Here is a 144,011-nt window from a genome sequence, read left to right as displayed (position 1 = left end):
AGGGAGAAACACACAAAAACACACAAACAGGAGCACAACACCCATCATTGTGAGCGGTGTTGTGCTCCTTACAGTATGCAGCATCTTTACAGATCGCTGCTTACAGTCTGGCCCCCAAGGGGTTAAGGGAGGATGTATTGCATCCCCCTTAACCCCTTGGGGGCCAGACTGATGTCAGACTGCACCCATCCCAGCAAGGAAGGGGTTAAGTGACCCCCCTTCCTTGCTGGGAGGGGTGCAGTGCTGGGGAGGGATTGGGGAGAGCTCTATACTCACCCCGATGCGTCCTCTTCGCTGGTCCGCAGCACAATGAAGTGACTGTACTGCGGACCGGCTTATTATATGTGCGCTCAGCCGAACAGCCAATCAGCTGAGCGCACATATAATTCTAAATGTTTCTTCTAATAATGTTATTGTCATAACATAATTAGAAGAAACATTTGATGTTTTCATTAAAGTAAAGTGATGATTAGTACAGAATGCTCTATTGCCGGCATATGAATTAACGGCTTATAGAGCTTCCTGTACTAATTAATATTTAATTAAAAAAACACATTTTCGTTGAAATAAATACAGTTTCGTTGGTCAATAATTTATTTCTAACGAATCCATCATTGTGCAATTCAATATACTGTCAAAAAATAAATATATAGATAAATATACATTTATTTATATATCTATTTTTTTTAACAGTATATTTAATTGCAAAATGATGGATTCGTTAGAAATAAATTATTGATCAACGAAAGTGTCTTGATTACAAAGAAAATCTGTTTGATTAATTTAATATATTAACTATTAGAGGCATCGGCATTCGGCATCATTGCCGGCTATTTTTGAAGTACTCCGTACGGACCGCCTGTCAATCCACGGCCGCATATTCAGCCGCAAACAATGGTCTTGTTCATTTTTTACTGGTCCGTTTACGATAGGGCCGTAGATTCATACATAGTGTGCACTGTGCAGCCGCATATCCTATACTTCCAAGCATACACACGAACCACCAAAAATACCGCCGCACAATTACAGCCGCAAATACAGCCGCACTCTTACAACGTGTGAACCGAGCCTTAGTCTACATGCTGGGTATCAAACATATGGTAGACACCGTGACAATACAAAATGGCTCTGCCACCTAAAAAAGGAAGCCTGTCTGTCCGTTACAGTACAACAAATACATAGATGCCATCGAGCTGACTGACCAATTATTCACACCTTATAGGAAAGTGCCAAAATTGGGAATGAGAACATCATTTTAAAAGGAATCTTTAGGTAATATTTACAGTCAGGAAATTCACAGCTTTTTGCCCCAAAATCCACAGCAGAAAAGCTGCCCCAAATAGGTACTGCAGATTTGGGTACAGATTATGTTATAGAAGAAATAAACAACCTACACATTTAAAATCCACAGTTTTGACTTTCCAATACACATTCTTCCCCAACGCAATAAATCTGAGGATTTCCACAAGTTAATTCAAGATGCTGTGAATTTATAATCTGCACCATAGGTTGATTTATGGCTGCTTTTGTGTTCTTTGTTTATGCAGCATATATGTGACTTCATCAGGACAATGTGTAGCGTTGTCATGACCTCAGTGTCATATAAGAATGAACAGATTAAAGCGACTCTGTACCGACAATCTGACTCCCTCAAACCGCTTGTACCTTTGGATAGCTGCTTTTATTCCAAGATCTGTCCTGCGGTCCGTTCGCAGGTGATGCAGTTATTGTCCTAAAAAAATACTTTTAAACTTGAAGCCCTGTGCCCTACGGGCGTATCTGTGCCCTAACTTTGCACAACCTCTCTTTCCCTCCTCCTCATCATTAGTAATGCTCTAGGCAGATTGCCTGCTATTCCCCAACTGTGGCAGCCCGGCACATGGGCTGGATCATTAAGGACCTGTGCAATGTTCAGCATGGAGAAAATGTTTCAGTGGCATTTCTAATGATGAAGAGGGTGGGAAGGAGGGACGGAGGGGTGGTGCAAAGTTAGGGCACAGATACTCCCGTTTGGCACGGGGCTTCAAATTTAAAAGTATTTTTTAGGACTGTAACTGCACCACCTGCCGAACAGACCACAGGACAGATCTTGGAATAAAAGCAGCTATCCAAAGGTACAAGTGGTTTGGGGGGGGTCAGATTGTGGGTACAGAGTCGCTTTAAGGCCCCTTGCACACATCTGTTATTTCTGTCCACAATTGACATTATGCAGACCCATTCTAGTCTATGGGCCTGTAAGGGGTGCAGGTGGATGGCGACAAACTCACTCTGACAGCTGAGTAATGTTGGGATAACTTTACTGTAGATAATTCAGCAGATACAACCAATTCTTTAACTTGTATAACAGGTAGACTCTTACTGAACAGGAACACTGTCTCTTTATAAAGCTAGGTAAGTAGCAGGGAGGATATCACTTCAGTCTATGTGGTGTAGCACAACTATATACAGTCTCTCAGGGGGCCCCACTTCCTGACTCTGCTGGTAACAATGGGCTCCCCTGCAGCACCAGCTCTGTCTCCCCTCAGCAGTACCTTCCTCCTTGCTGCAGTGATGAGGCTGGCCGGACACTCCTGTGTCAGTGTCTCTTTGTCCCAGGTGCTCTGCACTCCACTTGCTAGCACTGGGCTGTGTTGCTCTCTTCCTTCACTGCTGCACACTGCTCTGTCTGCTGTAGCTCTTATGGACCTGGCTGAGCTGTCCTGCTTTCTGTGGATCACCTTGTCACACCTCTCTTTAGCTCTGGCACAGGTCACTGCCCTTGACCTCCAGCACTGGAATCTTCTCTCTCTACAGGAACTGGGTGGGTCACACTTCCTGAGTCTCTGGCTTTTCCTTCCCCAGTTACCTCTGTTACTCCTAGCTGGGAACTGACTCCCTCTGCTGGACGGAGGTGATAACATCCAACCTCTATGCTCTAATACTGCAGCAGAACCTTCTGGCATTACACCTTCCCCCCCTCGTTTGAGGGTAGCCGTCCCGGCAACCTGCATACCCAAGACATAGTCCTCATAACGTGCAGGCATCCTTCCAAAGTTAGCACGTCCAGAATGTCTTAGCTCAACTGAAGGCTCCACAGAGGGAGCGTTGTTCTCCTCTCGCTGCATATCTTCCCTTCTTTCCAAGGGGGTTGGATCTGGTTGGGGTGGTACCCACCATTCCTCTTCCCCAGAGGGTACCGTGGGCATGTTGATACTCTCTGGCTGGGGTTCAGGAACTCTTCTCAGAAAAGTGCATGGTCTTAGCATATTTCGATGCACTATGCGCATCGGTCCAGTTGCACCCTCCGGTCTTACCTCATACACTGGTATGGTTGGGTTGGGTTGCCGGATCACCTCATATGGCGTGACTTCCCACCGCCACTGCAGCTTTCCAGCCCTTCTGGCTGTGCGATTGCGTACCATTACCCGATCTCCCACCTGTAACGGCAACTCCTTCAATTTCTTGTTTGCTGGTAATGTGCGGGGGCCAAGGCGCTGGGCGACCAGGTCGTACATTTCTTGTACCTTCTTCCGATGGTCTCCCATCCAAGTCTCAGGGGTCCACCCTTCACCTTCTCCACTGTCAGGCATCATCATGGTCAGAGGGCATCTCCCATTTCTCCCAAACATCAACAAGAAGGGTGAATAACCGGTGGCTGAGTGTAAAGTGTTGTTGTACACCCACACTAACTCTGCAATGTAGTCTGGCCATCTCTCCTTTTTCTGTTCCTCCAGTGTCCTCAAGAGCTGTAGAAGGGTTCTGTTCAGGCGCTCACATGCGCCATTTCCCTGTGGATGGTAAGGTGTTGTGCGTGTCTTCCGAATCTGGTACAACCGACAGAGCTCCTCTATCACTCTTCCTTCAAAGCAAGCCCCTTGGTCAGAGTGCAGTTGTGTAGGACAGCCATAAGGCAGAATGAAATTTTTCCACAGGCACTGTGCTGCTGATTTAGCAGTTTGGTCCCGGGTGGGGACCGCTACAGCAAACTTCGTAAAATGGTCCACCATGACCAGCAAATACTTGTATCCTCTCGGGGACTCTCCAACTGTAAGATAGTCCATCATCACAAGTTGTAGTGGGTAGCTTGTCTGTATAACACCAATTGGGGCCTGCTGATCCCCAGCTCTTGCTAGGTTGCAGTTTCGGCAGCTTCTGCAAATGTCCTGGGCCACCTTTTGTGAGTTAGGATGATAGAAGTATCTCTGTAGCCATGCCCAAGTCTTGGCAGGTCCAAAATGCCCTTTCCTTTCATGCATCCACTCAGCTACGTTCCTTACCTCACTATCTGGTATTACTACTTGCCAGGTGGGACCAATCTCTGTGGGGAGTTGTACTCTTCTGCATAGGACTCCCTCGCGGAAGGTCAGACGGCCCCTCTGCAGCCACAACTTCTTTCCAAATGATGTCAAGGTCTCACACTCCCTATACGCTGGCTGGTGATCAGTAAGGAGCCATTCTCTTACTCTGGCAATTTGTGTGTCTTGCTGTTGGCAGTCCTGCCACTCCTCCATGGACCTTCCCGCAGTGATCTCGACAGCCTGCTCCACCCCCTGAACCGAAGCACTCTTCAGTGGTTTAGGCACTTTCATGAAATTGGGGGTCTCGACCTCTTCCCGCTCTTCGTCTGTGGGGCCACTGGGATTCTCCAACGGGTTACGAGACAAGGCATCTGCATTAGCATTACTCCGCCCCGGCCTGTATTGTGTCTTGAAGTTAAATTTACTAAGTCGAGCTGCCCACCGCTGCTCCAAGGCACCCAGCTTGGCATTATTCAGGTGAACCAGTGGGTTATTGTCAGTCATCAACACAAACTCGACTCCTGTCAAGATGTCCGCAAACTTTTCTGTCACCGCCCACACCACTGCCAGGAGCTCAAGTTTGAAGGAGCTGTAGTTGTCGGGGTTCTTCTCACTCTCCCGCAGAGTTCTGCTGGCATATGCTATTACTCGTTCTTGACCATCTTGCTCTTGGGTCAGTACAGCTCCAAGTCCCCTCAGGCTTCCATCAGTTTGCAGCACAAATGGCTTTGTGAAATCAGCATAGGCCAGGATAGGGGCACTGGTCAACAATTTCTTCAGCTCCCTAAAGGCCAGTTCGGCCTCCTCAGCCCAGACGAATGGCTTTCCTTTTGTATCTCCAGGCAAGCACCCCTGGAGGAGCGCATACAGAGGCGCTGCTACCTGGGCAAACTCCTTGATGAATCGCCGGTAATATCCAACCAGCCCCAGGAAGGCCCGAAGCTCACTGCTGTTGCTGGGTGTGGGCCACTGTTTAACGGCCTGAATCTTTGAGTCTATGGGCTGGACTCCTTGCCTTGTTACCACATGACCTAGATACTCAATGCTCTTCTGGAACAAGTGGCACTTAGTGGGTTTTAACTTCAGCCCATGCTCCTCTAGGCGGCCGAGGACCACGTCTAACCGCTCCAAATGTTCCGCAAAACTTGATGAAAAGATGATTATGTCATCTAGGTAGATCAGCAGGCATTCAAAATTCAGATCACCCAAGCACAGTTCCATTAGCCTCTGGAATGTAGCTGGTGCATTGTTCAGTCCAAAAGGCATGCGGAGGAACTCATACAGTCCCATAGGTGTAACAAAGGCAGTCTTCTCTCTGTCTTTTTCTGCCATTGGCACTTGCCAGTACCCACTTGCCAGGTCAAGGGTAGAGAAGAATTTGGCACGGCCTAGCGCTGCCAAGGATTCCTCAATTCGAGGTAATGGGTAGGCATCCCGGACTGTACATGCATTGAGGCGCCTGTAGTCAACACAGAATCGCAGGGTCCCATCCTTTTTCTTTACCAGCACAATTGGTGAGGCCCAGGGGCTCCTACTAGGCTGAATGATGTGACTTTCCTGCATATGTTTCAGCAGGGCCTTGACCTCCTGATACAGTGCTGGGGGTATTTGTCGGTACCGTTCCCGTACTGGTCGAGCAGCTCCAGTTGGAATTTCATGTTCAAGCGTCTGTGTCTTCCCAAAGTCTGCTTCGTGCCGGGAAAAAGCATTTGGGTGAGATCCCAGGACCCTGACTAACTGCTCCCTCTCCTCGGGAGTCATCTCTGCACCTTCCAAATGTACTTCGTTCAAGAGCTGCCCTCCTGTAGTCCTGACAGCTTCAGATCTTACTTGGCACAATGTAAGGGTGGTGGTGGCCATATCAGTTGACTTGATGTGCCAGCTAGGCTCCTGTATGGCTTCAACCTCCTCAATAGGAAACACATCTGCCACCAGTTCTCTAGGTGCCAGTACCACACTGTGGCTGTTAATGTTCATTATTCTCATCAGGACTTGGCCACTCTGGACTGTGCACAAGGTTCGTCCCACTGCTACCCCTTCTTTCTGTAGCACAGGCTCTACCATCACTGTAGCTCCTAGCAATTGGTGGCTGGTGCCCACTGGTAGGGGTACTACTACTTCATGGCCTGCTGGCACTTCCAAAGAAGTTGAACAGGGTACTCTCACACATCCCACTTTTCCTACAAGGCAGGACAGGGTTGCCTGCATCCGGCACTGTTTCAGCGATCTCTGGAGGGCCACTTGTGGAGGTTTCAGGTTTGGGACATTCTTCCAATACTTGGGACCCAGCTCTTGAGCCATCAGACCATCTAATTCTTTTAACACATTCATTCCCAATATCACAGGGACTTCTGGGTCCATGGCACTCTGTACCACCACCACTCCTTTCTTCTTCATAAATCGGCCCCAAAGCTCAATGTCAACTTGCATGACTCCAACTATTGGAATAGGCAGACTATTGGCAGCTTTAAGATTTACCCATTCTGTACTTCCCTGGTGCAAGGAGGAGGGAAAGTAAGTCTCAAAGACTTTCCTGGCCATTGTCGTCACTTGTGACCCCGTGTCTAGTAGACAGGACAGTTCTATTCCATTAAACTTGGCTCTAACGACTGGACTTTCTCCTACTAAGTCCATAGCTTCCAGAAGGGGGCACAAATCTGTACTTCCTCCTGCGATACGCCCCTCAATCGCAGGTGGAACTAGTTTAAATCTCTCCTGTTGCTGACAAAGCCACGGTTGGGGCAGTTTCTGGCTAGGTGCCCCTCCTGATTACATGTCCAGCATCTTCTTGCAGGTTGAGCCTCTCTGTAGGACTGTCTGGATGCAGGACAGGACTCCCCTCGGTAATGAGTCTGAGGTGCAGCCCTCTCCACTGTTATAGTCAGTGCCTCCTTGAGTTCTCTAATCACTTCTTCCAATGATGAGACACGTGCCTCCATACTTTTCTCTTTGACTGGCAGCACCTCTGCTTGCTGGGCTATTGTGACAATAGTACCTTGTTCCTCCTTTTCCAGAGTAATAGCTTCCTTAAGCACCTCATGTAAGGTTGAGTGTGGCTCTAGCTTGAATCTCTCACGTAGGGTTCTCCTTAAAGGCTGGCTCCTCAGGCCGAGAAGAAACTGATGACACGCAAAACTACTTCCGCATTAGTAAAGTAGGTGGCTCCCCGTCCTTCTTTTCTTTGTAATGTGGCCATAAGCTCTTGCAAGCCATTTGCATACTGGGGCAATGACTCATCTTCCCCCTGATATCTGGTGAAGAATTTCTTCCTCAGCATAGCTTCAGATGTTGTATCCCCATACACATCTTCAAGGATGCTTGAGATCTGTTCAAACGTCTGTCTCAGCCTTGCTGGCTGTAGCAATACTGTTTTTCTGGCTTCCCCTTCTAATGTGTTCAAGGCTAGCTCTGCTCTCAGATGTGGGGCAATATTACACAGGCGTGCGGCTCCCTCCAGCCTCTCTCTCCAGTCCTCTAGTAACACACTGGATCCATTAAACTTAGGCAGATGACTCAGTAGCGCCCCCACTGGAATCATGGGCTGCATGCCGCTAACAGATGATGTTGCGCCTTCTGTCGCCATATCCATTTCCATCCTGCCGACTACGCCACGTGTAAGGGGTGCAGGTGGATGGCGACAAACTCACTCTGACAGCTGAGTAATGTTGGGATAACTTTACTGTAGATAATTCAGCAGATACAACCAATTCTTTAACTTGTATAACAGGTAGACTCTTACTGAACAGGAACACTGTCTCTTTATAAAGCTAGGTAAGTAGCAGGGAGGATATCACTTCAGTCTATGTGGTGTAGCACAACTATATACAGTCTCTCAGGGGGCCCCACTTCCTGACTCTGCTGGTAACAATGGGCTCCCCTGCAGCACCAGCTCTGTCTCCCCTCAGCAGTACCTTCCTCCTTGCTGCAGTGATGAGGCTGGCCGGACACTCCTGTGTCAGTGTCTCTTTGTCCCAGGTGCTCTGCACTCCACTTGCTAGCACTGGGCTGTGTTGCTCTCTTCCTTCACTGCTGCACACTGCTCTGTCTGCTGTAGCTCTTATGGACCTGGCTGAGCTGTCCTGCTTTCTGTGGATCACCTTGTCACACCTCTCTTTAGCTCTGGCACAGGTCACTGCCCTTGACCTCCAGCACTGGAATCTTCTCTCTCTACAGGAACTGGGTGGGTCACACTTCCTGAGTCTCTGGCTTTTCCTTCCCCAGTTACCTCTGTTACTCCTAGCTGGGAACTGACTCCCTCTGCTGGACGGAGGTGATAACATCCAACCTCTATGCTCTAATACTGCAGCAGAACCTTCTGGCATTACAGGCCTGTGTACATGACAATGGATTCCATGGTCTGTGCACATGCCAATATACAAACTGTATTTGTGGTCCAGGCTCCTAGACTCTATTGGCTTCACTCCCATAATTGTGGACAGTCCATAGATGAAACTGAAGATTTTCATCCTCAAAAATAACATAGATGTGTGCAGGTGGCTTACCTCATCTGCAAAGTCCCCTAGACTCTTTTATACGTAAATTGGTCTCACTCCCTAGTGGTACAAATCATGCAGCCTGGTGGTAAACCCCTATTACACGGGGGCGACGGAGAGGAGCTGATAAGCGCTGTCAGCAGCGGTTTGCTGCTGCAGCTCCTAATCTGCAGGGCAACGGCAGCATATCACTGCTCTATTAGTCGTTTGTCTTTCAACATGTTGAAAGACAAACGACTGCAACGATCAGCCAACATTGTTCATGTCGGATGATCGTTGTCTTGTATTACACAGGACGATTATTGCCTGTAACAGCCAATATCGGACGAATAAGGCTGATAATCGTTTTGTATAATAGGGCCTTTAGGTTAGTAGGAACATGCTATTATGCTATGAATGGCTATTAGAGACAAGGCTACAGACACTTCCCTCCCAGCAGCGCTCACCTCCCCAGTCAGCAGCTCTGTGATCTTGTGGATGAGTTTCAGGATCTCCTGGTATCTGTTCCCCTTATGGATCAGTAGGAGAGAAGGAGACACCATAATAGGGACCTGGTTTCTGCCCCATTCTTCATCATCTTCACTTATTTTCTTCACTACTATGTAATCCTGTGTATGGAGAGAGACACTGATTTTACTTCATACATTCTATCCATCTCTCTACTCATGTCCTTGCTTTATTATAGATCTCTTTTTTGAACAATCCCTATTTATTATAAACATCAATATGCAAAACCGTTCTTTTACAATAAGAACATGAGTGTCCTTCTGTAATTTGTGAGAAAACCTAGCAGCAAGTCCTCACCGTCACTGCAGCGACACCACAGGGAAAATTAAAGAGGAACATTGGCAAAAAATTCTTTTAAAGCAACTGGTTTCAGGAAGTTATATCGATGTGTAAATTATTTCTGTTCAAAAATAATCTCAAGTTTTCCAATAATTATCAGCTGCTGTATGTACTGCAGGAAGTGGTGCATTCTTTCCAGTCTGACACAGTGCTCTCTGCTGCCCCTTCTGTCCCTGATAGGAACTGTCGAAAGCAGGAGAGGAAAGTTCCTGACATGGACAGGGGATGCAGCAAAGAGCACTGTGTCAGACTTAAATCCAACCAATCACTCAGATTTTCCAGGTAACGCAACTAGCAACGCCTGGAAGACGTGCTAAAACGCTACCTTACGATGTGTTCTGTGGCTTCTGTGGTAACTTTAGCTGCTGAAGCTAAGTCTTTTATTCCGGGGAACGACACAGCCATGACCAGTCACAGCTCTCTGCTTATCAGCACACTTTGAGGGATGATTGACAGGAAGACAGTCTTCTATCAGGCCTTTTTTCCTGTCAATCATCCCTCAGAGCATGCTGACAGGCAGAGAGCCGTGACTAGTCATGGCCCAGATGACAAGTGTCCAGATCTCTCCCTGTCTGGCGCGCCGGAATAAAAGACTTTTGAGTCTTTAGTGAAATTGTGTTGATGGCTGTCATTTAATGGCAAATAGCGGATATTTTTTAAAAACAATGGTTGTTGTTTTAAAATAATGGCAATTATTTGTCATTGAAGGAGAAGTTCGGTGAAAATTTGTATGAAAGTATTGTATTGCCCCCAAAAACTTATACAAATCACCAATATACACTTATTACGGGAAATGCACATAAAGTGTTTTTTTTCCCTGCACTTACTACTGCATCAAGGCTTCACTTCCTGTATAAAATGGTGATGTCACTTCCTGGATAACATGGTGATGTCACGACCTGACTCCCAGAGCTGTGCGGGCTGTGGCTGCTGGAGAGGATGATGGTAGGAGGACACTGAGGGACACAGGGCACTGGAGGGACACTGAGCATCCTGTAACGCCTGGAGTAGTGGATCCACTGGACCGTCACTAGCGATGGCACTAACCTCACCAGGGAGCGGAGTCTAAGGGGCCGCTGGTTTTCACCAGAGCCCCCCGCAAGGCGGAATGGACTTGCTGCGGCAGGCGACCCCCAGGTGGCTTGGTTGCTAGTGACAGCAGGCGAGGCGTGGCAGGAGCAGTAGGCAGGAGATGGTGCTGGCAGAGGTCTGTAGGCGTAACTGCAGGTAACAGGCTGAACACCGGAGCAATAGAGTAACAGAGGAGCAAGAACCAGGAACAAGGACTAGGGACCAGGTAGCGACAGGAATCAGGAACAAGGACTAGGGACCAGGTAGTCAGACAGGAATCAGGAACAACAGGGAGCTGGGCCAAACGCTATGGAAAGCACGTAGAGGCTCCAACACCTGAAGTGGGGCAGGGCTGGAATTTATAAGAGAGTGTGATGTGCAGCAACCAATTAGGGGTGGAACTGGCCCTTTAAATCTGAGACAGCCGGCGCGCGCGCGCCCTAGGAGGCTGGGACGCGCGCGCCGGGCACAGTGTGTGACAGGAGCGGAGGAAGGTGAGGCGCCCCCAGTGGCCGAAGTAGCAGCAGCGCCGGGTCCCTGCACAAGGACTCCGGCGGCTGCATGGGGCAGGAGGAGGTTGCGGCGGCCCGGAACACGGGCCGCCGCCGTGGCCGTGACACATCCCTCTGCCATCTGCCTCTCTAGCAGCCACAGCCCGCACAGCTCTGGGAGTCGGGTCGTGACATCACCATGTTATCCAGGAAGCGACATCACCATGTTATTCAGGAAGTGAAGCCTTGATGCAGTAGTAAGTGCAGGGAAAAAACACTTTATGTGCACTTCCCATAATAGGTGTATATTGGTGATTTGTATAACTTGGGGGGGGGGGGGGCAATACAATAGTTTAATAAAACATTTTCTCCAGATTTCTCCTTTAAATTATGTTATGGCCAGCCACTACATTTCAACAGTGTGTGGACATAGCCTTTCTGTGTTTTCAATCCACTCCTGGTTTTAGTTGAAAAAAAAAAATGAGCAAGAATACTGTGTGAACATAGGCTTAGGCCATTTTCACACTATGTATAGCACCAGCCTTTCTGTGATCAGCTACTGCAGTACCAGCCAGATGATCTTCACTTCTGCTGAACTTGGATGCGAGTCGCATGCTCCATTGTGTGAACTGACAGGTTCTCACAATTATTAATTGAAATCGCAACTTACGTAGTGTGAACATAGCCTTAAAGTGATTAAACTTATTTAGTGATTATTAATATCAATATGCGGCCTATGTCAGCAGATAAATGATCTCTATAGTGAGGTTTAATATTCTCTCAGTCGTCTCTTTTCTGTCCCTGTCCATGCTTAGGTGTGTTAGTCCAGAAAAATGTTCTTGCTTGAGAAACTGGAAGGGAAAGGGACAGTATTTGATAGACACATATAATACATATCAAAGTATACAGTTACAGTACATACAATACATGCATTATAAATACAATTCACGCTTCTCCGCCACTTACATCAGTACATGTAGAATTCCAGTGAGGTATGGGACCTTTCCGAACAACATGATTATGTGATCAGTCACATGACTGGGGGGGGGGGGGCGTCAGGCTCCAAGCTGTGCTGCCAAAAGAGCCTTTGATAATGTCATGGACAAGTGATGAGTCCTGTGTGGGAGGAGACGCAGTGCTGAGTGTGACAGTGTCCTGATGAGCAGGGATGTATGCACTTCATGAGCCCAGGACAAACACATTGGTGCTGCCTGCACATTGCACTAGCAGCTCACATATAGTGCCTGGTTGCGTGTGTGCTACAGTTATGGTGCGTTTACACGTAACGATTATCGAGCGAATTTGCGCGATAACGATCAAATTCAAATGATAATCGTACGTGTAAACGCAGCGAACGATCAAACAACGAACGAGAAATCGTTCATTTTGATCTTTCAACATGTTCTCAAATCGTCGTTGATCGTTCGCAAAAAATTCGCAGATCGTTCCGTGTAAACAGTCCCCCCCGCCTGCAGCCCGGCCTCCTGCTCGCCCGCCTGCAGCCCGGCCCTCCACTCATCCGCAGCCCCCTGTGCCGGCTCGATCGCCACCCCCGCCGCCGCTCCGATCGACATCGCCGCCGCTCCGATCGACGCCCCCTCCCCGATAGCCCCTGCTCCGATAGCCCCTGCCGCCCCGGCCACGAGCATACCTTACCTGCTCGGCGTAGCGGGTGTTCGAAATTCCCTTCTCCCCTCTTCAGTGCCGGGAATTTCAAACAGCTCCTCTTCAGCCAATCAGTGCTGCCGTGCATTGATTGGCTGAAGAGGGGAGGCGGGAATTTCAAACAGCTCCTCTTCAGCCAATCAGTGCTAAAGAGGAGCACTGTTTGAAATTCCCGGCTCCCCTCTTCAGCCAATCAATGCACTGAAGAGGGGAGCCGGGAATTTCGAACACCCGCTACGCCGAGCAGGTAAGGTATGCTCGCGGCGGGAGCTATCAGAGCGGGGGCGGGGGTGGAGATCGGAGCGGCGGCGGGAGTGGCGATCGGGGCGGCGGCGGGTAGTGGTGATCGGAACGGCGGCGGGTTGTGGCGATCGGAACGGAGACGGGTTGTGGCGATCGGGGAGTTGACGGGGGTGGTGATCGGGACGGGGGTGGCGATCGGGGCGGTGGGGTGGTGATCGGGCCGGTGGGGGTGGCGATCGAGCCGGCGCAGGGGGCTGCGGATGAGCGGGGGGCCGGGCTGCGGGCAGGGGGCTGGGCGGCAGGCAGGCCGGGCTGCGGGCGGGCGATCTTAAGATGATCGCAAAACGATTTTTCCGTACGATATATCGTACCGTGTAAACGCTGATCATTCTTTAAAAAAAAAAAAAAAACATTACTCCGACATCGTTAATCGTGCGATTGGGCCAATTATCGTCCCGTGTAAACGCAGCATTACGTAAAGTTCTTTTACCTGGGCTGCCAGGCTCCTAATAAGGCTTTATTAATTATGTGGCTGGTCTGTAAGAACAATCACTGGATCCTTTGTCTGTCGCTTAAAGGGGTTATCCTGGATTAGAAATAAGAGGAAATGAGCGCGACTACATGCTAGAGTCAGATCACTCAGCATTTGAATACCAGTGACTGATTAAGTAGGATGCGGCCCTAGGGAATCCTGGAAAACAGCTATATGCCATAGACTGTACCCATGTTTTCCAGGACTCTAGCAAGCTCACATGACACTCATCTAGAAATAAAACCACTACTTTCTTGCAAAAACAGCAATAACAATCTATTTTTATCTGTAAAGCAGCTAAAGCATCACCTATGTATATATGCATATCTGTACATATATTTCATTACCTCTTTGCCCTGCAATCCCTCCAATGTATGTACTTGCTTCCTGCATTTTGTAAGAAAAACCTTGTTTTTATCTGTTATGTAATAAATAACGAGACATTTTTTGCTAATATTTAAATGTATTGTCCAGCATTTTTGTTCTTTATTGGGTATAAATTATGTATATTGGTGCAAAAATTACATTGTTCCCGATTTTTCAAGGTCGACACAGAAAAAGCGAGAATCCTTTAGAGACGTAAAAAAACGGCTGCTCGAATCTAAGATACCCTATTCCCTCCTGTTTCCCGCCAAACTCAGAATAGTAGCAAAGGATCGTATGGTTTTCTTTGATTCGCCCAAAGAGGCAGTGGATTGGTTAGACCGTGAAGGGCTCTGAGAAGTATAGGCGAGGGCCTTATTATATTGCGTTCGCTGTTATATTTTCCTGTGTAAGAGAATGTCAGGGGTTTAATAGGGAGGGTGGGTGGCAAGGAGCTCTGTGGTAGAATAGAGGCTCTTGTCTTGCAGGAGTATGGGTTGGGTGCGGGTATGGGTTGGAGGTGGGTAGGGTGGGGGCTGGGTCAGCGAAGGCTACAGTGGGGTTTTTTTTCTATATTAAAGGGAACCTGTAACCACGGACGCAGGCACAGAGCACGCCCCAACCCCCCCGTACTTACCCTTTCTGGCAAGTCCCGCTCCTGGAGCCGGTCCCGGGACGAAGATATTAGCGCCCGAAGCCGTGCGCGCACGCTGCAGAGATGAGTCCGGTGCCCATAGAGAATGATGGCACCATCCATTATGTGCTGGGGGGGGGAGCATATACTTCACCTGGTCCCCGCTCCGGCTTGCTGAAGACATCGGGAACCGCCGGAGCCGGGATCAGGTGAAGTATCAGCTCCGGCGGGGTTAATGGGGTGGGCTGCAGACAAACTCGCAGCAGGGATGTACATCCCTGCTCCGTGTTTGTCTGCTATTAAAAGTATAGGGCCGGGATCTGCAGCGAGTCTCGCTGCAAATACGCAGCAAGGGGACTCGCTGCAGACCTGCCAAGTGGGTTTGTAGCCTAAAGAAAAGTCAGTTGAACCCACTGATTGGGACCAGCTGACTGTCTAATGCAGTCCCCAAACTTTTCAGACAGGGGGCCAGTTTACTGTCCCTAAGACCGTCGGACCGGCCGGACTATAAAAAAAAAAAACTATAATCAAATCCTATTGCAAAATGCCACGCCCCCCCCCAAAAAAAGTAAAAGCATCCCTCTTTCTTTCCACCCCTCAACCAGCCCCCCCAACTCCCCCTTCACACCCTCAACCAGCCCCCTCACCCTATATACTAATAATGTGTCCCTGCAATGTCCCCCATATACTAATAATGTGTCCCTGCAATGTCCCCATATACTAATAATGTGTCCCTGCAATGTCCCCCATATAGTATTAAAGTCCCCTGCAATGTCCCCATATACTAATAATGTGCCCCTGCAATGACCCCCCATATACTAATAATGTGTCCCTGCAATGTCCCCCATATACTAATAATGTGTCCCTGCAATGTCCCCCATATAGTAATAATGTCCCCCACAGGGGCGTAGCTAATGTCTCCTGGGCCCTGGTGCGAGAGGTCAACTTGGGCCCCCCCCCCCTTTCACGACCAAGTGAGGCTACTGGTAGGTGTATGTGTGTATGTATATATATATATATATATATATATATATATATATACACTCCAAGACAGATATTACCAATAACACCAGCATATAGGAAGTGAAAATATTATCACCATATATATTACCGCCATACTGTTACTGTATACTGAGACCAATATTGCCAATAATACAAGTATACAAGGGGCAAATATTAACGCCACACCACAACCCCTACCATCACCACCACATTGTTACTGAAAAAAAACAGTATACTGAGACCAATAAAACACAGTACCGGATAACAAGTAACAAATATTACCACCACATACTTACTAATACCACCACATAATGACTAACACCCCCACATACTGACTAACACTGCCACATACTGACTAATACCACCGCATACTGACTAACCCCACCGATGCTACTGAATAAGATCCACTGTACACAGATCACGATCACCTCATCCAGTCATATAGAGGTGGAAGCAGCTCCACACAGGTTGTATACACCATATAAATTACAGCGCAGATACAATATATCAGGTGACTCACATGGGACGTCTTCTCTGATCGGAGTTCTTTCCTTTTCATCTTCTTCTCCATCTGTCCTGGGCCATTATGAGAACTTCTCCGAGCCACGAATCCACAGAATCTGCCAGACAGACATATTAGTCTCCTCACTCTGGCACCATCCTCATCTCTATACACACTGCACATCTGTACTGTCCCCTTTACACCCTCATTTGGTGGGTAGCCCTGACTCTATGTGACCCCCTTATAGTATATATAGATGGCCCCCACTGCATGTTGCACCCCCCTTCCCTTATAGATGGCCCCCTCTCCCCCTCCCCTTATAGATGACCCCCTCTCCCCCTCCCCTTATAGATGACCCCCTCTACCCCCATTATAGATGCCCCCTCTCCCCCCCCCCATTATAGATGGCCCCCTACCCTTATAGATGACCCCCACTCCCCCCTTGAAGATGGCCCCCTCTTCTCCCCCCTTATAGATACCCCCTCCCCTTATAGATGGCCCCCTCCCCCCCCCCTTGAAGATGGCCCCTCTCCCCCCATTATAGATCCCCACTCTCCCCCCATTATAGATGCCCCCCTCCCCTTATAGATGACCCCCTCTACCCCCATTATAGATGCCCCCTCTCTCCCCCCATTATAGATGCCCCCCTCCTCTTATAGATGGCCCCACTCCCCCCCCCCTTGAAGATGGCCCCCTCTTCTCCCCCCCTTATAGATACCCCCTCCCCTTATAGATGCCCCCTCGAAGATGGCCCCTCTTCTCCCCCCCTTATAGATGCCCCCTCTCCCCCCATTATAGATGCCCCCTCTTCTCTTCCCCCCTTATAGATGACCCCCTTTACCCCCATTATAGATGCCCCCTCTCTCCCCCCATTATAGATGCCCCCCTCCCCTTATAGATGGCCCCCACTCCCCCCCTTGAAGATGGCCCCCTGTTCTCCCCCCCTTATAGATGCCCCCCTCTTGAAGTTGGCCCCTCTTCTCCCCCCATTATAGATGCCCCCTCTTCTCTTCCCCCCTTATAGATGCCCCCCTCTCCCCCCATTATAGATGCCCCCCCTGTTCTCTTTCCCCCCTTATAGATGCCCCCCTCTCCCCCCATTATAGATGCCCCCCTGTTCTCTTTCCCCCCTTATAGATGCCCCCCTCTCCCCCCATTATAGATGCCCCCCCCCCTTTCCTCTATGCTAAGCAGTATTTAAAAAAACAAACACACAAACTCACCTGACAACCCGCTCCCCCGGCGATCCTCTTCTTCTTCAGGCGCTGTCCCCGGCTGATGTGCGGCTGCCGGGGGTGTCCCGTCCTATCCCTGGCAGTGCGGCGCATTAGTGAGCTCTCTGTACTCCTGTGCCGGAAGTCAGGGCCCCAGGCAGCTCACTGATGCGCCGCGCTGCCGGGGATAGGACGGGACACCCCCGGTCACAAGAGTAATTTAAGGGGGGAGCAGTGCAGTGGCAAGGGGGGGCCCTCGCGGGCCCCCCCTCATAGCGGGCCGACCCTGGTAGCTACGCCACTGGTCCCCCATATACTAATAATGTGTCCCTGCAATGTCCCCCATATAGTAATAATGTCCCCCATATACTAATAATGTGTCCCTGCAATGTCCCCCATATAGTAATAATGTCCCCTGCAATGTCCCCCATATAGTTATATTGTTCCCTGCAATGTCACCCATATAGGTATATTGTTCCCCTGCATTGCTACAAAAAAAAATTATACTCACCTAATACTGTCTTCATCTCTTTTAGCCTTTTCTCTCTGGGGGTTGGTGGTCCGTGCGGAGCTGAGGAGGCAGGCGGCAGGGCCAACATCTCACACTGCTCTGGGATCTGCGGTCCGTTGCACATCCTCCCCCCCCCCCCCCCCCCGGAGGGCGGTGCCACAGACCCCAGATCCCGGAGCAGTGTGAGATGTCGGCTCTGCCTCCTCGGCGCCGCATGGACCACCAACCCCCCGCCCCGGATGTAACCTGGAAATGATCTCTGAGGGATCCTCCGGCAGGGGCAGTGATGACATTGATGCACCTACTGGGGGATCCCTCCGGCGAGTGACCGGAGGGATTCCAAGAGTGTGAGGGGATGACGGTGGCGACATGGATGCGGGGCAGGGGCTGCCGTGATCCCGAAGGGGTAGATCTTTTATTGGTGGTCACTGAGCGGCGTCCTCTAACATCCCACCCCAATAAAAAAAAAATCAGCAGCAGCCTAGTTGTACCAGGGTGGGAAGGGGCATCAACGCCAGCCAGCCACCATCCAATCCAGAAGCACTTTTTTTTTTAATGCTGTGAGACTACTGGTACCAGGTTCTTCACAGGACCAGGTACTGGGGATGGCTTCCACTACTAAGCCTGTAAAGTAGGACCAAAAAATATAAATATTGATTTTTGAAAATTTTTGGGACGATTCTCGCTTTTTCTCCTTGCAGCGTCAGATACTATTTTAATGACGTTTGAGACAACTGTCTTGCTTTCCAGTGTAACAGTACTCCCCCTCTGCCCCCATGTAGTACACAAGCCTCCTCTGTGCGCCATATAGTATAGGGGATCTTCTTTGTGCCTCCATCTAGGTAGGGTGTAGTTGTGGAGGTATAGTGGATAAGGGGTGTAGTAGTAGTGATAATAATACTGGAACAGATGAGGAGTGTCGTAGTAGTACAGATACAAATGAGAGGCAGGGGCGTAGCTAGGAGTCATGGGGCCCCACAAAACCTTGAAAAGGAGCAGTATGAAGGAGGGCACATACCTGGTATACTCCCCTCCTCTCACCCCGGGCACACATGTTTCCCTCCCAGGCAAATATGGAGGACCCCAGGATAGGGTGACTGGAGCAGAGATGGTAGCGTCACTGCGGTTACTGGAGGTGTACAGTAGGATCAGAGGAGCAGTGCAGACCCCCAATCCTGCTGTACAGCCCCAGTCACCCTATCCTGCAGTCCCCGAGGCCACCTCCTCCAGGGACCAGGGGCGTGTGCGGCCGGGAGAGCGTGTACTCGGATCAACAGCAGGGACAGAGGACACTGCTGGGCCCTCTCCCTCCCCAGGCCCTGCTTCAGCAGCTGGAGGCCGCCAACAACACACCTCCATCCAATGGGATTTTTTTTTTTAAATCAATTCTCAAAAAAAATAAAATCGATTACCAAATTTTGGGTGAATTAATTTGATTAATCAACCTGCCCTACTGTAAAGTAAAGACAAAAGGACAAGTGAAAAATATTTTTTATTCAAATAGAAACACCCAAACACTTCTCTTTGACCATTGTATTAAACCAAAACATTGATCCAGTCCACGGACTACGGAATGCTCTGGATACAGAGATCTGAAAAACAAAAAGGAGAAAAAAAAAAAAGAACACCCACCCTTCTGTGCCCCCAATTAGTTGTTTTATGCCTCCCCCTCTGTGCCCTCAATCCGATTTATGGTGGTTTTACACGGAGCGATAATTTGCCCAATCGCACAATTAACAATTTTTTTTCCATAACGATCGGCGTTTAGATGGACAATACATCGTACGGAATATTCGTTTTGTGATCGTTTAAGCCTATCTCACACATAGGGGAAATCGTTGAAAGATTGTTTACACTGAACGATCTGCGATTTTTTTTGCAAACGATCAACGACGATTTGAGAACTTGTTGAAAGATCAAAATGAACGATTTCTCGCTCGTCACTTGATCGCTCGCTGCGTTTACACGTACGATTATCTTTCGAATTTGACCGTTATCGTGTAAATTCGAACGATACATCGTTCCGTGTAAAACCACCATTAGGCCCTCCTCTGTGCCAGATATATTTTATTGGCCCCTCTGCGCCCCCAATTAGTTCTTTCATGCCCACCTCTGTGCCTATTAGGTGTTTTAGGGCCTACTCAGTGCCCCTAATCTGTTTTAACCCCCTGTGCCAATTTTAGCACCCAATCAGCTTTAGCCCCCCCAATTAGATTTATGCCCCCTCTGTGCCCCCAATTAGTTGTTTTATGCCCCCAGTCAGTTTTAGTCCCCCTCTCTGTGCTCCCAATCAGTCTTAGGTCTTCCTCTGTGCCCCCCAATCAGATTTATGCCCTCACCCCCTCTGTGCCCCCAATCATTTTTAGCACCCCCAATCAGATTTATGCCCCTGTGCCCCCAATCAGTTTTAGGCCTGCCTCTGTGCCCCCCAATCAACTTATGCCCTCACCCCCTTTGTGCCCCCAAAAGTTTTAACCCCCCCCGTGCCCCCAAATTTAGCCCCCACCCCCTCTCTGCCCCCAATCAGATTTATGCCCTCCTCTGTGCCCCCAATTAGTTGTTTTATGCCCCGTGCCCCCAGTTTTAGTCCCCCTCTATCTCTGTGCTCCCTATCAGTTTTAGGTCTTCCTCTGTGCCCCCCAATTAGATTTATGCCCTTCACCCCCAATCAGTTTTAGCACCCCAAATCAGATTTATGCCCCTCTGTGCCCCCAATCAGTTTTAGGCCTGCCTCTGTGCTCCCCAATCAGATTTATGCCCTCACCCCCCCTGTGCCCCCAATCAGTTTTAGGGTCCTCCCCCTGTGCCCCCAATCAGCTTTATGCCCTCAACCCCTCTGTGCCCTAAATCAGTTTTCTGCCCTCCTCTGTTCCAGATATATGCCCCTCTTTTCCACTTAGTTGTTTTATGCACCCCCCCCCCCCCTTTGTGCCCTCAATCAGTTTTAGGAATCCCCTCTGTGCCCTTAATCAGTTTTAGGGCTCCCCTCTGTGCCCTCAATCAGTTTTAGGGCTCCCCTCTGTGCCCTCAATCAGTTTTAGGGCTCCCCTCTGTGCCCCAATTAGTTTTAGGCCTTCCTCTGCACCCCCAATCAGATTTATGCCCTCTTCTGTGCCAGATATATTTTATTGGCCCTTCTGTGTCCCCTTTTTTTTTCTATGGAGGGGGCATAAAAAAAACTAACTTCAACCCACCTGTCACCTGCTCCCTGGCAGCATGCGTCTCCTCTCTCGGCATCTACTTCATCCTCTGCGCTCTCTCCTCTTTCTCCTTTCATCTTTCAGTGCACGATCCGTGGACAAAGACACGGCCTGCACCGAAAGATGAAAGGAGAATGAGGAGACTGCAGGGAGGATGGGGGAGCTGCTAAACAGGTGACAAGTGACGCCCCTGCTGGCGGACCACTGTGGAGGGAGGACATTCTCAGTCCGTCAGCAGCCCTAAGCTGCCAATTAGGCAGACCACAACTGCAGCACATCGCAGAATGCTCCCACAATAGGAGAGTAGAGCAGCCTGCAGGCTCAGGTGAGCTCTCCCCAACCGGCTGTCACCATCAGCTGATTCAGAAGAATTGGAGAGTGATAGGAGGTGGTGAGGGGGTCCGTCAGGCCCCTAGCATCCGGGAATAGCTGCCTTGGCGACCGCTGTGGCCCCTATAGCTACGCCACTGGCTCCCACAGACCGTGACTGCAGCACATCACAGAATGCTCCTGCATATCATTGCACAACATCATTACTACAGACCCCGCAGACCATCGCATATCACTACTACTGACCCCGCAGACCATCGCATATCACTACTACAGACGCCTAACAGGTCCCTGACCCTGCAGACCATCACATACCATCATTACTACAGACCCTTGACCCCCATCTGCCCTGCATATCATTACTACAGAACCCTGACCCTGCAGACCATCACAACTACAGACCCCTGACCCCGCAGACCATCGCATAACACATTACTACAGACCCCTGACCCCGCAGACCATTGCATATCACTACTACAGACCCCTGACCCTGCAGACCATCGCATAACACATTACTACAGACCCCTGACCCTGCAGATCATCGCGCAACACATTACTACAGACCCCTGACCCTGCAGACCATCGCATAACACATCACTACAGACCCCTTACCCTACATATGATCACATAACACATTACTACAGACCCCTGACCCTGCAGATCATCTCATAATACATTACTACAGACCCCTGACCCTGCAGATGATCGCATAACACATTACTCTTGACCCTGCAAAACCTCATAAAAAATGCTCCCAGAGAGTAGCTTGCCAATTTCAATGCCCAGAAACTCCTCAAACAGTCATTACTGTCGTCTTCTACCTCACAGAAAGCCCGGGACACAGACAGACCCTGCAGCAAGACAGTCCTGACTGACCTACACCAGCAGCCGCCTCACTACTGCTAAGAACCACTAAGCTCCTCCCACACAAGTCACATGACCGCGACGTCATCAAGGCTACATAGATTCACTTGGAAATATCGTCTACCCTCCAGGAACAGAGTGGAATTCAACTCCTCCCACACACGTGACTCATCACATGGTGATAACATTGTCAGAGGTTCTCCACCGCGCTGAAGCCTATATCTACTGATACCGCAGTGGTGAGGATCAGTGTATACATTGTAATTATAAGAGTGTGTGTGCTCATACATGTATATGTGTTGTGTGTATTACATACAGTGTATACCTAGTGTGTGTATTACATACTATACAGAGTGTATACTATAGTACAGGGGTAGTATATACTGTGTATACCTAGTGTGTGTGTATTACATATTATACATAGTGTATACTATAGTACAGGGTTAGTATATACTGTGTATACATAATGTGTGTGTATTACATATTATACATTGTGTACTATAGTACAGGGGTAGTATATACTGTGTATACATAATGTGTGTGTATTACATACTATACAGAGTGTATACTATAGTACAGGGGTAGTATATACTGTGTATACATAATGTGTGTGTATTACATACTATACATAGTGTATATTATTGTACATGGGGTAGTATATACTGTGTATACCTAATGTGTGTGTATTACATACTATACATAGTGTATACTATAGTACTGGGGTCTCCCCCTGTCACTTACACTTAAACGCCGCGGCGTTTAAGTAGTTAATGACATGCGGCAGCGCGATCGCTGCAGCGTGTCATTACCGGTGAGGTCCCGGCTGCTGATTGCAGCCGGCCCCCACCTGCTATGTAGCGCGCTCCGCTCCGGAGCACGGTTCATAGCGGGAGAAACACCCAGGGCGTACAGTTACGCCCTAGGTCGTCTGGGGACAGACTTCCATGGCGTAACTATACGCCCTGGGTCGTCTAAGGGTTAAAGCGTAACTGTCATTTTTTTTTTTTTTTTGAAACATTAAATATCAACAGTTCAAGCGATTTTAAGAAACTCTGTAATAGGTTTTATAAACCAAAAGAGTTTCCTTCTGGACTGAAAAAGCAATCTCCCAGCCTCCCCCCTCCCTTCAGAAGCAGCAGGATTTCTGTCTCCATTATGTGGCTATGGAGAGGGGAGGGGCTGTTAGGAGTGACTGAGCACGGAGCAGTCCTGCACAGCACAACACCCTGCAATCTTCTCTCAGTAAGTTCATAGATAAGCACTGACCTTTCTGACCCCAGAATCCTGCGGTTTAGGTGCCCAGAGAGTCTACAAACAGCTGACCTTCATGTCACCTCTTCCTGCTCCCTCATCTCCCTCAGCCCCTCCCCCCTTCATAGGCTTACAATGGAGAGAGCAGAACCCGTCTTCACTGGCTTCTCTGTAATAAGGACGTGTTTGCCTGATAATGCACAGATAAGAAGTCAGGGGGGGAGGCTGGGAGATTGCTTCTTGAGTACAGAAGGAGGCTTTATTGGCTGATAAAACTTATTACAGAGTTTCTTAGAATCGCTTATACTACTGATTTCTGCAATAAAAAAAAAATGACAGTTACGCTTTAATACAGCTGTATGTATTGTGTGCATTATATATAGTGTGTATCTATAGCATGTTTATGTACAAAGTTATGCATAATGTTACTATTGCATACATGTTTGTATTTTTGCCTATACAATGTAGGTGTCTGTATACAGAGCACAGTGCCATGAGTAACGGCACCTCTTGTAAAGTTTTTTTATTCTTTAATATGTTAACCAAGCATATTTATTCAACAGTAAATAAATGTAATAGCACGGTGTTGTACATGATGAAGCTGCTGTCCCTGATACTGCAGCTTTCCTCAAGGGAATTAGGCAGAACTGCAGTACCACCCACAGCCACTACAAAATGCCTGGAGCTGTGTCTGGTAGAGATGAGCGCGACTTGTGCATGCTGAGTTGGATCGCTCAGCATTTGAATACCGGTGGCTGAGCGATCTGACTCGAGCATGCTTGTGTCGCACTCGGCCATAGTGCACTTATAAGTGAGCCAATCAGTGGAGGTCCAGGAGTCAAAAATATTTTACTTGATGTGTCCTACAAGCTTTACTATGCTAGTTGGGGTGGGAATACCCATTTAATGGTTGAATAAATTATTATATTTTGTTACATTTATTCAAACTGACCATATATGATCAGTGACACCAGGAGAAGTATTTTTTTGTAAATTTTTTGGGAACATCCTTTTCAGGATGGGACTGGGGTGGAAGTACTAGCAGTGTAACTGTGTTCTGGCTACTTATAAGGCAGACGTGGTAATGGATTTATCCAGGATAAGAAAAACATAGCCACTTTCTTCCAGAAACAGCGCCACTCTTGTCCTCAGTTTTTGCATTGTACTGCAGCTCAGTTCCACTTAAGAAAAATCACGCTCAAGCAGGTTTGGTGATGTTTTTGATAGCAGCCGTGTTTTTATAATTTTGGATAACTCCTTAGAAAAAATTCAAAGCTTTCCATTATAGAATAATTCATATATGGTGTTATCCCAACTTTTCCTAGGACAGCAAACTAAGGATGAACAAGGACAGAAGCGAGATGGCTGACAGGATATTAAACCTCACAATAGAGATCATCTACCTGCTGACTGGAGAGGTGAGGGATTATGGGAATCATGGCACATGCCATTCATGTCTTGTATCATGTAAGAGTATGGTCACACTTTGGAATTCTCGCCGATAACATCCTGTGGATTTCACCGCTGGCTCCCGCTTGACTCTCCGCCCGTCCCATAGACTCCATTCTATGCTCAGGAGGATTTCGCCATCTGCCCAAAGAATTGACATGTCAGTTCTTTGGGCGGATGGCGAAATCCGCCTGAGCATAGAATGTAGTCTATGGGACAGGCAGAGAATCAAGCAGGAGTGAGCGGCGGAATCTGCGGGATGTTATCTGCAAGAATTCTGTAGTGTGCACGTACCCTAATAAAGCAAAGACCTAAGAGGTAAAGAGAACATTTGAAGGTAAATCAGTGTCTTTCTCTCAATGTACAGGATTACTTAGTAGTGAAGAGGATACCTGAAGAAGGTGGAAGATGGAACAGGAGCCAGAATCCTATCACAGGTCCTCAACCTCACTCACAGGTACATGAGGGGAAGAACTACCAAGAGATTCTGAAGCTCACCAACAGGATCACAGAGCTGCTAACCGGAGAGGTGAGTGTTGCTGGGAATTCTGGGACTTTATAGAGAAACCGCAAAGCAGGTGACAGGCTACTGAATGTAGCTTTGTGGTAAAGTGAACCTGTCAGCATGTTCATCACGGTGCTCCAACAGCAGGCAGCATGTTTTACTGACTGGTTATTTTATCTTGCAGTTGTTTCAGTGCCAAAGATTTGTAATTTCCTTCTATTAAAAAAAATCTCCTGTCTTTCAGTACTTATCAGCTGCTGTATGTTGTGCAGGAAGTGGTGTATTTTTTCCAGTCTGACACAGTGCTCTCTGCTGCCACCTCTGTCCATGACAGGAACTGTCCAGAGCAGTAGCAAATCCCCATAGAAAACCTCTCCTGCTCTCCAGCCTAGAAAGAATACACCACTTCCTGCAGGACATACAGCAGCTGATAAGTACTGAACGGCTGAATTTTTAAAAGTAGTCACCAAGGGGGCACTTCTGCTTGTGCCGAGTACCTGGACCAACAGCTAGTATTAAAGTTAGGCATGCACTTGCCTATGAAGGGAAAACTGTCCGCTAGAAAAGATGTCTCAAACCATGCCATAGAGGAGCGGCCAGGACATATAAGAACAAAGAATGCCCTAAAGTTAACCTGCCTTGTAGGGGGGAGAGATGCTGGGCTCTGTGATATGAGGTTTGTATGAGTTGGGGCAGAAATAAGCAGAGTAAAAAGCAGAGTAATTCTAGAAAGGACCCGTGGAAAGACATTGAGAGTCCCGCTGACCCTGTCCTTGTAGGCAGCTTTCCCTATACAGTGAAGAGTGACAGCCACCCTGTATTGGTGGGTTGGCAGGACTCCCTTAAATAATTTTCATATATGAAGCAGAAATTCTGGATAATATCAGTATGTAACTTGATGTGTTTTTATCTTCGTGTATATCAGGTTCCTGTACGGTATCAGGACGTCTCCATCTCTCTCTCCATGGAGGAGTGGGAGTATTTAGAACGCCATAAAGATCAGTATGAGGACATTATGATGGAGTGTGACCAGACGCCCACATCACCAGGTAGGAGTAGACCTTTACCTAATTTGAAGTCCCATCCAGTATTTTGTATGTTACCATTAGTGATGACTAGAGAGGAGCGAACCGGGTTCGGGTTCGAGTCGATCCGAACCCGAACGTTCGGTATTTGATTAGCAGTGGCTGCTGAACTTGGATAAAGCTCTAAGGTTGTCTGGAAAACATGGATACAGCCAATGACTATATCCATGATTTCCACATAGCCTTAGGGCTTTATCCAAGTTCAGCAGCTACCGCTAATCAAATGCCGAAAATTCGGGTTCGGAACGACTCGAGCATGCTCCAGGTTCGCTCATCTCTAGTGATGACACTTATTGTTCATATTCGCCGATCATGAACAATTTGCTCCATGATCGGAATGGTTATAACAATAATTTTTGAACATATTTGCACATGTGAACGTTTGTAATTTACGCTTTGCGCCTGATAATCTGTATGCATGTGCGTAGACCAAAATGTACGCTTCTACTGTAAGGCCCCATTCACACGTCCGTGTCAGTTTTTACTGTCAGGGAATCCTGATCAGGAGACCTCAAATGTCATCAGGAAAGTATCAGGATTTCCTGACAGTAATCCGTTTTTACCCTCAGGAAACCATCAGGAAAAACCTTCAGGATTTCCTGATGAGAAAAAAAAAGTAGAAGTGATTTCAATATGGTCTAGTATGTCAACATACATCATAGGTACCCACACAGCCCCTAGTGTACTGTGCCACCATCTCCCCCTCATGTACCGTGCCACCGTGTCCCCCTCATGTACCGTGCCACCGTGTCCCCCTCATGTACTGTGCCACCGTGTCCCCCTCATGTACTGTGCCACCGTGTCCCCCTCATGTACCGTGCCACCGTGTCCCCCTCATGTACCGTGCCACCGTGTCCCCCTCATGTACCGTGCCACCGTGTCTCCCTCATGTACCGTGCCACCCTGTCCCCCTCATGTCACATGTCATCCTCTAATCAGTTGCAGAACTACAACTCTCTTTATGACCTGTCAGTAGGACATAATGGGAGTTGTATTTCTGCAATCTGGATGGTCACAGATGGCAAAAATACAACGCCCATCATTCCCTGCTGACAGGTAATGATTGGAGATGTAACCCGGATGGCCACGGGTTTTAGAACTACAACTCCCATCAAGACCTGTCAGCATGGTATGATGGGAGTTGTAGTTTTGCGACAATCCAGGTTGTACAAATACAACTCCCATCATGCCCCTCTGACAGGTCTTGATGGGAGTTGTAGTTCTGCAACCTGGATGGCCACAACTACAACCCCCATCAAGACCTGTCAGCAGGGCATGATGGGAGTAGTAGTTCTGCAACCTGGATGGCCACAGGTTGCAGAACTACAACTCCCATCATGACCTGTTAGCCGTACATGATGGGAGTTTTAGTTTGGGGAGAGGGGGGGGTCATCTCACCTGTCTCGGCGTCCAGTGCCCGTCCTGGGTAGTAGAGAGGAGAGTTGCCCAGCAGTCTGGTGGCGGCGGGGATGCGGCAGCAGCAGGTGGTACGGGTGAGGAGACCTGTCGGGCAGCATCACCAAGCCGGCCCCGGGGGAGTCGGGGGGTGGAACCGGGTGAGGAGTGCTGTCAGCCGGCGGCATCAGGCATCATCAGGGCGGCTGTGGAGTCCCGGCGGCTGATGTGCAGGAGGACTGGTCCGGTAAGTTTCGGGGTGATTGCACTCTCCCAAGCCACAGGCCATCCGGAGGTCCGGACGCTTTCCTGATGCGCATCAGGAAAGCGTCCGGGGCTCAGGCGCTCCCATAGACTTCTATGAAAAAATAGGACATGTCCTATTTTTTCCGGATCTATTTTCCGGAACGGACACCCTTCCGGAAAAATCCGGAAGGGTGTCCGTGCCTAATGAAAGTCTATGGGTCCGGAAATCCGTCCGGATTTCCTGATAGGAAATCCGGATGGTTTTTCCGGACGTGTGAAGGGGGCCTAAGTTAGTTACAGTTACATCATTTTTTTTATTTTCATGTCCAGGACCTGAACCGAAAATCGGGATGTTCCCTTATTACTAGTTGCCACACACAGACAATTCAAATAATTACAAATGAGTACCAGAAATCTAAATGAATACAAAAAAAGGTCAAAAACTGCATTGGAAAGTTAAAAAATACTGCATGTGATTTTTGAGCACATCCAAACCATAAAAGAAATGTCTTTTATTAATGTCTTTTTATTAATTTGAATTTATGAGTAGATTCATGGCTGTAGGCCAGGGCCGTCAAGCTGTGGTCCTCCAGCTGTTGCAGAACTACTGCTATAAGTGTTTGAGCCACTGCTTTGTGCCTTTTTAAACCTTTGCTAAAGGAATATTCACAATTTCACCATGCTCAAATTTCTTTCTTTTTTTTGAGTGAAAAATAAATATTGTAGAATTTGGCAATAATATTGACCTTTTTCATCCATGCATCCTAGTGATGGTAATGATAAGTGTGGGGTATTGAATTTAGTCATATATGTGGTCTACCCTTGAAGTCCCTTTATAGATGTTTTATGTTTGTTTGTTTTTTGTTTTTTTTAGTTAAATCTTGTAAGACCCTTCAGAAGGAAGGACCACCGGACAGATGCCCTAGTACCCTGTATGACAAGGATTATTTAGAGGAAAATCAGAACCGTACGCAGGATTATCGGGTAGGGAAATAATGCTATATGTTATTTATATTGTATTTTATGAAATGTGCTGGACTAAAATCAGGAGTTAAAGGGATTGTCCATGCTGAGCTTTTTATACATATTTGCTGAGGAATGGGGTAATGAAAAAAATAAGCAGCCACTCCCCTTGCGCCTTTACTACCTCTGGTTTCATAGAGCTCTGGTCCCTATTGTGCAGCATTACTGTGATCTGGGACGTGACCTCACATGGAAAAACAGGCATGCAGCCACTGAGCGCACCTTTGTCACATCCCCAATCCCCAAAGCGCCACACAGCAGGAACCTGAGCTCTCATACCAGTGGCGGTGCAAGATCAGATAAATTAAAGGGGTTATCCAGCGCTACAAAAACATGGCCACTTTTCCCCCTCTCTTTTCTCCAATTCAGGTGTGGTTTGCAATTAAGCTCCATTTACATAACCTTTAATCTTTTTACAATCTGTGTTTTTTATTTATTTATTAGGATACCAATCTGAGTGACATAAAGGTTGTAGAAATAAAAGAAGAACAAGAGAGATATGTGAGTGATACCCAGCTCCATAAGAAGGATGAAATCCCTTCAGATGTCGGCTCCAGTGAGTAATAACCATGACATTTTTTTGCAGAAATCAATAGTCCAGGCGATTTTGAGGAAACTTTGTAATTAGGTTTATTAGCCGAAAAATGCATTTTTATCATGAAAAAGCAGTTTGAAGCTCTCCCCCCTGTATTCATTGTTCTCCTATGGAGAGAGCTAAATAAAAGACCAAAACAGGACAACAAAGAGTTAATCTACAAATACATCACCCTTTATCTCCTCTGACAGTCACCACTGTCCTCTATGACCTCTGATTACTGCTGTCACCAAGCTCTGTGCCTGTAATCCTCTGTTATCTGCTTTCTGCTGCCGGCTAACTTCCTCCTCCCCCCTCCCCTCTCCCTAGAACAGACTGGGTACGTCTGATGCAACAAGTCATAATTTCCTGATTTTTTGCAGTGGATGGAAAAGAGGAGGGAGGGGGGGGGGGACCTGGGAAAAGGCTTTTTAAATGCAGATAATGGCATATTTGGCTAATAAACCCAATTACAAAGTTTCTTAAAATCGCCTGGACTATTGATTTCTGCAAAAAAAAAAAAATTAATAATAATAATAATAAATATATATATATATATATATATATATATATATATATATATATATATATATATATATATAACAGTGACTCTTTAAAGGATACGTCTTCCTGGGTGACACCTCTGTCCCCTATTAGACTCCTGCTCTTCCTTTCACACACCGTCAATACATTCTGACCAAAAGTAGAATATTAGCTCTAACTAAAGGGCAGAAATAATAATAATCACAGAAGAAAAGTGACAGAAGAAGTAGTTATAACCATCCAACACCCTAGATACTATAAAACTAGTAATGTACATATAATTCAGTTCTGACATAGCATATGCCATAGTACATATGTAATTGTCTATCTATTATGGTACTGTCATATGAAACAACCTCATATTTGAGGTTCATGTTCAGTATATAAAAGTAACAAATATAGTTTATCAGAAACCCCATACCAAATTGAGAGGTCAGGAGCAAAGACAGAGTACTACTTACATTAACCAACACCAGCCTTATGCTGTAAGGATAAAAAAAAAAGTTTATTGTGCTAATCCAAGATCTGGGACAGTTATCCGAAGGTACAAGAGGTTTTGTGGGTACAGAGTCGCTTTGAGGCTATGTTCATACGCGGTAAACTCCGCTTGGGGATTTACGCTACTTGCGGCCGGCTACGTACGGAGAGCGAACTTACGCCCGCAGTCTACTTACGCTTCCCGAGTGCCCTGCGTAGCGATCTGACAGCGGTCTTTTACTTGGAAATCTTTGCCTAGCCCCGGACACCCCACAGAACCTTTTGGATCAGCACAAAAAGATAGCAAAATGAAGAAATCACCACTCCGTACGGGACCGCTTGTTACGATACGGGCGTAAGTAACGGCATTTTCGTCCTCAGACAATGGTCTGGTTCATTTTTTACGGCACCGCGTATGATCCTCGCGTAAGTTCTCACGTAGTGTGAACTGTGCCGCCGTATATCGTATACTTTCCATTGTACGCAAACTACGTAAATCTCCGGCCGCTTATTCACGGAGCGCGCTACGTCCGGAGACTTACGTAGTCTGAACATAGCCTAATAATGTACTGTATGACATGTAGCTAGGAACTGAGTAATTGTGGTTTAAAATTAGTTTTTCAATTAATTTTTAACCTTTTTGTGTGGAAAGATGTATGTAAAATTGTTAAAAATGTATAATTTTCATAAAGACTAAAAAAAAAAAAAAAACTGTTTCTGTTTTCAACAGATGGCTGCACCAAAAATGTTATGGGACATCTCCTTTTATCCCCAGTTTATGGAGTAAACAATATGAAAGAAGGCAATGGTGAAGGGAACGCCACAGCTCTTCTTACCACAAATGTACTGTTTGTCCTTCACAGCAGAGATCTATCTACTGCTAACCACAGGAAACTACCATCTGGTCAATTACAGACTGTTCAGCAAAGTACAGATGTTAAAATGTTTCCATGTTTTGAATGCGGAAAATGTTTTAAAAGAAAATCTATTCTTTCGATGCATCAAAGAATTCACAGAGATGAGAGGCCATATTCATGTTCAGAATGTGGGAAATGTTTTCGACAGAAATCTGATCTCATGGTACATCTGAGAAGGCACACAGGGGAAAAGCCATATTCATGTTCAGAATGTGGGAAGCGTTTTATCCAGAAATCGGTCCTTGTTACGCATCAGAAAATTCACACAGGGGAAAAACCATTTTCATGTTCAGAATGTGGCAAATGTTTTACCCAGAGGTCTGATCTTGTTAATCATCATTTAATCCATACAGGGGAAAAGCCATTTTCATGTTTAGAATGTGGGAAATGTTACAATCATAGATCAGCTCTGGCTCAGCATAAAAAACGCATCCATAATAATCTTCAGACTGTAGCAAATGTTATACCTCAGATGTAGTGCACCAAGCAAATCATTGACTATTGTGGATTAAAAATAAATCATCAGAATTCTTTTTTTTTTTCCATTATAAAATGTTTCTCAATATACCATAAAGACTATATTAACTTCAGCAGTTTTGTTGCAAACCACATTGCATGAAGTATTTGGGGACTTCTGCTTCCCTTATCCTCTTTATGGCTGGAGGCCATAGAAATATGCCATCCCTGCACAGGTCCTCTGCAGAACAAACTCCAGATATACCAACACTACACTTGCCACTGTTTCCGCTATAGATTCTCCAGCCATGTTCTATACTTGGAGCTTACAGAGGCACTCCGGGCTGGGGTTATTTTTAGTGTACAACCGGGGAGGGGGTGGATATAGAAGCCGCCAATCACTTACCTCCCTGGTTCCAGCGCTGGATCCCGGATCGCGCCTCCCTGTTCTCCCGTCCGGCTGCCGCTTCCTGGTCTGAGCTGCGGCTTGAGACGTGACGTCTTAAGGCATCTCAGCCATTCAGCGGTCGTAGCGGAGTCCCGCCTCACGGGGAATTCCGCAACAATTCCGCGAGCGCTATAAAATGTGCGGAATCCGTCAGCGGAAATTACGCAAGAATTCCTCAGTGTGCACATACCCTAAGATCGTATGATCGAAAGGTTTCACCTATATCATGTATGCAGTCTGTTTTTACTGTGAAGCTTGAACAATAAAAGAAACTGGACTGTTCCCCAGATTGCTGGCTTGTTTCTATGTGTCTGGACTTGTCTCCTACCAAGCAAATCGGGGATGTCGCCATGTGTCTGCAATTCCAAATCTTGATGATTTGTGTCCCCCAATGCATTCAGCATGGCAGAACAATCCTCAGACGACCATTAATAAACATACCGAGGCGCGTAAGCACATGTATTCCTGCATATTCAATTTGCATTTCATCTATTGATCTGGTGATTTCCATAATTCCATGACTTTTTCTTCTTGGTATTGCAGTTTTATTGTTGAGGAGTGTATATAGAATAGATTCTGGAGCAACATAAAAAGCACACTTTTGATTTATAGTTATATAAAAGAAGGTTCTTTGCTGTAACAGCAATCCTTAGACCAGAAGGATTAGGGTGCGTTTATACAGAGAGATTTATCTGACAGATTTTTTAAGCCAAAGCCAGGAACAGACTATAAACAGAATATGTCATAAAGGAAAGACAGAGATTTCTCCTATTTTCAAATCCATTGCTGGCTTTGGCTTAAAAAATCTGTCAGATAAATCTGTCTGTGTAAAGGCACCCTTACCTCCTCCAGTTTCCCAATTCAGATTTAGGCTATGTTCACTCACAGTATTTTTGCGCAGTATTTTGCAACCAAAACCAGGAGTGGATTGAAAACACAGAAAGGCTATGTTCAAACACTGTTGAAATTTAGTGGATGGCCGACATTTAATGTCAAATAACGGCCATTAAATGGCAGCCATCCGAGTTTTATCAAATTTGGCCTGTAAAAATGTAAAATTATTGAAGTATTCAATCTATTCAATTTAAAAATTGCCAAGAAGTTTACACATAGTTATGGCACATTGTGTGTGATGGCGCTATATAAAGAATCAAATTATTATTATTTTAATAAAAAGTTATGATAGAATGTACGCTGAGACACACAATGAACTGTAAGAGATGCGTGTAAATGTTTTCCTGATGCAGAACAATATAAATGTTTGGTTGGCAGCAGGGGTTTTCAGCAAAGAGAAGAGCTTACTTCATGAGGATACAGCTTCAATTTTAATGCTCTGTATAAAATTTACAGCTTTACAGAAGCAGAACACGGAAATGTCCGTGTGCCCTCACACATGCTCCTAAGTCTCTGTGTCCTGATAGATGTCTCTACAACACCAACACCTTATTAGCAAATAGTTATGTTTTCATTTGGACCCATGATTAATGTAACAGCCTTGTATAATAGTTTGCTTGAATATTTGGTGGCACTAAATTAGATGAGGTTGTGGGTTCTAATGGAAAGAAGCAGAATTTGATTTGGACACATGCAAAATGTTTGATGCAAAACAATAAAATTTTTGTAAGCCACTAAATTTGTCCAGCAGATTTAGGATGAAAAGGAATCTCAAAGGGATACCTGTGAATTCTGGTAAGAAAGGATGTGCAACATAGCTCTCACACCACCTTGAGCATTTAGGGCCGTAGAACACACCCCGATATTAAAGTGACTCTGTACCCACAAATTGCCCCCCCCCAAACCACTTGTACCTTCGGATAGCTGCTTTTAATCCAAGATCTGTCCTGGGGTCCGTTCAGCAGGCGATGCAGTTATTGTCCTAAAAAACTACTTTTAAACTGGTCAAACGTGCCAAATGGGAGTATCTGTGCCCTAACTTTGCACCACCCCTCTGTCCCTCCTCCCCACCCTCCTCATCATTAGGAATGCCACTGGAACATGTTTTCCATGCTGAACATTGCACAGGTAATTAACGATCCAGCCCATGTGCCGGGCTGACGCAGGTGAGGAATAGGAGGCAATCTGCCTGGAGCATTCCTAATGATGAGGAGGGCGGGGAGGAGGGAAGGAGGGGTGGTGCAAAGTTAGGGCACAGATACTCCTGTTTGGCACGGGCTGCAAGTTTAAAAGTATTTTTTTTAGGACAATAACTGGATCACCTGCCAAACTGACCCCAGGACAGATCTTGGATTAAAAGCAGGTATCCGAAGGTACAAGCGGTTTGGGGGGGGGGCAGATAGTGGGTACAGAATAGCTTGCCAGCGCTCGCTTGCTCCTTGTTCCCCACTCGCTGTCGGTGCTATTACAAGCACTGTCAGCGAGGAGCTGGGGGGTGTGGGGAGCTGCGGAAGGGGCTGGAAGCCCATAGAAGATAGCGGCAGACCCTCGCTATTGTTATCAGGATTTTGGTTGTGCATGTCAGCTGATCGTTACCTTTCTGCATGAGCTTTTACACCAAATGATTATGGTCCGGGAATCGTTTTGTGTAATAGTGCCCTTAGAACATTGATTAGGGATATTTGCCAAGCCAAATCTCTCTCCAAAAGAAAAGACTTAGCCAAAACTCATCCCTCAAGAACCAGTCAGACAAACCAACACCTTAGGCTCCACATTCTTCCAGCTCCTTACCCAAATGGTAATAATGCGCCCTTCCACCATTGGTGCACAGTGAAGTGTGTAAATAAATGAGTTTGGGGGAGGTACACTAGGTAGGTAGGTTGCCCTGTATATAAACAGAGGCTCCTAGTGACTAAATACCCACATTAGGTAGGTCCCCCAATAACTAGGCTTCCTTATTAGGTAGGCAGTTTCCCCCCTCATATGTAATTTCCCCCAGTAGCCAGGTCCTCCTATAGGTAATTTCTTCCATTAGCCAGGTCCCTCTTTAAGTAGTCTTCTCTATTTCCCTGTAGATAGTATCCCCAGTAGCCAGGTCACCCATGTATAGTATCATCCCCAATTGCCAGGTCTCTCTATAAGTAAAATCCCCAGTATCCAGGTGCTGCCGAGGGGTATTCCCAGTAGACAGGATTCACATGTAGTTAGTATCCCAAGTAACATGGCCCTCCACTGTAGAATGCCCAGTAGACAGGTCCCCCTGTAGGAGGTATCCCTAGTTGCCAAATTCTCCCTGTGGTTAGTATCCCCACTAGCTGGGTTTCCCGTGCAGGTAGTATCCTCAGTAGCCAGGTCACCCCAGAAGGTAGGTCCCCCTTGTAGTCAGGTCCTCTTACCATACTTACCTACCTCCTGGCACCTGCTCTGGCAGAGGGCACAGGATTGACATAACCATGGGTGCCTCTACTGCAGTGGGGTAGGGTAGGAACAGAAATACTTTGTGCAGCTCCCATTTAAGTCAAAAGGAGTAAGGCAAATTGCATAACTCCCAAACTTCTGCTCTGTTTGGCTTCCCAGCCTCTGGCAGCCACAAATGGTTAAAGGAGGCTAAGAAGCCATCTTTAAAGTGAATGTGTCATCAGAAAATGACTTTTTTAATGTTGTTTTAATGTTAAACATATTTTTAAAGCGTTTTTGGTGAATTTTTTTATTTTATTTTTCTATCTATATTATAAAATAATCCTGATATCCTCCAGTTTTCCTTTTTTACCACTGGGGCTAAAACTAAGCAGAGACTTCCTGTTGTGTCTGTGGTGAGAATGAGAATTGACATGCCGCTGCGAGTATGTAAGTGACAACCCCCTTATCCTTCCGCTGGCCGGTCCATACATTACCTGCTCCACGCTCCAGCTTGCTTTGGGGGTTCCCAGCTGGACGTCCCGCTCAGCCAATCAGTGGCTGCGGCGCGGCAGCGCACTGATTGGCTGAGCGGGACGTCCAGACCCCAGGAACCCCTGAAGCAAGCCGGAGGAGGTTTGTTGTGGAGCTGCAGATGCAGAGGTGACACCAGGTAGAATGGTGCTAAGGTGGAAACACTCCCACTACAAGGAGTTGGAAAATACAAAGAAACGTCCCTCTACACCAGAGATGGGGAACCTTTGGGCCCTCAGCTGTTGCAAAACTACAATTCCCATCATGCCTGGACAGCCAAAGGCCGTTCGTGCCGCTCGCTGCCTGACCCGCTCCCTTACTTGTGGCAGGAGGTCTCCTGCGTCCCCTCGGGCTCCGGTTCCTCCTTCCTCCCCCCTCCCTGGCGTCTGCTCAGTATGCTGCGTGGTCTCTGTGTCTCTGAGTCGGTGCGTACGTCCCTGCCTCCTAGGGTGCGCGCCGACTCTGCTATGTCCTAAAGGGACAGTGTCACCACTATTGGCCTGGCTATTCCCTGCCCCTAATAAAGTCTGCTCCTTCCTGTTCCTTGCTGCCAGATCTATAGTGCTCTTTTGCAGAGAAAGTGTTGCTCAGCTACTGTGATTCTAAGGGTACTATTACACGGAACGATATTCGGCTGAATCGGCCCTATCCGGCCTATTATCATTCCGTGTAATAAAAACAACGATCATTGTCATCGGCTGATCGTTGATATAGGTTCTGACCTATAATCGTCGGCCACCGACCGTGCACCACTACGGGACGCTGACGATATGCAAAAAAGGAATACATACTTATCCAGGTTGCAGGGCTCCTCTTCCTCTGAGCTTCTCATCCGGTCCCGCGCGCTCTGGCTTCACAGCAGCCTGTCTCAGCTGACAGGCCGCTTGGCCAATCACAGTCCGGGACCGCCGCGGCCAGTGATTGGCTGAGCGGCCTGTCAGCTGAGACAAGCCGCTGTGAAGCTGGAGAGCGCGGGACCCGGGGAGAAGCACAGAGGAAGAGGAGCCCTACAACCTGGATAGGTATGTATACAGTTTAAACAAAGGCTGCAAGAACATCGGTAACAATGTCCCTACTGCCCTTATTAAACGATTATCGGCCCGTGTAATAGGCCCAGTAAACGAGCGCCGATCCAGCAGATTGGCGCTCGTTTAGAGGTATTATCGGGTCCCCATTGGTCCGTGTAATACCACCCTAAGTGTACCAGTCCTTTTGCTCACGTTCTCTGACTTTGTTTCTGTTTACCACCAGCCCTGACCTATCTGCCTGTTCCTGACTACATCCCGGCCTTACAACTTTGTTCTTTGCCTCTCCTCGCCCCTACACAAGCAAGTCGCGCCAGGGGTAGCAACCTGGGGGTCGCCTGCCGCAGCAAGCACATCCCGCCTTGCAGCTGGCACTGGTGGAGACCAGCGACCCCTTAGACTCTGCTCCCTTGTGCGGCTTAACACCATCGCTTGTGTAGGTTACGTGGATCCATTGCCTCCAGCCGTTATACCTTTAAAGGGGTTGTCCAGTGCTACAAAAACATGACCACTTTCTTTCAGAGACAACACGACTCTTGTCTCCAGTTCAGGTGCGCTTTGCAATTAAGTTCCATTTACTTCAATAGAACTGAGCAGCAAAACCCCGCCCAAGAGTGGTGCTGTCTCTGGAAGAAAGTGGCCATATTTTTGTAGCGCTGGATAACCCCTTTAACCTACTGTTTATGCCACCTTTGACCAGGAGGATGCGAGCAGTTCGGGGGGGGGGGAGGTTCCCATCTTCAGCTCTTCTCTGTAGTGTGTAATTTTGTTTGGGATATAATACAAATACTGGGGAACACATAGGGGATTTATTAAACATGGGGGGAGATTTATCAAGCATGGTGTAAAGTGAAACTGGCTCAGTCGCCCCTAGCAACCAATCAGACTCCACCTTTCATTTTCCAAAGAGTCTGTGAGGAATGAAAGGTGGAATCTGATTGGTTGCTAGGGGCAACTGAGCCATTTTCACTTTACACCATGTTTGATAAATCTCCCCCATGGTCAGTGAGCAATTTTGATGGAAAAAAAAAATACATATAATAAAATAGTTTAATCCAAATAATATACTTGGACCGCTACATTTGAAGTAAACCATTTTCCACAGTCTGAACAATAAAATGGCTTCTTTTCTTATGCTGAGCAAGAGCAGATCTATGGTTATAACATTTCCCACATTCTGAACAAGAAAATGGCTTCTCCCCTGTATGGATTAACTGATGATTAATAAGATCAGACTTCTGGCTAAAAGATTTCCCACATTCTGAACATGAAAATGGCTTCTCCCCTGTGTGAATTCTCTGATGGGTAATAAGGGCTGATTTCTGTCTAAAACATTTCCTACATTCTGAACATGAATATGGTTTCTCTCCTGTGTGACTTCTTTGATGTTTCACAAGATCAGACTTTTGGCTAAAACATTTCCGACATTCAGGACATGAATACGGCTTCTCCCCCGTGTGAGTTCTCAGATGTTCGATAACACTTGATTTTCTTGTGAAGCATTTCCCACACTCAGAACACGAAAATGGCTTCTCTCTTGTGTGAGTTTTTAGATGTTTTGCAAGATTAGACTTTTGGCTAAAGCATTTCGCACATTCTGAACATGAATATGGCTTCTCCCCACTGTGACATTTCTGGTGCTTAACAGCATCCGATTTCTGGATAAAACACTTCCCACATTCTGAACATAAAAATGGCTTCTCCCCTGTGTGAATTCGCTGATGTTCAATTAGGTTTGCTTTTCTGGTGAAACACTTTCCACATTCTGTACATAAAAAAGGCTTCTCCCCTGTGTGAGAACGTTGATGTACAATAAGATGTGATTTGTGGAGAAAATCCTTTTCACATTCTGGACATGAAAATGTTTTTTCCCCTCTGTGCCTTTTTTGATGTGTCAAAAGATCTGATTTCTGGTAAAAACATTTCCCGCATTCTGGACAGATTATATTCTCAGCTCTGTAAATTCTTTCATGCACAGAAAGAATAGATGAGTTCTTTCTAAATTGTTTCCTATATTCAGAACATGTAAATATGTCACCCCCTGTATCTCCAGTACTTTGTTTTACAAACTGTGACTGACCAGATGGCGGTTCCTCGTGACCAGTGGCATCAGTAGTACGATCTCTCGTGTGAATAACTGGGGGTATATTTGTGGTAAAAAATATTATGGAATGTTCTCTATTATTGTCCTTTGTGCTATAGTTCTGTTTCCTTTCATAATCTGGAGATAGAAGCTGATGTTCTGCAAAGCTTATGGTGCAGTCATCTGTTAAAAAAAAACAACAACAACAACAAAAGATTTTGTTAAACTTTACTATACACAATAAAGTACATACTGTAAACCATTCCTACACATAGTTCACTATACAGTGCTAAAACATGTATCAATAACATTGCAATTCCAAAATAAGAAGTTTTGAAGTTTTGGAGCCTAAATGGCCCGGACAGGTTGGAGGACAGAAACAAAAAAGATCAGACATGTTGGATTTTGTTCTGTGAGAGAGGCTGATGCCAGCTTAGCATTCTTCTTTCTATGCACAATATGAATGTTCAGCCATGCCATACTGGATTTAAATGGGTATGGGTCCAGTAAAAACTTTTTTTTTTCAGATAAATATGCCCAGGCTGTGGGACAAAATAAAAAGACACTGTATTTACCTCTCTTGCTCCCCAGCAGTCTCTGTTATCTTGTTGCTTGGTCTCCGCTGTGTTCTTCTTCCTGGTGCTGAGGTTGGCACAAGACATTAACACTCAACCAATCATTGACCAAGGTAGACAGTGTCTCGTGCCCACCCAACACCAGGAACTGAGGCCGATACTGGGCATTGGGAAAACAGCACCTGTGCTGCCATGTAGTTACCGTGTATATGAATATAATATGCTATATACATGATCCTCTTTTTTTACGTAATATATATTATGTAATGTATATTACACAACTGGTCATTTCCTGATGATACATTGCCTGTAATGGTGGTCACTCACCTGTGCTGACATCTGTAGGCATTTCTTCCTCCTGATACGGCTGGGTTACACTCACATAAGACTCTTCTTGTTTTATGTCTTCAGCATTTACGTAATGCAGGTTTGTAACCTGATCAATCACACATGGAACAAATAATAATCAATGACGGAGACAGAGAAGATTAAGTTATAACTAAAGATGAGCAAACCGGGAGCATGCTCGAGTCGATCCGAACCCCAGCGTTCGGCATTTGATTAGCGGTGGCTGCTGAAGTTGGATAAAGCCCTAAGGCTATGTGGAAAACATGGATATAGCCATTGGCTGCATCAACATTTTCCAGACAACCTTAGAGCTTTATCCAAGTTCAGCAGCCCCCGCTAATCAAATACCGAACGTTCGGGTTTGGATAGACTCGAACCCAAACCCGGTTCGCTCATCTCTAGTTATAATCAAAAGAATAAAAGATTCTATTGTGGCAGAATGTGTTTATTCCAGGTAAAAACAACATCAACTAATGATATCAAGAATAAAATGGGCTCAAGCCCATGACATACAGTATGTCATCTACCTGATCATCTTGTGGGTCACTGTAACTTTCCTCAAGATAATCCATGGAATACAGAGGACTGGGGCTTCTCTTTGATGTTCCTTTCTTACTTGATTCATCTGTAGAAGACACACAGTGAGTGAGCACATTACTTATACCTGATCATCAGCTGATGGATATTGTTGGTGGATATTGATCCTCCAAACATCAATGTCATATTTATTTAGTGAAATTCTATTTTGGTCAAAAGCACAGAAAATAAACATCAGCTGGAAGTTTATTCCAAGCGTCTACTACTCTTTCTAGTCTACTCTTACTAGTATAGTAATTGTAAGGAGCTAGCCGTCACGCTCGGCTCCCGGAGTGTGTGGCCAGCCTCTTGTAAGTGCCGACAGCGTCCCTGGCAACCGGTCTGGCCGGTTGCGGGGAGTGCACCGACAGCGTCCCTGATGACCGGCCTAGCTGGTTGCTAAGAGTGCGTTGGCAAAGCGTCTTCAGTTATTACCAGGGCTTCACCGATCGGCTCAGGTATTTACTATGGTGACGTGCTGACTGGCTGCTGGCACCACCAGTCAGCTCCGTAATATGCTGGGGGGATCCTACATTGTATCCTGATTGTGTATTCCCTGGTTTCCTGATGCTTCGGACGTCCACCATTTTTGAAGACCGTCTTTGGATCTTTTCTACTTTATTAATATCTTTTTGTAGGTGAGGTCACCAGACCTGGACACAGTATTCCAAATGTGGTCTCACTAGAGCTCGATACAGCGGGATCATAATCTCCCTCTTCCTACTTTACCTAAATACTTATATCTCTAGCTATACAGCCCAGCATACAATTTGCTTTCCCTACCACCTGTCTCCACTGGTGACTCATTTTAAGTCAGAAATCACTACCCCTAAATCCTTCTCTTCTGAGGTCTTCCTCCTCCCCAAGTGCATTATTTTACATTTGCAAACATGAAATTGCAGTTTCCATTGTTCCATTGTTCTGACCCCCACCGATCAGCTCTTTGGCACCCATAGTACACTGAGAATGGAGCCAGAAGCAGTTGCCTCTGCTTCCTGTGTAGTGGTGGCACCAGTTACTGCAGCCTCAGCTCCTGTTTTAGCGAATAGTTAAGAGAATATGTTTTACTGTAGAATATTTTAAGATGATGTTGTTTACAAAACTTTCCAGTCATGGATAAGGAATGTCTCTTCTTACCTGGGGATGTAAGAGTCAGGTGATTCTCTATAATAAGATCCACATACTGATCTTTGTGTCCTTCTAAATACTCCCACTCCTCCATGGAGAAATAGATGGTGACATCCTCACATCTTACAGACACCTATTATACACATACAAGATACAAACTCTTGAGGAAAAGGGCAAAATCATGTCATCTATGTCAGTGGGGTTATCCCTAAACATTCTAACAACTGACAATAAAAATAGTCAGGGCCGTTTCTGTCAAGAGGCAGAATGAGTATTGGGAGTGTTAGGTCTAGGTTTTGAGATGGGGCGGCCGTCTGAGGTTTGCCTCAGGCAGCAGAAACCCTTGAATCGGCCCTGGAAATAGTAACATGCAGTAGTTAACTCAGTCATACATGAGGAGTAACGGAGGAACAGCACAATGCGACTTTACATTAAAAGATGCAGCAGGGAAGTCTTGACCACCTCTAGATCCAGACTCCCCTGGGCTCCACCGTCTGACAGGCCCTTTTTAAGTATACTTGAATTGTGCTCATCTCTAGCGCTCACCTCTCCCGTAAGCACCTCAGTGATCTTGTTGGTGAGGTCTAGGATCTCCTGATAGCTGTGTCTCTCATGTATTAGTGAGTGAGGTGAAGTCACCATGATGGATTCCTGATCCCCGCTATATTCTTCATTCTCCTCAGTGATCTTCTTTACTACTATGTAATCCTGTGCATGGAGAAAGACATCCATTCTATTTTGATTTCATTTTTAAGTTTATCACCTTTATTTCACCAGTCATGTCCTTTTTTTTTTTTTTTTTTTTAAAGAGGATGTACCATCAGGTGCATCCTCTTTAATATGACCCACGGACAGAACGGTGCTGTCACGGGAAAGCTGGTGCCACGGTCTGTTGTTTGAACCACGGCGCGGTTCTCGTGTACGGCGCCTTTCTATTCACGGGTACTGGGCCGGGGCTGAAGCACTGGAGGCGGGCCGGCCCACCCCCAGTGGGAGGTAATTCCCTCCCCTCTATGACGTGGCTCCTTTACAATCAATGGCCCGTCTCCAGTGCTTTAAATATCTTTAAATATACAAGGCAAGTCATGTGAAATGATTTCCAGATCCCCTCACCTTTCCAGTCAACAGGTAGATGATCTGTAAGGTGAGGCTCAGTATTGTGTCCGTCATCTGTTTCCTGTCTTTATCCATCCTTAGTAGGCCAGAAACAGACCTATTTTCTGCTTCAGAAACCTTACGAGAAATAAAGAGAGAGATTAAAATAACACTTGGACACCATTGTATCTATCTATGTATATGAAGTATGTATACATATTTCAGCAGCTTTAATGGTTCCACACATACGCCGATCAACCATAACATATAAACCACTGACAGGTGAAGTAAATAACATGAATTATCTCAACTTTGACAATGACACCTGTCTAGTGATATACGGCAGCAAGTTACTGGTCACTTCTTAAAGTTAATAGCCCGGAACTTATCTTTAGATAGTGTAAACTTTGACGGGACAGTCTGATTTATCAACGTGAGTGATATGTATGTAGATATATATATATATATATATATATATATATATATATGTGTGTGTAGACTGACTGATAGACCTGGCTCATCTGAATACTATCATGTCTGGACCGACTATGTGAACAGCTAGCATATGCACAGGGGCCAATATTCCTGATGAACAACTTTATCACCTACAGTAACCCACCCAATGCCAAAGGAGTTGCGATGGGTTACAAGATGGGGGTCTGATTCGGTGGCCATTCATTGTAATACACACACTATACCGTATATGCACCATATAGACATAAAAGGTGTATATGTAATATACATGGCTATTCCACAACTATACAAAATATTAACATTAGATACTTCAATATTATATATATATATATATATATATATATATATATATATATATATATATATATACATACATATCCTTTTTTTAACAACTACGTATAAGAATAAATACAAGTCAGACATACCCTGATCACATCCTGGAAGCTACAGGACCTTTGGTGATGTCATGTCATGTGATCAGTGATGGGCGGAGTCAGGCACAGTGTGACTGATGTGATCTGTCACCTTTGGAGACACAAGTTAGCTGAGCAGATGTAGGGCAGGATGTGTGATGTGATAATGTGTATGTGTAATGTATGTGCAGCAGAGATGACTGTGCAGGGAACAGGGGAGAGATCAGAGTAGTAACCCTGTCACTGCTCCGCTCTCATTTCCCTACCAGGATCCTTTCTCTATACAGTGGTACCTTGGTTTAAGAGTAACTTGGATTAAGAGCATTTTCGTTTAAGAGCCGGTTCACACTGAGCAAACACGGCGCAATTCCGTGGCGGAGCTCTCTGCCGCAGAAACCCGTCGTGCTCAGTGTGCTGCTTTGAGCGAATGGGAGAGCGCGCGCCTGTCCGCTGCCGCCACCCTCCGCTCACAGAATGAACATGTTCATTCTTTGAGTGGAGAGGGAGCGGACAGGCGCTCGCTCTCCCATTCGCTCAAAGCAGCACACTAAGCACGGGGGGTTTCTGCGGCGGAGAGCACCGCCACAGAATTGCGTCGTGTTTGCTCAGTGTGAACCGGCCCTAAGAGCTCACAGTTTTTCAAAATATTGACTTGGTTTAAGAGCTCCCTGTACTGCATAGCAGGGTCTACAGCCCTGTACTCTGACCCAGGAAGTCTCCCTCACCTTCCAAATCATGGCAGATCCACTTTAGGCTGGGGCTTACATCAGGGGACAGGAGTGTGTAGGTAATCTCCTCATAGCTGTAACCCCTGTTAGCACCTGTAACCCCTGTGATCACCCTCGATAAAGCAACACGCGAAACGCGCGTCGGGTGTATGGTGAGGTGGACTCGTATACTAAGGACACGTATGGGTAATATTTACTATATGTGGATGGTATTTCTTTCTGTGTACTCACTGTGAGTTATATTTATGTATTGTATGTAGTACCAACCCAGTGCCCAGTATATATGTGTATATATAGGTTCCCCCTTTTTCTACTGTTATCTATTTTGAGATACCATATCTTATGTACAAGAACCTAGTTAATCCACCGTCTTTATGGGGATTTGTATTAGCTCCAGCCCCCCTGTTATGTATTTTTAATTGAAATAATTTTTTTTGATATTCTAATAACAATAAAAAATTAAGTATTTATATATATATTGGTCTTGCATTCATAGTTTTTTCTTTTGGTTTTTATGTTGGACAGTTTTGGGTGCGCATAGACCGCACTATTCGGGCCTTATATAGGATTACATGTTGTAGTGCTGCAGTTCACTCATAGTTGCTGTAAATCCTTGGTTATCGTGATGTGTACAATCACCCTTAGAAAACCTATTTTTTTAGCCCTTATTTTTTTTGAATCAGGTAATTTTTATTAACACATTCACTGCAGTACAGTCTTGCATATAAACCATAACATGTACAGTTTCCAGTTTAATACAAAGGTATTTTAAACAGATGTGAACAAGTAAAACACACTTCACACATAATACCTAAGGTACCATAAACAAGTAAGGAACCAAAAACAGTGTCTGCAGTGAATCCACCTTTTTCTACATTTTCCTCCCAAACAAATAAACAAGAAGAAAAATAAGAAAAGAGAGAAAGAACATGTGAATGTAAATATTCTGGAAATTATACCATGCCTCACAGGTCGTATGACACCCTGTGTCGGTAACACTACACATCAGAAAGTAAGAAGAAAGAGCAGGTGTAATAAGCAGACATAAAAACACAAAACTTTTGCAGCCCTCACTGTGTCCGTTCAGCTAGTTCCTACATTCCCATCTAAGGGTCCCCACAGCATCATGCATGTATTCTAAACTTCCCTGGTCCTACCAGTAGTCGCCTAGGCAGGGAGGAGATACACATTTAGGCATCTATATACTATGTTCACCATATCACTTATCTAGTAATAAACTGCTGGAAGGGGTTTCTACAGGTTTGTAGTAATACTTGGGTCGGAATACCTGGCGTATCCAGCCATCATCCCCATATTTGCTCAAATTTACGGAGACATTTCCTTTTGACATATACACCTCTTTCCACTCTAACAATGATGTTCATCCTATTCAAGAATTCAGGTATAGTAGGTGGTTCTTTATGAATCCAATTAGAGGCAATGCACTTACGTGCCTGATACATTATCCTTTGCACCCCTAGTACAGTATAATCGTCCAATTGCAAGGTACTAAGCATTCCTAAAATATACTGTTGCGGTGATAACGTTATAGATACACCAAAAACCCGACGAATAATGTCTCCCACCCCCTCCCAATATGCATGCAGTACCCGGCAGCCCCAAAACATAAGAAATATATGGGCGTCCTCTTCATCGCATCTAGGACACTTAGATGTTGGCCGGTACCCAATTTTATGCATAATGTGTGGGGTTTTATAGACCCTATGTAGCAGAAATAGTTGCGGCATCCGCTGGGCCTCGCACAGGGATAACAGGGGAACCATTTCCAATACCTCCCGCCACTGGGATTCATCAATAGGTCCAACATCCTGAACCCACTTATCCCTAATTGTCAGGGGAGTTGTGGAAAGTCTCGATTGCAACAATGAGGAATATGCTGAGGATATAGCCCCCCGTCGTGTTCCTTTTTCACCCACAGCCTCTAGGAGGTAATGAGATTACAGGTTTAAGGGTGTCAAATTATTTTGGGTCTGTAGTGCATGACGAATTTGTAAGTATTTATGAAACATTACGTTTGTAAAAAGGAAAGTTTCTTTAAGTACATCAAAGGAGATAATCGAACCCTCCCTCCATACCTGTGTAATATAGTAAATCCCTGCATTTTTCCACGGGGAGAAACCCTCCAGCCGAAATAGTTCTGGCAGCTGCGGGTTTTTCCATAGTGGGGTAAGAGTAGTAAAACCAGATATACCCAGTGTGAGTCCAAACTACTCAATAGGCGCAATGTAGGCATAAACCTGCCTCGACCCATAACACAGGCCGTATCCACCGCAGCCAGAGGTGGCGTGTGTCCTGTTAACCAGGAGACCATCCGACCTGCTATTCCTAATCCCTCCGTTTGCCCCCACCCTTTCATGTGTTGCAATTGGGCTGCTATAAAATACAGGAGAGGGTCAGGGATCGCCAGACCCCCCTCAGTCTTAGGCCTTTGGAGAGAGTCTAATTTAATTCTGGCCATCTTTTTCTGCCATATAAGCTCTCTGAACAGGGTGTTAATTTTTAAAAAATATTTGTTCGGGACCCAAATAGGGGAATTGTGCAGTATATATAATAATTGCGGCATAAGCACCATTTTAACAAGATTACCCCTGCCTACTGCCGATAATGGCAGGCGGCACCATGAATCCACCTTAGTCACACTTTTCCGAATAATGGGCGTCAGCAGTGTCGGACTGGAGTGCTTGGGCCCACCAGGGGAAATCATTCATGGGGCCCACCCTTCAGCCACTATACTTATCTATGGTAACATTAATAAGGGTCCATTAACACGGTGTGATATGGGGCAGCATAGGGCTGCAAACGATTGCTAATCAGCAGGGCAGGAATACACCGAGATGTGCGGCCAACAACAATGATTTATACAGCTGCACAAAAGATCAAATCAGCCGACTAGCGGGCATTTGCACGTCAGCTGATCTCTGACACTTTTACATGGGGCTTCCTAGGAGCTTTTGTTACCTATAATTGCCCTGTGCAATTGGCTATAAGACAGGTTTCTTTGCATGATAACACTTTATACAGATACAAAAGTCATACAGCTACCAATAACACCAGTATATAAAGAGCAAATATCCCCACACATATTACCGCCATACTGTTACTGACCAGATCCTGTATACCAAGACTGATATTACCAATAATACCAGTATATAGGAGGGAAATAGTATCACCATACATATTACCGCTATACTGGTGCTGACCAAATCCTGTATACTATGACCAATATTACCAGTATACAAGGGGGAAATATTACCGGGCCGCTACTACTGATTAGTACCACCACATACTGACTTACACCGTCACCACTGCTACTGAATAAAATCCTCTGTACACAGACCACTATCACCTCATACAGTCATATAGAGGCAGACCCAGCTCTACACAGGCTCTATACACCATATACATTACACTGCAGTTACATCAGGTGACTCACAGGAGACGTCTTCTCTGATCCGAGTTCTTCGCTTTTCATTTTCTTCTCCATCTGCCCTGGGCCATTAGAACTTCTCCGAGCCACGAATCCACAGAATCTGCCAGACAGACATATTAGTCTCCTCACTCTGGCACCATCCTCATCTATATACACACTGCACATCTGTATTGGCCCCTTTACTGGTCCCTTGTTCAGTCTTCCATACAGATGGCCCCATGTGCATCTACTATAGTAGAAATCCCCCTATGCGCAGTCCCCCTATAGTAGATGACAACCTCTGTGCATCCCCTATACAAGGGGTAGGGAACCTTGGCCCTCCAGCTGTTGCAAAACTACAACTCCCATCATGCCTGGACAGCCACAGCTAAAGCTTTAGTTTTGCATTAGCTGGAGAGCCAAGGTTCCCTATCACTGCCCAATAGTATATGACCCCCTCTGTGCATGCCCTATTATATACATCCCCCCTGTGTTGTCTCACCTATAAATGGCTCCCCTATGTTGTCCCCCTTATAAATGGCTCCCCTGTGTTATCCATCCCGCATATACTGTAGATAGCCCCCTTTTGTTGTCCATCCCCCTATACAGCCCCCTTATGTTGTCCATCCCCCTATATAGCCCCCTTCTGTTGTCAATCCCCCTATACAGCCCCTTATGTTGTCCATCCTCCTATATGGCCCCCTTATGTTGTCCATCGCCCCAAAACAGCCCCCTTTTGTTGTCCATCCCCCTATACAGCCCCCTTTTGTTGTTCACCCCCCTATATAGCCCTTCTGTTGTTCACCTTCCTATATAGCCCCCTTCTGTTATTCACACCCCTATTTAGCCCCCTTCTGTTGTCCATCCCCCTATATAGCCCCCTTCTGTTATTCACCCCCCTATATAGCCCCTTCTGTTGTTTACCCCCCTATATAGCCCCCTTCTGTTGTCCATCCCCCTATATAGCCCCCTTCTGTTGTCCATCCCCCTATATAGCCCCCTTCTGTTGTCCATCCCCCTATATAGCCCCCTTCTGTTGTTCACCCCCCTATTTAGCCCCTTTCTGTTGCCCCCCCATTTAGCCCCCTTCTGTTGTTCACCCCCTATATAGCCCCCTTCTGTTGTTCACCCCCTATATAGCCCCCTTCTGTTGTTCACCCCCCTATATAGCCCCCTTCTGTTGTTCACCCCCCTAAATAGCCTTCTTCTGTTTTTAATCCCTCTATATAGCCCCCCTTCTGTTGTTAATCCCCCATATAGCCCCCTTCTGTTGTTAATCCCTCTATATAGCCCCCCTTCTGTTGTTAATCCCCCATATAGCCCCCTTCTGTTGTTAATCCCTCTATATAGCCCCCCTCCTGTTGTTAATCCCCCATATAGCCCCCTTCTGTTGTTAATCCCTCTATATAGCCCCCTTGTTTTTCACCCCCCTATATAGCCCCCGTCTGTTGTCCATCCCCCTATACAGCCCCCTTTCGTTGTCTATCCCTCATATAGCCCCCTTCTGTTGTCCACCCCCTATATAGCCCCCTTCTGTTATCCATCCCCCATATAGCCCCCTCCTGTTGTCCATCCCCCATATAGCCCCCTCCTGTTGTCCATCCCCCATATAGCCCCCTCCTGTTGTCCATCCCCCATATAGCCCCCCTTCTGTTGTTAATCCCCCATATAGCCCCCTCCTGTTGTCCATCCCCCATATAGCCCCCCTTCTGTTGTCCATCCCCCATATAGCCCCCTCCTGTTGTCCATCCCCCATATAGCCCCCCTACTGTTGTCCATCCCCCATATAGCCCCCTCCTGTTGTCCATCCCCCATATAGCCCCCTTCTGTTGTTAATCCCCCATATAGCCCCCTTCTGTTGTTCACCCCCTATATAGCCCCCTTCTGTTTTTCACCCCCCTATATAGCCCCGTCTGTTGTCGATCCCCCTATATAGCCCCCTTCTGTTTTTCACCCCCCTATATAGCCCCCGTCTGTTGTCCATCCCCCATATAGCCCCCTCCTGTTGTCCATCCCCCATATAGCCCCCCTACAGTTGTCCATCCCCCATATAGCCCCCTCCTGTTGTCCATCCCCCATATAGCCCCCTTCTGTTGTTAATCCCCCATATAGCCCCCTTCTGTTGTTCACCCCCTATATAGCCCCCTTCTGTTTTTCACCCCCCTATATAGCCCCGTCTGTTGTCGATCCCCCTATATAGCCCCCTTCTGTTTTTCACCCCCCTATATAGCCCCCGTCTGTTGTCCATCCCCCTATACAGCCCCCTTTCGTTGTCTATCCCCGATATAGCCCCCTTCTGTTGTCCACCCCCTATATAGCCCCCTCCTGTTGTCCATCCCCCATATAGCCCCCTCCTGTTGTCCATCCCCCATATAGCCCCCCTTCTGTTGTCCATCCCCCATATAGCCCCCCTTCTGTTGTCCATCCCCCATATAGCCCCCTTCTGTTGTTCACCCCAATATAGCTCCCCCTTCTGTTGTCCATCCCCCATATAGCCCCCCTTGTTGTCCAACCCCCATATAGCCCCCTCCTGTTGTCCATCCCCCATATAGCCCCCCTTCTGTTGTCCATCCCCCATATAGCCCCCCTTCTGTTGTCCATCCCCCATATAGCCCCCCTTCTGTTGTTCACCCCAATATAGCTCCCCCTTCTGTTGTCCATCCCCCATATAGCCCTCTCCTGATGTCCCCCTAAAAATAAACAAAAACAACTCACCTTACAACACGCTCCCCCGTCGGTCGCGGGTGTCTTCTTCTCTCTTCACGACAGATCAGCCGCATCCTGGTGAAGTCCCGGGCAGCACGTCGCCTCTGAGCTCTGTGTGCGCGGCGGCGGCTGAGACTTCCGGTACACGCTCCCAGCCGGAAGTCCCAGCCGCCGCAGCGCACACTGAACTCAGAAGCGACGTGCTGCCCGGGACTTCCCCAGGATGCTGCGGATCTGTCGAAGGCGGGAGCGGAGGTGACACTGACACTCTTGTGATCGCAAGCAAACGCTGCTTGCGGTCACAAGAGTGATTGACAGGGTGGGAAGCCTATGGCTTCTCGCGCTGTCAATCAGCACACTACATTTAACTGGAAGCGATTGTTGCGATCGCTTCCAGTTAAAAAGATAGGTGCCGCACCCGAGTGGGCCCCCCGGGAGCACGGGGCCCCGGCTGGGCTTGCTGGCTGGAGACCACATGGCTGCAGTCTCCAGCCCTGTGTCCCCTGACAGGGGGCGGGGCCCACTCCAGCTCGGGGCCCAGCGGGGGTTTCCCCGGCCCCCCGGTGGCCCAGTCCGAGCCTGGGCGTCAGGTTATCCTGAATATAGTCCTCCACCCGTGCCGATATCACCACCCCCAGATATTTAAAACGCTCTACCCGCTGCAGAGGAATGTGAGGGGATCCTAGTGATGATAACGAGGCGTCAGAGGCATCACTACAGACTTATCCCAATTGATGGCACAACCTTATTTAGAACCAAACTGGGTGATAACATTCATGATAGGGGCAATGGAAGTGTCATAATCATCTGTGTATAATAACATGTCATCCGCGTATAGGGAAATTTTCTCTTCCTCCCTCCCCCCACCCCCCCCCAGGGGAATCCAGGGGAGTTTGACGTCAGCTGTCAACAAGGATATAGGCCTAAAACGCCCCCTGAGGAAGCGCCAAACGTGAAACGTACGTTGGGGAGACGCTGACATGGGTGAGTGGTGATTTGATTACGGGCTCACAGGGTTTATGGTTCTCTTGGGTGGAAGTTAGGAGATAGTCCCCATTGTGGGAAGCTTGTACTTGGTCTTATCCCATCCCCCTATGTATAACCTATGTTTACACTGCACTGAGCACTTTCGGAGCAGTTGCCTGTTTGAGCCTATGCTACCCATCTCACTGTGTCAGTTTATTTGGATTGCCATAAAACACCATGTAATGTAGTTTTTTATATTTTTTATCATGAGCAGTGTTATTGATTAATAAAGATTTCTTGTCATTATATTTGGTCCCTTTTTTGTATATAAAGGATATAGGCCTATATGAATCAGGACGCGTAGCGTCCTTTCCCGGTTTTGGGAGGACCACTATAATGGCCTCCCTTTGTGATTGGGCTAGACTGCCAGATTGTAAAGCTTCGTTAAATGTGTCTAACAGTTGCGGAAGAAGAATGTCACTGTGCTTCTTATAGAACTCTCCCGGTAACCCGTCCACCCCCGGGGCTTTTTCATTTGCTAACGATTGTAGGGATCTTTCCAGCTCCTCTAGTGTCAGCGGTTCATCTAACATGCGCATTTGTTCAGTCGTCAGAGATGATAAAGGTATATTTGCTACATATTCCCCAATACTTTCCCTGTCAGACGGGGACAACCTGAACGCATATAACGCCTTATAGTACTCATACAGACACGCCAGGATGTCAGCGTCATTCGCTACCCTTCCCTTGTCAGGTGATATGAGTTCAGCTATATGTGGGGAACCTGATTGCGCCCTAATAACCATAGCTAACATGTGCCCAGCACTTTCCCCCTCCTGATAATGTGCCTGTTTGCTGAAGAAGCGTTTATTGTCAGCTGTACTAGTCTGATAATCTTTAAGCAGTTTCTGCGCTTCCTCCCAATTATTCAAATGTTGTGCGGATGGGTTCGAAATATACTTGGTTTCAGTGTCTACCACTCTACGCTCATAAGATACCAGCATGGCTTTCGATTTGTTTTTGTGTCTGCTGATCTTTTGTATATATAATCCCCGAACAAATGCCTTCATAGCATCCCAAACTACGGTTCTAGAGGAAGAGCCAACATTATGTGTAAATAATTCACTAATAGCTGTCCCCATAGACCCATCCGTATCAACCAATTGCAGCCAAAAGGGGTTTAAACGCCAAACTGGGCCTGCCCCGGGTGGTCTATAGCCCCATTGCAGTTGGACATGTAGCGGGGAGTGATCTGACAAACTATGGGGAAGATATGCCACATTATGTATGTAAGGCAGGAGCGCAGCACTGCCAAACAGCCAGGTCTATACGGGACAGGGAGTGGTAGAGTGCTAGAGTAACAGGAGTATTGCAATGTAGTTGGATTACGTAACCTCCACACGTCCATCAGACCAGCCTCCTCAAGAGTTCTAGCCATAGGAGTCGGTGCTGTCGGTAGAGAACTAGGGTTAGCGACAAATTTATCCAGACTAGGGATTAGCAAGTTATTAAAATCACCAACTATCAGTATTGGTAGAGGCGGTAATCCTGACAGAACAGCCAACACTTTTTTCAGGGTGGCACCATTATAGGGGGGAGGTATATAAATTGCCACTAGTACAAAAGAAATTCTATAGATTGTACATTGTATACACACAAACCTCCCATCAGGATCCACCAGGGAGAACTGACATGTAAATGGGAGATCTTTATGAACCAGCACCGATACTCCTCTAGAGTAGGTAGTATACACTGAATGATAAGCATGTGATATCCATCTGCGATTAAGGGTGGGTGTAGTGTCTCTGGCAGGTATGATTTAAGGGCAGTGAAAATAGCACAGCGTATAGTAGCGTCCCCCATGCCCCTCACATTCCAGGCCGTAATATGTACCTTATACGCCATCATCGTTCATGGTGAGTATGTCCACCACCCCCACCCTCCCATCCACCAGCAGGGGAAGCAAAGTAAACACAGTAAAATAGTATTGTATGCATGTGAGGTAAGCATGACGTCGGGTGCCACAGTGAGGCGAGGTAACTGAACTTAATTAACCCATAACAGTTAAAACAAACAAATACAGTAACAGTTAACAGTGTCTCACATTTGGAGACTGTAAGGCACCTGGGGTTCATAAGGCAGTGAAATAGTTCACTGAACTCGGCAGCGCTTCACTAGATATTGGAAGTTACTTAGTAAGCCTACTATGCAATTTATCCATGTAGCTGCCCGCCTTACTCAGATAGGGATATATAACAGCCCATATAAGTAACCAACAAATAACTCGCTGATAACCAGAGAACCTGTGAGGATACATCAGAGCGGAGTCTCATAGCGATCTGTCAGTTGACAAATGTGACAAGGGAGCATAAAGCATCAGCATCACATGGGTGATCAGTTATTTCTGTTGTCTTGTTTAATGCGTCTTTCGTTGCCGTCGAACCATTCCATCGCACTTCTCGGACTCTCAAACATGTGCACTGAGCCCAGAGCTACGATCCGCAGTTTAGCAAGGTAGAGCATCGAGTAGATGACATTAAGTGCACGTAACCGCTTTTTAATATCAAGGAACTGGGCCCTCCTCCTCGGTACTTCCGCAGGGAAATCCGGAAAGATAGACACCCGACTAGATGACTAGATCCTTGCAGTCTCTGGCAGCTCTCAGTATAGTATCTCTGTCCCGGAAATGCAGGACCTTTATCAGAATAGGTCTCGGGGGTGCCCCTGGTGGCGGCTCCCGGAACGGCACCCTGTGGGCCCTTTCAATAGCAAATAGATGGGATAACCTGTCCTTTGCAATTTTCTCCTTGAACCAGTTCTCAAAATATGTAACTGCATCCTTCCCCTCTGCTCGCTCAGGGACTCCTATTATGCGTACATTGCTCCTACGGAGCCTATTCTCCAAGTCATCAGTCTTATCAAATAGCAGAGAGACATTATTAATGACTCTTTTAAGGTCTCTAGCAACTGGAGGCAGCTGATCCTCAATGTCACTTATTCTGCGTTCAGCCGTTTTAACACGCTCATTTGTCACCTTAAGATCTTGTCTGAGGATCAGCATTTCCTCCTTTATTGAGCCCATATTATTATGTAGTGAGAGAACAGCCGTATATACATCTTTCAATGTGGGTTCTGCAATAGCTGTGGCAGTACGCTGTCCCTGGGAGTTATCACCCCCATCATCTGTGGAGGAGGCTGCGGCCGCGGATAGAGTGTCCATCTCCTCCCCAGTGGGGTCCCCTTCATCCTCCGCCCTGACACCTGCAGCGAGCCGGGGTAATGGGAAGAGAGTGAGGGGAATAAGGAGAGGATGATGGTGATGGTAGTCTCTCCTGAGTGTGGCGCTGAGCTCCTCTGTGAGGGGATGCACTGAGGGCTGCAGGGGGAGAGTGTGCTATACCTGCAGGATGGCTGGAACTTGTCACAGTCACAGGTGGGCACGAGGGCTTCTGCAGGTACAGGGGGACTCTCTGGCGCTTCCCGGGTATCTCTCTCTCTTCTGTGGCTGCTGCAGCGGTTTCTGTAGGGGGGCTGCACCCGTTTGTAAGGTGGTCGGTGGTGTGGACCTGTAGTTCCCCCGGGGCCAACCCCAAAATACTGCTGCCTGGTAATATGGCCCTTGATGGTGGTGTGGTGCAGGTGGACCAGACAACAGGGCCAACCCCAAAATACTGCTGCCTGGTAATATGGCCCTTGATGGTGGTGTGGTGCAGGTGGACCAGACAACAGGGAGACAAGGAGGGAGGCAGTGTAACAACAACTCCTTTACTGTTAGACGTGCAGATGGTATACAGTCCTTTGGTACACAGCGGTGATTACTGGCGGCTTTGACTGGGTTACTGTACTTGTGAGAGCCTGGTGGTGTGTAGAGAGACGACCTGCCTTAGGTCCTGGTCTGCCAGTACGTGTGAGACGCTGGTGAGCACGGTGATCCTGTGGACTTCTCCCCAATGATGCTTGAGTCTGCTTTTCCCTCCCTGTCTGCTAGGGAGCTTGCTGCTTAGGTTACTGGGCCGGGCCTTAGGCCACAACTTTCGGGTCCCAGAGGTATCCAGGGGTCCTAGTCAATCCTACCCCCCGAATGTCAGGAAGATGGGTGCCGAGGCCTACGTTATCTCGGCTCCCTCCTACAGCCAAGTCTCTCCACTGGGTGTCTGTCTTTAGGATTCCCACTGACTGTATATGTGCTGCCCCTTTCCTGAGGGGGCACCTGACAAACTGTCTCTCAAGGTCTCTCTTTCTCTCACCTCCAGCTGTTTGTTCTCTTGCTGCTCTGTGTAAGATCTTTCTCCTTGTTCCCCTCAGCAGCTTTTCTCTCTGTGGTGATCTCCTGAGGTGATGTTATTCCCTCTACAGCTGGTCACTTGTCTCACTGGTCTCTTGTCTCCTGTCTCAGCTAAGCTCTGCAACAGCCAGCCTTATATAGGGGGCCTATCTGCATAATCCCTCCCCCTTCTAGCAACTTCCTAAGCTTACCACACTACCTAGAGCAGTTCCCACTACGGTCAGTAGATGTCGCTGTAGTGTGTTGGGCAGTGTAAAGCATGTAACCCATCTCTGCCTGCCAGTTACTGGTAACGAGAAATACACAGAACAGTTGCACATAAAACATGTTAACTCCTAAAATATATAATAACACTTGTTGACAGGTGCCATCCTCAGCCCAGCCACAGGAACCATGCTCTGGTATACTACACACCCTCATCCCAGCCCTCTGCGGGAGTCACTATGGGTGCGTGTACATATTTGTCTAGCTTTGCCGCCACCTCACGCACCTTCTCAGCAGCCACGGCGCCATCTTGTTTTAGCGGCGTGGCTGTACCGGCGTCTTTCACAACCTTTCCTCCGGTCCGCTTGGTGACCACTATGGCTGTAACGTGTGCGGGCAGCTTCAGTGAGGGTCCCTGGGTCAGTTGCGGTGCAGCGTGTAATGAATTGTGGGCTGTATCGGGTAGTTTGCAGGATTCAGTAGCGGGAGCTCCGGAACATGCGACCGCTCACATGTCCGCCCAGGCCACGCCCCCTTTTAGCCCTTACTTAGGTAGATATAGGAGTACAGCAGAATGCCATCCCCGTTGGCCAGAGGAAATGGCAGTAAGAGCATCTGTCACTCTGTAGGACATGTTCTGTGCTGCATTACACAGACAGCCCATTGATTGTAATGGGTGGTGTGTAAAGCTTAACATGTACCTGTCATCATAGAAAGCTTTGAGTTTTGAAAATTTTAATTGAACGTTTTTTGAACATAATTAAAATATAACAAGAACAACGCCAGATAACAATTGTTTTTTTGGCCACGTCTTAAGTTGACATGTGGTAGACAGCAAAAAAAAAAAAAAAAAAAAAAAAAAATGGGTATAACATAATTACAATGTTTAGTACTCAATGAATGATACACCTGGCGTTTGGTAAAGACATCTTTGTGAACTGAGTATTTTACTGAAGGCACAAATTTTGTCATAAAGACATAAAAGATGGATTTTATTTTTAGTTATGGAAAAAAAAATATATATATATATTGGTTGGGGTGTTCAGACCATGAGAACGAGTCTGCACGTTCTCGCTCAGCAATGTGTCACATGACAGAGATGACAGCATAATGTAAGTCTATGGGGCCGTCTCATTCATAGTGGGAAGAGGGTTACGGCAGCAGAACACCTCCCTCTTCCCGCGTGTTCTCCTGATCGGTTCCTGTCTAAACACTCAGACCTCAACTGATAAAAACTTGCAATAATCAAAAAAAAAAATTCTGTAACAGGCGCCACATATCATGGACTGTACACTTGCAAGTGAAGGGTCATGTGAACAGAAACATGTTGGCTTTCTCTGGCTTGTCATCTAGCTCCAATCATGCACTTCTACTCAAACTTCCAATGCACCAGATTAGCATATTAGGAATATTGTGAATAATTCGAAAACCAGATCTCAAATTTGAAAAAGGTGGTAGATTGCTGGAGTCAATGTGGCCGAGCCGATCTGACCATGATGTTTCTTCAATACATAAAAACCATCAACATGGCTTGCGGATGGTGGAAACGCCAAACACCTTTAGATCACAACGCTGCTGCTCGCATTGCTGGCACTTCTATCAGACATTGCGATAGAAGCGCCAGCAAGGCGTGAAGCAGCTGTCACGTTGTGATTTGAAGGTGTTTGGTGTTTCCACCATCCGCAAGCCATGTTGATGGTTTTTATGTATTGAAGAAATAAAGATGACGATTTTAACAGGGTCAGTACACCCCCTATTTCTCTTTATGCTACGGTTTGCATTCATACGGACTTACGTTCTAGCGGAGCAGCACCATGATACTCTTGATCTATCACACCTATTAGTTCCCTATCCTCCATCTTGTTGTATGCACCAGTAGTGCGGGTAACTGTGACTTTAAGAGACCATGATAAAAAGTTATGTGCAAGGCCATGTCCTGGAATTACAGTGGGTCTCAGGAGTGACACCCGCTGTGGTCAGTAACAATAAATAAATCTCCCTTATGGTACTATTAGACAGGCCGATAGGGGCCCAATAACAACTGTAAGCGAGCGCCGATCTAATAGATTGGTGCTCGTTTACTGGGCCTATTACACGGCCCGATAATCAATTAACAAGTGCTGCATGGACATTGTTACCGAAGTCCTTGCCGCCCTTGCTTAAACGGTATACATTACCTGTCCAAGCTCCAGGGCTGCTGATGTCCGCTTCTCCCCGGGTCCCACGCACTCTAGCTTTAGAGCGGCCTGTCAGCTGACAGGTCAATCAGCATATCACAGCAGGTCCCTGTGATTGGCTGAGCGGCCTGTCAGCTCAGACAGGACGCTCTGAAGCTAGAGCGCGCGGGACCTGGGGAGAAGTGGACAGCAGCAGCAGCCCTGGAGCGTGGATAGGTAATGTATATCATCAGTCGCTGGCCGCGCACCGCTATTACATGTAGCGATGCGCGGTCGGCGCCCGACAATTATACGTTCTAACCTAAATCAACGATCAGCCGATGATTGGGCCGATTATCGTTCCGTGTAATAGCACTCTTAGTCCTTTCAGCAATTGGATCAAATGGTCATGTTTACTATTTGTAAAGCAAGTAAAAAACACACAATAAGAGTTACCTTTTAAATAATCTTTTTTTTAATCCTTTTTACTATTTTGTAATAACTTGGTTAAAGTATAATATAATAAAGTAATATAACAGTATGTACACAGTACATAAACCTGTAATTCACGAACAGCGCAGGATAAATAATGTAAGGTTTCTGCACAATGTGTGCAGCTCAGGGGTCTACAGACTGTAACTCTGGATCAGTACAGGATAAGCATTGCCCTGTATGTCCATGGTGGCCACACTAGAAGGGGAGGCCAATTTTGGACCAACAATTAATGTTCTCTAATTAATTAACAATTAATGTACTAGTAAACAGTACTGGATGCTTTCTGTCCCGTGTGGACATAGCAGCCACACCACCAGAGCGGATGGGATAGCTTTGGAATATAACACAGGACGTGGCAATGAATTAGCCCAATGATCGCTACATGGTCAGTACAAGAGATGAGAGAATTTACAGTAATAACTAAGCGCTTCACTTTATTACTGTACATTTGCTCATCTCTATTTAGAACAGTTGAAAAAAAACAAACAACAACATGTCTATTAAGTCTATAAGGAATATCATGTAAGGCCACACCAGCAGAATGACTAGGGACAGAGACCCCGGCTGCATACAGAAGGCAAATAAATAGGGTCTCATTTATAGGGGCCTAAAAACTGGAGAGAGGGGAGCTTTTTGCCATGTGCCACTCTCTTTATCTGCTTGTCAGAACGTAGTGAAGGAATCCCCTGGCCGAAAATATTCCACAGGAGTGGGAACATGACGGGAAAAGGGTTGTGAGTGGGGATGACAATGGGAGGCGGGTTGTGGAGAATTTAAAGGATGAGAAGGAAAAGATTTTGATGGGGGAAAAGAAGTGGAGGAGGGGTGGGGGTAGGTGTGGGGAAAGGAAGCAGGTGGAGGAGGGTAGAGAATCTCTTTGATCACAGACGTTACTCTTTCTCGGCAAAGAAATCTCTGTTCCGGGGTCATTTTTTCCATCAGCGGAACAAGTGAGAGCAAGAAATTTCTACATTCATTGAGAGATTCCAGCAAATCCCTCCCATGCAGTTGCTGGAACCTGACACTGACTTCAGTCCTAAATTCTGTGAAAGTTTCTTCCATTCTCTGGAAGCCATCACTAATAACAGCTTTCAAAGCGTCTTGGTCACTTTGTTTGTTCCGACCAGGTCTGTTCCTCCTCAATACCCGAGTGACAGAGCTGCTTACAGGACGACATGGAGCGCTAGATGTTGCAGCTGGAGGAGGTCCTGGTTGAGGAGTGTCACTGACACCTCCAGGAGCTTTGGGGATACAGGGCTCCCTGGAAGTCTCTTCTTCCATGACCACTTCAGGAGGAGCCCGTGTGCTTGATGCTGTTCTGAAAATAAAAATGTAAAATGCAGTATTACTATGACCTCCTAATTTATAGGTCACAGAATTAGTTTGGAGCCACCACACCAATGTTAAACCCTCCTTCACATCACATTTTCAGGCTCTGCTGCCAGAATATATCAGGCAGATTTCAGCTTTAATACACCAAACACAGTGTAGTAGTCCATCAATCTGGTTTGTCTCTCAAAAGGACCATTTTTTGTTATTAACAAAACTCTATTTGCAGGAGAAGTATAGTAGACTAAACTTTTAGTCTGAAAGAAATAGTTTGATAACAGACCAAATGTAGCTACTAGGAGACTTTTGGTCTATTAAAGGGGTTATCCAGCGCTACAAAAACATGGCCACTTGCTTCCAGAGACAGCCCCACTCTTGTCTCCAGCTTGGGTGGGGTTTTGCTGCTCAGTTCCGTTGAAGTGAATGGAGCTTAATTGCAAACCGCACCTGACCTGGAGACAAGAGTCATGTTGTCTCTGAAAGAAAGTGGTCATGTTTTTGTAGCGCTGGATACCCCCTTTAAATTCCGTAAGTACACCATGGTATATATTATACCACCATTCTGCTGGTAACCTAACTTAAACCATCTTGTGAATGGGACTTGAAGGCTATCAATACCTTTGAAGGAGAAGTCCGGTAAAATTTTTTATTAAAGTTGTATTGCCCCCCCCAAAAGTTAGCTTCACTTCCTGGATAAAATGGTGATGTCACGACCCGACTCCCAGAGCTCTGTGAGCTGTGGCTTCTAAAGAGGATGATGGCAGGGGGACACTGAGGGATACCGAGCATCCCTCTGACATCATCCTCTCCAGCAGCCACAGCCCGCACAGCTGTGGGAGTCGGGTCGTGACCACCATTTTATCCAGTAGGTGAAGCCTTGATGCAGTAGTAAGTGCAGGGAAAAAACACTTTATGTGCATTTCCTGTAATAAGTGTATATTGGTGATTTGTGTAACTTTTGGGGGGCAATACAATACTAAAAAATAATAATAATAAAAATTTTCACTAGACTTCTCGTTTAAAGGGAACCAATCACTATTATAACAATGACACTGTTATTAGAGTCATCCTCCTACAGGGTATATAGGAGAAAATGCTTTTTTATTCTTGGTAAAAACACGTATAATGCAAAGATGATGCAGCACTTATCCAGTACTGCGAATAGATGTTCATTTTCCTTACATGCTCGTAGATACAAACAAAATCACATTTGGCTACACTCGTTCCCGCTCTCACCATGATCTACTGTGATCTATTCGCAGAACTGGATGAGTGCCACATCATCTTTGCACAATACGTGTTATTACAAAGAGACTGCTTACGTTGGCTGAGCACCATCCGGGAGTGTCCAGTGATAAGGTATAATATCCTCCGTGGTGTGGAAAATCCAGTGACCCCAGCAAAGACTGAGCTGATCACAGGCAGGTGCGGAGGTACGTCTAATTGGGCTGCTGTTTTATTCTTACATGCGCTGCAGGGAGAAAGGCTGGAACTAGTCATCTGGTCCGTAACTAGTCACAGCTCTCTGGCTGTCAGCGTGCTCTGTAGGGATGATTGACAGGCAAAGGGGCCCGTTAGAAGCCTTTTTGCCTTTCGATCATTCCTGCAGAGTGTGCTGACAGGCAGAGAGCTGTGCCTAGGTATGGGCCGGCTCCACCCAAATGACGTTACCATCTTTCTTCCTGCAGCATGTGTAAGAATAAAATCACGTTTTCTCTCTATACTAGAACCCAGCCAATATGATTCTCAACTACAAACTGCTTTTTGTGTGCCCTACTCTCTTTCTGTAGCATGTATGAGCTGTCCTCACAGGTTTATCTCTCCCCTGTCCACTCTTTGAGCCCTTGTGTAACTTCCCTTGAATGGACAACTGCCTACCCATGTAAAAGGGCCTTTAGCTCTAACGAAACAGCTTAGGTAGTTTATTAATACCACAAATAAAACTGTAACCAGTCGTCATCACTGCACAACCTCAGCGATCTTGGAAATTGATTAAAAAAAAAAAAAAAAAAAAAAAACAACAACAAAAACATCCATCTATTACACAGACGCTCCGTTTTAACTGTATCTGACAGGTGGACAAACACTGCTGTCTGCAATCTCAATATGTTCCACAGACTTGAAATAAAGTATATAAATAGAAAATATGCTGGAATGCTGCTGCATGTAAACCCTGAAGAAAAATATTAGTCACGATAAAATTAGGTTTTAGTTGGATAAATTAAGATATGCTTACTGTCGCTGCTCAAAGCACTTCCTCAGAAACTGCAGTATTCTAGCAAATTTGTACTCTGTCCTTCTAGCAGGCTCCGTGCCATTTGGCACATTGGAATCCATCCGGAGATCGCGAATGAAACGGTCGCGGATGGACCGCCACCTCCTCTGTATAAATGAGCCTATTTAAATAGAAAATCACATTCATTTTAGGAAAAATAAGAATTTTCTTATGGGAAGGGGCAGAGCCTGTGGAAATTTCACTAGGACCTACCAATATTCAATTGCCTCGGAGGTAACATTTCATTGTAATCTGGCAGTAATGCAACAAAAATTTCCAGCCAAAGACCCCGAGTAACAGATAAGTCAGAGTGTTGAGGGTCTGCCTTGTCCCAGAGTGGTGGCCGATGCTCCACCATGGTAATAAGATGCTCATTATTAATGTAGGGCATTGATCCATCATCTTCCTCGCCTTCCTCCGTGGGCCTAAAACGGACCTACAAAATGTACATGTTATTTGCACATGCTTACTTTCAAGGAAACTAATGAATGGCAGACATATAACACTAACACACAATAAAAAATAGGTTGTATTAAGATACAAAAAGAGCCGACTGAATATAATCTGAAGGCTGCAAAGTGATTTACCAGACTACAAAACTTATGCTCTATGCCTCTTGTAAGACTACAGGGGGGTCCGACCGCTTAGACTCCCCTTGAGCATTTGGGCCCTATTCCACCGGACGATTATTGTTTGCATAATCGTTAACGATCTCAAACGACCGCTATTGAGAAAGACCTGAAAACGTTCACTCATTTCCATGGAACAATAATCGTTACTTATGATCGTAATTGCGATCGTTTTTCTTCGCTATTTCTTCGCTATTGCGTTCGTATCTATTGCGAACGACCGAACAATGTCTTATTCAATGCGAACGATTTGCGAACGAGCAACGATAAAAATAGGTCCAGGTCTTATAAAGCGATCAACGATTTCTCGTTCGGTCGTTAATCGTAACTGCATTTTAACAGAACAATTATCGTTTAGATTCGAACGATTTAACGATAATCTGAACGATAATCGTCCGGTGGAATAGGGCCCTATGAATGGAGACTCGCGTCCCCCTTTGGAATGTGGCGGTCACCCATGTGTTCTACTATTCTCTTCATTGTCTGTGGGAGCTGCTGGAGATAACAGATGGGAGTGATCATATACTTACACGTGCAGGACCCCTAGTGCGTTTACGGCGGCCTTGCATAGAGGAACGTACTACTTTACGTCTTTTTTGTCTTTGAAGATGAAGCTGGTAGAAAAAAAAAGAATCAATTGAAAATTAAAATACTTAAAGGGTATGATTTATACATACACACACACACACACACACACACACACATATAATATATCATATATATCATATTTTACATGAGATTCCTTCTCCTGCGTCTGTGAATGCATCAGTCCACTCTCTTCCACAATGTGTATGGTCAAATCCATTTGCTATAATAAAATATAAAATATGCTTAAATTCCATAGCATGTCATTTGCCGATTAACAAATCCCCATAGAAAACCTTTCCTTCTCTGGACAGTTCCTGTCATAAACAGAGGTGGCAACAGAAAGCACTGTGTCAGACTGGAAAGAATACACCACTTTCTGTATGGCATACAGCAGCTTGTAAGTACTGGAAGATTTAAAAATGTTAAATACAAGTAAATTACGAATCTCTATAACTTTCTGACACCAGTTGATTTAAAAGAAAGAAAATCGCTGAAGTTTTCCTTTAACAACAGTATTTCCTACGTACTTTTTGCTGCTGGGGGTTATATAACATGTATTTGTTATACACGGCCGCTAAGTAGGTCTCTGCACAATAGTGTTAATGGGTAATACCCTGGAATAATTGTATACTTACATTTTCTTGTGCTTCACTATTTGAGGAGCTTTCTGCAGTGGTTATCTCAAGGCTTGGTTTCTGACAAATTAAAATATTAAAAATTAGAATTGATTTCTACATTCCTAGTTACATTCCAAGCCCCAGAATATTTTTCTGTCAGAGATGTAAGTAAGTTTTTTGTAGGGTGACTATTGTCTTCATGCAGTGTCCCACCGTGTGTAAAACTGTTGTTTATTGGTTGTCAGATGCGGTTAATTTCCCTTTAAGGAGCATTTCCCCATATTAAGGCTGGGTTCACACCACATTTTTGCAATCCATTTTTTTCATCCGTTTTTGCAAAAAAAAAAAAAAAAAAAAAAAAAAAGGATGAAAAAACAGACAGAAAAAACAAATGCATTTGTGTGCATCCGTTTTTTCCATGGACTTCCATTATAAAAAAAAAAAAAAAGGATCAAAATGCATCATATATCAACCATAAAATAAAGTTCTTACATGTTTCGCATTCTGATCTCTCGTATGTGTACAAGGCACTGTAGGAGGCAGACGATATATGCTGCTGTGGGTATTGCTGCTACCACTGCTGCTGCCGCCATTGCTGCTGCTGCTGCTACTGATACTGCTGCTCCTTGGCTTGCCGAGTCTATAACGGCGTCTGCTGGTGAAAAATCCACACTTCCTGCCACCTAAACAAAGAGACGAGTCAACTAGGGGCACAGCGGGTCACTTTGAAATCACTGTAAATGTTGAGGTTACTCAAAATTATTATTGTTATACATTTTACTTGCTGTGTAGAACCGTAGATAGCCATGCTGCACTATATAGCAAAGAAAAGTACAGTAAAATCTTGGATTACAAGTAACTCGGGTCGAGAGCGCTTTGCAAGACAAGCTTACAATTTTTAAATCAGTTAACAAGCAAGATTTGGTAATACAAGCCCCCTGTGTCCCCAGCCAGATACTGTACTCGGTAGAAAGCCCTGTCATTTTAAGCTGCATCACCACTGCTTCCCTCAGACCCCTAAATTAACCCCTTCACCAATTGCTGCTCCAGCAGGTTTGAAGTTGTGTGTGGAGGGAGAGTTAACTGATTAACCCCTTTTTTACTGATACAGTCTTATTTATTGATACAGAACACTTTACCTTTTTATGTTGAATCTGATTTTATTAAGAATTTTGTGAAGAAACAGAATAAAGAAACAAATACAAAATACTGCGCAGTCGCAACAAATGAAAGCATAATCTGTAATCCAATAGTATATCAGAACATAGAAAGACAACCAACCCCATGTCTCTGAATTTCTAGCTAAGTGCACCAACCTACATCTAGCTGTACATCAGGGGAAGCGACCACCTGCGTTGGAGTGTGAGAGCAGACAAGAAGACATAGGGAGAAGAAACACAAGGGAGACACTAAGGATGCAAAGACAACCATCATGCACCCACCAGTGAGGGCACACAAAGAGAGGACACCACAGAGACAAGACAAGAAAGCAAATACGAGCACAAACATCTATTGCAACTCTCCGTCTGAGGTCAAGGAGACACAAATCGCAGGAGAACAGGGACCGCCTCCGAGCCCCGTCACAAGTGGCAAAGTGGCCCAGGGAGCTCAACGAATCAGTTGTGGAAAATCGGGGGAGTCTTTAAACAAGATCCATGCCCGCCACACCTTAGAATAAGCTGTGTTTCGATCATGATCCTCTGCAATAAGCTCTTCATATCTACAAATCGCGTTAAGCTCCGTCAGCCACTCCGCCATAGAGGGACACTCCGAGGTTTTCCAGTGCCTGGGAATAACCAGGCGTGCAGCCGTCAAAAAGTGTCTCAAAACACCTTTCTTAATAGAAGAGATAGAGCCTGGGAGGAGACTCAACAAGGCACTCTGCGGCGTATTGGCGACACGCTTCCCCGAATAGGCCTCATACACCTGGAACACTCTATCCCAAAAGGATCTGATCACGGGACATGCCCACCATATATGCAGAATTCCCCCATCCTGGGACCCACACTTCCAACAGGCGCCGGACGCAGATGGGTACATACGCTGGATATCGGAAGGACACCTATACCACCTTGATAGGATCTTATAATTCTTCTCCTTTGCGTGTGAGGCCATGGAGAGACCGTGAGTAAGAGTACAGATCTTATGGACCTGCTCCTCAGAAAAAGTCGTAGAGCAGTCAGATTCCCATTTACAAAAGAAACGGGCCCGTCCCGCGTTACTGAGTGTTAGGAGGAGTTGATACAATCTGGATAAGGTCCGCGGCCCCGACTCAACAGAGAGAAACCAATTATCGAAATCGGTGAGAGACCTGGAGAGAGCCGCTCCGGACACCAGAGCCTGAAAGAAGGATTGAAGTTGACTGTATTCCAGCCAGGAAAGCAACACGTCAGGATGTGCGGATCTAAATGACTCCACAGTAGGCAAAGCCCCCTGGGGAAACACCTGAGCCAAGCGCACTCCCATAGAGTTGTCCCATACTAAAAAGGTGCGTCTCGACATTCCAGGCTGGAACCCAGGGTTCCCAAACAGAGGGGACATCAAGCCAGGTTGAGAGGAAATGCCATACCTAACCACCCATTTATCCCAGATGCAGAAAACGTGCGGGGCTAGGAATGGCCAGGATGTCGGGTCTCCCCTGTCGCCAGGAGAAATCCACGGAGCCATGAGAACATTAAGAGGAGCAAGCGACCTCTCCAATAACACCCACAGCTTTGTCCGGTCAGCATGCGCCCAGTCCAGTAACCGCGTGAGAATAGCTGCCTCGTGATACAACTGAAGGTCCGGGACACCCGCGCCTCCCAGTTGTTTTGGTTTAGATAATGTGTCTCGCCCTAATCTCGGACGCGATGCCGACCACACAAAGCGTGTAAAAGCACGTTGAAGCACTTTAAAAAAGGAAGCGGACACATGAATTGGTACAGTCTGAAAGAGGTACAAGAACCTTGGAAGTATGTCCATTTTGATCACAGCCATACGGCCAAACCACGACAAATATTTAGTGTGGTAAGCCGACAGCAGGGACAGTATTTTAGACTGCAATGGAGCATAGTTGAGAGGGAAAAGTAGATGAAGCTGAGCCGGAATATTAACGCCAAGGTACGTAATGTGTTCCTCCCTCCACTTGAAAGCAAAACCATGGCGAAGGCCCTCCATGGTGCCAGAAGGGAGAGACACATTAAGCGCCTCAGTCTTGGAGAGATTTGCCTGAAAATTACTTAGTCTGCCAAACCTGTCAAATTCAAAGAGAATGGCAGGAAGGGACACCTGTGGTGAAGTCACATAAAGCAGCAGATCATCTGCATATAGGGCCAGTTTGTGGTGGTCCTGCCCAGCGACCAGCCCCGTTACATCAGGGTTACGCCGTAATGCAATCGCAAGATGTTCCATGGTGAGAACATATAGAAGGGGAGACAGGGGGCAACCCTGCCGTGTACCGTTCCGGATGCAGAAAACCTCCGACAGGATGCCATTGGCTCGGACTCTCGCACTAGGGTTCGCGTACAGGGCCATGACCCGGTCTATAAAAGACTGGCCGGCACCTATCTGAGCCAAGGAAGAACAAAGGAACCGCCAATGCACCCTGTCGAAGGCCTTCTCGGCATCGACAGAGAGAAGACAGAAGGGGGTTTTCGTCCTCTGGGCGTGAGCCATCAAAGTGATTGTACGCAAGGTATTGTCTCGGGCTTCACGGCCAGAGACGAACCCCACCTGATCCAGATGAATCACATTAGGGATCACCGTCCCCAGGCGATTGGCCAAGAGTTTAGAGTAGAGCTTAATATCGCAATTAAGCAATGAGATGGGGCGATAACTGCCACACACCAGAGGGTCTTTGTTCGGCTTTGGCAGAACCACCACATGGGCCTCTAGGGACTGACGGGGGAAGGGACACGTGGGCGATATGCTATTAAAGGCCTTGAGCATCAAAGGCGCCAACACGGATTTGAAGGTCTTAAAAAATGGGGCAGTGAACCCGTCTGGCCCAGGACTTTTGCCATTTTTAAGGGCGGATATAGCCGCTTCAATTTCCGCAACGGAGAAGGGAGAGTCCAGCAGCTCCATGGCTTCGGAGTCAAGTACAGGCAGAGCCGTCTCATGTACATAGTCCCGAATTCTGGCCTCCAGGGCGGGGCCTGACATATCGGAGTAAGCACCCCGTATGTTGTATAGTTCTTTGTAGAAGGCCCCAAAAGCATTTGCAATGGCCCGAGGATTTTGAATCAAGTCACCCCCCGGGAGGCGTAGAGACGGGACATATGTGGAAGAAGAATTGGGATGGAGATACCTGGCCAGAGCTCTACCGCATTTGTTGGCCTGTTCATACAAATAGCTGCGAAATCTCTCCCCTCTCCGGTTTGCTGTCAGAGAGATTAAATCTTTAATCTGCTCCCTAAGGGAGGAAATCTGGGCCCAAAGATCGGGGGTGGAAGCTGCTTTATGTGACCTAACCGCGACGTTCAATGCTTCGCACAAAGATTTGAGTTTAGCGCCTCTGTCCCTCTTGAGCCGTGCCCCTTGCTGAATAAAGACGCCCCGGAGAACACATTTGAGGGCCTCCCATTGTATAGGGGGAGGGGTCTGGTCCAACTCATGTGTGGCTACAAATGTGGCTAGCGTCCTCTCAACCTCGGCTCTACATACCACATCCTTCAACAGAGTCTCATTGAGACGCCAGGTCCATTCGCGCGGCTCTCCACCAGGTATGGCAACAGATAGATAAATAGGAGCGTGGTCCGACCACACCGCCGTCCCTATTGAGGCAGAAGGATGAGAAAGAAGAGTTAGTTGGGATATAAAAAACATATCTAGCCTACTATGTGTATTATGAGCAGGGGAGAAGTGGGTGTAGTCCCGGTCCTTTGGGTGTAGAATCCTCCACACATCGACCAAGCGATAAAGGTGGAGCGCCTTGAGTGCCTGGGTTCTAGAGGAGCGCGGCACCACTGATCTCCCCGTAGAGGTATCCAGGGGGGGATCCAAAGCCATATTAAAATCTCCTCCCAACAGGAATACCCCCTCCACAAAGTGATCTACCTCCAGTAAGATATCTCGTAGGACAGACCCCTGGTTAGCATTGGGGAGATAAACATTACCTATAGTATATTTAGTATTGGCTATAAGAACCTTCAAAAACGCAAATCTACCCTCTGGGCTCACCAATGTATCCAGAACCTGGTGTTGTAGAGATTTGTGCAGAGCAATTGAGACCCCTCTAGACTTAGAGCCCGGAAAGGAACTGTGCAACCAATAGGGATAGTGCGAGGAGCGCATTTTTGGAATATGATCAGTTTGAAAATGTGTCTCTTGGAGGAGCAACACATGCACTCGTTGTCTATGCATGGAGTACGTGACATGAGATCGCTTTGATGGTTCATTAAGCCCTCGGGCGTTCAATGATGCAAGTTTCAGCGACAGTAGAGCCATTGCTACCCACCAAAACCTCAGACGGAGAAGAAAGGACACACACAGACACCACAACATAAACAAAGGGGAAGGGACAAAGATAGAACACAATAAAGGAAGGAGAGCAAACAGACTGGCTCCCACAGCTGCGAGAGAGCTAACCTCTCGCAGAAAAGTATACCCGTCAAATCGGGAACAACGCCACAGGCGTCAACCTAGCGGGGGACCTGTCTAACAATGGGAAGACAGAGCCCCCGCCAAGGGGAAACATAAATGCAGTAGAATAATACAATCATCCACTGAAACAGATATCAATAACCGTATGCAGAACTAAAAAATAAGTGCAGGCCCACCCCTCCAACCACGTCCACCCCAGAGGAGTATAACAAACGAACAAATAAACAATCAAGGAAACAGATAATCGAGCCCCTTCTGAAGACAAGAGCAAGGAACAATGGAAATAATTATATATAAAACTGAAAGCCCCCAAAAATACAAAACATCTAGGCGAATAAGGCACTGTTGCATAGTTGACTGGGCAAGGAGGAGGGAACGGGTTAACCCCGTATGTCCCCCACAAGATCACTTAAAGAGCTTCACATGCCTCAACATCATCTTCAGCGGACAGAATCAGTGGCCTCCATAGCTGAGCTGGCACCAGAGCGTCCCGGTAATGGAGGCGTCAGGAACCACATAGGAAGAGACACTGGTGGCAGATCCAATGTAGAGAGGAAATCAGGTAACCCAGCGGGGTCCCTAAGCTCAAGGCGCCGACCATTCCTCCTGACAATCAGATGAAACGGGAATCCCCATGCATAAGGGATTTCTCTTTCTCTCAAAAGTTCCAGCAAGGGTTTCAAGGCCTTTCTCTGAAGCAAAGTGTTGCGGGACAAGTCTTGGAGAAAGGTCAGAGATAAATCTCCATAAACAACAGAGTCCACGTTTCGGACAGCCCGCATGATTTCCTCCTTGATTCGGTAATGATGCAAGCGGCAGAGAACGTCCCGAGGACGATTCGGGTCCTGACTAACTGGACCCAGAGTCCTGTGTGCCCGGTCAATTTCCATATCATCCGAAATGGGGCGGTTCAGAATATTGCTGAAGATATCCTGGAGTGTCGAAACCAGATCTGAAGATTTCACAGCCTCAGGCAGCCCTCTCACCCTAATGTTATTGCGTCTACTACGATTTTCAGTGTCATCCTGTAGACGGTATAGATGTTGGATATGTTGATCATGTGCGTCACATTTAGCTTGTAAATCAGAGACCGTAGAAGAAAGAGAATCGTGACCGCAAGCCAGTTCATCAACTTTAGTATCCAATTCCTGTACAGAGGCTTTAATAGATGAAATCTCTTGTTTATAGGAATTTTCCAGGCGCTCAATAAATTTCTCCATTTCGTGCCTAGTTGGCAGTTGTTTAACGTGATCTTTCCAGTCCCAGTTATCAGTGGCCATGACTGGAGCAGAAAGGGAGGATTCTCCCGCCTGGGAAGAGCTGAATGGGGCTGCTGAGGGGTTAAGAGAGGCATTTTGCTTATTGCCATTATCCTTCTGCTTTTGTGATGGCCCCTTAGCTGACATGTTCAGGCCTGCTGCTCTCACTGTACAGGGGAGAGAAGGTGGAAGAAGAGGTGGCCAGTCCTCTGCAGAGAAGTGCAGCCCCTGTTCCGGACAACAGTGAAGCTGAGGAGCAGAGAGGACCTGTGCAGGATCACTGGAAGGACTGGACCCTGGCAGACAAGATGGCGCCCGTCCCTCAGGCAAAGCGCAGTCAGGGGCCCCAACCCTATCTTCAGCCAGGCAAGGTGCCGACACCGGAGTGACCGGGGAGCACAGAGGGACAGGTGAGCGCAAATGGGCGGTCAGGGGGGTAGAACGGGGCTCCCACTCACCGCTAGCCGCCTCCTGGAGGTTTGTGTCCGGTGCCACGCGGTGCAGCGGCGGCGGCGCTGCGTGTGCTGGTGTCAGCCCGGCCTCGGCAGGCAGTGATGGCGCGGGCGGCAGTGCCGGAGCAGCGGGGAGCCGGGCGGATGTCACAGGAGCCGGCTGATCGGAGAACCCGCTCGAGGCAGCGGCGCGGTCTCCAGGGGTCCCGGTACCTGCACTGCGCTCCAAGACCTCTGAGGAAGATGGCGGCCGCGGCGCTGAGGAGGACCGGCGGGAAGCAGGGAGGGAGAGGAAGCCGTCCAGGCTGCCTTGTCGGGCTCCGGAGCGGAGCAAACGGGTCTGCGGGGTGAGCCTTTTAGTTCTTCTGCTCATAGAGCCGGCTGTGGAGGGTGAGGGAGGATGAAAAAGCCAGAGGATTTTCCCTAATGGCGGGAGCTCAAGAGTAGTGCGACCTCACGCTGCCATTGCCAGGACACGCCCCCAACACTTTACCTTTTTGGGTTGTGGATCAAATAGTCAAGGTTTTAATAATTTCTCATGGGAAAATTTGCTTTGATTTGAGTGATTTGGACGACAAGCACATTCCCGGAACAAATTATGCATGTAATCCAAGGTTTCACTGTATTCAAACAGTGCATCATTATTGTGGCATACATCACACTACAAGAAGTCAATGTTTCAGCCAATACTACATTAATGCTAGGAAGATCTTACTAACACTAATGTCATAATACATGAGATGAGTATTAGAAAGAGTCTGCACAAATTAGATGTACATGAGGTTTTTGCCAAGAGAAAACGTTGATCTCCAATTTACACCAGTTCTGTCCGCCAATGTTTATGTTCCTTAAAGGAGAAGTCCAGTGAAATTTTTTTATTAAAGTATTGTATCGCCCTCCAAAAGATTATACAAATCACCAATATACACTTATTACGGGAAATGCTTATAAAGTGCTTTTTTCCCCTGCACTTACTACTGCATCAAGGCTTCACTTCCTGGATTACATGGCGATGTCACGACCCGACTCCCAGAGCTGTGCGGGCTGTGACTGCTGGAGAGGATGATGGCAGGGGGACACTCAGGGACACAAAGCACTGGAGGCACACTGAGCATCCCTCTGCCATCATCCTCTCCAGCAGCCACAGCCCGCACAGCTCTGGGAGTCGGGTCGTGACATCACCATCTTATCCAGAAAGTGAAGCCCTGATGCAGTAGTAAGTGCAGAGAAAAAAAGCACTTTATGTGCAATTCCGGTAATAAGTGTATATTGGGGATTTGCATAATATTTAGGGACAATACAACTCTTTAATAAAATTTTTCGCTGGACTTCTCCTTTAATACCGAACAGGTCTAACAGGATGATGGGTCCCAATTGGGAGCCTTTTTCTGGTCTGAATGGACATGGGACAATATATAAGACTGCTGTGGAGAATGACCTAGGACTATGTGGGTTGTGCAGCATTTCATGGTTATCACTCACCAGTTTTGATATCTTTAGGAGTTTTCTCCTCTTTACACAGTTTGGTTACAACCACATTAGTTTCTTCTTCTTTTGCTATTTGCTCAACCTTTATATCAGCCAGATATTTTACCTAATTCATTATATAAGGGACAAATGATGTACAGTTAGGAAGACAGGTAAGGTAAAAAACAAAACAAAACACTAAGCTTTTCAAAGGCATAATTTAGCGTTAAATAAATGGATGGCCTATTCTCAGTATAAACATCAAACTTAGAATGGCGGAGTACAACTTCTTATACTCCACTCACCAGCTGTTTCATAGGCCCAAGGTTCTCTTGTAAGCCCTGCTGCCACCTCATCAGTCTTTACTAGAGAGGAGCGCAACTTGAGCATGTTTGAGTGCGATCATCCAGCATTTGAACACCAGTGGCTGAAGAAGTTGGATAAAGCCCTAGGGAATCAGGGAAAACAAAGACACAGTGTGTGGCTGTATCCATGTTTTCCCAGACTCCTCAGGGCTAGGGCTGGGCGATATTGGCTTAAATCAATATCATGGTTAATGGTACATGTAGCTGCGGTAACCCAAAGCTGTGACATGTAGTCTATTGCCATTATTATATCATTATTAGGGGGTCTCAACAGACCCCTGGATGTGTATACACAGGCATACAGCCATGTACACACTACAGGATGTGTATACCCAGGTATACAGCCATGTACTACAAGACGTGTATACAGCCATGTACACACAGGTATAGAGCCATGTACACACTACAGGACGTGTATATAGGTATGCCAACATTTGACCATTCAGGCCCCCAAGTGTTATATAGGGGTCCATGCTGTATCCATATGATGCCCATATAGTGCCCACAGTGTGTCATAATGCTTTTCCTGCTTTTCCTATATAGGAATAATGCCTTCCCTGATTTGGCCATGGAGTAGGACCCTCTTATCTTCTGGGTCTCTTCACTACAGTCTTGGGGGGGGGGGGGGGGGGCGCAGTATAATCTGTTGAGCTGAGCAACTGCGATGGGGGGGGGGGGGGGACCAGCCCCGCTCTGCTCATGCCTGGAGGAGGGAGAGGGGGGGGTAAAGGGGGATGGGAGCCCTTAGCTCATCCACGGTGCAGCATCACAGGTGCCCACAACTTATCCACTGAGCCCAGCTTATTGTAAAGGGGGTTAGGGGTGGTGGGGGGCACTCTGACATCCTGGCAAAGTTAAGAGCGGTTAACCGACGCCAGGGACGGTATCAGTATTTTCACAGTATATCACCCAGCCCTACCTAGGGCTTCATCCAACTTCTTCAGCCACTGGTGTTTAAATAACGAACAACTGGACTCAAGCAAGCTCAAGCTGCGCTCCTCTCTAGTCTTTACCTTGGCTCGTACTTGCTATCCTAATACTATTTTTAGTGACCAAGCAAGGTAAACATACATCAATTTTTTATTTAGTTTTTTTAAACTTCTAACTACCATGATAATAAAAGTTTCAATGGAAGAGGTATATGTTCACATCAATTAGATGCTAAACTCCTATTTTTAGTTCATTCCCTCCTTATGTATAGTACACAGCCCAAAATAAATACACCCCCACTAACACCTCATAAACCTCACTCACCCTAATTCTCCTTGACTAACATACGGGGCTCTGTCCAAGCAAGGAGGCGTTACTGATTGTGGCACTCAAGCAGATTGGCTCTGCCTCCTTGACACTTGGCTGAGACATATAAAGATGATTTTATACATTTGCCAACCACCATCAGCTCCAGGAAAGGTCCAGTTTTGTTTATATTATAACAGTTATCCAATGGTGTGTGCAGCTCTTAGCAGCTAATCCATATCCCACTGAATGACTAGAGTCTGAACACTCATAGACTGAATTAGGTAGTCACCTACCTGAAGGTCCTGTGAGACATCTTTATTTATCTCTGGAAAACCATTAGAATATGAAGGACTGAAGCATCTCTCTGGTGTATCTTTCTTGCTGGATTCATCTGTAGAAGACAAATGTGAGATGGCCAGGTTATGGACAAAGCACAGTGATCCACTAGGAGTAAAATGGGGTAAAGAAAAAAACTGTGCAGGTTTTTGTTCTAACCTTTATGCAGTTACAATACTAGTTAAAAAAAAAAAAGACTCCCTGCCAACACCCTGCTCTGCACGGATGGATCCCCAGTCAATGTTCTAAAACTTCCAGATGTAGTAAAACACTTACTTAAAAGGGGTGCCATTTGCCTAAGAGGTGTGACAGCTATTCTGCAAATGCTTTCTTCCCAGAATTTCCAGTGGAGAAAGAATGGCCTTTAAGTCTCCTTTAGGAGAATTAATGTCCCTTTGACCCACGTCGATAGGCCTCTCACTAGCAAGCCAATACCCAGCTCTGCACTGAAGAGGGGAGACAACCCCTGAGGGGTCTTTATTATAGGACTGAATATCATTCCCTGTAAAAGACAATGCAATCAAACGGACAAATGCTCATGTATAAGCTGATATCTGAGGCCATGCTGTCCTATACATTACTGTTAGGCAGCATTAGATCTCCTCATGTGCACAGCGGATGTGCTGTTACAATAATGGAAGTGAATGGAGGCATGAGAGATCCAGCCATCACACTCTGGTGTTAGCTGTGGTCAGTGGAGCACACTCACTAATGGTACTTTTACACGGAACGATCGTTCGTTTTTGCACGATAACGAATTTGAACGATAATCATACGTGTAAACGCAGCAAACGATCAAACGACGAGCAAGAAATCGTTCATTTTGATCTTTCAACATGTTGTCAAATTATCGTTGGTCGTTCGCAAAAAATTCGCAGATCGTTCCGTGTAAACATTCTTTCAACGATTTCACCTATGTGTGAGATAGGCTTAAGCGATCGCAAAACGATTTTTCCGTACGATATATCGTTCCGTCTAAATGCTGATCGTTATAAAAAAACCATTGTTCATTCAAAATCGTTAATCGTGCGATCGGGCGAATTATTGCTCCGTGTAAAAGTACCATAACACAGAGTCCTGCTACTCAGAAGTAAGTGAAATCACCAGTGTTGTACAGCTAGTGGTTAGAGTCAAAATACTATCCAATGCGTTCCTGGGGATTTCATCCTACTTCCAACATTACCTCCTTAAATAGACGCTGTCTCCATGTTAAAAACAAAAACACATAGAGCTCAATCTCAGCAGGCCGCATAGTTTGTATTAAATATTATTCTGCTCTCTGCTCTTGACATCTTTATATGCATCTAATGCTTCCATCTGCATCTAACACCAGAGGAAAACTCAACTCAGCAAAGAGCTTCGAAAATTATCAGCACCAATATATACAACGCCATGGGGAAACATCACTGAAGTGCAGGGCAGCACTTTGGGTGCACGGCACAGAAGGCACATAGAATATATACAGCCTAACACACTGATGTGCGTATATAAACAAAGATGGTCTCCTCTTACCTGGTGATACAAGAGTCTGGTCATTTTTTCTCATGAAGTCCTTGTATTGATCCTTGTGATCAATGACATACTCCCACTCCTCCAAGGAGAAACAGACAGTGATGTCTTCACATCTTATTGGAACCTGATACAAAGAGATATATAGATATATATATATATATATACACACACACACACACACACATTCATCTGAAAGGATCAAAGAATTTTGCATTTATTCTGGCTCCTTCTGGCCGACACCTGGTTATGATTACCGCCAAAAAACTAATTTGACACATTTTTATGTTCAAAAAAAGTGTTTGAAACATTAGAAAAAAAAAGATTAAAGAGGATGTACCACCAGGTACATCTCTTTAATCTGACACAGGGATAGAACGGCGCATCACAGGGAAGCTGAGCCGGCCCGCCTCCAGTGCTTGAGCACTGGCCCGCTACCCGTGGATAGAACGGCGCCGTAGACGAGAATCGGGGCGCGGATCGAAAAATGGACCACGGCACCGGCTTCCCTGTGATGCGCCATTCTATTCCTGTGGCAGATTAAAGAGGATGTACCTGGTGGCACATCCTCTTTAAAGGGAACCAGTCACACTAAAATTGGCCAAAAAGCTAAGGAAACGTGCTGGTACATCAGCCAGCAAGCTTCCTAAACATCCTCCTGTACCCTCTGTCCCCTGTACATACAGCCCGCAAAGTTAGTTTAATAGTCTCCTGCGCTCTTATGTAAATTACCATGCAAGTAGTCACGGTGGGCAGGTGGCTGGTCAAGTAGTCACGGCAGGCGGGGGCCTCTCGGCGTGTTGGAAAGCAGCGCCTTGTGACGTCACTCGGGGGGGGGGGGGGCATTGCACGTCTTTACTATACTGCGCATGCGCAGTACAGTGTGTCAAGCCGCAGTACAACAGCGTCTTATCCGGCTGCACTGCGCATGCCCAGCATAGTAAAGACGTGCAATGCCGTCGCCCTCCTCCCCCCCCCCCCGCCCCCCCCCCCCCCCCCCGAGTGACGTCACCAGGCGCCGCTTTCCAACACGCTGAGAGGACCCAGTGACTACTTGAAGAAGCCCCGCCCACCGTGACTACTTGACCAGCCACTCGCCCACTGTGACTACTTACATGGTAATTTACATAGAGCGTGGGAGACTAATAAACTAACTTAGCGGGCTGTATGTACAGGGGACATAGGGTACGGGGGGATGTTTAGGAAGCGTGCTGGCTGATGTACCAGCACGTTTCCTTAGCTTTATGGCCAATTTTAGTGTGACTGGTTCCCTTTAAGCTAGTTTTTCTGAGCAAATTTTGACAGCATTTTTGTTTCCCCTTTACTTTTATAAGCATGGAAAGGTGTTAAAGGGGTACTCCAGGCTGGTATTATTTTTACGATATGGCCGGTGAGGGGGTGGATATAGAACCCGCCGTCCACTTACCTCTCCGGTCCCAGATCGCGACGCCCCGTTCTCCCATCCCGCTGCCGCCTCCTACTCTGAGCTGCGGCTTGAGACATGATGTTTTAAAAGGGGTTGTCCGGCAATAAAAAATTATTCACAGAATAACACACATTACAAAGTTATACAACTTTGTAATGTATGTTATGTCTGTGAATGGCCCCCTTCCCCGTGTCCCACCACCCCCACCCGTGTACCCGGAAGTGTGGTGCGCTATACATACCTGTCACGTGCCGACCACGGTCTCCGATCCTCAGCAGTGACGTCTTCTTCGGGCGGCTGGCGGATCTTCCCGAGTGCCGGCCGCCCTCTGCAGCGTCATCCGAAGCTCAGCCACGATTGGCTGAGCATAACTGTGCTCAGCCAATCGCGGCTGAGCGGCTGATGACGCGGCCACGTCATTAGCTGCTCAGCTGCGATTGGCTGAGCACAGTTATGCTCAGCCAATCGCGGCTGAGCTTCGGATGACGCTGCAGAGGGCGGCCGGCACACGGGAGGATCCGCCGGCCGCCCGAAGAAGACGTCACTGCTGAGGATCGGAGACCGTGGTCGGCACGTGACAGGTGAGTATAGCGCACCACACTTCCGGGTACACGGGTGGGGGTGGTGGGACACAGGGAAGGGGGCCATTCACAGACATAACATACATTACAAAGTTGTATAACTTTGTAATGTGTGTTATTCTGTGAATAATTTTTTATCGCCGGACAACCCCTTTAAGGCCGCTCAGCTATTCGTAGCGGGGTTCCGCCTCCTCCACTGAATGGCTGAGCTGCCTTGAGACGTCACGTCTCAAGCCGCAGCTCAGACCAGGAAGCAGCAGCGGGACAGTAGAACGGGGCGGTGCGATCCGGGACCCGGCACTGGAACCGGGGAGGTAAGTGGACGGCGGCGTCTATATCCACCCCCTCCCCGGCCGTACAGTAAAAATAACCCTAGCCCGGAGTACGCCTTTAAGTGTTTTAAGTTATGAGTGACTGAGGTGGTTAGGGATACCATCTACTCTTCTTTGCAAAGATGAAAGGTCTCACCTGCTACAACAGTAAGATGCCTAAACACTAGAGATGAGTGCAACGCGAGCATGCTCAGATCTGTCCACATCCGAGCATGCAGCATTTGATTATCAGTGGCTGAAGAAGTTGAATGTAAGAGATCACGGAAAACATGGATATTGCCATGTGCTGTATCCTTGTTTTCCAGGCTACAGCCTCATCCAGACATCTCTCCTCCTCGTATTAGTACTCACCTCTCCAGTCAGCAGCTCAGTGATCTCACTCGTAAGTTCCAGGATATCCTGATAGTTGTTTTCCTTTTGTATCAATGAGTAAAGAGAAGACAACATGATAGGATCCTGGTTTCTTCTGCTCCATCCTTTATCATCACTCATCTTTTTCACTACTACGTAATCCTGTGCATGGAAAGAGACACTGATTTACCTTTTATCTCTTTTCACTTTTATATCCTTTCACTTTCCCAGTTAAGACATGACATGAGACGTCATTCCCGGACCCCCCTCACCTCTCCGGTCAGCAGGTAGATGATCTCTAGAGTGAGGTTCAGTATTTTTTCTCCAATCTGTTTTCTGTCTTTGCCCATATTTGGTCAGTTAGGAAAACAATGATTTTCTTGCTTGAGAAACCTTAGGGGAAAAGAAGAGCAAGTGAACACTTGGAGGGAAATCCCAATGGACATATACCAGTCAAGTGACTAAAAGATACTGGAATATGCACAATATGTACAAGCCTAAAGGACAGAAATGGCTGCACATCACACAGATGGTTGATACGAAAGCTTGTTCAGCTACATGAAAAACCAACATCAGTAGTATATAATTTGATCAAACCATATTGCCTCATGTACCAACGTGCAGGTCTCTGATACATGAGTCCCTAACCAAACACTGTGGCGGTCAGTGGACGCAAACCCCGCAAAGCTTGTGCAAGCAGGGAAGGGAGACCACGGAATGGCCCTACAACCCCAATGTCATAGGACCAAACTCCAAAGGGCCCCCCCAAACGCCGCCAGCGGAGAAAGCTAACGCCAAGCAACACAAGTGTTAACAAGCTGTTACCTCTCACCATTACTCCTGCAGGTAGAATGGGAGAATCAAAGGCTTGTCCTCTAGGCTTGTGCATATGCACAATATGTGCTCCTCTTATATGACCCCCATATTGTGTGTAAATGTTGATCAGTTTGGATTAATTATTGCCTATTCCTTTTTGGCAATCAGACTTCTCAGCTGAGGGCAGCGGCATCAGTGACCTCCATCCTGGGGCGGCGGAATTAGTCACCTCCATCCCCGGGCATCACTGCAGCATCAGTCACCTTCATCCCCGGGCGTCACAGCGGAGTCAGTCACCTCCATCCCCAGGCGTCACTGCAGCATCAGTCACCTCCATCCCCGGGCGTCACTGCAGCATCAATCACCTCCATCCCCGGGCGTCACTGCAGCATCAGTCACCTCCATCCCCGGGCGTTACTGCAGCATCAGTCACCTCCATCCCCGGGCGTCACTGCAGCATGAGTCACCTCCATCCCCGGTCGTCACGGCGGAATTAGTCACCTCCATCCCCGGGCATCACTGCAGCATCAGTCACCTCCATCCCCAGGCGTCACTGCAGCATCAGTCACCTCCATCCCCCGGCGTCACTGCAGCATCAGTCACCTCCATCCCCGGGCGTCACTGCAGCATCAGTCACCTCCATCCCCGGGCGTCACTGCAGCATCAGTCACCTCCATCCCCGGGCGTCACTGCAGCATCAGTCACCTCCATCCCCGGGCGTCACTGCAGCATCAGTCACCTCCATCCCCGGGCGTCACTGCAGCATCAGTCACCTCCATCCCCGGGCGTCACTGCAGCATCAGTCACCTCCATCCCCGGGCGTCACCTCCATCCCCGGGCGTTACTGCAGCATCAGTCACCTCCATCCCCGGGCGTCACTGCAGCATCAGTCACCTCCATCCCCGGGCGTCACTGCAGCATCAGTCACCTCCACCCCCGGGCGTCACTGCAGCATCAGTCACCTCCATCCCCGGGCGTCACTGCAGCATCAGTCACCTCCATCCCCGGGCGTCACTGCAGCATCAGTCACCTCCATCGCCGGGCGTCACTGCAGCATCAGTCACCTCCATCCCCGGGCGTCACTGCAGCATCAGTCACCTCCATCCCCGGGCGTCACTGCAGCATCAGTCACCTCCATCCCCGGGCGTCACTGCAGCATCAGTCACCTCCATCCCCGGGCGTCACTGCAGCATCAGTCACCTCCATCCCCGGGCGTCACTGCAGCATCAGTCACCTCCATCCCCGGGCGTCACTGCAGCATCAGTCACCTCCATCCCCGGGCGTCACTGCAGCATCAGTCACCTCCATCCCCGGGCGTCACTGCAGCATCAGTCACCTCCATCCCCGGGCGTCACTGCAGCATCAGTCACCTCCATCCCCGGGCGTCACTGCAGCATCAGTCACCTCCATCCCCGGGCGTCACTGCAGCATCAGTCACCTCCATCCCCGGGCGTCACTGCAGCATCAGTCACCTCCATCCCCGGGCGTCACTGCAGCATCAGTCACCTCCATCCCCGGGCGTCACTGCAGCATCAGTCACCTCCATCCCCGGGCGTCACTGCAGCATCAGTCACCTCCATCCCCAGGCGTGGCGGCGGCATCAGTCACCTTCATCCCCCGGCGTGGCGGCGGCATCAGTCACCTCCAGTTACTTTCTTCCAGAAACAGCGCCACTCTTGTCCTTAGTTTGTGTGAGGTAGTGCAGCTCATATCCATTAAAGCAGTGCTTCTTAAATTATTTCTACTGGAGCCTCACCCAACAGACAAAATGATCACCAGACTGACCAAGAGGAGGCTGGGGCCTCACCATCTATGATATAGGTCCATGCAAATATAAAACTTATAGCTCAGTCTACCCTCCATGTGTCTCCTAATCTCTGTATAACATAAAATAAATACAAAATGAGTTAATAATGTTCCTGGGTACAAACCCACTTGACGTATTTGCTGCGTGAATCAGTGAAGCAGAGACTGTAGGAGTCGGGGAAAGGACTGTGCAGATTATGGTCACTTCTGTGAGAACTTTCCTCCCCAGCAGCTAGGGGGCGCCTCACAGTTTGAGAAGTGGAGCTGGGCTGTAATACCACACATAACCTGAGGAAAGGGGTGGTGCTGTTTTTGTATTGTACAAATGCAGTGAAGAAAACAAACATAATTGGTACCTCCATAATAGTAACCTAGAAAATAAGAGTAAAATACTATATGCGCCTCATAGTGGAATCCATGTATTCTTCTATTCCTTCCAGAAAAGGGTTAACAAAAATGTTATGTTCATCTATGTAAGAGGAAAATAAAAAAAAAATAAAAAAAGTTCTTGCATTCAGAATACAGCAGCAAAAAAAAATAAAAAATTCTTGCAGCTCAAAAGGCCACAACAGGCCCCACCTGAAGAGGTCATGTGGGCTGCTGCACATACACATACATACACATACATATACATTACAGGGGTTACTCACCGCAGTGCACGCGTCACTCCAGCGACATCTCACCCACCCGGCTCTGCTACATCTATTCGTGCAGCGGGCGGCAAGGAGCCGGGGACTTTTCCCCAAAAAACACACAGTGGTGAAAACAGGAACTGCTACTACAGCTCCACAAGCCTATGCCAGGCCCCGCCCACACCTGGTCACATGACTGTAACAACGTCAAAGGTCCTATACGCACTAGGAGGCAATATTTTCCTTCACCCCTTGTCTCCGATTGATCACATGACCATGACATTTTCAAAGGTCCTGCAGCCACTAGACCGAGTAAGCGTAAGCTCCTCCCACATGAGTCACATGACTTCTTTAAAGGTACATCATTCACGTGGAAGTAGCGTTTTCCAATGTAACATGTGCAGATACGTTACTGTGACTTGTAGACATTGTTATTGTGCCCCGGGATCCTGGTGTATATACCCATAGTGTGTGCTGTATGCAGTGTATATAGTAGTCAGGTTGAAGGTAATGGTATATATTAGAAGTTGTATTCAGTTTGTAGGTATTGTGTATATGTAGGACATGGCTGCGTATAATGTTGTTTGTGTTTTTCTATTATATATCAGTCTATATGTGTGTGTATTATATACAGTGTATATAGGGGAGATTTATCAAGCAGTCTTACAATAAGAATATCCTTTGTTACACGTAGCAACCAGTCAGAGCTCCACTTTAAAGGGAACCTGTCACCCCCCCCCCCCCCCCCCCCCCCCCCCCCCCCCCCCCCCCCCCCCCCGTAACAGGCTCCCGATCTCCCGCTACAGCCCCCTATACTCACCTGATCCCGCTGGGTCTCGCTTGTGGATCCGGTCGGGTCACGGAGATCTCAGCCGCTGCAGCGCGCGCTGAGAGATGAGTCCAACACTCATAGAGAATGAATAGTGAGTCCAGTGCTCCGTCATTCTCTATGAGCGTTGGACTAATCTCTTAGCGCGCGCGCCGGGCTGCAGCGGCTGAGATCTCCGTGACCTGACCGGGTCCCGCTTCTGGATCCGGTCGGGTCACGGAGATCAGGTGAGTATAGGGGGCTGTAGCGGGGGACGGGAGCCTGTCCCTTTAAAGGGGTGAGCTGCCTGGGGGTGGATTGCTACGCAGGGGACCCACGGCCTCTAATGATTGTCAATGGAGGAGGACGGCAGGTGCTAGTGCTCCTAACAGCTTACTGGGCAGAGGACTTCACAACTAACAGCATGGGAACAGTGCAGAGGATGAAGGTAAGAGACATGCCTTCATCCTCAGTGCCCCATGTGCAATAGTGGGCTATTGGCAAGTTAGATTCATCTAACCTGATGAAAGTTCCCCTTTAACCACTAGACGACCCAGGATGTACAGTTACGCCTTGGTAATCTGTCACCAGACAACCCTGGACGTAACTGTATGTCCTGGGTCTCTAGGGAGCTATGACGCGTGCTCTGGAGCAAGTGTGGGCCGGCTGCAGTGAGCAGCCCGTCCCTCACTGTTAATGACAGGCTGCAGAGATTGCGCTGCAGACTGTCATTAACCTCTTAAGGACATAGGACGTACCGGTACGTCCTATGTCCTCACTTGCACTTCAAAGCGGGGCCGCGCGGCGGCCCCGCTTTGAAGTGCCGCGAACCCGGGTGCCGCGTGTAGCCCGGGACCGCCGCTATTAGCGGGCACGGTCTGATCGCCGTGCCCGCTAATTAGCTAATCGGAGGCAGCTGTCAAAGTTGACAGCTGCCTCCGATTACCGGAGGCAACGTTTCCCTGGTGTCTAGTGGGGGAGATCGCTCCTCCGGGACCTTGTCCCGGAGGAGCGATCTCCGTTACTGATGCCGGCCGGGGACGCGTCCAAGATGGCGCCGTCCTCGGCTCGGCACTCGTTTGTTTTCGGCTGCAGCAGCCGAAAGCAAACGAGTGCCGATCTCATGGATCTCTGCAGCATATCTATGCTGCAGAGATCTCAATGAGAGATCCAAGTGTATATACTAGAAGTCCCCCAGGGGGGCTTCTAGTATATGTGTAAAAAAAAAAAAAAAAAAGTGTTGTTAATAGTAAAAAGCCCCCTCCCCTAATAAAAGTCTGAATCACCCCCCTTTTCCCAGGTTTTAAATAAAAGTAAACAAATAAATAAATAAATAAACATGTTTGCTATCGCCGCGTGCGTAATCGCCCGAACTATTAAGTAATCACATTCCTGATCTCGTACGGTAAACGGCGTCAGCGCAAAAAAATCCCAAAGTGCAAAATTGAGCATTTTTGGTCGCATCAAATCCAGAAAAAATTTAATAAAAAGCGATCAAAAAGACGTATATGCGCAATCAAGGTACCGATAGAAAGATCACATCATGGCGCAAAAACTGACACCTCGCACAGCCCCATAGACCAAAGGATAAAAGCCCTATAAGCCTGGGAATGGAGCGATTTTAAGGAACGTATATTGGTTAACAACGGTTTGAATTTTTTACAGGCCATCAGATACAATATAAGTTATACATGTTATATATCGTTTTAATCGTAACGACTTGAGGAACATGCATAACAAGTCAGTTTTACCCCAGGGTGCATGGCGTAAAAACACATTTCCCCCAAATAAAAGAAATGCGTTTTTTTTTTCAATTTCACCACACTTTGAATTTTTTTCTGGTTTCGCAGTGTACTTTATGCAAAAATTCAGCCTGTAATTGCAAAGTACAATTAGTGACGCAAAAAATAAGGGCTCATGTGGGTTTCTAGGTGGAAAAATGCAAGTGCTATGACCTTTTAAACACAAGGAGGAAAAACCGAAAACATAAAAACGAAAATGGGCCATGTCCTTAACCCTTTGAGGACCAGGCCCAAAATGACCCAGTGGACCGCGCAAATTTTGATCTTAGTGTTTCCGTTTTTCCCTCCTCCCCTTCTAAGAGCTCTAGCACTTTCAGTTTTCTATCTACAGGCCATGTAAGGGCTTATTTGTTACAGGAATAGTTGTACTGTGTAATGGCGTCATTCATTTTACCATAACATGTATGATGGAATTCCAAATATATTATTTATGAAGATATAAATTGGTGAAATCGCAAAAAAGAATGCAATATGGTAACGTTTGGGGGGTTCCTGTGTCTACGTAATGCACTATATGGTAACAGCGACATGATACAATTATTCTATAGGTCAGTCCGAACACAACCTTATGCAGGTTACACAGATTCTCTAATGTTATATATGTATTTTTTAATGAAATCCTTTTTTTTGGCAATTAATTATAAATAAAATGGGACTATTGTGACGCTTATAACGGTTTTATTTTTTCACCTACGGGGCTGTATGGGGTGTCATTTTTTCCGCCATGATCTCTAGTTTTTATTAATACCATATTTGTGAAGATCGGACGTTTTGATCACTTTTTATTAATTTTTTTATATATATAATGTAACATAAAATCGGTAATCTGCGCACTTTTTCCCCTCTTTTCGTGTACGCCGTTCACCATTCGCAATGACGCTTGTTATATTTTAATAGATCGGACAATTACGCACGCTACGGTATATTATATGTTTATCTATTTATTTATTTTTATATGTTTTATTTATATAATAGGATAGGGGGGTGATTTCAACTTTTATTGGGGGAGGGGTTTTGGGGTAGTGTGTTAGTGTTTTTAACTTTTTTTTTTTTACACTTTTGAAGCCCCTTTGGGGGACTCTTACATACATTACTTGGATTTCTACACTGATGAATGCTATGCCATAGGCATAGCATTGATCAGTGTTATCGGCGCTCTGCTCATTGAGCCTGCCTGTGCAGGCTTAGAGTAGCAGAGCGCCGATCGGACCGCACGGAGGCAGGTAAGAGACCTCCAGCAGTCCGTTTTACCGATCGGGACCCCCGCAGTCACACTGCGGGGGTCCCGATCGGTAAGTGACAGGGGACTCCCCCTGTCACTTACACTTAAACGCCGCGGTCGCGCCGCAATCGCGGCGTTTAAGGGGTTAATGACACGCGGCAGCGCGATCGCTGCAGCGTGTCATTGCCGGTGAGGTCCCGGCTGCTGATTGCAGCCGGCCCCCACCTGCTATGAAGCGCGCTCCGCTCCGGAGCGCGCTTCATAGCGGGAATAACACCCAGGGCGTACAGTTACGCCCTAGGTCGTCTGGGGACAGACTTCCATGGCGTAACTATACGCCCTGGGTCGTCTAAGGGTTAAAGGGTTAAAGTGTCACTGTCGTGAATTTTTTTTTTGCAGAAATCAATAGTCCATGCGATTTTAAGAAACTTTGTAATTGGGTTTATTATCCGAAAAATGCATTTTTATCATTAAAAAGCAGTTTGAAGCTCTCCCCCCTGTCTTCATTGTTCTCCTATGGAGAGAGCTAAAGAAAAGACCAAAACAGGACAACAAAGAGTTAATCTACAAATCCCTCACCCGTTATCTGTTCTGACCATCACCAGTGACCTGTCTGAGCTCAGATTACAGCTGTCACCCAGCTATGTGCCTGTAATCCTGTGTTATCTGCTTTCTGCTGCCGGCTAACTCCCTCCTTCCTCCTCCCCCCTCCCCTCTCCCTAGAACAGACAGGGGACGTCTCCTGCAACAAGTCACAATTTTCAGATTTTTTGGAGTGGATGAAAAAGAGGAAGGAGGGGGGGACCTGGGAAAAGGCTTTTTACATACAGATAATGGCAGATTTGGCTAATAAACCCAATTACAAAGTTTCTTAAAATCGCCTGGACTATTGATTTCTGCAAAAAAAAAAAATACGACAGTGACTCTTTAACCTCTTAACCCTTTGAGGACCAGGCCCAAAATGACCCTGTGGACCGCGCAAATTTTGATCTTAGTGCTTTCGTTTTTCCCTCCTCCCCTTCTAAGAGCTCTAGCACTCTCAGTTTTCTATCTACAGGCCATGTAAGTGCTTGTTTTTTTCAGGAATAGTTGTACTGTGTAATGGCGTCTTTCATTTTACCATAACATGTATGATGGAATCCCAAATATATTATTTATGAAGATATAAATAGGTGAAATCGTAAAAAAGAATGCAATATGGTATCGTTTGGGGGGTTCCTGTGTCTACGTAATGCACTATATGGTAACAGCGACATGACACTATTATTCTATAGGTCAGCCTGAACACAACCATATGCAGGTTACACAGATTCACTAATGTTATATATATATTTTTTTATGAAATCCTTTTTTTTGGCAATTAAATATTAATAAAATGGGCCTATTGTGACGCTTATAACGGTTTTATTTTTTCACCTACGGGGCTGTATGGGGTGTCATTTTTTCCGCCATGATCTCTAGTTTTTATTAATACCATATTTGTGAAGATCGGACGTTTTGATCACTTTTTATTGTTTTTGTTTTATATATAATGTAACATAAAATCGGTAATCTGCGCACTTTTTCCCCTCTTTTCGTGTACGCCGTTTACCGATCGCAATGACGCTTGTTATATTTTAATAGATCGGACAATTACGCACGCTACGGTATATTATATGTTTATCTATTTATTTATTTTTATATGTTTTATTTATATAATGGGAAAGGGCGGTGATTTAGACTTTTATTGGGGGAGGGGTTTTGGGGTAGTGTAATAGTGTTTTGAACTTTTTTTTTTTTACACTTTTGAAGTCCCTTTGAGGGACTTTTACATACAGTACTTTGATTTCTACACTGATGAATGCTATGCCATAGGCATAGCATTGATCAGTGTTATCGGCGATCTGCTCATTGAGCCTGCCTGTGCAGGCTTAGTGCAGCAGATCGCCGATCGGACCGCACGGAGGCAGGTGAGAGACCTCCGGCAGTCCATTTCAACGATCGGGACCCCCGCAGTCACACTGCGGGGTCCCGATCGGTAAGTGACAGGGGACTCCCCTGTCACTTACACTTAAACGCCGCGGTCGCGCCGCGATCGTGGCGTTTAAGGGGTTAATGACACGCGGCAGCGCGATCGCTGCAGCGTGTCATTACCGGTGAGGTCCCGGCTGCTGTTTGCAGCCGGCCCCCACCTGCTATGAAGCGCGCTCCGCTCCGGAGCACGCTTCATAGCGGGAGAAACACCCAGGACGTAAGGTTACGTCATGGGTCGTCTGGGGACAGACTTCCATGACGTAACCCTACGTCCAGGGTCGTCTAAGGGTTAAACACCACGATCACAGCGTTTAATTGTAAGTGACAGGAACAGCTCCTGTCACTTACTAATCGGGACCCCCGCAGTCACACTGCGGACCGGCGGAGGTCTCTTACCTTCCTCCGTGTGGTCTGATCGGCACTCTGCTGATTAAGTCTGCCACAGGCAGGCTCAATGAGCGGAATGCCTATTACACTGATCATTGCTATGGCATAGTAGTGATCAGTGTATGCAATCTGATGATTGCATGTAAAAGTCCCCCCAGGGGGACTTAAAATGTGTAAAAAAAAAAAAAAAAAAAAAAAAAAAAGTAAAAATGTTTTTAAAAATATCCCAAAGCCCCTCCCCCAATAAAGATTAAAATCACCCCCCAATCCTATTATATAAATAAAACATATAAAAATAATTAAATAAATGAACATATTATATACCGTAGCATGTGTAATTGTCTGATATATTAAAATATAACAATCGTCATTCCGTACGTTGAACAGCGTTAACGAAAAGAGGGAAAAAAGTGCCAGGATTGACGATTTTTGGTTACATTATATATATAAAAAAAAATTATAAAAAGTTATCAAAATGTCCGATCTACACATATATGGTAATAATAAATCCTAGAGATCATGGCGCAAAAAATGACATCCCATGCAGCCCCGTAGATGAAAAACTAAAACCGTTATAACCGTTATAATAGGACCATTTTATAAAAAAATTAATTGCAAAAAAATTTAATTAAAAGATTTCATAAAAAAAATAAATAAATAACATAAGAGAATCTGTGTAAGGCTATGTTCACATGTTGTATGAGACCGGCCGTTTTATGACCCGTATGCTCCATAGTGTGCACTGACAGTTTTCTTTGGCACTGCTAGGGATCCAGGCCGGAGTGTATACCATGTATATACACTCCGGCCGGGATTCTATGCTTTCACATACAACGTGTGCTGTATAGATCACGGCTGTTGTTATAGATCACAGCCGTGATTTCTACAACACATACGTTGTGTAAACATAGCCTAAACCTGCATATGGTTGTGTTCGGGCTGACCTATAGAATAATGGTATCATGTCGCTTTTACCATATAGTGTATTACGTAGACACAGGAACCCCCCAAAAGTTACCATATTGCATTCTTTTTTCCAATTTCCCCAATTTTTATTTCCATAAATAATATTTTTGGGGTTCCATCATACATGTTATGGTAGAATGAAAGATGCCATTACAAAGTATGGAAAAATTGGAAGTCCACAGCTCCATGCAATAAAAATATTTGGTATCTTTATTTCATGTTTTCTTAAAGTCAGGTACAAAATATTAAAATAGCGCCGACGCCTTTCGGAAAACAATATTCCTTAATGGCAATTATACAGTACAAAGTTACAAGCTTATATATGTTAGAGGATGCAGCACAATGAACATGGATACACCCCAAGGGGGAGGAGTGAGGCCGAGGAGATCAGCTAATTATCCAAGGCTGCCTGGAACATTAACCCCTTAGGGAGAGGAGTGCATGTGACCAAAATACATTAAGGCCCCACTGAGCAAAACTAGCGGAATTGTCCGCCGCGGAATGCCGTTAGCCTCCCTCTCATAATGGGAGTCTATGGGAGGCGCGCGCTCCTTCCCTGTCCGCGCTGAATTCATTCTTCAGCGCGGACAAAGCAGGAGCGCACGCCTCCCATAGACTCCCATTATGAAAGGGAGGCTAACTGCATTTCGTAGCGGAATTCCGCTAGTTTTGCTCAGTGGGAACGGGGCCTAATGGAGAAAAAGAATATACCTAAATATCATATTATGTATATTAGCAAGATCATATTAGACAATATTGCGACAAGGCAATACAAAAAAAAAAATTTGATAAAAAAACGATTTTTTTTTTTTTTTTTTTTTAAAGAAAAAAAAATATTTTCATATATCAATAATAGATCATTTTTTAGGTTTAAACCTGAGGGGGATCTGGTCCCTAATTGCAGGATCCAAAATGCCTTGCGTTTACTAAGCAGGTGGACACAATCACCACCTCCTCTGGGTGTATAAACTTTTTCAATGGCGCTGACCGAGAAACCGGACACATCACCTTGGTGGACCTCTATGAAGTGTCAGGATAGACCCGACATGGACTTTTTGCGCCAACGTGAAGTGGTTGCCACAATCAGGGCCGATTCTAGCTTTTCTGCCGCCTGAGGCGAAAACTGACAAAGCGCCCCTCCCTCAGAGCAATAGTCAGGGAGAGAAGATCCAGGACAGGCACAGTGCAGCACCGCAGTGTGTATGGGACACCACTATAGATAACAGTGTGCTCTGTGCGGTGACCAGATTTTTTTAACTGTTTGAGCCACTATGGGCCCCCTGGGAGCTTCAAAACAAATAACAATCTACAACTGCTGACCTCTGACCTCAGGAGCCAGAGAAGAGCCATAAAACGGGCTGCTCTGTTAACTCTTTCAGTACTGCAGAATGTAGAGTATTACTGTGCATCACTTACATTCTGCAATACAGAAAGAGTTAACAGCAGAGCAGAACATTACTTTTATGCCTCTTCTCCTGCTCTTGCACTGTGCTGAGGTCAGCTCGGAGGTCGGCAGTGCAGAGAAGACATAATATAGCGTCCCCGCTGCTGCTAACTTTTTCTTTTCTACAGTGAGTAAGTGATGCAGAGTATAATAACTCTGCATTATTGAAAGGGTTAACAGCAGGAGACACTATATCTGTGTCTTATGTGATGTGAATACCTGTGAATACTAGGCTTCCAGTGCCTCCTCAGCGCTTCTCGGCTAAGCACTGAGCCGTAACTAGTTGTAAAGATAAGGACACAGGAGGCTGATGCCGCCCCCTCAAGGGCTGTGTTATCTGCCGCCTGAGGCAAACACTTCACCTTGCCTCATGGCAGATACGGGCCTGGCCACAATGTCCGCCAAGTGTTCCGCGATTCTGCGCTTTGTAGATCCCACATATTGCAACTGGCACAGCGAACACTCTGCTAAATAAATAACATAGGATAAATTAGAATTCATGAATGCTTTTATTTTGAAGTTACAATCAAAAGAGAAAGAACAAAAGAGTAAACATTTTTTACAGCTAGAACATAAAGCGCATCCGGGAAGACCACAGGGAAAAAAAACCTTGTAGATCTAGCCAGGTGCGATGAGGAGTAGTACGGTCAGGTAATATACTGGGGGACAAGACATTAGTCAAGGTTATAACCCTGCAAGCCACACATCTCACTCCCGATTTCAGGATCTTCTCACATGATGTGTTATCCTGATAAAATATAGGTATGTATTTGTGGATAATACTCTTAATAGAGTGGAACTGGAACCTGAATTGTGTGGAGAAAGTAAGTGGGACAGGTGTGGTGTCTTTAGTTTGTGTGCCCATGTTCACACTTTGTGGAAATATGTTGCGTTTTCTGTCCCTCAAGTGGTAAAGTCTGTCATGTCTTTCCGCTATGTTCCTAGCTCTACGAATGATTTGTGTGGAATAGCCCCTACTCAGTAGACGGCCTTCCAAATCTTGACATGTTGGTTCATACTGTATTTGATTAGAGCAAGAACGACGTACCCGGACAAATTTGCCAATGGGGAGATTCCAGATGACGTGTTTGGGGTGGCTGCTCGACGCATGAAGAAGGCCGTTTCCAGAGGTAGGCTTCCTATAGAGGGTAGTACAAACTTTTTTGTTTTCATCGAAATATAACAAAACATCTAAAAAAGGAATCTCATGCAAATCAAAATGGTGTGTAAATCTAAGATTTAGATTATTGGAGTTAATGTAAGATACAAAGTTGCTTGCTTCCTGAGGTTTCCCAGTGCATACCAGGATGAGGTCGTCAATAAAACTGCCGTACCAAGCGATTTTGTCGCAAAGGGATCGTTGGAATTATGTAAGACGACCTCCTCCCAGTAGGACGTGTACAGATTAGCTAGTCTAGGGGAGAATCTGGCTCCCATGGGACAACCTGGACAAAATATTTGTTGTCAAAACAGAAGAAATTGTGACAAAGTAGGAATTCTACCACAAGTACAATGTATTCCTGCAAGGATAAGCTGTAATTACTCTACTTGGAAAGGTGATGACGAAGTGCAGTTAGGGCTCTGTCGTGCGGAATGCTAGGGTACAGGGCAACAACGTCACATGAAAGCCAGGCTGCAACAGAACCTACCAGAATGTCCTCAACTGCATTCAAGAGAGATTTACTATCACGAATGTACCCGAGGGTGCGTGTGGCCAGAGGTTGGAGGAGATCGTCTACCCAGGCGCAAAGACGCTCTAGTAAGGATCCTACCCCGGATACGATGGGTATTACAAAGTATACCTGTTCCTAAAAAATAAACAAGCCTTTACATGGCCCTGTAGATAGAAAAATAAAAGTGCTAACTCTTAGTAGAGGAGGAGGAAAAAACGAAATTGCAAAAATGAAAATTGGCGCGGTCCACTGGGTCATTTTGGGCTGGGTCCTCTAAGGGTTAAATATTCATGAACCATGGTAAAATGAAAGCTGAGCTGTGATTGGTTGCTTCGGGCAACAAAGGACATTCTAATTGTGAGAGTACTTGATAAACCTCCCCCATAGTATCTATAATCTATACACACACAACACATCCAATCCTTGTGCCCACCCAGTCAGCGGCAGGACAATGGCTATAACACACTGCAGAGTCCTGTTGTCAGACATAACCCCTTAGATGCTGAGGTCAAAAAGGACTACAGCATCTAAGTGGACTGACAAACTGATAGGGCAATCACCAATCAGCAGTCTGTGAATATGATCATGAACAACTAAGGGGTGCCATGGCATAGCAGACAGGAGCCTAAAAATGATCCATGGCTTTAGGTGGCACAGTCTAAGAGAAGTTAGAAGTAAAATAAAGTCTACTTTAAAGGGGTCGTCTGGAGACAAAAAAAAAAATCTGTATCTTGCTCTGCTATGGTTCTAGCACAGTGAGTGGTGATAGCAATAACTGCTTGCTGTAGAGAGGATGCTGCAAACAGCCATTGTACAAAGTAATATAACTTTATTAAAGCAATATACTTACTGTGTTAGCAAAAAAAAAAAATCAGTCTTCGGAGTACCCAAAGTGTTATTTGGCTTGTACAAGGCAGAGATAATAAAGCATTGTGTGGTAACTTATGACTTTTCTTTATTAAGCCCATACTTGTAGATGTTTTCCATGTGTTACATTGTCTTCCTTTCTTCATAGGTATTTAAGGGAAAAAAAAAAAGACATTGGATGGAAAATGATAGGCGTTTGCGTGAGCTTGCATTTTGGTATCTGATGATAAAAAAGGAGGCCTTGATTGGGAGTCATATCCTCCCTCAAGTTAGTATGTTCATGCAATTAAGGAAATCAACTTACTGGTAAATCTACTTTTATTTTGCACTGTCCACTGAGCACTGATAATAGGCCTGTTTTGTAGCCTTTAGGCTAGGTTCACACTGCGTTTTTGCAAAACAAACGGATGAAAAAAACTGATGCATTTGTGTGCATCCGTTTTGATCCGTTTTTCTATTGACTTCCATTGTAAAAAAAAATGGATCAAAACAGATCCGTTTTTTTGACAGACACAAAAACGTAGCTGACACTACTTTTGCGTCCATTAAAAAAAATGGATCCGTTTTGTTCCGTTTTTTTTTTACAATGGAAGTCAATAGAAAAACGGATCAAAACGGATGCACAAAAATGCGGATTTCAAAAACGCAGTATGAACCTAGCCTTACTTGGAGGCTTCTGGCCTGTGACAGTCCCAAATACTGTACAATGAACGGCGAGCGCATGCAGTGTGCATGCATAAATGCTGGTTTTACAGGAGACTCAGTACTCCCTATTCTAAAGGGTGGTCAGACCCTCAGTGAGAACACATATATCTCCTATCCTTTCTTTGTCTTACACAGATTGATACTTCTGAAACATGGGGGGAGATTTATCAAACATGGTGTAAAGTGAAACTGGCTCAGTTGCCCCTAGCAACCAATCAGATTCCACCTTTCATTCCTCACAGACTCTTTGAAAAATGAAAGGTGGAATCTGATTGGTTGCTAGGGGCAACTGAGCCAGTTTCACTTTACACCATGTTTGATAAATCTCCTCCAATGTGTTTAAGGCTATGTTCACACTACGTATATGTCCGGCCGCATATTTTTGCGGCCGGACATATACGTGTTAAACTCCGGCCGGGGTTATAAGTAACATGCGGCCGGCCACATACAGACAGCGAACTTACGCCTGTAGTCTACTTACGCTTCCCGAGCGCCCTACGTAGCGATCTGACAGCGGTCTTTTACTTGGAAATCTTCGCCTAGCCCCGGAAACCCCACAGAACCTTTTGGATCGGCAAAGAAAAGTGGAAAAATGAAGAACTCACCACTACGTACGGGACCGCATGTTACGCTACGGGCGTAAGTTATGGCATTTTCGTCCTCAAACAATGGTCTGGTTCATTTTTTACAGCGCCGCGTACGATCCTGCCGTAAGTTCGTACGTAGTGTGAACTGTGCAGCCGTACATCATATACTTTCCATTGTACGCAAACTACGTAAATCTCCGTCCGCTTACGTCCGGAGACTTACGTAGTGTGAACATAGCCTAAAGGTGTACTCCAGAATAAAACATTCTTTCAAATCAACTGGTGTCAGAAAGTGCCAGAGATCTCAAGGTTACTTTTATTAAAAAAAAAAAAAAAATCTCCAGTCTTCCAGCACTTATCAGCTGCTGTATGCCCTGCAGGAAGTGGTATATTCTTTCCAGTCTGACAGTGCTCTTTGCTGCCACCTCTGTCCACAGCAGTAACAAATCCCCATAGAAAACCTCTCCTGTTCTTCAGACTGGAAAGAATACATCACTTCCTGTAGGACATTCAGCAGCTGATAACGTACTGGAAGACTTGAGATTTTTTAATAGAAGTAAATTACAAATATCTGCCCCTTTCTGGCACCAGTTGATTTGAAATATTTTTTTTTTTTTTTTTTTTTTGTGCTGGAGTACCCTTTTAATTCCTTATTTAGAATGCACACATTTTGTATTGTCTGCATACTATATGTATACCCACATGATCCTAAGAATGAAGAGATCATATTACTGGTTTGGTCCTGCCCTTCTTCAAAATTTCAACACTTTTTTTTTTATTTTTTTTTTTACACTTTTTATACACACACTTTTTATACACACTGATCTCTCATTGGGATCTTTGCTGTATAGTTATACAGCAAAGATCAATGAGATCGGCACTCGTTTGCTTTCAGCTGCTGCAGCCGAAAGCATCCGAGTGCCGAGCCGGGATCAGTGCCATTTTGGCAGAGACCCCGTCCGGGTGAGGATGTGTGGATCGCTCCTCCTACTAGACACCAGGGATGGCTGCATAGAAGTAATCAGATGCAGGGGTCATCTTTGACAGCTGCATCTGCTTACTGTATTAGCGGGCACGGCGATCAGACCGTGCCCGCGGTCCCGGGCTACAAGCAGCACCCGGGACCGCGGCGGTTCAGAGCCGGGTCGCCGCGCGGCCCTGCTCTGAACACCTCTTACAGGCGCATGACATACTAGTACGTCATGGGTCCTTAAGAGGTTAAAGTACACCTGTCGTTATAACTTTCAAAATCTAAATCAACAGTACATGTGAAATAAAGCAAGTTTGCAATATACATTCATTTTTTTTTTTTTGTTATGATGCTGTAAAACAAAGCTGTACTTACCAGAAATCCAGGTTCAGTCTCCTGAAGGCAGATTTTCTGACTTGTGCTGGTTGTAAAAAACAGACTAAACACAGGGGTTCCGGGCAGCACAGAGAGTCACGGTTCATTGTGTCCATCAGCCACATGACTACCTTCTCTCTGTGAGTGCTCAGATGGTCTGGGAGACACAGGACTTCCTGTTTTCTGACTCTTTGAGAAAAAAAAAAAAAGTTAGAAAACAGGAAGTGCCGTGTTCTCCATGATCACTAAAAAAAAAAAAAAATAATAATAAATGTAAATTGCAAACTTGCTTTATATCACATCTACTTTTGGTTTAGATTTTGAAAGTTATAACGACAGTGACACTTTAAGGCTAAACAGAGGAGAAGAATCTAAGTCCTCCCCCCTTGCATATGTATGAAAAGGTTTTAATCTCAGGGCTGGGTGGAATGATTAAAAAATTTATGCCCAGAATCAGGTTAACACACTGGGGGACATTTATACTTGTATGCAGCCTTAGGCTATGTTCACACTACGTAAAATAACGGCCGTTGTTTTCACCGGCCAGACTTTTGCGACCGAAACTACGGCCGTGGAATTTGAGCGTACGGGCTAGTCATGAAACTACTACGTTTAAATGGGTAGTGCACCAAAATTCTTTTTCTTTCAAATCAACTGCTGCCATGAAGTGCCAGAGATTTGTAATTTACTTCTATTAAAAAATCTCAAGCCTTCCAGTACTTATCAGCTGCTGTGTGTCCAGCAGGAAGTGGTGTTTTTTTTCCTGTCTGACACAGTGCTCTCTGTTGCCTCCTCTGTCCATGTCAGGAACTGTGCAGAGAAGGAGCAAATCCCCATAGAAAGCCTGTCCTGCTCTCCAGACTGGAAATAATACCACTTCCTGCTGGGCATACAGCAGCTGATAAGTACTGGAAGGCTTGAGATTTTTTAATAGAAGTAAATTACACATCTCTGGCACTTCATGGCAGCAGTTGATTTGAAAGAAATTTTTTTTTGGTGCACTACCCCTTTAACCCCTTAACCCTTTGAGGACCAGGCCCAAAATGACCCAGTGGACCGCGCAAATTTTGATCTTAGTGTTTTCGTTTTTCCCTCCTCCCCTTCTAAGAGCTCTAGCACTCTCAGTTTTCTATCTACAAGCCATGTAAGTGCTTGTTTTTTACAGGAATAGTTGTACTGTGTAATGGCGTCATTCATTTTACCATAACATGTATGATGGAATTCCAAATATATTATTTATGAAGATATAAATAGGTGAAATCGTAAAAAAGAATGCAATATGGTAACGTTTGGGGGGCTCCTGTGTCTATGTAATGCAGTATATGGTAACAGCGACATGATACTATTATTCTATAGGTCAGTCCGAACACAACCATATGCAGGTTACACAGATTCTCTAATGTTATATATTTTTTTATGAAATCCTTTTTTTTGGCAATTAATTATTAATAAAATGGGCCTATTGTGACACTTATAACAGTTTTATTTTTTCACCTACGGGGATGTATGGGGTGTCATTTTTCCCGCCATGATCTCTAGTTTTTATTAATACCATATTTGTGAAGATCGGACGTTCTGATCACTTTTTATTGATTTTTTAAAATATATAATGTAACATAAAATCGGTAATCTGCGCACTTTTTCCCCTCTTTTCGTGTACGCCGTTCACCGATCACAATGACGCTTGTTATATTTTAATAGATCGGACAATTACGCACGCTACGGTATATTATATGTTTATCTATTTATTTATTTTTATATGTTTTATTTATATAATAGGATAGGGGGGGTTATTTCAACTTTTATTGGGGGAGGGGTTTTGGGGTAGTGTAATAGTGTTTTGAACTTTTTTTTTTTTTTTTTACACATTACACATTTGAAGTCCCTTTGGGGGACTTTTACATACAGTACTTTGATTCGTACACTGATCATTGCTATGCCATAGGAATAGCATTGATCAGTGTTATCGGCGATCTGCTCATTGAGCCTGCCTGTGCAGGCTCAGTGTAGTAGATCGCCGATCAGACCGCACGGAGGCAGGTAAGAGACCTCCGGCAGTCCGTTTCAACAATTGGTAAGTGACAGGGGACTCCCCCTGTCACTTACACTTAAACACCGCGGCGGCGTTTAAGGGGTTAATGACACGCAGCAGCGCGATCGCTGCAGCGTGTCATTACCGGTGAGGTCCCGGCTGCTCACTGCAGCAGGCCCCCACCTCCTGCGATGCCCTGGCCCCTGGGGGCCACTTCCGCAGTGCTGGTGTTATGAGCGGGCAATGACCGGGGCAGCTGCAGGGGTTATACTTGTCACGGTATAGGCCTGAGGGCGGCACAGCTGTAGGGCCGGTCTGTGGAATCTGCGGGTGATGATGGGCATGCGATTCTTCGCTGCACTTAGTCAGGGCACCAGTTAGTGGACACCAATGCCAGGGTTCAGTAACAGCGGTTTTATTATAGATGAGGTAACTAGTAGCAACAGTTCTGTCCGGATGCAACCGGGTATATAGCAGGCTTTGACAAATAAGGCAGGAGTGGTGCTGCATAGGCTGTGAGAATACGTGCCGGATGATGGGAGTAGGAGTATGAGAGGAATAGCGTTGCTGGGTGGATTAGCTTGAGAATAATACTTGCTGTGAATCCTTGCAGCGATGAGGAGAGATAACGGAATGACACCCAGATGAGAGAGAAGACTCCGGTCACTTGAGCAGGCAGATACAGCCGAAGACTGATATATAGCAGCAGACTTAGTCACTCTTCTGTGGGAGAGGATAGAACCACACAACCTCCTTGCTTGGAAGCAGGGGCTGAACTGACTTGTCAGCAGGAAGTGGGAGGTCACATGGTTGCTCCTGGCCAGAGCTAGTCGGCCATTGGAGGAACCATGGTTACAGGTCACGTGATCAACAGCCTTGCATACCACTGTACACTGTAATAATACACAGGAATACATGACAATACACATGAGAATGCACATTACCAGAGAATACTAGGGGAAAACCAGCAGCAGTTGCAGTGCAAACACTTACCAGAACAGGCATTGACACAGAAATAGAAATGGCCATAATAGGAGTAGTAGTCTGCATGTTCTGGGACACTGCATACCTCCCTAGCAAATTTGAGCCGACCTCGGCGAATCTAGAAGGCAGCAAACATGAATAGACTGGACAATCAAACAACAGGAATGAATGATGAGAGTGAGTGTGATGAGGTGTGTGTTTCCCACGCCCAAGGCACAGGTGAGAAGAGAGAGAGAGGATGAGAAACCCTAGTGGCAGGACTTCACCTAGGGGTGCCTAACGTACTCTGGCGACCAGGTAGCTAGTGCGTGAACCATCTGACGTGTAAGCCAGGACAACTTAACTGCTGGCGGGGGACCCTCAATATTCCAGCCAGTTAGACAGTAGGTTTTCTGTTAAATGTGTTACCCTACTGGAGGAGAACGTGAAGACCTGTGTACTACCTTGGCGTGTCTGAGTAGTGTCTTGGATACCTGGAAGAGAAAAGAACAAAATAATAAAAGCAAACATACATGGGGAGCTCCCTTTCACACCACTCAATCACACACACAAGCACTCCACAGGCCAAACACACGAAAAGGCATCCAAGGTGCGATATGTATGGACCAGTGTGAAGGTTAGGTATGACTATGTGTGATAACTACTGTGTTGGGACAAGACAGAGGTGAACAAATACTGGAAACAAAAGGAAGGGAAACACAACAGACAACAAATACTGCGAGGTCTTGGGGAGAACTGGCTCACATGAATCTGAATGAAACCTGAGAGAAATCTGAATGAAAATCTGAGAAAAATCTGCATACAAACTGGCTCAACTAAATCTTTCCAGCTATAGATACGATAATAATACACAATAATGAGACTGGATGAGAAAATACACTCCTACATAAACTGGACTTTCTCTGAGGTATATATATATACTGACTTCTCTTACTCAGAGGAGGAGCTATCTGACTTAGACACTGGAAAATATACTGTTTTACAAAAGAGGCGCTCTACTCTGAGGCAATCTATGTAACCTTGTGCTTACTCAGAGGAGGAAATACAAAGACTTCGATAACACTGGAATACAATAGTACAATAAGTGCAATAATGAAATAAGTGCAATAATTCCCTGTGTGGAACACACAATCACAGGAAAGTGCATTAGGAAGGAATGGGTTAAGTGTCTCTGTTAGGTAGAGTCTCTTTTAGGCAATTAGAACATCGTCCATGTAAAAGGCTCTGGGACAGGCACTAGAGAACCTTTTGTTATGGTAAGTGTCCATCAGCTCATGGCTGGTTAGTACAGGGAACTTGGTCAGGAGGACCAGGCACGAACCTTAAACGTTGCATAGCAGGAACCTGAAACAAAACAGTCATATGAACAGTTACAGTGAGAACAGTTAGGACGGCCATGTCGGCCTAGCTTCCCAGAGAAGCTTACTCTTGCCCGGGGTGTGGAGGATCAGTCGGCTGCCAGATAGCAACCGAGGCTTCCCCGTTGGCGGCCATGACCTCTGCCCGATGATGCTCCCAGAGGGCTTGGAGCTGGTGACGCCAGGCATGCAGAATGGCAGCCTTTTGGACCTCCTCTGGATCCAGGGTGCCCTCCGGGGACACTGGAGCAGTGTCCATCTCGTCTGGGGAGTCCTCCTCGGCCTGGGTGAGCTGCGAGTCTGGAGGCTCTTCCTTGTAGCCGGAGAGACGGGAGAAGCCGATGAGGAACTGCACCCCTGTGGCAGCTGCGGGCATAGGAATAGTACCAGCGGGGCTGGAGTGACCGGGTCCCGGAGGAATGCTGGTCTCAGGTATGGTCCCCTCAGTCTGATCAGCAGAGGCCGGGATGAAGGCCCGGCAAAGACTTCTGTCGTCCGACGGGGCAGCGCCCCAGCTGGTGTCGCTGTAGGATGGGAGCGGTGCTAGCAGGCAGGCAGGATTGTTCCCCGGCAGCTCCGGCATCACTGGTGCTGCGGCTGCAGGCAAACGTTTCTCAGGAGCCGCCATCTTGTCACGCTCTGACCGGAACTTGTAGCAGGAAGGGGAGGAGTGCCAGGCTGGAGGATCAGGTTCCAGAATCTGCCCAGCAACAGTGACGTCATCCGGCCCAGGCAGCCAACCAGGAGCAGTCAATGGAAAGTCTATGGCGCCGGGCGATTCCCGCGCTTTGGCAGCATGGCTGTTAACCCCCTCCTCACCGGGGTATGGCGCAGCCAGAAATTGAAGAAGACGGCGGCCATCTTGTGTACAGTTTAGGGCCCGAAACACTTCGATCACCCCCATAGTAATCGGCAAAGTCTCTGGGGGGGATTAGCAGTACAGTTCTGGGGACACTGACAGTTGGCACAACACAGTCTGTATCCTGTTCGTGACGCCAAAAATGCGATGCCCTGGCCCCTGGGGGCCACTTCCGCAGTGCTGGTGTTATGAGCGGGCAATGACCGGGGCAGCTGCAGGGGTTATACTTGTCACGGTATAGGCCTGAGGGCGGCACAGCTGTAGGGCCGGTCTGTGGAATCTGCGGGTGATGATGGGCATGCGATTCTTCGCTGCACTTAGTCAGGGCACCAGTTAGTGGACACCAATGCCAGGGTTCAGTAACAGCGGTTTTATTATAGATGAGGTAACTAGTAGCAACAGTTCTGTCCGGATGCAACCGGGTATATAGCAGGCTTTGACAAATAAGGCAGGAGTGGTGCTGCATAGGCTGTGAGAATACTGTGAGAATAATAGGCTGTGAGAATGTGAGGATGATGGGAGTAGGAGTATGAGAGGAATAGCGTTGCTGGGTGGATTAGCTTGAGAATAATACTTGCTGTGAATCCTTGCAGCGATGAGGAGAGATAACGGAATGACACCCAGATGAGAGAGAAGACTCCGGTCACTTGAGCAGGCAGATACAGCCGAAGACTGATATATAGCAGCAGACTTAGTCACTCTTCTGTGGGAGAGGATAGAACCACACAACCTCCTTGCTTGGAAGCAGGGGCTGAACTGACTTGTCAGCAGGAAGTGGGAGGTCACATGGTTGCTCCTGGCCAGAGCTAGTCGGCCATTGGAGGAACCATGGTTACAGGTCACGTGATCAACAGCCTTGCATACCACTGTACACTGTAATAATACACAGGAATACATGACAATACACATGAGAATGCACATTACCAGAGAATACTAGGGGAAAACCAGCAGCAGTTGCAGTGCAAACACTTACCAGAACAGGCATTGACACAGAAATAGAAATGGCCATAATAGGAGTAGTAGTCTGCATGTTCTGGGACACTGCACTCCTATGAAGCGTGCTCCGCTCCGGAGTGCGCTTCATAGCGGGAGAAACACCCAGGACGTACAGTTACGTCCAGGGTCGTCTGGGGACAGACTTCCATGACGTAACTCTACGTCCTGGGTCGTCTAGGGGTTAAGGACCGGGGCAATTTTTATTTTTCCGTTTTCTTTTTTTCCTCCTTGTGCTTAAAAGGCCATAGCACTTGCATTTTTTCACCTAGAGACCCACATGAGCCCTTATTTTTTGCGCCACTAATTGTACTTTGCAAAGACAGGCTGAATTTTTGCATAAAGTACACTGCAAAAGCAGGAAAAAATTCAATGTGTGGTGAAATTGAAAAAAAAAACACATTTTGTGTATTTAGTGGATATGTGTTTTTACTTTGTTCGCCCTGGGGTAAAACTGACTTGTTATATATGTTCCACAAGTCGTTGTGATTAAAACGATATGTAACATGTATAACTTTTATATTATGTGATGGCCTGTAAAAAATTAAAACCATTGTTTACAAATATATGTTCCTTTAAAACCGCTCTGTTCCCAGGCTTATAGCGCTTTTATCCTTTGGTCTATGGGTCTGTGTCAGGTGTCATTTTTTGCGCCATGATGTGTTCTTTCTATCGGTACCTTGATTGCGCATATACGACTTTTTGATCCCTTTTTATTAACATTTTTCTGGATTTGATGCGACCAAAAATGCGCAATTTTGCACTTTGGGATTTTTTTGCGCTGACGCCGTTTACCGTGCGAGATCAGGAATGTGATTAATTAATAGTTCGGGCGATTACGCACACGGCGATACCAAACATGTTTATTTATTTACTTTTATTAATAACCTGGGAAAAGGGGGGTGATTCAGACTTTTATTAGGGGAGGGGCTTTTTATTAATAACATCACTTTTTTTTTTTACTTTTACACTTATACTAGAAGCCGCCCTAGGGGACTTCTAGTATAAGTGCTTTGATCTCTCATAGAGATCTCTGCAGCATAGATATGCTGCAGTGATCCATGAGATAGGCACTCGTTTACTTCCGGCTGCTGCAGCCAGAAGTAAACGAGTGCCGAGCCGGGGACGGCGCCATCTTGGAGCGGTCCCCGGCAGGCTTCAGTAAAGGAGATCTCCCCACTAGACACCAGGGATGACGCTGCAAACGGTAATCGGACAGCTGACAGCTTTGACAGCTGCATCCGATTACTGTATTAGCGGGCACGGCGATCGGACCGTGCCCGCTAATATCTGCGGTCCCGGCCTATAAGCGGCACCCGGGACCGCCACGGTTCAGAGCGCGGCCGTCGTGCGGCCCCGCTCTGAACGTCCTTAACAACCGCAGGACGTAAATATACGCCCGCGGTCGTTAAGGGGTTTATTTTGCTTCCTAGCATGTTTTTAAGCGGGCTGAAACGGGTCATTTACTTTAAATACTGCGCCCAGCCCGAGAAACTACTCAGAAAATTTTTTACATCAAAATCAAGTTTAATTCGGCAGATATAAGTTTTACGTTTGCGTATTACCGGTATCTGATACGTAGTGTGCATTCAACGGCCATAGTTACATTGCATTGCATTCATAATAGGGAACCTCAAAACAACGGACTACAACTCCCATCATGACTGGACAGCCAAAGCTTTAGCTTTGGCTTTCCAGGCATAATGGGAGTTGTAGTTTTGCAACAGCTGGAGAGCCAAGGTTCCCTACCCCTGCTTCTATTCTGTCAGCTGCATGTTACAAATAGATGTTCCATACCCTGTGCCTGCCCCTCCCCTGTCTGATCACATGAGATACTGTATGCAATATGACTGATCACATGACATTGACATCATCAAAGGTCCGTTACTGACTGATCACATGACTGTGACATCACCAAAGGTCCTGCAGCCACTAGGATGTAACATCTGTAGATTAGTGATCAGGGTATGTGTGACCAGTATTTATTGTTATATCCACAGATCATTGCGTATAATATGTGTATAGGGAGCAGGTATTATATACAGTGTGTTTTTATAGCTGTATATAGAATTGTCTATACAGTGTGTATTATACAGTAGATATCTATATATGCATAGTACATGGTTGTAAGTAATCTTAGTGTTTTATGTATAGAAATGTAATATGGCTTTGTATATTTAGGCTATGTTCACACTGCGTATGTTTCTGTCCGTAGTGCGAACCGCGAATATACGCACATAGTTTTGAGGTTGATGAGTTCGCTTGAAAGTATATACGATATACGCCCGCACAGTGCACACTACGTATGAGCTTACGGCCGGATCGTATACGGCGCCATGAAAAATGAACAAGACCATTGTTTGAGGACGGAAACTCACGGCCGTGGATTTCCATGCGGTCCCGTACAAAGTACTTATTTCAGCCAAATTGAACTTGATTTTTCAATTTAAAAGGTTCTGTTTTTTTATTGGGCTGGGCGAAGATTTCCAAGTAAATGACCTGTTTCAGATCGCTTCGAAACAAGCTAGGGAAGCATAACTGTACTACGGGCGTATGTTCGTGATTCGTACGCATCCGCCCGCATGTCGATTTTTCCCACGCCCGTAGTTTCAGCCCCACATGTACGGTGGCGTACGAACGACAGACGGAAACATACGCAGTGTGAACATAGCCTGATAGTGTGTATGAGTGTATATCTAAATTGTATGTTTGATAGAGGGTTATTTATTATGTATTTTATGTATCTGCATCTATATGTATGTAGTATGATGCGGCTCTGATATCATCATACCAGACGTGTTTCTGGGGTATACTCGCCCTTTCCTCAGTAGTTTTAGATAACTACTGAGGAAAGAGACGATTCTCAAAAGTAGCGGATTACAGAAGAAACTGCTACATACAAGTATAGGGTTACTAATGTAACCAAAGCGGAGGCCACTACACAGGACATGAACGGCTAACAATATTTACAGATAATAACTAAACAACAGCAACAAGACAGTAACAAATAACAATAAGGAGCTGTACTTCACACATTTACACATTATGGACAGACTATTTGTTTGATACAGGACTCTGGCTGTGCAAGGGCCCTGCAAGCCAGCTATTGATTATTATAAAGTATCGGCTCAATGTACATCACCCTTTAAATTATTTTATTGTTTTTATATAATGTTTTCAACTATTGACCTACTACTGTTACGAAACTTAATAAATCTATGTAAACACAGCACCCAGCCTAGCTTCTTGAGAGGCTCTAATTACACACATTCTTAAGGCCCTATTCCATGGAACAATTATCGTCCGTATTCGGCCGATATCGGCCGCTATGGACGATAATCGTCCCGTGGAATAGAGTGCAACGATCAGCCGACATCGTTCATGTCGGCTGATCGTTGCAGTCACTAGTTTTTCAACATGGTAGGGGCATTACTCACATTCTTACACACATTAGTTCTTCGGGGGCGCAAGAATAGATGTGCACTCGAGGCTTAAGAAGGGCATATATATATATATATATATATATATATATATATATATATATATTCACACACATTAATATACATATTTAGGCTATGTTCACACTTCGTAAGTTCCGCAGAAATCACTGCTGTTGTTACAACGGCCGCGATTTCTGCGGTACTTTTGTATTGCTGCAGGCTGAAGGAATCCTGGACTGAGTGTATACACATAGCATACACTCCGGCTGGGATCTCTAGCGGCACCTTCGAAAAATGAATAGCGGCCGCTGTTCAGTGAATAGCGGCCGCAGAAAACCCTGTCAGTTCACACAATGGTGTGAGCGGCTCCGGCTCCGGCACGCTCCATTATGTGCTGTGGGGAATTCTGATGCGGGAATGCACGGATGCGCCCGCATCAGAACTCAGCGTCGCTAAAGATCATCAGGCCGGTACTGCAGATCTGACCCGGCTGGGTCGCAGAACGGCCGGTCTCATACTACAAGTGACCATAGCCTTATTTGTATTCAATTCTGTTTTACACCATCACTGAAATTGTGTGTATCGTACACAATACATATTTAAAGAAAACATTGCTGAGGATAAAGGTAATGGTCCTATTACAATGGCCAGTGAGGGCTCGATTAATATTGTAAACTTATTTACTGGGCCTATTACACGGCGCAATAATCATTTAGCTTAGGTCTGGGCCTAAAGAAACGATCAGCCGATGATGTTTTTATCGGCTGATCGTTGTCTCTATTACACAGAGAGATAATCGGTCGAATCAGGCGGCTTATCGCTCCCCTGTCATAGGGCCCTAAGAAAATGACCCTCGTTTCCAGCATCCCATGGGCTATAGGAACATAACAGCAGGTGTAATTATAAATGTATTTGTTTACAGTATACTAGAGAAGTTACCTTCCAGTTAGTGTGACTGTATACCTGATATACTTTACGTTCTTCCATGCATTGATATGTGTTCCCTTTCTTCTCAGGTCCATCATGCTAGAACATAAATCTGACCTATTAAGAATGGACAAGAACAGAAAACAGATAGCTGATAGAATATTAAAACTCACTCTGGAGATCATCTGCCTGCTGACTGGAGAGGTGAGGGATTCTGGGAATTCTATAACGTATCATGACTTGTAGCTCTCCATTAAGCAAGAATGTGATTGGAAAGATGAATGGGATGTATAAAGTGAATCAGTGTCTTTCTCTATACACAGGGTAACATTGTAGTAAAAAAGATAACCAAGAAGCAGGTCCCGATCACGTTGTCTCCACCTAACTCACTGATACATGAGAGAAACTTCTGTCAGATCCTGGATCTCACCAACAAGATCACTGAGCTGCTGACTAAAGAGGTGAGCGCTGCTGGGGATGCTGGGGCTTTCAGTGCGGGCTATTAGTGGCCACTCTCTGCTGCTGAATCCGGGGTACGTAGTGGGCCTGGCTCCTGTGTCCCCTCCAGACACTCTTAGGCTATGTTTGCACAACATATCTTTTTTATTAATCATGGCCGTCGTTGCAATTTGCAATTGAGTTTATACTGTATCATTATATGTATCAGGTTCCTATAAGGTGTCAGGATGTCACTGTCTATTTCTCCATGGAGGAGTGGGAGTATATAGAAGGACACAAAGATCAATATGAGAACATTATAATGGAGAATGACCTGACTCTCATATCACCTGGTAAGTGAGGACTTTTCACAGCCCAAAAGTTTAAAAATCTCGTGACATATTTACTTGGTGTGGGTACATCATGGGAAAAAAATTTCAGCAAAACACAGTATGAGATGACACCACCATGTAAATCGAATAAACGCTTCCAGAATTAAAGGGGTACTCCAGCGAAGATATTTTTGTTTCAAATCAACTGGTTTCAGAAAGTTGTATAGATTTGCCATTTACTTCTATGTCTTCCAGTACTTAGCAGCTGCTGTATGTCCTGCAGGAAGTGGTGTATTCTGCCACAGTCCTTTCTGCTGTCACCTCTGTCCGTGTCAGGAACTTTCCAGAGCATCAGAGGTTTTCTATGGGGATTTGCTACTACACTGGACAGTTCCTGTCACGGACAGAGGTGGCAGCAGAAAGCACTGTGTCAGACTGGAATGAAGACACCACTTCCTGCAGGACATACATCTGCAGATAAGTACTGGAAGGCTTGAGATTTTTAAATCTTAGACCTAAATTACAAATCTATATAACTTTCTGAGATCAGTTGATTTAAAAGAAAAAATTGTCGACTTCCCCTTTAAGGGAAACTTGTCATCCCACTGTGAGTATGTCAAACTCAGCTCCATTAACCCTCGCAGCCCCGGAGCATACATTACCTGCGGGGCTGACCACCGACAAACGCCGGGGGTTAATGGCGCTGAGTTTGACATACTTGCAGCACGGTGACAATACCGCAATTTCGCAGCGAGAAATCCGTGTTGTGTGTAAAGCTACACCAGTTTGATAATGTGTAATGTGTTTGTCTTCTACAGGGGAATCAAATGAGAAAAAAACACCTGTGATATCTCCCAGTCCATATTGTGTGGATTATCTAGAAGAAAAGCAGAACGTCCTACAGGATCATCAGGTAGATGGAACCGCCAATTGCTGAATATGACTCAAGATAGTCTACCACCTAGTTGTTAATTGCACATTGTTTGTTCCATATTGTGGTAAAATAGGTAAAAAATCTGAGTGACATAAAAATAGAAACTATAAGAGAAGAGATGGATCCTGATGTAATCCAGCTGTATAAAGAGGAGAGCGATCCTACAGATAGCAGCATCGGTAAGTGATCCATTACAGGGAATCTGCATATCACATATTACTCTTACATATCACGTCTGTGTAAAACAAATACTGGACACAACACAGGATCACAGTGAAGTTTACTGCACCTTCTGATCTCATGTATTCTCCTGTATGTGTGTCTTCTACAGATGTATATAGTAAGAAAAATTCACCTGAGAGGTGTCCCAGCCCACTGTATACTCAGGATTATCTATGGGAAAATCCGGATTTTCAGGTAGATGGTACTAAGACCTCATATAAAGTATATGTAATGCTGGCCATTGTGGTAGTTGGTTGTTTTATATGTTTTATTGTTCATCCTGAAGTTCTTAAATTGTTGTATTAACGCTACATTGTTTATTTTATATGTGGTGAATTAGATTAAACAATTGTCTGATATTAAAGATGAAGTTATAGCAGAGGAAGAAGAAGAAGAAGAGAAGACATATGTGGGTATAACCCCACTGTACAGAGAGGAGCACATTCATACAGATATCAGTACAGGTGAGTCCGTCTCCCTCCCCCCCCCCCCCCCCCCCCCCCAAAAAAAAAAAAAAAAAGAATCTTCTTACTGAGATATCCTGGAGCTACTATTTTCTGTTAGGCTGCATTCCCACGTTCCTCACGGACGTGGAATGCATATACCGGAGTCCCCCCGCGCCCGGACAGCATCTGTAATTAGATGCTGGGAGCGGGGGAGACTGTATTCATAAGCGCCGCGCTGTAATGAATCAGCCGCGCGGTGCTGTTACTACAGCGCGGCGCTTATGAATACAGTCTCCCCCGCTCCCAGCATCTAATTACAGATGCTGTCCGGGCGCGGGGGGACTCCGGTACACGCATTCCACATCCGTGATCCATCAGGAATGCAGCCTTAGACTCTCGACGTCTATCCCACATCCTCTCATTGAGTGTTACCTGGCAGTATAACATTAAAGTGTACCTGTCGTTATAACTTTCAAAATCTAAATCAGCAGCTGATTTAAAGCAATTTTGCAATATACATTCATTATTTTTTGTTGTTGTTATCATGCTGAAAAATAAAGCTGAACTTACCAGAAATCCAGGTTCAGTCTCCTGAAGGCAGAATTTGTGACTTGTGCTGGTTGAAGGAACAGACTAAACACAGGAGTTCCGGTCAATACATAGAGTTACAGCTCAATGGGGGAGATTTATTAAACATGGTGTAAAGTGAAACTGGCTCAGTTGCCCCTAGCAAAAATATCAGATTCCACCTTTCATTCCTCACAGTGTCTTTGGAAAATGAAAGGTGGAATCTGATTGGTTGCTAGGGACAACTGAGCCAGTTTCACTTTACACCATGTTTAATAAATCTCTCCCAAAGTGTCTATCAGTCACATGACTGCCTTCTGAATGTAAATTGCAAACTTGCTTTATATAACATCTACTGATAATTTAGATTTTGAAAGTTATAACGACAGTGACACTTTAAGATATATTTCTTGGAGTGGACCTTTTTTTCAAATTTAAAATTTTCCTCTTATAAAATAATCGTGAAATCTTGCAGTTTTCATTCTCATCACTGGAGCTAAAACTAAGCTGGGACTTCCTGTTGTGTCGGTGGTGATAAGAGGAGGCTGCTGTAGACTGATCTGTACAGCATTGTAGCAACATGTGACACCAGTAGATAGAGGGGAGAACAGCAGCTCCCTGTGAAATGACCTCTTGAAAGGTCACAGAACACGCTCAGTAATGTTTCACATTAATCTCCAGGGGACAGAGTCTGTCTATTGTTGTCTATGTTCATGAGTCTTGCTGTAAAGCATGTCACTAAATGCTGTTAAAAAAACAGCTCAGACAAGATGGCAGCTTCCATAACAATGTTCAAAAAGTGAAATAAAATAAATTGCAGTCAGAAACAAACATATTAGAAAAAAATATATATATTTTTTTGTATTTGACTTGAATCAGTAAAATAAAATTTTGGTGACACATTACCTTTAAAAATGTTTAAGTAAAATCCGTTTCTATTTTAAACAGATGACTGCACCAAAAACGCTATGGGTTGCCTCACTTTATCTCCAGATTATGGAGAAAAACATAACAGTATTATGGAAGATCACTGTGGAGGACATTCAACACTTCTTATTACAGCTGTACCCACAGTCCTTTACAATGGACACAAATCTTCTGATCGCACTTATCACAGAGAATCTTCATCTGGTCAATCACAGATTGTTAAAAAAAGAAAAGGAGAGATGGGGGTCAAAATATTTCCATGTTCTGAATGTGGCAAACTATTTAAAAGGAAAACTAATCTTGCTAAGCATGAAAGTATTCACAGAGAGGAGAATCCATTTTCATGTCCGGAATGTGGAAAATGTTTTCTTCAGAAATCGCAACTTTTTAAACATCAAAGAAGGCACAAAGGAGAAAAGCCATTTCCTTGTACAGAATGTGAGAAATGTTTTTGCCAGAAATCAGATCTTCTGGTACATCAAAGATCTCACACAGGGGAGAAACCATTTTCATGTTCTGAATGTGAGAAGCGTTTCATTCAGAAATCAAGTCTTGTTAAACATCTGAGAATTCATACAGGAGAGAAACCTTTTTCATGTTCAGAATGTGGGAAATGCTTTACCCAGAAGTCACATCTTTATAAACATCAGAGAACTCATACAGGGGTGAAGCCATTTTCTTGTTCAGACTGTGGAAAATGTTTCACTATGAAAGCAACTCTTGTTGAACATCTGAGAACTCACTCAGGAAAAAAGCCATTTTCATGTTCGGAGTGTGGAAAATGTTTTACTAGGAAAAAACATCTTATTGTACATCAGATTACTCACAGTGGGGAATCACCATTTTCATGCCCGGAATGTGGAAAATGTTTTAGCCAAAAGGCCTATCTTGTTAAACATCAGAAGACTCACGTTGTGGAAAAGTCATTTTCTTGTACAGAGTGTGGTAAATGTTTTACTAGGAAATGGCACCTTATTGAGCATGAGAGAATTCACACTGGGGAGAGACCGTTTTCTTGTCCAGAATGTGACAAATGTTTTAGGCACAAGTCTGATCTAGTTAACCATCAGAGAACTCACACAGGACAGAAGCCATTTTCATGTACAGAGTGTGGGAAATGTTTTACCAGAAAATCGTATCTTATTGTACATCAGAGAACTCACTCTAAAAAAGACATTTTCATATCCGGACTAAGTGAAATGTTTTAATATAATAAGCAAAGCCGATTTATTGTTCAGACTGTAACAAATGTTTTACCTAATTATCTCAGAATTTTTAAATGTATTTATTGCCTGGTTCTGTGCAGTCCGTGGAAAATGAAGAACGTTTTCTATTCCACTGTTAGGTTTGTATTCCAGAATACATTGTTCCACTATCCCCACTTTAATGGTTTTGCTACATTATAACTTCCGAGTGTGATTTTGAGGCTGTTACTACTGGTATTGAGAATCCCTTCCATAATGCACACCTATTTTTTTTTTTTCCTCCATTTCAGTAGGCAAGACCAGACCTGAGTTTGCCAGCAGTACTCACACCTGCACTCCCTTTGCCTTACTTATCTGTCCAATGACAGGACAGCACCTACTTCCAAGCCTTCTCCCTGCTATTTCATGACATAGTGACAGTGCTAAACTGAGTGCACTATGCAAAGGGATGATTTACTGTACAATATTATAGATGGCATGTGTGTGGGCTGGGGTTATATGAGTGGAAAGGAAACAAACAGTGGAATGGTTCACAGCAATAAAGGGGGTTCATCACAAAAGGGGTCCTGTCAGAGCAGTGGACTTCAGATAATAATTATGATCTATGGAGGAGAGAGGGGATCATATTCAGGGGCAGCACTGTGCACATAGAGATATCTTGATTTACAAGACATTCAATCACAGCATGGACCCTCTGGAAGCAGCAGGCAGGTTTAGATTGCATTCACACAGATTTGCACATACATGTTCTTGGTCTCTCTGCTGATAGAGTTGGAATAGACATCTATTGCCGAAGACTTTAGAGCTTTTTTCTGGGTAAATTACTCATTTTTGGTAATTGAAGTGATTTACAAATATGTTAGAAATCACATAGACTATCATATCGAAGGAAGTTGTTAGAAATGGCAGTGACCATTTAAAATCTATGAATGTGCCAGAATATACATCAAAATACTGACAGTGTAGCCCCCAAAAAAATAATGGGAATGGGCATACAGAGATTTTTTTTCACCCATTTGGTTAAAAACATTCTAAAAGCTTTTGTAGCCACATTGACCTATAGTGCTTGTTGGTTTGTTTGACAAGGAACAGGGTGTAAATATTAACTAAGGCTACGTTCACACAGAGCAAAAGGAGCGGATTACGCAAGGAAATATTTCCGCCTGAAATCAACTGACGCTGAATTCCGAGCAGAATATAAGCAGAATGTAAGCAGAATCCCTGCGTATTCTGCTAGGAAAGTGTTCAGCTCGTAATCAGCTCTTGACAAATTCAGCGCGGAATACTCGAGGAATCCGCGCTGAATCCGCATGCATTCAGCGCTGAAATTCAGCGAGTATTTGGTGAGTAAACTAGACTATACCAGAACATATACTAGAATCCTCCTCCCCCCCCTTTTCCCCATTTCCGCGCTGATTCAGCGAGTAATTTCCGCTTGTATCACGCTTGTATTCCGCGCTGAAACAGAAAATCAGAGCCCCATTGATTTTTATAGGCTTCCGCTAGCGGAAGAATGAACCCCCCTAAGGGCTCGTTCCCACTGAGCAAAAGCAGCTGAATTTCTGCGCTGAATCAGCGCTGAAATTTCAGCCGTTAAAATAGGTGCAGAGCTAATTTCCATTGTGTTGAATGGAAATTCTGCTCTGCAGTTCACACAGTGGAATTTCCGCACTGAACTAATCCGCTTTCCGCCAGAAGAATGAACATGTTCATTCTTCCGCTAGCGGAAGCCTATACAAATCAATGGGGCTCTGATTTTCTGTTTCAGCGCGGATTCAGCGCGGATTCAGCGCGGAATACAAGCGGAATACAAGCGGAAATTACTCGCTGAATCAGCGCGGAAATGGGGAAAAGGGGGGGGGAGGAGGATTCTAGTATATGTTCTGGTATAGTCTAGTTTACTCACCAAATACTCGCTGAATTTCAGCGCTGAATGCATGCGGATTCAGCGCGGATTCCTCGAGTATTCCGCGCTGAATTTGTCAAGAGCTGATTACGAGCTGAACACTTTCCTAGCAGAATACGCAGGGATTCTGCTTGCATTCTGCTTATATTCTGCTCGGAATTCAGTGTCAGTTGATTTCAGGCGGAAATATTTCCTTGCGTAATCCGCTCCTTTTGCTCTGTGTGAACGTAGCCTAACAGGGAGCAAATCACTTTTGTTTTTGAATAATCTTATAAAAAATTCTGTTGTTTATCAAAATAAAGCAACATTACATTGTCTGCCAACCTGGTATCTAAAACTAACAGGTGGTCTGACCAATTTATTTTCATATTCGAGCCTTTGGGTTATAATTAGAGATGAGCGAACCTGGAGCATGCTCGAGTCGATCCGAACCCGAACTTTCGGCATTGGATTAGCGGTGGCTGCTGAAGTTGGATAAAGCCCTAAGGCTATGTGGAAATCATGGATATAGTCATTGGCTGCATCCATGTTTTCCAGACAACCTTAGAGCTTTATCCAAGTTCAGCAGCCCCAACTAATCAAATACCAAACAAATACCGACTCGAACCCGAACCCGGTTCGCTCATCTCTAGTTATAATAAACGTGAGTGGATGACTTGGGGTACTTTTTAATCAAAGTTATTTTTATTAAGCATTTTCCAAATACAAGTTTTCTCCCAAAATAAACATAGTTCCCCAGGAGGGCATACCCTCCCCCCCCCTTCCACCCTAACCCCCCCACCCCTCCCCAACACCCTCCCCCCCCCCCCCCCCCAATATTCCCCCAACTCCACAAACCATAAAAATATATAACTATATAGAAGGTGCAAGAGTCCATAGTTCACAACAGTACTTTTACAGCATGAGTGTTCATGAGCAATCAACCCAGAATACAAAAAAAAAAAGGGGGAAAAAGAAAGGATCTAGTAGACCAACAAGCCCACACGTGTCGCATGTCCACTGGCAGTAGATGAGAGTAACACAAAAGTGAAAAGACAGAGCATTCTACGAACTTATGTGCATCTTAGCTCAACCTATGTGCGGGAACCCGGGGGGGCGAGATCAGGAGCAGCCATCCACCTTCCCCACAACTTTTCAAATTTCTTAGTAGCTTTTCTCTTTTCGTGTGCATACCTTTCTGTACCGATTAACCAGTTTACCTTAGCCACAAACTCTGACACAGTAGGAGGGGCCTTGTCCAGCCAATGCTGTGCAATTAGTTTACGTGCCATAAACAAAATGCGCGCAACTGCAGTCTGCTCCACCACGTTTACTGCCAAGTCATCTACATACCCCAGTATGTAGACCAGAGGAGATTGCTGCAGTTCCACCGCATAGGCTTTATGTATGGCCGACTTCACCCCCCCCCAGTAGCGGAACAGCTTGGGACAACGCCAGAACATATGTAGGAGGTCTCCTTCATGAACGTGGCATCGAGGACACATGGGTGTATCCCTGACATGGATACGGAAAAGGAATTGTGGTGTGCGGTACACTCGGTGTAATAAGTATAAGTGCGAGAGACGGTGCTGCTCACCCAGGGATAGTTTGGGTGTCATCTCTAGTATCTCCTTCCATTGACCTTCCTCTATGGGACCAATATCTGCCTCCCATTTTTCCCTCAACATGAGGGGGAGCCTGTCTAAGTATTTAGAAACAATGTGTCTATAAAGACATGAAATAAGTCCCTTGGTAGATTCAGAGTCTCCCACAATATTCATGGGTGGCAGACATTGCACCCCCGACCCCAGCAACTCCCCCTCCGCTTCACATGCATGACGCAATTGCAGGTACTGGTAAAATTGCGTATGAGAGAGAACATATTGACTCCGTAACTGATCAAAACTTTTCAACTGACTGCCGTCATATAACTGCATTACTTTCCGGAGTCCCACGTCTCTCCAGGTGGAAAATCCCTCCAGGAAATAGAGATCCCCTAACCATGGGGTGTCCCAGATAGATGTGGAAGGTGTGTATCCCGTGATGCCATATAGGTCCCTAATTTTCCACCACACCTTATGAAGGAGTAGCAACGCCGGCACTTGTGGGGTGAGGATTACTACCTTTTTAGCCTCCATTCAAACAAATGGTCAGTCCGTAAATGATGTCCAATCAGAGTCTTGTTCTGGTCCCCACCATCATCTACATCCCACCCCTTTAGGTGTTGCAGCTGGGCTGCCAGGAAATACATGGCTGCATTGGGGACCGCCAGGCCTCCATCATCCTTAGGTCTCTGTAGCGTTTCTAATTTAATACGTGGATGCTGTGAGCCCCATATCAATGCACGGAAGAGAGCATGAATCTTATGGAAGATACGAGAAGGAAGCCACACAGGAGAGTTGTGCAGAATATATAATAATTGTGGCATCCAAATCATCTTAACCAGATTTGCCCTGCCCACCACTGACAAAGATAATTTGCGCCAGACAGCTAACTTCTGCTGAAATTTACAAATCAGGGGTGCCATATTAAACTGCTCATAAGCTCGAACATCTCTAGAGACAAAAACGCCTAGGTATTTGAAGGAGTTAACACTTTTCAGCGGAATGGTAGGGTCCAGCTGCAAACCACCCTCTGAGTCTATAGGCATAATAACTGATTTGTCCCAGTTTATAGTAAGACCCGAGTAGGTCCCAAACTCATTTATTATGGACATGGCCGTAGAAAGGGAGGAGGAGTCACTGAGATAAAGTAATAAATCGTCGGCGTATAACGCCAGTTTATCCTCCCTCGACCCCCTCCTAAAGCCAGCCACTCCAGGGTGCGAGCGCAACAGGGACGCCAAGGGTTCTATCGCCAGCGCAAATAACAACGGAGAGATCGGACACCCCTGTCGCATCCCCCGGACTTGGGGTACTTTAAAGGACAACTCCCACGAAAAAAATTTTTGGCTTATTTAACACACATTACAAAGTTATATAACTTTGTAATGTAGTTAAATACCCGGTCTGGCCCCCTTCCCCCACTTTCCGGGTCGTGACATCACCATGTTACCAGGAAGTGACCTCACCATTTTATCCAGGAAGTGAAGCCTTGATGCAGTAGTAAGTGCAGGGAAAAAGCACTTTGTAAGCATTTCCCGTAATTAGTGCATACTGGGGATTTGTATAATTTTTGGGGGGCAATACAATACTTTAATAAAAATTTTTGCCAGACTTCTCCTTTTTAGGACCGAGGCAAATTTTATGAATAAGACCTGTGTCACTTAAAGAGGTCATTAAAGGGGTAGTGCGGGGCTAAACAATTATTCACTAATAACACACATTACAAAAGTTATACAACTTTGTAATGCATGTTATGATAGTGAATGCCCCCCCCACACACACACGCTAGATTCGGTGTAGTGTAGTGCTCTGTACTCACCTGATTCGTAACGACCCCCGTCCACCATCTTGGGACAATGATGTCATCTTTGGGAGGCCGGCCAGACCGCACCAGCCCTCCTTCATGCTGGCCCCCCCCTCTGCGGCATCATCAGCTGCTCAGCCGCGATTGGCTGAGCACAGTTATGCTCAGCCAATCGCAGCTAAGCAGCTGATGATGCGGCAGAGGGGAGCCGGCATGAGGGATGGTCGGAGCGGTTCGGCCGCCCGCCCGAAGATGACATCATTGTCCCAAGATGGCGGACGGGGGTCAACACGAATCAGGTGAGTATAGAGCACTACACTACACCGGGTCTAGCGTGGGGGGGGCATTCACTAAAATAACATGCATTACAAAGTTGTATAACTTTGTAATGTGTGTTATTTAGTGAATAATTGTTTAGCGCCGCACTACCCCTTTAATAACTTGGGAGTACTTTTACCTAGCCGGCTGATTCTGAGATTGTTTTCTCGTGACATGATACTTCACATTTCTGGTAAATTGGAGTCGATACTTATAACAAATCTTTATGAAAAAAATCCAAAATAACGTGAAAAATTGCATTTTTCCAATTTTGAAACTTTTCTGCTTATACACAAAATGGTTATGCCACATAAATTATATATTAAATAGCATTAGCAACATGTCTACTTTATGTTGGCGGCATTTATTAAACGATCTTTCATTTTTTTTTAGACAATAGGAAGCTTAAAAAATTAGCAGCAAATTTTCAGTAAAATTTCAAAATTAGATTTATTTTTAGGGACCTGTTCAGGTTTAGGGTACAAACACACACACGTATACGCAGCGTATTTACTGCTGCGATACGCAGCAAATACGCAGCAGATTAGATCTAAATAACAATACAGCATCAAATCTGCTGCAGATCTGCTGCATATATGGTGTGTGTGTTTGTACCCTTAGGCTATGTTCACACTACGTATCTTTCCGGCCGTAGTGCAAACCGCGAATATACGCATGTAGTTTTGAGGTTGATGCATTCGCTTGAAAGTATACGATATACGCCCGCACAATGCACACTACGTATGAACTTACGGCCGGATCGTATGCCGCGCCGTGAAAAATGAACAAGACCATTGTTTGAGGACGGAAATGTTCCAACTCACGGCCTTGGATTTCCATGCGGTCCCATACGAAGTACTTATTTCAGCCAAAATGAACTTGATTTTTCGATCCAAAAGGTTCTGTGTGTTTTATTCGGCTGGGCGAAGATTTCCAAGTAAATGACCTGTTTCAGATCGCTTCGAAACAAGCTAGGGAAGCATAACTGTACTACGGGCGTATGTTCGCGGTTCGCCCCTATGTTCGCAATTTGCCCGCATGTTGATTTTTCCCATGCCTGTAGTTTCAGCCACACATGTACGGCGGCGTATGAAATGCGGCCGGACTCATGCGCAGTGTGAACATAGCCTTAAAGTGTATTTGAGAGGACTGTATGTTAGCCCCACAAAGCACCCTATTTCAGAAACTGCACCCCCCACACTCTGCAAAAGCACATCCAGAAAGTTTTTTTTAACCCTTTAGGTGAGTCACAGAAATAAAAGCTAAGTGTGTAAGAAATTAGAAAATTTAAATTTTCTGTGCAGAGATTTTATTGTAATCAAATATCTTTCATAATTATAACCTATTACCAGAGAAATGCACCCCAATAATTATTGCCCCATTTCTGCAGTTTATAGTAATACCCCATATGTGGCCCTATTGCAACCACAAGCCTCCGTTATAAAGGAGCGCCTAGTGAATTTCAACGCCTCCGTTATATTTGGTCATTTTTTACTGTCCCACTTCAGGTTGGCAGAGGCTCTGGGGTGCCAAAACATAAAAAACACCCCTAAAGAGACACCATTTAGAAAACTACACCCCTCGAGGAATGTAACAGGCGGTGCGGTGAGCATTTGGACCCCACAGATGTTTCACAGATTTTCAGAACAATGTGTCGTGAAAAAAGAAAAACAATTTTTTTACACTAAAACGTTCTAGCCTTCAGTTTTTCATTTTCACAAAGGGATAAAATGAATAACAACCCAAAAAGCGTGTAGCACAGTTTCTCCCGAGTACGGAAATACCCCACAAGTGGACATAAAGTGCCAAGCGGGCGAAGGACGAGCCTCCAAAGGGAAGGAGCGCCAATTGGCTTTTGGAAGCTGGATTTCAAGAGACATGTCACATTTATAGAGCCCTCGTGCTGCCAAAACACTGGAAACCCCCCACAAGTGACCCCATTCTGGAAACTACACCCCTCAAGAAATCTAACAAGGGGTGCAGTGAGCAAGTGGACCGCACTGGTGACGGGCACTAAAGGGGAACAATGTGAGGTGAAGGTGAAAAATTTCATTTTTTCACTTTCTCGGCACAAATGTGCCTGTCATCAAGGGGTCCATATCCTCATTGCACCCCTTGTTAGATTTCTTGAGGGGTGTAGTTTCCAGAATAGGGTCACTTGTGGGGGTTTCCGTTTTTTTGGCAGCACGAGGGCTCTGTAAATGTGACATGGTGTTCATAATCCATTCTAGCCAAATCCAGCCTCCAAAATCCAAACGCTCCTTCCCTTCGGAGGCTTGCCCTGCACCCACATGGCGGTTTATGTCCACATGTGGGGTATTTAGGGGAAATTGCTCTACACATATTCTGTGTTTTTTTTTATTTTTTAACCCTCTTGTGAAAATGAAAAAATCAAGGATAGACCAACATTATAGTGTAAAAAAATTGTAAAGCCAATTGGCGCTCCTTCCCTTTGGAGGCTTACTCTGCATCCGCATGGCGATGCTTTTGACTATTTTCATGTCTGTACTGGGTCTGTATCTTGCCATTGCGGTGAGCTGTTGCATTTTTCTGTGCTTTTGTGTGTTTGCAATTTCAGCCATAGCAACATGCTCCTGCCTAGTGTGAATGGTGTTCTAGGAGAGCTGACCAAATTTGTCTTTTTTTTTTAAATGTTGGTCTATCCTTGATTTTTTTCCATTTCCACAAGGGTTTAAAAAAGTAAATGAATTCAAAACACGTAGGGTAAGTTCCCCTTAGTACGAAAATACCCCACATGTGGACATAATGTGCCTAATGGGCACAGGGCAAGCCACCATAGGGACAGAGCACCGTTTAGAGGCTGGAATGGAGGATGGAGGCCATGTCGCATTTACAAAGCCACTGTCCTGCCCAGACAGTGGGAACCCCCCACAAGTGACCCCATTCTGGAAACTACACCCCTCAAGGAATCTTACAATGGGTGCAGTGAGCATATGGACCCCACTGGTGACTTGCACATATGTAAAACATGTGGTGTGAAAATAAAACATACCTTTTTTTTTTTTCATTTTCACAGCACAAATGTGCCCGTCACCAGGGGACCATATTCCCCCTGCACCCCTTGTTAGTTTCCTTATGGGGTGTAGTTTCCAGAATGGGGTCTTTTGTGGGGGTTTTCTACTGTCCTGGCAGAACAGAGGCTTTGTAATTGCAACATGGCAAGCCTCTAATGGGAATGGGGGCCATGCCTATTTAATTGGGGAAAAGGGCCAATTTTTTTTATTAATTTGGGGGTATTAGGCCAATTTATAGGTTATAAGGTTGAAAATGACAGGTGTCCATCAAATTCAACCTGTGTTGATCCAGAGGAAGGCAAAAAACCCTCGGGAGGCAGATGACAGTAGCCTCATCACAGGGAAAAAATTCCTTCCCGACTCGATAATGGCGATCAGAATAGTCCCTGGATCAATGTGACCCCTGAAATAGGAATAAGGGAAAGAATTTAGAAAATTTAGAACTCTAATGACGTGTGGTGCACCTTGAAGCGATCCTGTATACAGCGGCCGGGGTGATCAGGACAGGTGTCACACTGTAAAATGGTGTCCTTCCTGATCCCCCTGTTACGCCATACTCTGCACTTCTTCTGGGGTCTCCAGCTTTCCAGTGTGCGGGACGTCACCTGGAAAATGTTGTCCTGGTACGATACGGGTCCCTCATATCCATCTACCCTAGATTCACTTTAAAGCGACTCTGTACCCACAATCTGACCCCTCCCCCCAAACCGCTTGTACCTTTGGATAGTGGCTTTTAATCCAAGATCTGTCCTGGGGTCCGCTCGGCAGGTGATGCAGTTATTGTCCTAAAAAAACAATTTTTAAACTTGCAGCCCCGTGCCCAACGGCCGGGCCTTAGATTGTGTATGCATTAGGCTGGCACCACCTCTCTGTCCCTCCTCCCCGCCCTCCTCATCATAAGGAATGCTCCAGGCAGATTGTCTCCTATTCATCAGCTGTGTGAATACTGAACATGGGCTGGATCGTTAAGGCACCTGTGCAATGTTCAGACAGGAGAAAATGTTCTAGGAGCATTCCTAATGATGAGGAGGGCGGGGGGAGGAGGGACAGATAGGTTGTGCCAGCCTAATGCATACACAAACTAAGCCCCGGCCGTTGGGCACGGGGCTGCAAGCTTGAAAGTTGTTTTTAGGACAATAACTGCATCACCTGCCGAACGGACCCCAGGACAGATCTTGGATTAAAAGCAGCTATCCGAAGGTAGAAGGGGTTTGGGGGGGGGGTCCGATTGTGGGTACAGAGTTGCTTTAAGCTTTTCTACAAAGCCACTTTTTACAAAATGAAGAAGCAATATCAAACAACATCCATTGTTTAGATATAACAACACTTATGAAGGTGTTGAGCAACCTTAGGCTGGGTTCACACTACGTATATTTTTAGTCAGTATTGTGGTCCTCATATTGCAATCAAAACCAGGAGTGGAGTAAAAACACAGAAAGGCTCTGTTCACACAATGTTGAAATTAAGTGAATGGCCGCCATTTAATGGCAAATATTTGCTGTTATTTTAAAACAACGGCTGTTGTATTGAAATAATGGCAATCATTTACTGTTATATGACGGCCATCCAATCAATTTCAACATTGTGTGAACAGATCCTTTCTGTGTTTTTAATCCACTCCTGGTTTTGGTTGCAATATGAGGACCACAATACTGACTGAAATATACGTAGTGTGAACCCAGCCTTAAAGGGGTTATCCAGCGCTACAAAAACATGGCCACTTTCCCCCTACTGTTGTCTCCAGATTGGGTGGGATTTTGAAACTCAGTTCCATTGAAGTAAATGGAGCTTAATTGCAAACTGCACCTGAACTGGAGACAACAGTAGGGGGAAAAGTGGCCATGTTTTGTAGCGCTGGATAACCCCTTTAAATGGACAAAAAAAAATAGATATAAATTTAATTAACTGAAGGATCACACAGACAATAAAAAAACAGGTCACAGAAAAACACTAAAGTAAAGAAAAAATTTTTTTTTATGTGAAATCACCAACATATTTTCCGATAGTGGCAAAGAATTTGTGGTGTACTCCATAAGTGAAGGTCAATACTGAAAACATCCCCTTGACAGTACAACATCCATCACAATCAGAAATATCCTGCAAGCCTTTTGGTTTGAACAAAAAGGCGAAGTAAAATGACCAATAAACGCTTTTATCTTATGGTCAAGAATCTACCAACCAGCACTGGCGTCCTACCACCACATCTGTATTCCGCCAGCTCAGGAATGGACCACATTGACTGAAGAAACCGTGTTATAATAAGGCTCAAAAACGGAAAATTGCAACACAGAAAGAAAACAAAGAAGAAATGCCTGCAAAATTCCAATAACTATTCTAGGGGCCAATGTAAATCACCAGTTTATTTCTTCATGATGCCTCCGTGTAATTAGACTATAGGTGAAGCTGTGACATTGCCAACTAGTGCTAACCTCCATGTGTCCTCCCCACTGTAATGGCTGCAAATCCTAAATCCAGAGCAATTCCTAGGAAAGAGAAAGAAAAGAAGCCAGGGTGGGCAGGGCGATCTGAACATCACTTCCACCATCTGTCTTTATGCCATAAATTGTCCTACCTAGCATGTGTCCCTACTAATACTCCTTTTGCACACAGATGCCAGATTAACAGAGGTATCATTGGCAGGAGCCTATGCTTGGTACTAGTAACAGAAAACACCCGTTGTACTGTCAAGGACAGAAGACATAGGGTAAAAAACTTTAGAGGAGAAAAAGAAGCCAGGGTAAGCCGAGTTATGTGAGATTATGTGACAATAAAATAAAAAATAATAAAATAAAATAGTAACATAGGACATAGTAACATAGGACAACTCCGGCCAAAAGCATTTTTTTTTAAATGTTATTAGTTAGGGAAAGTTAGACAAATTCGTAATGTACATTAATTATGGGATATGCACATTTACTGCTATTTCCCCTAATTTAGTAGATCATTGAAACTTCAAATTCTCAGAAATACTGTGACCTCACGAACCAGGGTGTAATTCCAATGGAGTGTCCAGCAGGGGGCGCACTATATATAGAATTCAATGAGTACCATTGACTTCTATATATAGTGCGACCCTGCTGGACACTCCATTGGAATTAATGGCTGTCTATGGAACAGGTCAGTCTGCACATATATACACTGTACTACTCCTTCATAATCTGCTCATAGTATGAGCAGGTGATCGGGGAGTAGTACCAGGGCCATCCCCAATCCGACACCCCCTTTGCCACCACATATGCCCTGGTACTACTTCCCCATCATCTGCTCATACTATGAGATGATGGGGAAGTAGTACCAGGGCTATCCCCATCACTGCCGATGCCACCCCTGCAGTAGCGTAATTTGGTGGGGGCAGAGGGGGCAGCTGCTCCTGGGCCCACACAGGCAGGGGGCCCACTGAACATTTCACCTGTTAATGCTGTCCGCAAAAGCTATTGCTTTTGCAGACAAACTTAACAAATGTCTATTGGCTGTAGGTGGCCCCTGGCCGGCACTACGTGCTTCTGGGGGATGCACATGGCTAGCAAATGCCGTGCCTGATGCGAGAACATATGGCTGAATGCAGCACGGTAATTGAAAAGGCTCTTCACCCTGCCAATCACTGTTGTGGCCACAAGAGGCCGTTCCCTCCCATAGAGCTGTGAGACATGAGTGATGTCACTTGTGCGCTACAGAGACTACAGTACTGCAACCGCACAGCAGGTAAGTATGGCTTTTGTTTTCTTAGTTATAGAGGAGACCTATGGGGGTGGGCGGGTGGGAATTACCTGATATGAGATAAAGAGATAGAAGAATGGATGGATGGCTAATTAGAAACAGTGCCATAGCTTCCTCTATGGTGTGTGTGGTATTACAACCTGGTTCCATTCTCTTTTAGTGGAACTGAGCTGCACTACCACACCCAAGCTTTGGAGGAGAGTGGCGCTGTTTCTGGAAAAAGACCGCTATGTTTTTGTAATGTTGGATAGTCCCTTTAATTTTTACATGGTTATATATGTGTAATGTAGAAAGTCTTTTCCACTGTTCTCAGTCCCCTGTTCACTATGAGTAATATATAATATAGTATAGTAGAATATATAATATAGTAGAATATACCCTTTATTATTTGTAAAGCATTGTCATCTGTTGAAGTTCCCTATGGGTAACATAATCTGTTGGGGGCCCACTGAGACTCACTCGCCCCCCCTAGGTTGAACCCTTAGCTACGCCCCTGCTCAAGAAGCAATTACTAAACATATCAATGATGTGGATGCAGTGCTGGGCTTTCTCTCTGCTGGGAGAGAGGAAGCGTTTGATTGGTGGATGGATTCTGCTGGCATGATACCAGTCGTGTCTTTGGTGGAGCTGGATGAGGAGGTGTCATGAGGGGAATAATGCTGCTGCTGAGGAGAGGGTAATGAGGGTAATAATGCTGCTGCTGAGAAGAGGGTCATGAGGGGAATAATGCTGCTGCTGAAAAGAGGGTCATGAGGGGAATAATGCTGCTGCTGAGGAGAGGGTAATGAGGGTAATAATGCTTCTGCTGAGAAGAGGGCCATGAGGGGAATAATGCTGCTGCTGAGAAGAGGGTCATGAGGGGAATAATGCTGCTGCTGAGAAGTGGGTCATGAGGGGAATAATGCTGCTGCTGAGGAGAGGGCCATGAGGGGAATAATGCTGCTGCTGAAGAGAGGGCCATGAGGGGAATAATGTTGCTGCTGAGGAGAGGGCCATGAGGGGAATAATGATGCTGCTGAGAAGAGGGCAATGAGGGGAATAATGCTGCTGCTGAGAAGAGGGCCATGAGGGGAATAATGCTGCTGCTGAGAAGAGGGTAATGAGGGTAATAATGCTGCTGCTGAGAAGAGAGGAATAATGCTGCTGCTGAGGAGAGGGTCATGAGGGGAATAATGCTGCTGCTGAGAAGAGGGCCATGAGGGGAATAATGCTGCTGCTGAGGAGAGGGCCATGAGGTGAATAATGCTGCTGCTGAGGAGAGGGCCATGAGGGGAACAATGCTGCTGCTGAGGAGAGGGCCATGAGGGGAATAATGCTGCTGCTGAGGAGAGGGCCATGAGGGGAATAATGCTGCTGCTGAGGAGAGGGCCATGAGGGGAATAATGCTGCTGCTGAGGAGAGGGCCATGAGGTGATTGGTACTGCTGCTGAGGAGAGGGCTATGAGGTGATTGGTGCTGCTGCTGAGGAGAGGGCTATGAGGTGATTGGTGCTGCTGCTGAGGAGAGGGTCATGAGGGGAATAATGCTGCTGCTGAGGAGAGGGTCATGAGGTGATTGGTGCTGCTGCTGAGGAGAGGGCCATGAGGGGAATAATGCTGCTGCTGAGAAGAGGGTAATGAGGTGATTGGTGCTGCTGCTGAGGAGAGGGTCATGAGGTGATTGGTGCTGCTGCTGAGGAGAGGGCCATGAGGTGATTGGTGCTGCTGCTGCTGAGGAGAGGGTCATAAGGTGATTGGTGCTGCTGAGGAGACCTTCATGAGGTGATTTTATTGAAGTTAGGACTGATAGAAGCTGTTTATGCAGCCTGGCTGGAGTTACTAGTGAAGATAGTATTTTCAGTCTAAGTATTTATTGAACTGGAAGTGACCAGTCTGAAGAGGAGGAGGTCCGCCAATCCGGTATTGGTGTCGTGGTAGTCGCCGCACTGAAACTGACTGAAGACTGGGAGGCAGAGTCAAGGAGAGAGGAGCACCTGCCTAGCAAGAGTGATAGGAAATTGCATCAGGCATATTCCCCTTCGGATCATGGAGCGTGCCCTAGAGCGGAGCCGTCACACCAGACGGAGCTCCAGGCGGCCTGCCGTACTATCAGGGACCAGAAGAAACCTGGAGGAACAGAACGGGCAGAGGGTGAGATTTCATGTGGGCCATAGTTATTTGTGCCCACCACCGACAGCGTTGTGTTAGTTAAGGGATACTCTAGGGAAAATCTTTTTCTTTCAAATCAGCTGGTGTCGGTGAGTTATATAGATTTGTAATGTACTTCTATTTAAGAATCTCCAGTCTTCCGGCACTTATCAGCTGCTGTATGTCCTGCAGGAAGTGGTGTATTCTTTCCAGTCTGTCACAGTGCTCTCTCATGCCACCTCTGTCCATGTCAGGAACTGTCCAGAGCAGAAACAAATCCCCATGAAAACCACTCCTGATCCGGACAGGACCTGACATGGACAGAGGTGGCAGCAGAGAGCACTGTGTCAGACTGGAGACGATACACCACTTCCTGCAGGACATACAGCAGCTGATAAATACTGGAAGACTGGAGGTTTTTAAATAGAAGTAAATTACAAACATATACCTTTCTGAAACCAGTTGATTTGAAAGAAAATGTTTTTTGGAGTACCCCTTTAACCCCTTCCCTCTACAGCCTATTTTGGCCTTAATGTCTGGAGCCTTTTTTTTCAAATCTGACTTGTCTCTCTTTATGTAGTAATACCTTTGCGGTGCTTTTACTTATCGCTGTTATTCTGAGATTTTCGTGACATATTCCTCTTTATGTTTTTGGTATACTTTGGCTGATACACTAAGTAGTTTTTTTGTAATAAAAAACATTTGTACAAAATTTTGAAAAATTTACGTTTCTTTATATTCAAAATTCTCGTTCTAAGAAAAATAGTCATGCCACATAAACTAATTATTACTGCAACATCTATAACATGTCTTCTTTATATTGACGTCATTTGGTGAACGTCCTTTTACTTTTTAGGATGTTAGAGGGCTTCGTTATTTTGCTGCGATTTTTCAAATTTTCAGGAAAATTTCAAATTCTGATTTTATTAGCGACCAGTTCAGTTCTGAAGTGGATTTGTGGGGCCTGTATGTTAGTTACCCCCATAAATCCCTCCACTGTAAAAACTGCACCCCTCAAAGTATTCAAAGTAACATTTCATAAGTTTATTACCTTATTTTATTCAATTTAAGCAAGTTAAATTAAAATTAAATTTTTTTCGTAGATATTCAAATAAAAATTTTTCATTGTTTTGGCAGATATTAAATTTTTTTCTGTAATGCTGCGTTTACACAAAACGATAATTAGTCCGATCGTACGATTAACGATGTCAGAGTAACGTGTTTTTTTTTCATAACGATCAGGGTTTAGACGGAACGAGACATCGTACGGAAAATTCGTTTTGCGATCGTTTTGCGATATCTTAAGCCTATCTCACACATTGGTTTAATCGGCGAACGACTGTTTACACGGAACGATCTGCGATTTTTTTGCGAACGACGATTTGATAACATGTTGTAAGATCAAAATGAACGATTTCTCGTTTGTAGTTTGATTGTTCCCTGCGTTTACACGTACGATTATCGTTCGAATTCGATTGTTATTGCGCAAATCCGCACGATAATCGTTACGTGTAAACGCACCATAACACAGCAAATACCAACTGAGAAATATAACTCAATATTGATTCCCCTTGCTCCAATGTTTCTAGAAATCCATATGTGGCCGCAGACTTGACAGAGAACTGGTGAATGTTCGGGCCTTTTTTATTACAGTTTTTTTTTAGCCATTATACCATGTCACAGAGGCCTTGTGGTGCCAAAATATTTGTGTAAGACAAGTTGACGTTTTCATCGGTACCATTCTGGGGGACATGTGACACCCTGATCTTTTTTTTTATTATTTTTTAATGAGGTGGTACGAATAAAAAACACAATTTAGCAGCTGTTTTTAAAGGAGAAGTCCAGCGAACATTTTTATTAAAGTATTGTATTGCCCCCCAAAAGTTATACAAATCACCAATATACACCTATTACAGGAAATGCTTATAAAGTGCTTTTTTCCCTGTACTTACTACTGCATCAAGGCTTCACTTCCTGGATAAAATGGTGATGTCACGACCCAACTCCCAGAGCTGTGCGGGCTGTGCCTGCTGGAGAGGATAATGGCAGGGGGACACTGAGGGACACAGGACACTGAGCACAGCTCTGGGAGTCGGGTCGTGACATCACCATTTTATCCAGGAAGTGAAGCCTTGATACAGTAGTAAGTGCAGGCAAAAAAAGCACTTTATAAGCATTTCCTGTAATAAGTGTATATTGGTGATTTGTATCACTTTTGGGGGGCAATACAGTACTTAAATAAAAAATTTCGCCACATTTCTCCTTTAATCATTTTTTTGTACGCTGTTTACTATACGTTACATATGACATGTTATCTATATTCGTCAGGCCGGTATGATTACAGTGATATCCATGTTATATAGCGGTTACTATACGTTACATATGACATGTTATCGTCAGGTCAGTACAATTACAGTGATATCCCTATTATGTAGCTTTTGTTATAGTTTATGGCATTTATACTATAAATACTTCTTGTGTCTTGGATATTGTAAGAGCAGTAATATTTTTATGTTTTCGCCAATGGAGTTATGTGAGTTTTTTGGGTTTTTTTTGCGGCATAAGCTGACATTTTTAGTGGTACACCTTTTGGGTAGATGTAACTTTTTTCTATATTTTTTAGGGAGCGGGATTAACAAAAAAATTTCATTTTCTTTAGTTTTTTAGTTTTTACGGCGTTAGGGTATGTGCACACTGAGTAAATAGGATGGAAAGTCTGTCGCGTAATCCGACGCTCGCGCCTGCTCGCGGACAGCGGCGGGCGTCTTCACCCGCGCCATAGACTCCATTCTATGCACGGGCAGATTCCTTCCTCTGCCCAAAGAATGAACTTGATCATTCTTGAAGGAATCCGCCCGTGCATAGAATGGAGTCTATGACGCGTGCAGAGCGGGCGCGAGCGTCGGATTACACGACGGACTTTCCAACCTATTTACTCAGTGTGCACATACTCTTAATCGGGTGGGATAATTATTGTAACAGGTTAATAGACAGGGTAATTAAGGACGCAGCGATACCCAATTTATGTATTTTATTTATAGGGGATCATTTATAAAGGGGGATGGGGAATGTGCATATTTATTTATAAGTGTTTATTTATTTAATTAATTAATTTATTTATGTAATATATTTATGTATTTATTTATTATGTATTTGTGTGTGTTTTAACTTTTGCAGGTGTATATATTATACATTACAGCACATGAGGAAAATACCAATGCCACCAGCCTCCCTGTCATAAAGACAGTCTAATGGAAGCTCGCGCGGCTCCTCTCTACGCGCTGAAGAATGTTCATTCTTCAGCACAGAGAGACGCTGATACAGAAGGCGCGCAAGCCTCCCATAGACTGTCATTATGACAGGGAGGCTGGCGGCAATTCCACCTCTTTTGGTACATGTGAACGTAGCCTTATAGAGTGAATGAGCTGTCAGTACACTCACAGCTCATTCACGCAATCAGATCCCTGCCTCAGTGCTGGGGCCTAATCGTTATACCAATAGCAGCCCAGACGCATCGGGCAGCGTCTGGGTTGCTATGGCAACCCCCCCAGAGCCGTGCGATCACTCACGCGTCTCTGGGGGGTGTGAAGGGGGGATTGGAGGGAGCAGATTTCCCTCCGGTTTTCCCAAAGACGCTGCGGTCCCACAGACCCCGGCACCTATGGGGTTAACTCCCCTCCGGGCAGTGGCAGCAGGAGGAGGCTGTGTGAGAGAGGCTCGTCCTGCTAGGGACAGTGGGGGGAGGCAGGTACAACAGTAACGTCATGTTGCAGGAACCACCTGCTTTTCATGACGTTCCTGGAATGTCATTTTGCGACAAGAGGTTAATGATACTTATGCTTCTCAGGCATCAACTGGAGGTGGATCAAGGCGTTTAATTGATAGTTTACACAATTCTGTAGTGAAACCTTCTTCCGCTGCTGCCTGGTTACCTTTTGAGAATGTGCCTACAGTTAGTGCTGCAAGTAATATAACCCAGGGTAGTGTTGAGAGTCTATTGCGTAATTTATTAGATGTTGTACAATGTATACCGCTCAATGGGAACCGGTCACAGCGATGTGTAGAAAACAGAATTATTTATTATAAATCACAACGCGTTTCAGCCCTCACAATCTAATGGGGCCTTCATCAGGTATAATCCATATACAGGGGGCATAAATTCGTATATAAAATCCCCGTGTGGGTTCCGCAGGAAGACAGCATAAGGATTTTATGTTCCCCTGTTTACTGGAGAGCGTTGCATGATGGTTGATAACTTATCATCAGTTGGTAAGCATCTGTCAATTGTCAAGGAAACAAATCTTTAAAGAAGAAGTCCAGCAATTTCTAAAATGCAGCAGCCGGCAGGGGGGAAATTGATTACAAATAGGAACTTGCCACTCATTACCACTCAGCCAGTCTGCGGGGTCCTGCCACAGCCATTGACTGGCCAAGCAGGCCTAACATGTCATGTCCCAGGTACCCCCTCAGACCCAAAAAGGGGCTGGTGGGAGCGGAGCTGTAGGATGCCGGCATCAGCGCTGGATTGGGAGAGATGAGAGCTTCTTTCTTCTTTCATCCTCCCCTTCCCCATCACTGAATTCTCCTTTAGGGCACCTTCACACGTACCTGATCCGCAGCGGATCCTGCTATAGTGAAGGTCTATGGGTTCACATAACCGCAGCGGAATTTTCATTCCGCTGCGGATATGTCACCCTGCCCCTTTAGCCCCCCTGCATACCGCAGCACCGGCCCGGAGCATGCCGTGCACTGATTGGCTGATGGGAACCGACGGGAGCCGGGAGCCTCACACAGCCGCGGGGCCAAGCAGGTAATGTAAGCTTTGGGCCAGGGGCAGCGCACTGATTGGCTGACCGCCGAGAGATGCTGGGAGGCCCCAAAGCAAGCAGGAGCCTGGAGAAGGTGATGTATGCTCTGGGCCGGGGGCAGCGGGATACGGGGGGTTGAAGGGGCCGGGTTACATATCCACTGCGGATATGTAACCCCATAGACTTTCACACTTTAACTAGGATCCGCAGCGGATTTCACAGCAAACTCGCAGCGTAAAGTCTGCTGCGGATCCAGTACGTGTGAAGCTACCCTTTAGGGCACATGACAGGTTATGGAGACAGTGAAACGTTGGGGTATACCCACCACTGGTGTCAGCTTTTGTTTCAGTAAATAGTTTGAGGAAATCACTATTGCCGCTTCTACTTAAATGCCCCTTCATATAATATCACTGGAGCTGGAACTTTTTACCTTTTACAGAAATTTCATCAGCAAGCTCAATATCCCCATCTTTTTGTGAGTAGTGTATGATGTAAAAAAAAGTCTGCGTCTCACTGTATTGTCCAAGCTGCTCTTCACCAGCTACTCACAGGTGCATTCCCACTACTGACCAGCATGGGGGATTTGATCTGCTCTGTTTCCAACCTGGGCCGGTTCACCCCTCAGTAGACAACCTGGTAGCTCTGAGCTCCCCCAGAGTCATCATATTGATACTGAACTTAGTGCGGAAACCTGATCAGCATAGCACAGGGCAGCACAGAACTCCTGGACTCAAGTGATCCGACAGCCTCAGCCTCCCAGGTAGCTGGGATTACAGACACACACCACTGGGCCCGGCAAGAGGAGCAGCTGCTGTGTAATATAGGAACCTGTGTGATGTAAGGAATACAGCCAGCTAGCACCACCTGCTGTGTAATATAGGGACCTGTGTGATGTAAGGAATACAGCCAGCTAGCACCACCTGCTGTGTAATATAGGGACCTGTGTGATGTAAGGAATACAGCCAGCTAGCGCCACCTGCTGTCTCTTTTGTGTACCTACACCATGGTCAATATCACCCCTAGAGACTGAACCAAATCTTAAGTAAAGAAGCAATATGATATAATATAAAAGTAAATTATATCAAGCAAATGATAAGGACCAGATAAGGACCTGTAGGTTCTTGTGGCCCAGTGAAACACAACATGCTGACCCAGTCCTTTCCTGGATTCATCTTTATCTGTGACAAATTCTTTGTCAATAACATTTTAAGTCGACCTAAAACTCTCAGAACACCCTACATTTATAAAGCTCACAGGGTATGCTGGGAGTTGTAGTTTTTGAGTGGACAACACTTTAATAAATCAGTGTGTGCAGAGTCTCCTGGTGGCTGCAATCTGTGGGTGACAACCATCAGCCCTGAAGGTCCAGCAATACATCTGTCTATAATATATATATATATATATATATATATATATATATATATACACTGTATATATATAGTATACTGTATATATATATATATATATATATATATATATATATATATATATCAAGACCGATACCAATAATACCAGTATACAAGGTGAAATATTACCGCCACACCACAAGCACTACCATCACCCTCTTATAGATGCCCCCCTACCGTGTTGTCCCCCTTACAGATGGCCCCCCGTGTTGTCCCTCTTACAGATGCCCCCCTGTATTATCCCCCTTATAGATGCCCCCCTGTATTATCCCCCTTATAAATGCCCCCCTGTATTAGCCCCCTTATAGATGCCCCCCTGTATTATCCCCCTTATAGATGCCCCCTGTAATATCCCCCTATAGATGCCCCCTGTATTATCCCCCTTATAGATGGCCCCCTGTAGTATCTCCCTTATAGATGGCCCCCTGTAGTATTCCCCTTATAGATGCCCCCTGTATTATCCCCCTATAGATGCCCCCTGTAGTATCCCCCTTATAGATGGCCCCCTGTAGTATCCCCCTTATAGATGGCCCCCTGTAGTATTCCCCTTATAGATGCCCCCTGTATTATCCCCCTTATAAAGTCGGGGCTCCCTCCAGAGTCCTCCAGTTGCCCAGTCCAACGCTGGCTGATTGAGTGTCTGCACTAAGCTCAGTATCAATATGGTGACTCTGGGGGAGCTTAGAGCTACTAGGTTGTCTAAGGAGGGGTGAACTGGCCAAGGTCGGAAACGGAGCAGGTCAAATTCCCCATGCTGATCAGTAGTGGGACTGCACCTGTGAGTAGCCGGTGTAGAGCAGTCTGGACAAAACAGTGAGATGCAGACTTTTTACTTGTCTGTAGTAGTTCTATTGCATTAAAGGGGTCATCCAGCGCTACAAAAACATGGCCACTTTCTTTGTCTCCAGTTAAGGTGTGTTTTGCAATTAATCTCCATTCACTTCAATGAAAAGGCGCTGTCTCTGGAAGAAAGTGGCCATGTTTTTCTAAGTCTGGATCACACTTTAATTGCCTTTTGACGTTAGTCGCTCAACTTCAAGCAATGCACTTGTCTGGATATTCTAATCCAGTTTTATGATAATGAGAAGAAGTAGTTTTCCAGCCCTTTCTACTGGGTGCCTTACTTAGTCTGGCCTCTCCCCTTTGACCTGTCTGGCACGGGAGACCCCACCAGGAGCATTAACTCCAGCCAGCTTAGCTCAATGGATCACTAAGGCACGCAAGCTCCCTCACCACGTCAAGGTGAAGGCACAAAGAGGGAGCCCTCCCACCCTCCCACAAAGCTCTACGAAGTCTTACGGAGCTTGTGCTTCACCAGAATCTGGTGGTTTTAGTTAAGTTTCTTGGTTGAACTTGATGGACGTGTGTCTTTTTTCAACCGTATTAACTATGTTACTATGCAACTATATGTCTGGTCTGGTTAAGATTTAAGTCCGATGGTTAAGTTAAGTTAAGATTAATTTAAGTTAAAATTTAGATTGGAGCAGAGGTGATGTCTACATGTAGATATCGTCGTCGTCATCATTATCAGCATCTTCTTTGTCAGTAATGACAGGATTATATTGTTTTGACCACTTCGGGCACACAAAGCTGAACTTATTAAAGATTTGCTGATCTTCAGGTTTGATGACATTTGGTGGTTCAGCAAACTTCATAGGTTCTTCAGCATTGAGGTCAACAGACAATGTCATCATGGTTGCTGGTGGAAACATTCTCCCGGCTTCCACGTCCTCCCAATTGATATCCGAGAAGAATGGATGGCTCCTGATGTCCTCTTTGACTCCCAGCCGCTCGAACTGGTCTTTGCACAGCAGGTTTTCTAAGATGTTAACTGTGTCGTCACTTAGGGACTTTGGGTAGTCTGGAGTATGACAGAGGACAGAGAATTCTGTTTCGCGCTGGTTTCTTCCATAAAATGGACGCTTGAAGGTCAAGAGATTGTAGAGGATGACGCCAATAGCAAAATAGTCGACTCCTCTCCCATGTGGCTGGCGTTTTATCATCTCTGGGGCTGCATATCCTGGTGTACCTCCGCACACAGTTCTGGTCAGATTGTACACGTTTGTCACAGCAAAGCCGAAATCTGATATTTTTATGTGGCCTTCTCTGGTGAGAAGTATATTTTCTGGCTTCAGGTCCCGATGGATAATATTTCTTCTGTGCAGGAACTTTGTGCCACATACCACTTCGGCTGTGATGAATTTTACTGTGGCTGTATCAATAGGCAAGTGATTTTTGACAAACTCAAACAGGTCCCCTCCGGTGGCCAGTTCCATCACATAATAGGCAAAGTTCGGCGTATGGAACGCGGCCAAGCCATGCATCAAGTATGGGCTTTCATGAGTTAGTTGAAGGACATGGCGTTCTATGAAGCTGACGTGCCTCTTCTCTGTCACTTTAATGGCAACACATTCACTGCGGATGATGTCTTTTGCCAAGAGGACTTTACCGAAGGTTCCTTCTCCCAGTGAATGGTAGAAGGTGAAGCAGTCCAATGTTAGGGGGACTGTAGCAGGTGAGATCTCTTTACAGTTGTCAGGCTCTTCTTTGGATGACGGATTCCTGATGATGCTGGGTCCTGGCATTTCACAGGAACGTTCTTCATTGAGTTTCCATGTTCCTCTCCATTTTGAATTAGTGATCCATTCCCAACATTTTTGCAGTCGGGCTAAGAATGGGATCTTGGCACTTTTATTGGCTTCGTCGTCCTTTTTCGGTCCGCCGTCGTCCTTTTTCGGTCCGTTGTCGTCCTTCTTCGGTCCGTCGTCGTCCTTCTTCAGTCCTTCCTCTTCGGGCTCCTGTTGATGCTTCTCTCCATATCGTGCCATATAGTGCTGGGCATACAGGACCTCCATGCTATGAATCCGGTCACACAATTTCTGATGTTCTTCTTCCATGGCTATTTGGCCCACATAGTGCAGGGCACACATGCCTTCTAGGTTGTTGATCCAGTCACAGAATTTTTGGTATTCTTCCACCTTTTGCTCGTATTCAACATAGTGCAAGGCACATATGTCATCCATGTTGTAGCTTTGGTCACACCATTGTTGGTAGTCCTCTAATGTGGCTTCTTGTGCGGCATAGTATAGGGCACTCAGTTCATCCAGGTTATGGTACTGGTCACACAGTAGTCGGTGCTCCTGCAGTATGGCTTGGTGTATACGGCTATCTTTCCTGCATGCTGTCACCTCTCCTTCCTTCTCATTTGATGTTCTGTTATCTGTTACAAAGGAAAAGGATAGATGTGGGAATTAATAGAACGAGGTCATATAGGGCATATAGGAAGCTTATTATTACAGAAGGGACACAGAGAGGTAATAATACTACAGAGGGGGCAAAAAGGGGTCCTTACTCCAAAGAGGGGACACAGCATGTCATACAGAGGGGGCAGAGACAGTTTTAGTACTACACAGAAGGTATAGTGAGTCCAAATATCAAAGAGGGGCCCTAGTACTAAAGAGGGGTCACAGAGGTATTGTTATAATACAGATACGTCCTAACACCACAGAGGGAGCAAAACGGGTCTCGGTGCTATAAAAGGGGGCACAGAGGGGTTATTATACCTCCCAGAGATATATATTAGTGGTATAGGGATACAGAAAGTTCTTATGTTACAGAGGAGGCACAATGGCTCCTCATATTACAGAGGGGCACATAGGGTGTCTTAATACTGTAGATGGAGCACAGGGAGCCCTAATAGTACAGAAGGCTCACAGAGGGTCCAAAAAATTACACAGATGGTTCAGAGGTTTCTACTACTACAAGAGGGGTTAGTGATGCTACAGAGAAGGCAAGCGGAAAACATTGCAAATGAGTGCAAAATTCAGTCCCTAATTTATGGCCATATGCCATGTACTGCCACTTTAATGCCCTTTTGTGACAGAGAGAAAACCGCAATGAATTCCCACTGCAATACATTACTTTTACTGTACATATATTATTATAGTATTGCAGTATATTGTACTAGCTGATTAAAAAAAATAACATAGTTGCTGTCAATTCATTTGGAAATGTTTTAACGATTCTAATATAATGGGGGAGATTTATCAAACATGGTGTAAAGTGAAACTGGATCAGTTGCCCCTAGCAACCAATCAGATTCCACCTTTCATTTTCCAGAGTCTGTTGGGAATGGTTTCACTTTCCACCATGTTTGATAAATCTCCCCCAATGTTCTTTATCCTGTATGGTGAACGTGGGACATAAAAAACATCCACACATCCCACAATAAAAGTGAAAAAGGACGATAAACTCCCATGGACAGCAGCTTCAGTTTATATTCCTGGGATATAAAAGATGGCCGCCTGCCTCACGCATCCCTAGGAAGCCGAGTAAAACTGATCAACAAGGCCCCAAATACTAAAATTACATAAAGGGGTGGGGACAACAAAGGTGAGTTGTTCACATTACACCATGCAGCTTTCAGCCACTACTGGAGGGGGTAACTACTGTGTGGGGGCTCCATTCCCATGAATCAGTCCTACTTTGTGTGTTCTATGGAGTCCTAAGGATGCATGTACAATTCCAGTTGTTGGTCCTACCTGTGGCGTCCATCAGAGGGATGATGATGCTGTGGTTGGAGAGGTGGCTGGAAGATTTCCTCTTCTTACATGTCATCCGGGCCCAGGCACTTTGCAGGCAGGCTAAGACGCGGTTCTTTCTTGGCTTCTTGGTTGTAGTTGGCTGCCCCTGGCCATCATCATCATCATCTCCTCTGTCCTTGTCTCTCCTCTCGTCCTCTCCATAATTCTTCTCCTTCTCTTCTGTGTCTCCTTCTAGATGATTCCTCTTGTGTTTTGCCTTCATTTTAAGTTGCAAGTCAAATCTATATAGAATCCAAGTGCTGATGGCAGTAAGCGAGAGCGATCCCTCACATGTATCTCTGCTGAGTGGCAGTTAGCAACTGACGGAATGTTACCTGTGCCGCTGACTAAGTGTACAATGTCTATGTGATGTCATAGCCTTTCCTTTGTGATGTCATAGCCTTTCCTTTGGTATGTCATCAGCTTTCTTTTGTGATGTCAGAACAGGGTTCCATAGTCTTGTGAGTGAGGAAAGAAATGCATCAACATATATGTGGATAATGTGTACATATATATATATATATATATATATATATATATATATATATATATTTATTTATATATATATATATATATATATATATATATATATATATATATATATAATATATATTCTACTATTGAAAAAGAAAAAAATAATAATTTGTTCTGCAAAAAAATAAAGAATTTCTGTCTCGGTATTATGTTATAAAATCTGTGTATCTTACTATATAAATGGCCAAAGCAGAAACAGGCCAAAAGAATTTGGTCACCCGCTGTTCTCATGTATTTTGTGTAGTTATTAAAAAAAAAAAAAAATCAGGCATCTTTGTTTGAAGTTTTATATGAAGATATATAAAGATTTTCTTTTTATTCTGCCAATTTATCCCATTTTACTGAGACTGTTCTTCTTACTGACCCCCTCCTTATATATACACAATGATGGGGGGCTGTGCTGTGTGTTTCTGTAAATCTTTTATTTACAAACATAAATAATAATAACAGTAATAATAATAATATAAATACCGTATACCTGTAGGGTGTATATACAGACACATCCCTATAAGACTGTCGTCAGGTCTTTTGCTGGACGGAGGTCGGCCACAGCATTTATTTACTCCTTTTCTCAGGTAACTGTTATAGCCCTACTGAACTAATAAACTTGCACGTAATGATCCCAAGCTGGACGCGATGTGCCGGCCGCCAGACTCCCAATGGGCACAACGTCCTCCCAGGCTCTTCTATCATCGCTCAGCAACTGTAGTCACCAAAACCGCCAGCTGTGACTTAAAGAAAATATAGTTAAAAAATATAACCCAATGTAAAGAAAGACAATGGGCGAGATTTATCAAACTGGTGTAAAGTAGAATTCTCTTAGTTGCCCCTAGCAACCAATCAGATTCCACCTTTCATTTTTTTTTTAAATCTGTCAGCAATGAAAAGTGGAACCTGATTGGTTGCTAGGGGCAACAGAGACAATTCTCCTTTAGGGTGCCTTCACACCTACCGGATCCACAGCGGATCTCACTTCTGCAGATTCACAGCGAGATGAGCTGTGGATCCAGTATCATTCACCCCTATGATAGCTCATACTCGCAGCAAGATTGACATCCCGCTGTGAATATGTGCTTTAACCCCCGCTGTCCGCAGCCCCGCCGCTGCATCCCCCATCCCCGGCCGCATCAGCCCATCCCCGCCCGCATCCTGCAGCCCGCCGCCGAGAGCATACAGTACCTGCTCGGCGGCGCGGCTGCAGTGAGGCTGCTGGCTCCGGTCCCGTTCAGATCAGCTGAGCGGGACCGGAGCCGAGAGCCTCACTGCAGCCGCGCCGCCAAGCAGGTAATGTATGCTCTCGGCGGTGGGGTGCAGGATGCGGCCGAAGATGGGGGAATGCAGCCGTTGATGGGGGATGTGGGCTGCAGGATCCGGCCGAGGATGGGGAATGCAGCGGCGGGGCTGTGGACAGCGGGGGGTTAAAGCACATATTCACAGCGGGATGTCAATCCCGCTGCGAGTATGTGCTATCATAGTGGTGAATGGTACCGGATCCGCAGCGGTTCTCGCTTCGAATCCGCAGAAGTGAGATCCGCTGCGGATCCGGTAGGTGTGAAGGCACCCTTACAGCATTTTGATAAGGCCCCCTTCACACGTCCAGAAACAACAAAATTCGGACGGCTTTCCGGACCCATAGACTTTAATTAGTTAAATTTTTTGAAGCGCGGCCTGGTTCACACGTACGGCGCCGTTCTATTCATGGGTACCAGGCCGGGGCTGAAGCACTGGAGGCGGGCCGGCACTGTTTACCGTGCAAGATAAGGAATGGGATAATTTAATAGTTTGGGCAATTACACACGAAACAATGCTAAATATGTTTTGTTTTTTTACTTTTATTTAGGGGAAAAGGGGGGTGATTTAAACATTTGTTATGGGAAGGGATTTTTTTTTATTAATAAAAAAAACTGGCAGCAGAGAGCACTGTGTCTGTGTCAAACTGTACACTACTTTCTGTAGGACATACAGCAGCTGATAAGTACTGGAAGACTGAAGGTTTTTGAATAGAAGTAAATTACAAATCTATATAACTTTCTGAAACCAGTTGATTTGAACAAAAATGGTTTTCGTTGGAGTACACCGTTAACCCCTTGCCTCTACAGCCTATTTTGGCCTTAATGGCCGGGGTCTATTTTTTAATTCTGACCTGTCTCTTTTTATGTAGTAATAAAGCTTTTAACTATCGCGGTTATTCTGAAATAGTTTTTTTCGTGACATATTCCTCTTTATGTTCGTGGTATACTTTGGCTGATACACTAAGTAGTTTTTTGTAAAAAAAAAAAAAAAAATAAAAAAAAACACATTTGCACAAAAAAATTACAAATTTACATTTCTTTATATTCAAAATTCTCTAGTTCTAAGAAAAGTAGCTATGCCACATAAACTAATTATTACTGCAACATCTACAACATGTCTACTTTATAGGGATGTCATTTGGTGAACGTACTTTTGCTTTTTAGGATGTTAGAGGGCTTCAAAATTTTCAATTTTCTGATTTTATTAGCGACCAGTTCACTTCTGAAGTGAATTTTTGGGGCCTGGATGTTAATTACCCCCATAAATCCCTCCACTGTAAAAACTACCCCCCTCAAAGTATTCAAGTAACATTTTATACATTTATTAGCTTATTTTATTACATTTAAGCAAGTTGGAGGAGAAATTTAAAATTTTCATTTTTTTCCTCTAACACTGCAGATACTAACTGAGATATGGAACTCAATATTGATTCCCCTTAGGCTGGGTTCACACTACATTTTTGCAATCCGTTTTTTTTTGTTTTTTTTTAAACGGATGCATTTGTGTGCGTCCCTTTTTTATACGTTTTTCAATTGACTTCCATTTAAAAAAAAAAAATCAAAATGGATTCGTTTTTTTTAACAGACACAAAAATGAGGCCGACTACGTTATTGTGTCCGTTTAAAAAAAAAAAACAGATCCGTTTTGATACATTGTTTTTTTTAAATAATAAAGGTCAATGGAAAAACGGATCAAAACGGATGCACACACATGCATCCGTATTATTCATCCGTTTTTTTGCAAAAAACGGATAAAAGAAATGGATTGCAAAAACGTAGTGTGAACCCAGCCTTACTCCAATGTTTCTAGAAATCCCCCATATGTGGCCTCAGTGCGTCACCTGACTCAACCACAGGCCACAGACTTGACAAATACCTGGGGAATTTTCAGGGTTTTTTATTTCATTTTTTTTTTTAGCCATTATACCATGTCACAGAGGCCTTGTGGTGCCAAAATATTTGTGTAAGACAAGTTAACGTTTCTGGTACGGTACCATTCTGGGGGACATGTGACACCCTGATCTTATTTTATTTAATTTTTTTGTACGCTGTTTACTATACGTTACAAATGACATGTTATCGTTATTAGTCAGATCGGTGCGATTACAGTGATATCCATGTATTATAGCAGTTACTATACATCACATATGACATGTTATTGTTATTAGTCAGGTTGGTACGATTACAGTGATATCCATGTTATATAGAGGTTACTATAAGTTACATATGACATATTATTTTTATTCATCAGGTCGGTATGATTACAGTGATATCCATTTTATATAGCGGTTACTATACGTTACAAATGACATGTTATCGTTATTCGTCAGGCTGGTACGATTACAGTGATATCCTTGTTATATAGCTTTTGTTATAGTTTATGGCATTTATTCTATAAATACTGTTTGTGTCTTGAATATTATAAGAGCAGTAATATTTTTGTTTTTATGCCAATGGAGTTATGTGAGGGATTTTTTTTGCTGTATAAGCTGACGTTTTTAGTGGTACACCTTTTGGGTAGATGTGACACTTTTTTCTATATTTTTTTAGGGAGCAGGATTAACAAAAAATGTCACTTTGGTTAGTTTTTTAGTTTTATTTTTTACGGCGTTAATCAGGTGGGATAAGTAATGTAACAGGTTGATAGACGGGGTAATTACGGATGTGGCGATACCTAATATACTGTATATATTTTATTTGTAGGGGATCATTAATAAAAGGGGATTGGGAATGTGCATATTTATTTTTATTTTTTTACAATTATTTATTTATTTTATTTATTTATTTATTATGTATTTGTGTGTGTGTTAACTTTTGCAGGTGTATATATAATACATTACAGCACATGATGTGTGCTGTAATGTATTAGGCTACATTCACACGTAGCAGAAGTGGCGGAATTCCGCGGCAGACAATGCCGCCATCCTCCCTGTCGTAATGAGTCATAACAGTCTATGGGAGGTTCACGCAGCTCCTCTCTAAGCACTGAAAAATGAACATGTTCATCCTTCAGCGCAGAGAGACGCTGATACTGGGGGCCCGCGAGCCTCCCATAGGCTCTCATCATGGCAGGGAGGCTGGCGGCATTCTGCCACTCTTGCTACGTGTAAACCTAGCCTTATAGAGTAAATGAGCTGTCAGTACTCTGACAGCTCATTCACGCAATCAGACCCCTGCCTCAGTGCAGGGGCCTGATCGTTATCTGTGCTGCTATGACAACCCCCCCCCCCGGAGCCAATTGTGCGGGGGTGAAGGGGTGGTTGGAGGGAGCAGATTTCCCTCCAATTTTCCCATAGACGCTGCGGTCGCACGGACCATGGTGCCTTAGGGGTTAACTGCCCCGGGGGGGGAGCGTGGCTCCCCTCCGGGCAGTGGCAGCAGGAGGAGGCTGCTGCCTGATTTTCTTCTGAGAATGCGCCTACAGTTAGTGCTGCAAGTAATATAACTCAAGGTAGTATTAAAAGTCTATTGCGTAATTTATTAGATGTTGTACAATGTATACCGCTCAATGGGAACCGGTCATGTGTAGAGAACAGAATTATTTATTATAAAACACAACGCGTTTCAGCCCTCACAATCTAATGGGGCCTTCATCAGGTATAATCCATATACAGGGAACATAAATTCTTATATAAATATCCCCGGGTGGGTTCCGCAGGAAGGCGGCATAAGGATTTTATGTAGTATGGCAGATATAGCTAGCCCGCACTGCTGCCAGATGTATCCCCCTACTGAGGTGAGTAGTAGGGCATGGGATGTGGATGAATGAAGACAATAGGGTGCTTGGATGAAAAGGCAGATGTGACTAATGGTAAAGGAGAAATTCCAGCACTCACCAGTCAGCGTCTTCCAAACTTTATTTCATAAAGAACATTGCAGGGAGGGGATGGTGGATCAGTGAAGGTGCAGGCGCATCACCTGGGATAGCTATTTCGGGACTCCTCCCTTCCTCTAGCCAGGTCGATTACGTCACACCCGGGGAGGTGCTTTATACACATAGTGGGCGGTGACAAAATGTGAAATAAAAAGTAATGCCAAATCCATATATACAAAATTACAGAAACACACTTAAATCATTGCGTTAGTTAAGACCTCCGGCCCCTGTGGCATCTAACCTTGATATCCATAATGATTCTCTTTGTAAAAGCAGCCTGTGATGGTCACCTCCGTCCGGTGGCTGATTAACTCGTTCCAGACCTAGGAAGCGGAGGGCTCCTGTGTCGCCGGCGTGAACAGATCTAACATGCTCAATGAGCCTGGGGACACCTTTGTTAGGTCTTACTGAATAACAATGTTCTTTATACCGGGTCCACAGGGGCCGCTTCGTCTTCCCAACATAGAACCTTTTGCAGGTGCAGACAATCGCATACACTACGAATGAGGTCTTACAATTAATAAGATCTTTTATCCTGCACTCGTTGTCATTCAGGTTAATGTAAGACACATTCAACATTTTCACGCAATATTTACACTGACCGCACCGTTTATTCCCAGAAATAGGTGCTTGGGTCAGCCAGGTACCAGGGAGATTGCTGCTATCAGTGTTACTGAGTGCATCTCCTATTGTGCCATTTTTGCGGAATGTGACAACAGGTTGTTGAGTGGTGTGTTTGGCGAGGTCAGGATCTTGCTGTAGCAAGTGCCAGTATTTATGTATGGCTTTTCTTATCACGTTATTTTGTGGAGAATTTTGAAAAGCAAATGA

General features: G+C 45.5%; 3 protein-coding genes across 8 annotated transcripts; 2 read left to right on the top strand and 1 right to left on the bottom strand.

The window, feature by feature from the left end:
• Positions 1–22,367: 22,367 nt before the first annotated feature.
• Positions 22,368–32,904, top strand: LOC138799604 (oocyte zinc finger protein XlCOF8.4-like). Of its 2 annotated transcripts, none has more exons than XM_069981039.1 (7): positions 22,368–22,477; positions 24,820–24,907; positions 25,306–25,467; positions 26,369–26,492; positions 29,044–29,153; positions 29,637–29,748; positions 31,517–32,904. In XM_069981039.1, the coding sequence occupies exons 2-7, from the start codon at positions 24,830–24,832 to the stop codon at positions 32,179–32,181; spliced, it is 1,251 nt and encodes a 416-aa protein (XP_069837140.1). In that variant the 5' UTR covers positions 22,368–22,477; positions 24,820–24,829; the 3' UTR covers positions 32,182–32,904. The 2 variants fall into 2 exon arrangements, with proteins under 2 accessions (XP_069837140.1, XP_069837139.1); XM_069981038.1 differs by having other exon boundaries at positions 24,815–24,907; positions 31,517–32,903.
• Positions 32,905–38,493: 5,589 nt separating this feature from the next.
• On the bottom strand, positions 38,494–82,869 carry LOC138800071 (uncharacterized). Its single transcript, XM_069981878.1, has 19 exons — positions 82,730–82,869; positions 79,730–79,850; positions 79,458–79,619; positions 76,771–76,894; positions 75,216–75,313; positions 73,334–73,445; positions 65,050–65,240; positions 64,576–64,635; positions 64,086–64,160; positions 63,883–63,966; positions 62,937–63,159; positions 62,685–62,844; positions 59,786–60,437; positions 43,281–43,400; positions 42,714–42,875; positions 42,177–42,300; positions 40,991–41,088; positions 40,443–40,551; positions 38,494–39,723 (listed from the first exon to the last, which is right to left on the bottom strand). The coding sequence occupies exons 2-19, from the start codon at positions 79,805–79,807 to the stop codon at positions 38,534–38,536; spliced, it is 3,822 nt and encodes a 1,273-aa protein (XP_069837979.1). The 5' UTR covers positions 79,808–79,850; positions 82,730–82,869; the 3' UTR covers positions 38,494–38,533.
• Positions 82,870–82,991: 122 nt separating this feature from the next.
• LOC138799574 (oocyte zinc finger protein XlCOF22-like) lies at positions 82,992–113,383 on the top strand. 5 transcript variants are annotated; one of them, XM_069980949.1, is made up of 11 exons: positions 83,136–83,218; positions 92,386–92,483; positions 94,042–94,161; positions 107,213–107,327; positions 107,447–107,584; positions 107,791–107,914; positions 108,712–108,806; positions 108,901–109,006; positions 109,159–109,244; positions 109,390–109,513; positions 111,011–113,383. In XM_069980949.1, exons 4-11 carry the CDS (start codon positions 107,220–107,222, stop codon positions 112,195–112,197), a joined length of 1,968 nt encoding a protein of 655 aa, XP_069837050.1. In that variant the 5' UTR covers positions 83,136–83,218; positions 92,386–92,483; positions 94,042–94,161; positions 107,213–107,219; the 3' UTR covers positions 112,198–113,383. The 5 variants fall into 5 exon arrangements, with proteins under 5 accessions (XP_069837051.1, XP_069837050.1, XP_069837049.1 ...); XM_069980950.1 differs by lacking the exons at positions 83,136–83,218; positions 94,042–94,161 and adding an exon at positions 82,992–83,068; XM_069980948.1 differs by lacking the exon at positions 94,042–94,161.
• Positions 113,384–144,011: the final 30,628 nt, after the last annotated feature.

This window comes from Dendropsophus ebraccatus, chromosome 8 (genome assembly GCF_027789765.1).
Source record: "Dendropsophus ebraccatus isolate aDenEbr1 chromosome 8, aDenEbr1.pat, whole genome shotgun sequence".
Lineage (NCBI taxonomy): Eukaryota > Metazoa > Chordata > Amphibia > Anura > Hylidae > Dendropsophus > Dendropsophus ebraccatus.
The sequence above is the reverse complement of the archived record's forward strand: the minus strand, read 5'-3'. Positions and strand labels throughout refer to the sequence as shown.

Bases quoted from the DNA above. Each gene is read 5' to 3' on its own strand.
- LOC138800071 (XM_069981878.1), bottom strand. From the start codon at position 79,807: ATGGGCAAAGACAGAAAACAGATTGGAGAAAAAATACTGAACCTCACT. The intron at 75,314-76,770 runs GTAAGAGGAGAC...TGTCTTCTACAG, and splicing joins CCAGACTCTTGTATCACCAG to ATGAATCCAGCAAGAAAGAT. The intron at 41,089-42,176 runs GTAAGAAGAGAC...TGTCTTCTACAG, and splicing joins CCTGACTCTTACATCCCCAG to ATGAATCAAGTAAGAAAGGA.
- LOC138799604 (XM_069981039.1), top strand. From the start codon at position 24,830: ATGAACAAGGACAGAAGCGAGATGGCTGACAGGATATTAAACCTCACA. The intron at 29,154-29,636 runs GTAGGGAAATAA...TTTATTTATTAG, and splicing joins ACCGTACGCAGGATTATCGG to GATACCAATCTGAGTGACAT. The intron at 29,749-31,516 runs GTGAGTAATAAC...TGTTTTCAACAG, and splicing joins CCCTTCAGATGTCGGCTCCA to ATGGCTGCACCAAAAATGTT.
- LOC138799574 (XM_069980947.1), top strand. From the start codon at position 95,191: ATGAAGAACTCACCACTACGTACGGGACCGCATGTTACGCTACGGGC. The intron at 109,245-109,389 runs GTAGATGGTACT...GTGGTGAATTAG, and splicing joins GGGAAAATCCGGATTTTCAG to ATTAAACAATTGTCTGATAT. The intron at 109,514-111,010 runs GTGAGTCCGTCT...TATTTTAAACAG, and splicing joins TCATACAGATATCAGTACAG to ATGACTGCACCAAAAACGCT.